The following is a 144179-nucleotide window of genomic DNA, read 5'->3' on the forward strand; positions in this document are numbered from 1 at the left end:
ATCCACACGAAACCACTCCCCAATAACAAAGCTTCCATCCATTTCTACCACCCTGATTGTTATGGCTCTTACAGTCTAAGCATGGCTCTGGCAAAAAGGTGCCTGTCAATTTAAGGACCGTCTATATTTTACTTGTAACTGATGATTAGATAGATATTTAGATAGAGATAGATAGATAGATAGATCTATTCTATTTTCAGCCATTCACTATGTAGAGAAAGCAATTAATTCACTCTCATATTACACAGTAAAGACACAAATGTTTCCAAGCATGTTAAATACCCCCTTGCACCCTATGACTGACTGGCAGCTTAGCTCTACTATTAGTGTGAGTTGCACAAACAGCTGAGGCTTATTTAAGACACATTCCTTGGAATTCTCTCAGTGTCGGTTGGTACGCTGGAAAAATACATACTGTACCACTACATTACTTTAATACACTGCCAAACGTAATGGACAAACTACAAAATAAATACTGACTCATGTCAGTTACAAACTAAAAAGAGAATACATCATGGAGTTAACATTTCAATGGTCTGTTGATGAGATTCACCCAGCTGGAAGGCGCACACACAGAATTGGGATACAAATTGCAGGATTATGAATATGTGTGTATGTATGTGTGTATATATTTATGTATGTGTGTATATATATATGTATGTGTGTATATGTATCTGTGTGTGTATATATCTATGTATATGTGTGTGTGAGTGTGTGTGAATATGTATACATGCGTGTATATGTATGTATTTGAGTGTATATATGTATGTATTTGTATGTGTGTAAATATGTATGTATGTGTGTGTATATATGTATGTATGTGTGTATATGTATGTATACATGTGTATATGTATGTATGTGTGTATGCATGCATGTACTGTATACATGTGTATGTCTAATTGTTTGTATGTATGTATGCATGAATGTGTGTATGTATGTGTGTGCGTGTGTGTATGAATGAATGTGTATGTATGTATGTGTGTGTATTCATAAATGTGTGTATGTATGCATGAATGTGTGTATGCATGTGTGTATATGTATGTGTGTGTGTATATATATATATATATATATATGAATGTATGTGTGTATATGTATCTGTGTGTGTATATACTGCATCTATGTATATGGGGGGGCAAAATATTAATATTTAAATATTAATATGATCAGGCCCGGACTGATATTTAAGCCCCGCTCATTGCGACCGGCCGCATTATTTGATGAAGTTTTTTTTTATTTATCCATAAATTATTTTTAATTGTTGAATAAAAAATTTTATCATAAGGGGGCCGGCGGCCGCACAGCACACACACTATCTGCTGATGATTGTTTGATATCATTCATCATGCTCTGCTTACTCTGACTGACATGCGGTCGCCGCACTGCACTGATTCCGCATGGCATGCTGTCAGGTGACGCAGAGTGGAGCAGAGAAGTTAGTCGGAGAGCAGCCAGAGAACTCAGCAGGTGAGCGCTGCGCTGGTGACTGAGGTCAAACAGAGTTTACTGTGGAGGACTTTATTTGGCAGTGCTGGGCCCGGCCGGCCCAATCTTACTCCTATCTTTGGCCATATACACAGACTGAGTGAAGCAGAGGAGTGAGTCAGAGAGCAGCCAGCTGCCAGACTCAGCAGGTGAGCGCTGCGTTGGTGAGTGGTGACTGAGGTTATAGTGGAGGGCTTTTTTTGGCAGTGCTGCAAAAAAATGTAACTTACTCCTGTCTGCGGCCATATAATATGGGGGCAACACGTGCCATGTTAGGTGTAGGCCACCGGCGCCTCGCACAAGCTCTTGGTGGTGGGGTGGGGAAGGCGGCAAAACTCCACTGCCTCAGGAGGCTGCAGCATGAAGGAGGCTGGGACACAGAACTTGGTGATCATGGACATGATGGAGTGAAGTCTACAAACTACAGAGGTGGAAACTATAGTTGGGACGTTAGCATGGGCAGGTTAGCGTTTAATTCTTATGTGCGTTTATTTAATAACAGGGAAAATCAGTATTAGTTTACAATTTACATTGTTTTGGCCTAATTAAAGTATCCATTCAGATCTATCATCCTATTATTATCATTATGCAGCCTTGTCTCCAAGAATAAATGAGTCTTACAAATACTAGGGGATGAATCATGATCACTGGTTTACCTTTCTCTTTTTTACCCCCACAAAGTGGTTCCTGTGTTGCACTATATCAGCATATGATATACTCACCCTAAGATAGAGAAAAGGGTTAAATTAAATAGTCTCTAGAGACCTAAAAAAATAGGACATATTTGTTTTTATAGTAACACATTAGGAAGTGTAAAATGTATTAGCTAACCATAATTAATATTTTAAAAGATATTTCGACTTCTGTTCCTTGAAGAGAAATAATTTACTTGCATATGTGTGTTAGTAACTGAAGTTTGGATCTCAATTAAGTAAAAAAGTGCGTTGCTATTCAAAATTCAACACACATACACACTCATACACACACATATACATACACACACACACAGAAGCACACATACACACACAAACACACATACACATTCATACACACACATATAGACACACACACACATACACACATAAACATATACACACAGACGCATACATAGACACACACACACATATACATACGCACACATACATACAAAAAACACATACACACACAGACGCACACATACGTAAATGTGTATATGTATGTATGTGTGAATGCATTTACTGTATACATGTGTATGTCTATGTCTATTTGTATGTATGTATGTATGCATGAATGTGTGGGTGTATGAATGAATGTGTATGTATGTATGTATGTGTGTATGCATAAATGTGTGTATGCATTTGTGTGTGTGTATGCATGAATGTGTATGTATGTGTGTGTATGTATGTGTGTGTGTGTGTGTGTGTGTATGCGTGTGTGTGTGTATGTATGTGTGTGTGTGTGTATGTATGTATGTGTGTGTATGTATGTATGTGTGTGTGTATGTGTGCATATGTATGTGTGTGTGTATATGTATGTGTGTGTATGTGTGTATGTATGTATGTATGTGTATGTGTGTGTATGTGCGTGTGTGTGTATGTATGTGTTTGTGTGTGTGTGTGTATGTATGTGTATGTATGTGTATGTGTGTGTATGTCTGTGTGTGTGTGTATGTGTGTCTGTGTGTGTGTATATGTGTGTGTGTATATGTGTGTGTATATGTGTGTGTGTATGTGTGTGTGTGTATGTGTATGTACAGTATGTGTGTATGTGTTCGTATGTGTGTGTATGTGTGTGTATGTATGTGTATGTACAGTATGTGTGTGTCTGTGTGTCAGATTTAATAAGTCCTTGCTTCATTGCTAATAGTGCTATTTAGTCAGCACATTTGAACTATTAAATGAAGCAGTACACAAACCTCCTGCAGGAAAGAAGCACAAGTTAGCTTTTCTGCCAGGCGCAAGTCTGCAAGATACCTTAAGAAACTGTTCAGTTTCATTATGAGCCGGCTCTGGCAGAATATGAACTGATTACTTTGGCATTGTGGTACTCTTGGTAAGATGCAGTGTAAAATACATTAGAGAAGAAACAGATTTACAATTAAAGCTAAAAATTTTTAGCAAACCTAACAGGATAAAGTAGCTAAACTGATGTTTTCATTAAAATAAATATGCTTCACTAATATGTGTTTCTGTGTTATATTAAATGTACTTAAAGGGACCATCTACTCCAGAATTGTTATTGTTTAAAAAGATAGATATTCCCTTTATTACCCTATCCCCAGTTTTGCATAAATAACATGGTTATATTTATATACTTTTTACCTTGTAAAATTACCTTTCATCTAGCTAAGCCTCTGCAGACTGCCCCCTTATCTCAGTTCTTTTGACAGACTTGCATTTTAGCCCATCAGTGCCCTCTCACAAGTAACTCCACAGGCGTGAGCACAATGTTATCTATATGGCACACATGAACTAATGCCCTCTAGCTGTGAAAACGGTCATATGCATTTAGATAAGAGGCAACCTTCAAATACATATTTTTATTGTAAAGCTTATGTTACCATTGGTGGACCTGTGGGAGTTCTCTCTAAGGGCCCAATTCTATCAAATTCTCTGGGTTGGTGAGATTCTATAAGAATGCTCCCCAGTCCTATTTCCCTGGTAAAATTATATAAAGCCAATTTTACCGTGAAAACAGGGTGTCTGGCTAAGGGGAGTAAACTGCATTTTCGTATGAGGAGAAGCGTACATTACTGAAGTACACAATAAAATTCATAATTTTAAAAATCTTACAAAATGAAAATTTGAAACATTCACACAAAAAGAAACAGGGAAATTGTATTGTTAAGGTGCATCAACGTAGAATTTGTAGGTAAATTACACAGGAATAAATCATATTAACTATGCACCATGTAAATTGTATTTTAAAGGGACATTAAACACTAAATACATGCTAGATAGAATGATACATTCAAAGAAAAGATTAGTCCATGAGTAACATGTAGATGTATTTTTTAAAGTTTCATTAGTTGTTTAAAAAGTGACAAAATAAGTGCATAGTTGCCAACAGTCCCTGATTTCCAGGGACAGTCCCTGGATTTTGTTGTATGTCCCTGGATTTTTTTGTCCCTGGAAATGTCCCTGAAAATCTCTTTTGCACAACATTTATTGTTTGCATATATATATACACACAGATAGATAGATGATAAATAGATATAGTGTATTATTTAAATATAATTCACTCCTAATGGAATATTATTATTGAATGGGTTCACATATTTTTTGTCTTTCTAATTTTGATGCTGTGTTGTAAAAATAACCATATGCCCAGAATGTGTTCCAGAGACTGGGTAGGTGTAAGAGCTTGGTGCTGTAATCTGTATAATAAACTATGGATAAATCTAAATTATACTATTACTTTCAAATGGGTCTGTTTTGATTGCAGAACTGAGTGGGCGGAGCAGTTGAACAGTAGGTCGTCAATACTCCAGTAACCCGCTTGCTTGCTCTGCTGCAAAGTGTCCCTGGAATTTTTTTTGAAATGTTGGCAACTATGTAAGTGTAAAGTTTTAGTGTCTATAAAACACTGGGTGCTGCCATGTTGTAACTTGTGTTACATTCTCTGCTGTGGCCAATTAGAGACAGTTATAAATAGGTCACTAGAGTGTGCAGCCAATGGTTGTGCTGGATTTAACAGTGTTCTGCACTTCCATTTCTAACAGGAACTGAAAAGCTCACAATTTCAGAATGGAATTACAGGCAAAGAGGACAAAATAAATAATGAAAGTATATTGCAGAGCTGTTTTATATATATACAATTTATCATTTTATATTACCATCTCAAAGTGTTTAATGTCCCTTTAAGTACACTGGATGTGTAAAAAAAAAGCAAGAAATTGGTCATTAAAAGTACAAAATACAAAGCGTAATTATTGTTTTTTCGTAAAATGTTGCAATTTTCTCTCAAATCCCAGCATAATTCTATAAACATTTTCGCCTTACAATTCTCACTGTTTTCTATTACCAGTTAAAAAGTAGGGAGCTTTCACCGAAGTACTCAAAACACTAATTTTAGTTTAGATAACACAACAAATTCATATACTTATCCTTCTGCTTAGGAAAAAAAATAAGAAAGAAAAGAAAACAGACTTTATTCGAAATAATTTATATTTTGGTCTCTTCATCTCAAAAACAGAAAACAGACTCAAATAAAAGTTACCGGCACCATCTAGTGGCAATATACAGTAACTTGTTTTATTTTAAAATGACTAAAACAAACTTCACGACTCATTTTAAATAAATATTAGAACTAGTTTTACTTTTCTGGAGTCTTTAAAGTTTTAGAAAAGTAAATTTGCAATAAAAATGCTACTAAGGAAACATTAATTTTTCACATTAGAACATTTCTCAGAAGTGTTTTTGCTAATGTAAGCATATTAATAAGATGCTTCAAAAGTGAGTTTGAAATCCACTGCTCTGTATGCCAAACTCACTTGTATGACCCTTTAAAAGGATCTTATACTGGAAAAATGACTTGCACTAATCTGTTACAGAATTTAATTCTTTTCCCTACTCCCCCTGGAACTCTATGTTTAACTCTATAAATGGGTAAACACATAGATAAAGTCCTGCTCTGTAGAGCAGTTCTCTGCAGCCAGTGAGACAATTTTCAGCAACAGTCACACAAACTTGCCAATCACTGTCTGTGTTCAGCTCAAGGTATGAAAGCAAGACTTAACCTTCATGTTTAATCCCTTTGCGCGTGAAAGAAATCACATGGCCTAATGAATTAGAACATTTTTTTCTCACTACGTGGTTCCTTTAAGCACTACATATTCCTAAAAAGACATTATCATACTCCTGACTGGCAACAACATGTTATTTGTGTTTGTATATTATGGATTTGCAACACTAAAGTTACACTATATTGAAAGAAGTGTGTGCTTTGGAACTGTTATTCTGTTTGTTACTGAAATAGATAGATCAGGCCCCAACCAGGATCGTTGATTTTGAGCTTTTCAGTAGAATGGAACACTTGGGTTGAAAGAAAAAGTAATGCAGTATTACCATTTTGAATTCCTCATTTCAAATATAAATATCTTTGGTGGCTCGTCATTGATATTACTGTGCATTCATTGTTTAAATCACAATCCACTGACTGTAATGTTAAGTCACACAAAAGTCCACACTAGAAGCATCTGCAGAAATCAGATCTATGAACTGCTGGAAGCGCTAGACAAGGAGGCACGTGATATTTCCATTCTTTGGTATTTTGGACCAGAAAACTGGCACCATTGGAGTCTTTCCCATAAATGACTTCTTTTTAGTAACCTAGAAAAAAAAATACAGGAACATCATTGAGTTTAGGATTAAGGAAATAGCTATTTAAATACTAATTTATCTATGTAACAATTTCTCATATTTTGTAGTTATACCTCTTAGATATGCAGTATTTTGCCATTTGCTTAATGGGATCACGTAAAGGACCTTAAAGCCAAACTGAGTATGTATTTTTAAGATACATTTCAATTTATGTACTACTGAGAGATAGCCAGTGATTATTGGCTACACACATATGCCTCTTGCCATTGGCTCAGCAGATGTGATCACTGAGGCCTTTTTGCTTTTATGTTCCTTTAAACAGAGTTGGAGGTAAAGCTTCTATAATCTTTGTTTTTAAAGCATTGTAGAAATTAAGGGTTACTGTCCGTTTAATGATACTAGATAAGTTTATTGCAGGAATTCAAACTCATTCTGACTTGTGTGGGGGTTTTTTTCTTAGCATAAAGAAATGGGAACAATTCTAAGAAGAATTAGAATAAAAAACAAAAACACAAAGGGTTCCTGAATAAGGCTTTCCAAATATTATTCAGTGCGTATATTATTATATTGCTCTGCAATCTGATATGCCTGGCACCTCTACACGTTAACCACTCTACGTTTCAGAAGGTTTAGGGGGGTGGAGTATATATTGTGGGCCTAATGGAATTCTATTTATTTAATTATTTGAAATATAGGAAATAAAACAATTTAGTATAAACCATTTAGTAATATAGGACCAAAACATTTAGAGCCAGATTACGAGTCACAAGCTAACAGTTATGCACGAGCAATATTGGGTTTATGTAGCTAAGGTGAGTGGGAGAGCGGTCAGCGCCTGGGACTATATACCGGCTACACTATAAAGAAGACCCCCTAATAGGTCTAAGGAAAGATACAATTAAAGGATAAATAGGAGCGCCTAAGGCTTAGGTATAATTCAGGTATCAACACTCTGTGTGGTATGAATAAATAAAAACAATTTATTACAATTTTATCATACAATAAAAACAACAGGAATATAGTGAGTTAAAACCATATGTGTAAAAGGTCCTAATGATTGGATCTTGGAATAAGAAGGGGCCTTGCCAGTGGCAAGAGTGGGGATTGTCTTAAACTCCCAATCTAAAAGGTGCCACTGGGACCTCTATTCTAAAGAGGAAGAAGTGGGGTGTCACCATATAAATGGGTAAAGTGTTATTTAACAAATGATTGCGACAATGGAACAAATGGGGTGTCACCCCACCAATAGGTCACGATGTGCTTAAAAACAAATAATTGCAGCAAAAACCAAAAAAGTGGATTCACAACTCAAATGTGCATATAATGTGTAAAAAATATAATATATGTATGTGTGAGTAAAAAAACAAAAAACAGGGGATCAAAACCGGTTTGTCCAATGAAAAGATAGTCAACAGTGACGTTGAAAAAACAATGTGGTATAGTCAAAAATGTACAGCTGTAATGACAACAAAAACAGAGGCGCCACTTTTGTTGTCATTACAGCTGTCCATTTTAGAAGTTACACCATCGTTTGGGTGAAGACCGAGAGCTGCCTTTTCCACATTTGGACAATTGGAACTTTACTATTGTCAGATTGGTCACGTGCCACGTCTGTATATACACAATTTTAATTTAATTTCTTTTAATTTCTTTACATTATGTATATTGTGTAATAAGTTTTATATTGTGTCATTAGTTGCACATTTATTTTATTAATATCTATCATTGTTCATATAGCGCCTCCTATAGGAGATCCATGGTATATAATATCACGGATATTCCTGTTTTTATATAATAGTCAAAAATGTGTAGTAATACCACAAAAATTAGGAATTGTGTAAACAATGGATGATTAGTTCAATCAGATCAACAAATACAATCCACAATTTCAAATCATACACGTGATAGTGATCAAGTGAAATGCACAGTGACAAATATTCAAGATTAAGAGACAAATATTCAAGGTGAAGAGACAAGCATCCAATATTAAAATTAAAAATCCTGTTACTGTATGAAGCCTCACAAATCTCTGAGTAGTCTACGCGTTTCGGCCCAACGGGGCCTTTTTCAAGATGTCTTGAAAAAGGCCCCGTTGTTGGGCAGAAACGCGTAGACTATTCAGAGATTTGTGAGGCTTCATACAGTACCAGGATTTTTGGCTTTTGGGGTAAGTTTGTTCACCAATAGGCTTTACCCTTTAGGCCCTTTATGTGAGGAGTTCTTTTTTCTTTTGATTTCAGGTCCATGTTGCACAGACTAGGATTTTGGATCAAGACAGCTCCTAGGATCGTTCTCTATCAGTTTTTCTATCAGTTTTTTATCAGTGATCTTTTCCACTCAATGGATTCTTATTGTTATTTTGGACATTCCATAGGACATTTTTAGGAATTTTAAAGTCATTTTTTCATGTATGGTTAATAGTATTGTTGCTTAATTTTAATATTGGATGCTTGTCTCTTCACCTTGAATATTTGTCTCTTAATCTTGAATATTTGTCACTGTGCATTTCACTTGATCACTATCACGTTGATGATTTGAAATTGTGGATTGTATTTGTTGATCTGATTGGACTAATCATCCATTGTTTACACAATTCCTAATTTTTGTGGTATTACTACACATTTTTGACTATCCTACATTGTTTTTTCAACGTCACTGTTGACTATCTTTTCATTGGACAAACCGGTTTTGATCCCCTGTTTTTTGTTTTTTTACTCACACATACATATATTATATTTTTTACACATTATATGCACATTTGAGTTGTGAATCCACTTTTTTGTTTTTTGCTGCAATTATTTGTTTTTAAGCACATCGTGACCTATTGGTGGGGTGACACCCCATTTGTTCCATTGTTGCAATCATTTGTTAAATAACACTTTACCCATTTATATGGTGACACCCCACTTCTTCCTCTTTAGAATAGAGGTCCCAATGGCACCTTTTAGATTGGGAGTTTAAGACAATCCCCACTCTTGCCACTGGCAAGGCCCCTTCTTATTCCAAGATCCAATCATTAGGACCTTTTACACATATGGTTTTAACTCACTATATTCCTGTTGTTTTTATTGTATTATAAAATTGTAATAAATTGTTTTTATTTATTCATACCACACAGAGTGTTGATACCTGAATTATACCTAAGCCTTAGGCGCTCCTATTTATCCTTTAATTGTAACAATATTGGGTTTATCACAGCTGTTTGCACATATGGGATTTAGCTTATATAACAAGTTGAGAGTAAACGCAATCACTGAGCGCAATTTAAGTTAACGCACGTCAGGATGGCGCATCCTCAGAGCTCCGGTTAACTGTTTCGCAAAACAAGTGTCACAAAACATCAAAAATACATTACAAAGTACAGTTACACTCATAATAACACTAGCTAATAAAAATTATTTTTAAAAAATTGCACAAAAAAGTTATAAGTTCTCAAAGATATGAGGTCTCAGGTGTTAGAAAAAAGGAAGGCAAGGGGCTTTAACATAGAGATAAATATATATACATGTCTAAAGATGTATATGTATGTATCTATATATGTCTATATATGTGTACATATGTATTTGTATGTGTATATACTGTATGTATTTATAAACATATAAATACATATGTACATTTAATGCTTACACTCTAACTCTGCTAGAAGTAAGTTTTTGCACACATTGGGTAGTGCTCAAATTTCAAGTTAAAAGTAAAATGTTTTTACTCATACGCTAACCTGATGTGCGCAAAAAGCCGAAGTTTGGATATTGCGATCTTGATAACGTATTCCCCCATAAAAGTCAATGAAGCAAAAAAAAGTGGAGAAAAAAAAACACCCTACTCGTGCGCAAACCCGATCGCATAATCTCAAGTTCGCTAACCCAACATTAAAATATGAATATTTATATTTCACATTCCAATGTTCTTCACATAGCAGAATATGTTCTATTTATTCATAAATACATATTTCTACATATATCTTATGGTATTTAGATACACTATATATCTATACCTATATGATGACGCGCTTTCCCGTTGCACCTTAACTTCAATTGTGCTCAAGCGATCGCATTTACTTTCAACTAGTAATACGAACGTTACACCCAATGGGTGCAAATAGCCGCTATAAACCCCTTTTTGCTCACACATAACAGCGCACTACTCGTAATCTGGCGCTTAATATGATGCATTGCTTCAGGACTGCTTATCCCCCAATAATGCTGGTAATTTGCTCTTTCTTACAAACAGTCATTAAAGGAACAGTGTATCATGAAACTTTCTTCAGTATAATGTGCTCGCAATGATCCATTTTACTTGCTGAAGTCTATTAAATTGTTTACAATATATAATTTACCTTTATTTTTTATTTGAAAACATAATTTATGTAAGAACTTACCTGATAAATTCATTTCTTTCATATTAGCAAGAGTCCATGAGCTAGTGACGTATGGGATATACATTCCTACCAGGAAGGGCAAAGTTTCCCAAACCTCAAAATGCCTATAAATACACCCCTCACCACACCCACAAATCAGTTTAACGAATAGCCAAGAAGTGGGGTGATAAAAAAAGTGCGAAAGCATATAAAATAAGGAATTGGAATAGTTGTGCTTTATACAAAAAAAATCATAACCACCAAAAAGGGTGGGCCTCATGGACTCTTGCTAATATGAAAGAAATGAATTTATCAGGTAAGTTCTTACATAAATTATGTTTTCTTTCATGTAATTAGCAAGAGTCCATGAGCTAGTGACGTATGGGATAATGACTACCCAAGATGTGGATCTTTCCACGCAAGAGTCACTAGAGAGGGAGGGATAAAATAAAGACAGCCAATTCCTGCTGAAAATAATCCACACCCAAAATAAAGTTTAATGAAAACATAAGCAGAACATTCAAACTGAAACCGCTGCCTGAAGTACTTTTCTACCAAAAACTGCTTCAGAAGAAGAAAACACATAAAAATGGTAGAATTTAGTAAAAGTATGCAAAGAGGACCAAGTTGCTGCTTTGCAAATCTGATCAACCGAAGCCTCATTCCTAAATGCCCAGGAAGTAGAAACTGACCTAGTAGAATGAGCTGTAATCCTTTGAGGCGGAGTTTTACCCGACTCGACATAAGCATGGTGAATTAAGGATTTCAACCAAGATGCCAAAGAAATGGCAGAAGCTTTCTGACCTTTTCTAGAACCGGAAAAGATGACAAATAGACTAGAAGTCTTTCGGAAAGACTTAGTAGCCTCAACATAATATTTCAAAGCTTTAACAACATCCAAAGAATGCAACGATTTCTCCTTAGAATTCTTAGGATTAGGACATAATGAAGGAACCACAATTTATTTACTAATGTTGTTGGAATTCACAACCTTAGATAAAAATTCAAAAGAAGTTCGCAACACCGCCTTATCCTGATGAAAAATCAGAAAAGGAGACTCACAAGAAAGAGCAGATAATTCAGAGACTCTTCTGGCAGAAGAGATGGCCAAAAGGAACAAAACTTTCCAAGAAAGTAATTTAATGTCCAATGAATGCATGGGTTCAAAAGGAGGAGCTTGAAGAGCCCTCAGAACCAAATTCAAACTCCAAGGAGGAGAAATAGACTTAATGACAGGTTTTATACGAACCAAAGCTTGTACAAAACAATGAATATCAGGAAGATTAGCAATCTTTCTGTGAAAAAGAACAGAAAGAGCAGAGATTTGTCCTTTCAAGGAACTTGCGGACAAACCTTTATCTAAACCATCCTGAAGAAACTGTAAAATTCTCGCAATTCTAAAAGAATGCCAGGAAAAATGATGAGAAAGACACCAAGAAATATGTCTTCCAGACTCTATAATATATCTCTCTAGATACAGATTTACGAGCCTGTAACATAGTATTAATCACAGAGTCAGAGAAACCTCTTTGACCAAGAATCAAGTGTTCAATCTCCATACTTTAAATTTAAGGATTTGAGATCCTGATGGAAGAAAGGACCTTGCGACAGAAGGTCTGGTCTTAATGGAAGAGTCCACGGCTGGCAAGAGGCCATCCGGACAAGATCCGCATACCAAAACCTGTGAGGCCATGCTGGAGCTACCAGCAGAACATACGAGCATTCCTTCAGAATCTTGGAGATTACTCTTGGAAGAAGAACTAGAGGCGGAAAGATATAGGCAGGATGATACTTCCAAGGAAGTGATAATGCATCCACTGCCTCCGCCTGAGGATCCCGGGATCTGGACAGATACCTGGGAAGTTTCTTGTTTAGATGAGAAGCCATCAGATCTATTTCTGGGAGTTCCCACATTTGAACAATCTGAAGAAATACCTCTGGGTGAAGAGACCATTCGCCCGGATGCAACGTTTGGCGACTGAGATAATCCGCTTCCCAATTGTCTATACCTGGGATATGAACCGCAGAGATTAGACAGGAGCTGGATTCCGCCGAAACCAGAATTCAAGATACTTCTTTCATAGCCAGAGGACTGTGAGTCCCTCATTGATGATTGATGTATGCCACAGTTGTGACATTGTCTGTCTGAAAACAAATGAACGACTCTCTCTTCAGAAGAGGCCAAGACTGAAGAGCTCTGAAAATTGCACGGAGTTCCAAAATATTGATCGGTAATCTCACCTCCTGAGATTCCCAAACCCTTTGTGCCGTCAGAGACCCCCACACATCTCCCCAACCTGTAAGACTTGCATCTGTTGAGATTATAGTCCAGGTTGGAAGAACAAAAGAAGCCCCCTGAATTAAACGATGGTGATCTGTCCACCACATCAGAGAATATCGGACAATCGGTTTTAAAGATATTAATTGAGATATCTTTGTGTAATCCCTGCACCATTGGTTCAGCATACAGAGCTGAAGAGGTCGCATGTGAAAACGAGCAAAGGGGATCGCGTCCGATGCAGCAGTCATAAGACCTAGAATTTCCATGCATAAGGCTACCGAAGGGAATGATTGTGACTGAAGGTTTCGACAAGCTGAAATCAATTTTAGACGTCTCTTGTCTGTCAAAGACAGAGTCATGGACACTGAATCTATCTGGAAACCCAAAAAGGTTACCCTTGTCTGAGGAATCAATGAACTTTTTAGTGAATTGATCCTCCAACCATGATCTTGAAGAAACAACACAAGTCGATTCGTATGAGATTCTGCTAAATGTGAAGACTGAGCAAGTACCAAGATATCGTCCAAATAAGGAAATACCACAATACCCTGTTCTCTGATTACAGACAGAAGGGCACCGAGAACCTTTGTAAAAATTCTTGGAGCTGTAGCTAGGCCAAACGGCAGAGCCACAAACTGGTAATGCTTGTCCAGGAAAGAGAATCTCAGGAACTGATAGTGAGCTGGATGAATCGGAATATGCAGATATGCATCCTGTAAATCTATTGTAGACATATAATGCCCTTGCTGAACAAAAGGCAAGATAGTCCTTACAGTTACCATTTTGAATGTTGGTATCCTTACATAACGATTCAATATTTTTAGATCCAGAACTGGTCTGAAGGAATTCTCCTTCTTTGGTACAATGAAGAGATTTGAATAAAACCCCAGCCCCTGTTCCAGAACTGGAACTGGCATAATTACTCCAGCCAACTCTAGATCTGAAACACATTTCAGAAATGCTTGAGCTTTCACTGGGTTTACTGGGACACGGGAAAGAAAAAATCTCCTTGCAGGAGGTCTTATCTTGAAACCAATTCTGTACCCTTCTGAAACAATGTTCTGAATCCAAAGATTGTGAACAGAATTGATCCAAATTTCTTTGAAAAAACGAAAATCTGCCCCCTACCAGCTGAGCTGGAATGAGGGCCGCACCTTCATGTGGACTTAGAAGCTGGCTTTGCCTTTCTAGAAGGCTTGGATTTATTCCAGACTGGAGATGGTTTCCAAACTGAAACTGCTCCTGAGGATGAAGGATCAGGCTTTTGTTCTTTGTTGAAACGAAAGGAACGAAAACGATTATTAGCCCTGTTTTTACCTTTAGATTTTTTATCCTGTGGTAAAAAAGTTCCTTTCCCACCAGTAACAGTTGAGATAATAGAATCCAACTGAGAACCAAATAATTTATTACCCTGGAAAGAAAGGGAAAGTAGAGTCGATTTAGAAGACATATCAGCATTCCAAGTTTTAAGCCATAAAGCTCTTCTAGCTAAAATAGCTAGAGACATAAACCTGACATCAACTCTGATAATATCAAAAATGGCATCACAGATAAAATTATTAGCATGTTGAAGAAGAATAATAATATTATGAGAATCATGATCTGTTACTTGTTGCGCTAAAGTTTCCAACCAAAAAGTTGAAGCTGCAGCAACATCAGCCAATGATATAGCAGGTCTAAGAAGATTACCTGAACACAGATAAGCTTTTCTTAGAAAGGATTCAATTTTCCTATCTAAAGGATCCTTAAAGGAAGTACCATCTGCCGTAGGAATAGTAGTACGTTTAGCAAGGGTAGAAATAGCCCCATCAACTTTAGGGATTTTGTCCCAAAACTCTAATCTGTCGGACGGTACAGGATATAATTGCTTAAAACGTTTAGAAGGAGTAAATGAATTACCCAAATTATTCCATTCTCTAGAAATTACTTCAGAAATAGCACCAGGAACAGGAAAAACTTCTGGAATAACCACAGGAGATCTAAAGACCTTGTCTAAACGTTTAGATTTAGTATCAAGAGGACCAGAATCCTCAATTTCTAATGCAATTAGGACTTCTTTAAGTAAAGAACGGATAAATTCAATTTTAAATAAATATGACGATTTATCAGCATCAACCTCTGAGACAGAATCCTCTGTATCAGAAGAATCATTAGAATCAGAATGATGATGTTCATTTAAAAATTCATCTGTATAAAGAGAAGTTTTAAAAGACTTTTTATGTTTACCAGAAGGAGGAATAACAGACATAGCCTTCTTAATGGATTCAGAAACAAAATCTCTTATGTTATCAGGAACACTCTGAACATTAGATGTTGATGGAACTGCAACAGGTAATGGTACTTTACTAAAGGAAATATTTTCTGCATTAACAAGTTTGTCATGACATTTAATACAAACAACAGCTGGAGGAACAACTACCAAAAGTTTACAGCAGATACACTTAGCTTTGGTAGTTCCAGCACCAGGCAGCGATTTTCCAGTAGTATCTTCTGACTCAGTTGCAACGTGGGACAACTTGCAATATATAATAGAAAAAAACAACATATAAAGCAAAATTGATCAAATTCCTTAAATGACAGTTTCAGGAATGGGAAAAAATGCCAGTGAACAAGCTTCTAGCAACCAGAAGCAACAAAAGATGAGACTTAAATAAAGTGGAGACAAAATTGACGCCCACATTATTTGGCGCCTAAATGCTATTAGCGCCAAAAATGACGCCACATCCGGAACGCCGACATTTTTGGCGCGAAAAACGTCAAAAAATTACGCAACTTCCGGCGACACGTATGACGCCGGAAATAGAAAAAAAAATTTTGCGCCAAGAAAGTCCGCGCCAAGAATGACGCAATAAAATGAAGCATTTTCAGCCCCCGCGAGCCTAACAGCCCACAGGGAAAAAGTCAATTTTTAAGGTAAGATAAAAATGATATATTCAAATGCATTATCCCAAATATGAAACTGACTGTCTGAAATAAGGAAATGTTGAACATCCTGAGTCAAGGCAAATAAATGTTTGAATACATATATTTAGAACTTTATATAAAGTGCCCAACCATAGCTTTAGAGTGTCACAGAAAATAAGACTTACTTACCCCAGGACACTCATCTACATGTTGTAGAAAGCCAAACCAGTACTGAAACGAAAAACAGCAGAGGTAATGGTATAAATATACGAGTATATCGTCGATCTGAAAAGGGAGGTAAGAGATGAATCTCTACGACCGATAACAGAGAACCTATGAAATAGACCCCGTAGAAGGAGATCATTGAATTCAAACAGGCAATACTCTCCTCACATCCCTCTGACATTCACTGCACGCTGAGAGGAAAACCGGGCTCCAACCTGCTGCGGAGCGCATATCAACGTAGAATCTAGCACAAACTTACTTCACCACCTCCATAGGAGGCAAAGTTTGTAAAACTGATTTGTGGGTGTGGTGAGGGGTGTATTTATAGGAATTTTGAGGTTTGGGAAACTTTGCCCCTCCTGGTAGGAATGTATATCCCATACGTCACTAGCTCATGGACTCTTGCTAATTACATGAAAGAAATGTATGTTTTTGCCTGTTGAAACTGCCACATATGCTGAGCATTTTAATACTGCAGTATTGGGTACATAAAAAGCTTAGTAAACAAAAGACCTAAGAACAAACCAACCTTGCAGTGGGTGGTGGGAAATAAAGGCATTAAAATGTTCATTTTCAATAGCTCAATCGAAGTATAAGATTTTGTGTATACAGAAAAATATAAGATATGGAAGTTTTTTTTTGTTTATAGAGAGTGATAATATAATGATGACTGCTCTCCCTGCAAGCTCTGAACATTGAATGGGTTGTAGCTTCAAAGAGCAAAAAACTGCTATTTAATGTAATAAACCTAAAGTGGCAATTTATAAAGGAAATACCAAGCCTTTCAGGTATTTGTATACTATGTACCTCAGGATGCATGTCACAGTAGTCTTGTACTTAGTACTGTAATGTCTATTTTATAAGGTCCTGTTGTGTATCTACTTTAAGATGAATTTCCTTAAGAGGATGGAAGGTCAGACATAAAGGATTGTGACGGTACAAAATACGTACTAATGCATTTACAATTTGTTGCAGATAGAGTGTAAATAAAGCCAGTCATACATATTTTAATGACTGTTTGTTAAATGGTAGTGTGTGTGGGTGAGGGGGGGGGGGGTATTGCAGCCTCATTATTGGTCGATCATAATTCTTTAGAAAAGCTTAATGATTTTTCTAAAAATCAAATCTCCACTAAAGTCTATGGACCGGAGTTAATAAGCAGCAGTTGCTGCTTTACCCGCTTGCAGTTTCCGGGTCGCTGGAAACATCAGTTAAGATGCAGTGGTCTTAAGACCGCTGCTCCTTAACTTGTTTGCCACCTTTTAGATGACAGACTGCAATCATCTTAATCAGATATGATCAGGATGTATGACACCCCCTGCTAGCGGCCGATTGGCCGTGAATGTGCAGTGGGCAGCATTGCACAAGTAAGCTTTCAGAATTTAGCGATGTCAGGCAGATATGGTTCGCTATAGCAAATCATGTCCGCCCAACATTTGGTAAATTGACCCCTTAGGGTGTTTTTGTTAGATAAATTATTTAATAAATGTTTTCTGTTTGTGAATAGCTGATTAAAGGAGCAATAAACACCTTGTAAATACAATACATCTCTGATATGTTCCTGTAGAATAACATATCAGCCAGGTTTTAACATTTTTAAAACAAATTAACATCCCTTTTATTCCAATTTGTTTTCAAAAGTCAAACTCCAGCCACTATTTGTCTTATTTGGAGGAGCCAATCTGTGCTTTAGTCCACAGACAATAACAGTCTTAAAGATAGTATAAAATGGATTGTTTTGCAATTTATATCAAATTAAGCTAGTTGGGGATATATGTAGCAGGGCTAGCCTTGAAAGGTTAGTAGGGTGCATTTCAAATTATGAGAATCAGAAACTGCTCAATTTTCAGAGCTAAATTACATGGAAAGGGGGCAAAATTAAATATATTGTTGTTAAATTATGCATTTCTAAACATTTTATATTAGGGATGGATACATGCGGCCCTCTGAACTAGTTTTTGTAGCCCCCTGGAAAAAGCATAACTATGCCATAGTTTTTGTTGCCCCCTGGAAAAATTTAAACTAAAAAAAATGTTTGTTTGTCATTGACTGCATCTTAAAAAAGTCCTCTGGAGGGAGGGAAGAACAGCATACAGAGGGTACCCTGCAATCTTAGCTAAATCTGGTCTTGTGGCACTGGACATTCTTAAGAAATAAATTATTTGTTTGTTTAATAGCCATAAATGTATACACAGCCCTTAAGGCTTCTAAAATATTGATCTGTGACCCCTATTTATTGAGAAGTTGGCCATCCCTGTTATATATAAAAATCTCAAGGTGTTTACTGTCCCCTTTACCATCAGATGTCAATGAAATGCCTTAGTATATAGCTCATACATCAGTAACTTTACTACTAACGTTAGTTTACCCTCAATAGTTCAAACTTTCCAACACTGATTGTGTAGCCAGAGAAAGTGATCATCATGATGTTTATAATTTGTTGTGTATATCTGTTATGGGTATACCGATCCATGTAAAATGCAAGGGTGATTGTGCTCATTATAGATTTTATTTGATTAAACCATTGAAAATCAATAAAAAAATAAATTAAAAAACCCTTCAGTACCCACCCACATTGAAAAAATATAATATAATGTGAAATAAAATTGTGATCATGCCCACAGAACAATATTTTTATAGACATGAAAAAAAAGAAGAAAAAGGAAAACAAAAAAAGTAATTATCCTGATTTAGGTTTATCACTTCATTTTTCCAAAAATAAATTTTAAACATAACATATGAAGTTATGTAATTAAATATGTGTGTGGAAATGTTTGTCTGGATAGCTAGATATAGAGACAGACAGACAAACAGATTGATAGATTTTAATAAAGATCATATACAAAATATATACAAACATACAACAAACAGTAAACAAATGAAGTAAACAAAAGCCATTTATTGTGATTTTTAGGGAAGTAAAATCCAGGCTTTTCTAGTAGAAACAAAGTCTTTTTGCAGATGGCCAGCACAGTGTGCCAAACCATGAAACTCTCAAGCACCACAGATATTTTCCATGGTATCATTCTAAACCAATCAGCTTGAGGCATTTGTGGTTAAGTTCATAGCTACCAACCCTTTATAAACCTAAAATCCAGAAACAATGGAAAAAAAGTGATTATTTGAAATCTATTTAGGAACTTTGAAAAAGAATGAGGTAACTGTAATGGCTTCATTTGTGAATAGCAAACCAGATATATAACAAGGGAATTCAAGCTATAATCAGCCAGGCACCCACAATAAACTGATGACTGAATGTTAATTTCTTGTGGTTTTTGGAGGCATATCCCAAGAATGAGGTAAAAAGATACAAACAACAAAATGGAAAATAAACATTTCAACATCAAAAACATGAAATGCAAAACTCTATAAATAAAAATGTCTTCCAAGTGATAATGAAATTATTTGTGTTTTACTGTATCCCACCCTTCCTCCGGATTCTTATGAAAATGTATATGTATTATGAAATAAATTAGCATGTTGTATTATTTTATGGTCATGAGAACATAATACATATTATATTTTATGTAACAAAAACTATCAAATGTCTGAGTGTTACAATAGTTATGGGCAATATTCCAAGAGAGCAAACAAGTTGAGGAATACAGCGTTCTTCCCAGGAACTCTTTAATGGGAACACCACCCGGCTGATTTTACTGACCACCCGGCTGAACTTTTACCCATTATTAAGCTAAAATGACCTAATATTTTTTTGCACTTTGTATCATTAAATAAATTTATGTTAATTTACGCTATTATTTTGTGCTTTGTATAGCAGAAAACACTATAGTATTACTAAGTATTGCACTGCCCCCACCTGACTACTTTATAATACCACTTGGCTGGCAACATTTTCTGTAGAGAAAACACTGATTTACTCATGAACTAAATTTTAGACGCATGATTCACTGTTTTTCAATCTCTGCAGACTATACATTTTCTCACAAACATTGCAGAGCAAATAACAAATCAATAGATTGCCTGGCTAAATGTGTGCAACCCAGATCATCTTAAAAACAAAATTCTCGAGTTGATTTGAAGCTGTAAAAAAAATGATCTTAGCTATTCTCAGGTCTACAAGATGTTGCATTCTACCTGTGTAAGTGAAAATTCCTAAAAGCTTGAATTTTTTTAATCTGTTCCAGTCAGAACATTAAAAGGGACAGTCAAGTCCAAAAAAAACTTTCATGTTTCAAAAAGGGCATGTAATTTTAAAAAACTTTCCAATTTACTTTTATCACCAATTTTGCTTTGTTCTCTTGGTATTCTTAGTTGAAAGCTAAACCTAGGAGGTTCATATGCTAATTTCTTAGACCTTGAAGGCCGCCTCTAATCTAAATGCATTTTGATCGTTTTTCACCACTAGAGGGCATTAGTTCACATGTTTCATATAGATAACATTGAGCTCATGCACGTGAATTTACCATGGAGACAGCTCTGATTGGCTAAAATACAAGTCTGTCAAAAGAACTGAAATAAGGGGGCAGTCTGCTGAGGCTTAGATACAAGGTAATTACAGAGGTAAGAATGTGTATACTTATAACTGTTGGTTATGCAAAACTGGGGAATTGGTAATTAAAGGCATTATCTATCTTTAAAAACAACAAAAATTCTGGTGTTGACTGTCCCTTTAAGGTATATAATACCATAATGAGAAGGTAACCTGTAGTTATAGGCAGTAATACCCATTTTATGATATGGTTATCATTTACACTGTGTTATGGTAAATTAAAGAAAATGTATAATTATTTTATAGATATATACTGGTCTTATTGCATGACATGAAATGTATGTAGCCTGTATTAAAGGGATATGAAACCCAACATTTTTCTTTCATGATTCAAATAGAGTATACAATTAAACAACTTTCTAAATTACTTCTGTTATCTAATTTGCTTCATTCTCTTGGTATCCTTTGTTCAAAAGCACATCTAGGTAGGCTCAGGAGCAGCAATGCACTGCTGGGAGCTAGCTGCTGATTGGTGGCTGCACATATATGCTTCATGTCATTTGCTCATCTAATGAGTTTGGCTATCTCCCAGTAGTACATTGCTGCTCCTTCAACAATCATGAAAGAAAATACAATTGTGCTTCATGTCCCTTTAAGGTATGATTGTTAATAATAATAATATATTATTGCACAATTATAAGAAAGCACACTTGGCTTGTCCAATCAGTTGCCCATGGGCTACCAGTTTTGTTTGAGCCATGCTCCTACATCCTTTTTTTAATACAGACTTGTCTAGAAGAAAGCATGATTACATTTATTTTCTATTAATCTTCTTGGGCCCCTTTTACTCTTTCCCCACCCTCCCTAATGTCCTATCTGTTGTTCCTTCATCACTGTCACATAATGACTACTACATGGCCAGCTATAAAAGTGAGCAGTCATGGAGAGTAGTTTTTACTCAATAGTGTGAAGAAAGTAAAAAAACAAAAAAGAGATAAGGGCATTCAATAAAAAAGGAACATTGGAGATGGCATGGATGAAAGATAGAAATATGGAGGGATGGGTCACAAAATGAAGCTGGCAAATAGACCATCCTGACCATGCCCTTGAATTGGCAGTAAAGCACTGGAATTTCAATATTTCAGGCAAAATCACACAATGTTATGGTGTAGTAAACTTAACTGTAATCACAATGGTGAGAATATTATATTTATTTAAAACATCCAAATGTGTTTTCCATCTGCAGTTCTGGGTGTGTGTGTGGGGGGGGGGGGGTAGGTCTTTCAAATAATGACCTTTACCTTTTTGCTTCAATGTTTAAAATGATTAGAATCTTGAAAAAGTCAAAGGTTCCATTGTAATTTGTGAAGTGAGATAGTTTATCTGCTATAGCACAATATGTATTCATTATGCAGCACAGAGGTACAGCCAATCACACATTGTAACCCTCTCTTCAAATAAAAATGAGGGTGCACATGTAGCTGCATGCTAACCGTTTACATGCTAAGCAGCGACAGGTCTTGCAATGCATTTGTCATAACCATATTTAGTTATGGAGTCCTTGCCTGGTAGGTACAGTAGTGCCTATCGAAAAGTATCATCTTAGATCCTGTTATTTAGAAATGTGAACAGGCTAAACCTTCTTTAATATGAAAAATAACTTTATTTAATATAACTGTAGGGCAGGGTGCACAACAATCCTTTTACAACCCTCTTTGCCTTTGCTTCCTGTAATTCATTTGCTCAATAAGTACATTTTGAGCTTCATTTCATACATACAGCTAGGTTTGAAGAAAAGCTGCTTGTTTTCAAGAGAATTTTCCCCCTGTTTGCATCCATATGCTTAAAGTCATCTGCGTATTTTCCTGCTTAATCAAAAAAAAAAAAAAAAAAAGCAAAATATGCAACCCAGAATTTATGCTAACGGTGGCGTGTTGCACTAAAAATGTTGTATATTTGCTTGAAAACCATACAAATGCTTGTATCTTTTCTGTAAATCATATGAAATTTTGTATTTTGCCATTTAGTCAGATTTTATATAAAAGCATGTTATAAAAATGTGTAATTGCTCCCTTTTATGTGAAAATTAGATGTAATTTTTTTTGGCATGTGCTCAGATGAAAAGTTACTGCCATAAATGACATGTAGATATTTTTTCTGTGTGATTAAGTGCAAAATTTGTGTGGACAAGACAGGTTTACTTGTTTAATAGCAATGTTATACAATATCCACCTGTAGGGTTGCCAGGTGTTCTGTATTAGACCAGACTGTCCGGTATTTCAGGCTACTGCCCGGTAATTTTATTTAAAAAAAGCCAGACATAGCCTTAGGTAGTTTGCTTTTTAATTTTTTTTTTCTTACTATTTAAGAAGAATAGATGCTTAAGAACCGTGGCCGAAGTCCAAGCCACATCCAGGCGAACCAGCCGAACCTACCTACCCACCCAGCACAGTAACCCAAGTCCATTAGCCCAGCCCTGGCAGCGGCCCGCACTCCGTGTCCACTCATCTAACAGGCTCGGCTCAGCTAAGCCGCTGTGTGTGAAATTGTCGGACGTCACGCTATCACGCATGTGACGTCACGACAGCAAGAAGACCCACGGGCTGCGCTAGTGTCAGTGTCTACACAGTCTATGCTGTGCGTGCGCCTGCTGAGCCTGTGCGACTTTGAGTGTGAATTCACTTAGTCAGAGCCGACAGCAAGATAGGATGAGGTATGTCTCAGACATTTATTTTAAATAATTTTTATATTTTAATATCACCCTTACTTCACCCACACAAAATGTGTATATATATATATATATATATATATATATATATATATATATATATATATATATATATATATATATATATATATATATATATATATACATACACACAGTATCTCACAAAAGTGAGTACACCCCTCACATTTTTGTAAATATTTTATTATATCTTTTCATGTGAAAACACTGAAGAAATGACACTTTGCTACAATGTAAAGTAGTGAGTGTGCAGGCTGTATAACAGTGTAAATTTGCTGTCCCCTCAAAATAACTCAACACACAGCCATTAATGTCTAAACCGTTGGCAACAAAAGTGAGTACACACCCCTAAGTGAAAATGTCTAAATTGGGCCCAATTAGCCATTTTCCCTCCCAGGTGTTACAAGGTCTCGGGTATGAATGGGGAGCAGGTGTGTTAAATTTGGTGTTATCGCTCTCACACTCTCTCATACTGGTCACTGGAAGTTCATCATGGCACCTCATGGCAAAGAACTCTCTGAGGATCTGAAAAAAAGAATTATTGCTCTACATAAAGATGGCATAGGCTATAAAAAGATTGCCAAGACCCTGAAACTGAGCTGCAGCATGGTAGGCAAGACCATACAGTGGTTTTACAGGACAGGTTCCACTCAGAACAGGCCTCGCCATGGTTGACCAAAGAAGTTGAGTGCACGTGCTCAGCGTCATATCCAGAAGTTGTCTTTGGGAAATAGATGTATGAGTGCTGCCAGCATTGCTGCAGAGGTTAAAGGGGTGGGGGGTCCGCCTGTCAGTGCTCAGACCATACGCCACACACTGCATCAAATTGGTCTGCATGGCTGTCCCAGAAGGAAGCCTCTTCTAAAGATGATTCACAAGAAAGCCGTAAACGGTTTGCTGAAGACAAGCAGACTAAGGACATGGATTACTGGAACCATGTACTGTGGTCCAATGAGACCAAGATAAACTTATTTGGTTCAGATGGTGCCAAGCGTGTGTGGCATCAACCAGGTGAGGAGTACTAAGACAAGTGTGTCTTGCCTACAGTCAAGCATGGTGGTGGGAGTGTCCTGGTCTGGGCCTGCATGAGTGCTGCCAGGAAATGGGGAACTACAGTTCATTGATGGAACCATGAATGCCAACATGTACTGTGACATACTGAAGCAGAGCATGATCCCCTCCGTTCGGAGACTGGGCCGCAGGGTAGAATTTCAACATAACTACCCTGAAACACACTTCCAAGACAACCACTGCCTTGCTAAAGAAGCTGAGGGTAAAGGTGATGGACTGGCCAAGCATGTCTCCAGACCTAAACCCTATTAAAACATCTGTGGGGCATCCTCAAACGGAAGGTGGGGGAGCGCAAGGTCTCTAACATCCACCAGCTCCGTGATGTCATCATAGAGGAGTGGAAGAGGACTCCAGTGGCAACCTGTGAAGCTCTGGTGAACTCCATGCCCAAGAGGGTTAAGGCAGTGCTGAAAAATAATGGTGGCCACAAAAAATATTGACACTTTGGGCCCAATTTGGACATTTCCTCTTAGGGGTGTACTCACTTTTGTTGCCAACAGTTTAGACATTAATGGCTGTGTGTTGAGTTATTTTGAGGGGACAGCAAATTTACACTGTTATACAGGCTGTACACTCACTACTTTACATTGTAGCATAAAAAGATATATTTACAAAAATGTGAGATACTGTGTGTGTGTATATATATATATATATATATATATATATATATATATATATATATATATATATTTAAATAAGGAAAGTTCATAGGTACATGCACTCTCACCAACAATTCACCTGCCAGGGTGCTCTCAAGGGGTATGTAATGGTAAGTAGAACAAAGCACTTACAGGACTTTAGACATCAAACGTGGAAAAACTTTAATGCAACGTTTCGGGACCTCAAACGTCCCTTCCTCAGACAACCAAAAATTGCAAGTTAACAGGCTTATAAAGGCCTACAAATCCCTCCCCCAGGTGAAGCTCCAATCACTGGAGAACGTGTACAAAGGTCAAAGACAAAACCAAATATTGTGTAGGTAATACCTCCTTCACATAAAATGTAAATAACAATATTAATAAACGTGTCAAAAGAAAAATGATATTAAGAACTTATTGTGTGTAATGGAAAATTGTTAATAAATGAAAATCATAGTGAGTACATGAATAGAACCTGATCATGCCCATTAGTTTCAATCCCAAACCGCAATACAACCCCTCATACAGAATATGGAATATCCCAAATAGGTTCCAATAGTCTCACAAGCCTCCCTAAATACCGCCCAACATCTCTGATTGGTTAAAGAGAGGTGTTGCTATGGGCAACGTTATAGCTACCACTCACATTGTATGTTGAATACCGACATTTATCACATCAAAACCCAGATCTAATTAGACCACCTAGCCCCTTCTCTTCAGTGTAGCAAAAAGGGTAAATCACACTAGCCTTTACATGCAACTATTGCCGATAAAATATGTATCGCTGTCAAAACAGATGAGGCACACCTCCTATTCTATAGGCCAAGTGATCCCGTTGCCAGGGCAACATACACCAACAGCAAACGTCACGCCCCACTCAGGAACGATCATGATGCCTAACTACAACCAGCTACAGAATAAACCAAAACTACCATATAGGGCAATTAAATAGAAAGCTCCCAATAACCTCAGATAACAAAAAACACCACTAAATAAGAATACGAAGGACACCGTATTGTCACTAGAAATAAGCCGGTTAGAACAGCACCCATCAGCAATAAAAACACCTCCATTTCTATTAAAAACCGAAAGCTGATCCACCATTAATCAGCTACACAAGCCATTGAAGTTATGTGGCTACAACAACATTCATCCACTAAACACCGAAGAAAGATAATATGATCACACACTTAGGAACCTATGTAAGCATTATTCGTGACATGCACACCCCCTGGTATGCGTCATACTCCATGAGAAACACACCTCCTTGCATCATCACCATAGAAACTAATATATACATTCAACGAACCACACTGTTAGTAGGAATTTATACGAATCCCCAAAATCTAAAATCTAAAACTCACAGCCAAACAAATACAGCCTAACTAATAGTGTCTAGACTCAACAGTCGAACAAAAAGAGAATGAAGAAAAAAAGCAAGTGACAAGTCTGTTCATAGACCTATCACCAGACCTGTGCTCAACATTTACAAGTGTACTGGATACCTCCTCTGAAGGGCATCCCATCATGTAAGGGACCAGACCGCATACTATAACATCAAAAGACTCCAAAATCTCAATCAAACCATATAGTTAATATTGAAAAGGCAAGTGTTCACACAAAAACCGCATTTTAGCGAACAGTATGTATGGTACCCAATGCTGTGGGTAACCATAACACAGGGGTATCTGCCGGTACTGGGGTTGGGTCATGGGATCAGGCATAATAATCATATGTGTGATGTGTATGTGAAAGTGCACAAGTGTCTCACATTGGTCTTGTAACAAGTACATAGTTAAAACAAAATTAAAAACAATTGTGTCAATCCGTGCAGATACTGACACCGGTTCCAAATCAATAAGTTGAAGCATCAGTGTATAAACACAATCAGAGATCAGTAACGGAAAAAGAAGAGGGGGGGGAAACAAAGAAGAAGGGAAGGGGGAGAGGGTAAAAACACCACTTAAAACAAACTCATACACACTAGAATCACACCCACTCCCCCACACACACACTCATATTTAGACATACCCAAAACTAACCAGCACAAATCACACACTCAAAAACCCATAACCCACACACATCCACATACATCCACTCATGCACACTCGCGCACACTCCCACTCACATCCGAAAAGATCATGCATACCCAATATATCAATTACATCATCATTCGAATTCAGAAGGACAAAAGAAAGGGAAGAGAGAGAATAGAAAAAAGAGAGAGAATAGAAAAAAAGAGAATACCACCACATAATCAACATAAGAGGCTTGAAGACAATAGACTACCACTAGATAATGAAATCATGTACTCTCATCGCTATATGGATCTTAAGGACTCTCATCAATCAGCAGGACAATTTCACTAATCGAGTCCCCATTATCCCAGGAACGCTTGCCATCCTGTATGGGCATTCAGGCCTCTTGGAGTCAATGTTCCCAGTTCATGTATCCATCGGGCCTCTTTCTGGAGTAATATCTTGGCTCTGTTTCCACCTCGTTTCAAACTTGTCACATGATCAATTAAACGGAATCTTAGATCAATCACAGTATGGCCTTTCTCGAGAAAATGCCGGGCCACCGGTTGTTCAGCTTTACCACTCTTTAGAGCTAATCTTATGCTAGACCGGTGGTTCGCCATCCTTGTCCTGGCGTCATCAGTGATCTTGACAATGTAAAACATTCCACATGGGCAATTCAAGAGGTATATAACGTAGGTGGTAGTACACGTTAGAAAAAAATTAATCCTATACTTTCTTTTCTTTTCAGGATGCTGAAAGGTGTTTCCTGTATGCATGCTGTTGGAAGTAACGCAACCAAGACATTTATAACACCCACTCTTCTTCCTTCCTCAACCATGTTTGTTTATCTGGCAAGGGCGAAACATCAGTCTTCATAAGGGAATCCCTGAGGCTTCTGCCTCTGCGATATGCCAGACGTGGTGTACCCCATTGTGTGAATGGCAAAGTACTGTCTGATTCAATCAGTTTTCATTCGTCTTTGATTGCTCTGGAGATCCGATACTGTTCAGGGGAATAGGTTGTCACAAAAGTTAATTGTTTCTTATTGTCACCTACAACTCTGTTCGTCCCAATCTCTTCCTGGACCGCCTGGTCACACATTACCTTAAGTTCCTTCTTCTTATAACCCCTCTGAACAAATCTTTCAGTCATCTCCATTAGTTGTTTGCAGCACCGCTCAGGGTCGGTATTATTACGTATTACCCTTTGAAATTGGGCTTTAGGTATGTTCCTGGTGAGGGACGACTGATGACAACTCTTTGCATGAAGGATAGTGTTTCTGTCTGTGCTCTTCCTGAATAGTGTAGTACCAATTGAGCCCGAGGTTTTAAATACCCTCACGTTTAGATAGTCCACTGACTCACCACTGGCCATAAATTGAAACCTAATAGTGCTGTCAAGAGTATTGAGTGTATGAACCCATTGCTCGAAAGCCTGCATATCATCCTGCCAAATTAGAAACAAGTCATCAATATATCTACAATAGTATTTTATAGATATATCTTCATACGTGTTGTCTCATAATCTGCCATGAATAAATTCGCCAGCGATGGGGCCACATTGGACCCCATCGCTGTGTCAGCAATCTGAAGAAAGAACTTATCATCAAAGCGAAAATAATTTCGTTCCAAACAGATAGTAAGAAGCTCCTTCAGAACATACTCAGGTGGACCAATGTATGGTATACGTCTCATGCTGTTTGCCACAGCTGCGATCCCTGCTGAATGAGGGATTACAGTATATAGACTAGAGACGTCCATGGTGACTAAAAGGTCAGTTTCTGTAATGTCTTTCAAACAGGTAATCTGTTGTATGAATGATGTTGAATCCTGTATGTATGATTTCATTCTCTTAACAAGTGGTTGAAGGAAATGATCGACAAATACAGCCAAAGGCTGAAGAAGGAATCCACGGGCTCTTTAACCAATCAGAGATGTCGGGCGGCGTTTAGGGAGGCTTGTGAGACTATTGGAACCTATTTGGGATATTCCATATTCTGTATGAGGGGTTGTATTGTGGTTTGGGATTGAAACTATATGGTAGTTTTGGTTTATTCTGTAGCAGGTTGTAGTTGGGGATCGGGATCGTTCCTGAGTGGGGCGTGACGTTTGCTGTTGGTGTATGTTGCCCTGGCAACGGGATCACTTAGCCTATAGAATAGGAGGTGTGCCTCATCTGTTTTGACAGGTGACTTGAGGGGGCGTGTGTAAGTGCCGTTTTTGTCTGATACATATTTTATCGGCAATAGTTGCATGTAAAGGCTAGTGTGATTTACCCTTGTGTCATTTGCTACACTGAAGAGAAGGGGCTAGGTGGTCTAATTAGATCTGGGTTTTGATGTGATAAATGTCGGTATTCAACATACAATGTGAGTGGTAGCTATAACGTTGCCCATAGCAACACATCTCTTTAACCAATCAGAGATGTTGGGCGGTATTTAGGGAGGCTTGTGAGACTATTGGAACCTATTTGGGATATTCCATATTCTGTATGAGGGGTTGTATTGCGGTTTGGGATTGAAACTAATGGGCATGATCAGGTTCTATTCACGTACTCACTATGATTTTCATTTATTAACAATTTTCCATTACACACAATAAGTTCTTAATATCATTTTTCTTTTGACACGTTTATTAATATTGTTATTTACATTTTATGTGAAGGAGGTATTACCTACACAATATTTGGTTTTGTCTTTGAGCGTTCTCCAGTGATTGGAGCTTCACCTGGGGGAGGGATTTGTAGGCCTTTATAAGCCTGTTCACTTGCCATTTTTGTTTGCCTGAGGAAGGGACGTTTGAGGTCCCGAAACGTCACATTAAAGTTTTTCCACGTTTGATGTCTAAAGTCCAGTGAGTGCTTTGTTCTACGTACCATTATAAATATATATATATATATATATATAAAATATGTGTGTGTATATTTTATATATATATATATATATATATATATATATATATATATATATATATATATATATATATATATATATACAGTATATGTATATATATATATATATATATTATGTAGAGATAAGTGCACTCCCACTAACAAGTATTCTTCATATGCCAGGGTACTAGTAACGGTAAACAGAGCAAATGGACGAAGCACTCTCTGGTCTTACCAGGTGTATAACACAATTTTATTAAATTTGATGTTTCAGAGTATGCCCCACCCTTCATCAGACCAACAAGAGTGAGAACAAACATACAAACTTATAAACACAATTAGATCCCTCCCCCAAAAGTGAAAACCACCAAAACAGAGGTTACCATGGTGATACAAATGTTGATACAAAAAAAGTTTGATACAAAAAAAAATTTGATACAAAAAATCTTTTTAAGCACTAAACAATGAATCGTTATTTATATTAGGAGAATACCAGAGTGCTTGCTAACAACCTATGATCAAAATAAAAACAAGTTAACTAAAATTTAAATAGAAGTGTCTCACACTACCTTATAACCATGGATTAACTGTGATAATCAGTGGTGCTACTTGCAAATTGCACAGGGACATATCTTATCAGAGTTTACTATATCTGCAAAGTTGGAAAAAAACCAAAGCATTATTGCATATGCGCTACTACTACTGCTTACCATAATCTTTATCATAGCTACTATTAAGCTGTGGATCCTATCTGTTACCTCCGGCAAGTCATGGAAAGTGTCCGTGATTATGTGAATATCAGAGCGATTTAGCCCCGCCCATATAAGGCGTACATTACAATGTCAGAGAAATTGCTACTTGAAAAAACTCTCAGAGCAAATACTAGGCTCAAGTGTTTATGGCTCTACCAGGGATTATTCATAAGTATGCATCCGATCTGTAAGTGTACCGTTCTGTATGTTGTATATGCTAATAAATAGAAACAGTGAGCATAACAGAGCCGTTCACTCAATTAAAGGGCCACTCTGATACCCATTCGGAAAAAAAAAAACACACACATGCCTAATTCAAATGCTAGAATGTTCAAGTATGTGGTGAAATAGTAAAGGTATGATGTAAGCATCGTAACATTTATGAATCAATAAAACTGTGATGCAAAATTGTAACCTAATTTTTGCTATTTCATTACCCCAAATAAATAACCGGCAAAAGTAACAGGCAAAAAAAAGGCAAAAAAATAGGCAAAAAACAGAATTGATGTTTACCTGATAAATTTCTTTCTCCAACGGTGTGTCCGGTCCACGGCTTCATCCTTACTTGTGGGATATTCTCTTCCCCTACAGGAAATGGCAAAGAGAGCACACAGCAAGAGCTGTCCATATAGCCCCCCTCTGGCTCCGCCCTTCAGTCATTCGACCGACGGTTAGGAGAAAAAGGAGAAACTATAAGGTGCCGTGGTGACTGTAGTGTATAAAGAAAGAAATTTTTCAAACCTGATTAAAAACCAGGGCGGGCCGTGGACCGGACACACCGTTGGAGAAAGAAATTTATCAGGTAAACATAAATTCTGTTTTCTCCAACATTGGTGTGTCCGGTCCACGGCTTCATCCTTACTTGTGGGAACCAATACCAAAGCTTTAGGACACGGATGAAGGGAGGGAGCAAACCAGGTTACCTAAACGGAAGGCACCACGGCTTGCAAAACCTTTCTCCCAAAAATAGCCTCCGAAGAAGCATAAGTATCGAATTTGTAAAATTTGGCAAAAGTATGCAGAGAAGACCAAGTCGCTGCCTTACAGATCTGATCAACAGAAGCCTCGTTCTTGAAGGCCCATGTGGAAGCCACAGCTCTAGTAGAGTGAGCTGTAATTCGTTCAGGAGGCTGCTGTCCGGCAGTCTCATAAGCCAATCGGATGATGCTTTTCAGCCAAAAGGAAAGAGAGGTAGCAGTAGCTTTCTGCCCTCTTCTCTTACCAGAATACACAACAAACAAGGATGATGTCTGTCTGAAATCCTTTGTTGCTTCTAAATAGAACTTTAAAGCACGGACCACATCTAGATTGTGTAACAAACGTTCCTTCTTTGAAACTGGATTCGGACACAGAGAAGGAACAACAATTTCCTGGTTAATATTCCTGTTAGAAACGACCTTTGGAAGAAAACCAGGCTTGGTACGTAAAACTACCTTATCTGTATGGAAAAATCAGATAGGGAGCAGAACACTGTAAAGCAGATAATTCAGAAACTCTTCTAGCAGAAGAAATAGCAACCAAAAATAGAACTTTCCAAGATAGTAACTTAATATCTATGGAATGCATGGGTTCAAAAGGAACCCCCTGAAGAACTGAAAGAGCCAAGTTTAGACTCCATGGAGGAGTCATAGGTCTATAGACAGGCTTGATCCTGACTAACGCCTGTACAAACGCCTGTATATCTGGCACGGCTGCCAGACGTTTGTGCAACAAAACCGACAGAGCAGATATCTGTCCTTTTAGAGAACTAGCTGACAAACCTTTATCCAAGCCCTCTTGGAGAAAGGAAAGTATCCTTGGAATTTTAATTTTACTCCAAGAGTATCCCTTGGATCTGCACCAACAGATATATTTTTGCCATATCTTATGGTAAATTTTCCTAGTCACAGGCTTTCTGGCCTGAACCAGAGTATCTATAACCGAATCAGAAAACCCACGCTTAGATAGAATCAAGCATTCAATTTCCAAGCAGTTAGTTGGAGAGAGACTAGATTTTGATGTTCGAATGGACCTTGTACTAGAAGATCCTGCCTCAAAGGTAGCTTCCATGGTGGAGCCGATGACATATTCACCAGGTCTGCTTACCAAGTCCTGCGTGGCCACGCAGGAGCTATTAGAATCACTGAGGCCTGCTCCTGTTTGATCCTGGCTACAAGCCTGGGAAGGAGAGGGAACGGTGGAAACACATAAGCTAGGTTGAACGACCAAGGCGCCACTAATGCATCCACCAGTGCCGCCTTGGGATCCCTGGATCTGGATCCGTATCGAGGAACCTTGGCGTTCTGGCGAGACGCCATCAGATCCATATCTGGAATGCCCCATAGTTGAGTTAACTGGGCAAAAACCTCCGGGTGGAGTTCCCACTCCCCCGGATGAAAAGTCTGACGACTCAAATAATCCGCCTCCCAGTTGTCCACTCCTGGAATGTGAATTGCAGATAGGTGGCAGGAGTGATCCTCCGCCCATTTGATGATCTTGGATACCTCTCTCATCGCCAAGGAACTCTTTGTTCCCCCCTGATGATTGATGTACGCTACAGTCGTCATGTTGTCCGACTGGAACCTTATGAATTTGGCCTTTGCTAGGTGAGGCCAAGCCAGGAGCGCATTGAATATCACTCTCTGTTCTAAAATGTTTATCGGAAGAAGAGACTCTTCTCGAGACCATAGACCTTGAGCTTTCAGAGAGTCCCAGACCGCGCCCCAGCCTAAGAAATTGGCGTCGGTCGTGACAATGACCCACTCTGGTCTGCGGAAACTCATTCCCTGAGACAGGTGATCGTGAGACAACCACCAGCGGAGAGAATCCCTGGTTACCTGGTCTACTTGAATCTGGGGAGACAAGTCTGCATAGTCCCCATTCCACTGATTGAGCATGCACAGTTGTAATGGTCTTAGATGAATTTGAGCAAAAGGAACTATGTCCATTGCTGCAACCATTAATCCTACTACTTCCATGCACTGAGCTATGGAAGGCTGAAGAATAGAGTGAAGAACTTGACAAGCGTTTAGAAGCTTTAACTTTCTGACCTCTGTCAGGAAGATCTTCATTTCTACAGAATCTATTATTGTTCCCAAAAAGGAAACTCTTGTTGACGGGGACAGGGAACTCTTTTCTACCTTCACCTTCCACCCGTGAGATCTGAGAAAGGCTAGAACAATGTCTGTATGAGCCTTTGCTTTGGAAAGAGACGACGCCTGGATTAGAATGTCGTCTAGATAAGGTGCTACAGCAATGCCCCTTGGTCTTAATACCGCTAGAAGGGACCCTAGCACCTTTGTGAAAATTCTGGGAGCAGTGGCCAAACCGAAGCGAAGTGCCACGAACTGATAATGTTTGTCCAGGAAAGCGAACCGCAGGAACTGATGGTGATTTTTGTGGATCGGAATATGCAGGTACGCATCCTTTAAGTCCACGGTAGTCATATATTGACCCTCCTGGATTGTTGGTAAAATCGTTCGAATGGTTTCCATTTTGAATGATGGAACTTTGAGGAATTTGTTTAGAATTTTTAAATCCAGAATTGGCCTGAAAGTTCCCTCCTTTTTGGGAACTACAAACAGGTTTGAGTAAAACCCCTGACCTTGTTCCGTTAAAGGAACTGGGTGTATCACTCCCATCTTCACTAGGTCTCCTACACAGTGTAAGAATGCCTGTCTCTTTATCTGGTCTGAAGATAAGCGAGACATATGGAACCTTCCCCTCGGGGGAAGTTCCTTGAACTCTAGAAGATACCCCCGAGACACTATGTCTAGTGCCCAGGGATCCGGAACATCTCTTGCCCAAGCCTGAGCAAAGAGAGAGAGTCTGCCCCCTACTAGATCCGGTCCCGGATCGGGGGCTACCCCTTCATGCTGTCTTGGTAGCAGCAGCAGGCTTTTTGGCCTGTTTACCCTTGTTCCAGCCTTGCAATGGTTTCCATGCTGGTTTAGGCTGGGAAGTGTTGCCTTCTTGTCTGGAGGCCGCAGAGTTAGGATTCGGTCCGTTCCTGAAATTGCGAAAGGAACGAAAATTAGATTTGTTCTTAGCCTTGAAAGGCCTATCCTGTGGGAGGGCATGTCCCTTTCCACCAGTAATGTCTGAAATAATCTCTTTCAATTCCGGCCCGAAAAGGGTCTTACCCTTGAAAGGAATATTAAGCAATTTATTCTTGGACGACACATCTGCCCACCAGGATTTTAGCCAAAGCGCTCTGCGCGCCACTATTGCAAAACCTGAATTTTTTGCCGCTAACTTAGCCAATTGGAAAGCGGCATCCAAAATAAAGGAATTAGCCAACTTTAGTGCGTGAATTCTGTCCATGACTTCATCATATGGAGTCTCTTTTTGGAGCGAATTTTCTAGTTTCTCGAACCAAAAATACGCTGCCGTGGTGATAGGAATAATGCATGAGATTGGTTGGAGAAGGAAACCTTGCTGAACAAATATCTTTTTTAGCAATCCTTCCAATTTTTTATCCATAGGATCTTTAAAAGCGCAACTGTCCTCAATAGGAATAGTTGTGCGCTTAGCTAACGTTGACACTGCCCCCTCAACCTTAGGGACCGTTTGCCATGCGTCCCTTCTGGGGTCAACAATGCGGAACATTTTCTTGAATATAGGAGGTGGAACAAAAGGTATACCTGGCTTTTCCCACTCCTTAGTCACTATGTCCGCCACCCGCTTGGGTATCGGAAAAGCATCAGCGTGCACTGGGACCTCTAAGAATTTGTCCATCTTGCACAATTTCTCTGGAATTACCAAAGAATCACAGTCATCAAGAGTAGTTAGGACCTCCTTAAGCAAGGCGCGGAGATGTTCTAACTTAAATTTAAATGTTACGATATCAGTGTCTGCCTGCTGAGAAACTTTTCCTGAATAAGAAATTTCCCCCTCAGACAGACCCTCCCTCACTGCCAATTCAGATTGATGTGAGGGTATAACTGATAAATTGTCCTCAGCGCCAACCTGCTCATCTTCTGTATTTAAAACTGAGCAATCACGCTTTCTAGGGTAGGATGGCAGTTTGGATAATAGATTTACTATAGAATTATCCATTACTGCAGTTAATTGCTGCATAGTAACCAGCATTGGCGCGCTAGATGAACTAGGTATCGCCTGCGCGGGCAAAACTGGTGTTGACACAGAAGGAGCAGATAATGAACTATCCCCACTACCTTCATTAGAAGAATCATCTTGGGCAATCTTATTAAATGTGACAGTACTGTCCTTACTTTGTTTGGACGATATGACACAATTTGCGCATACATTAATAGGGGGAACCACCTTGGCTTCCATACACACAGAACATAAGCCATCTGAAGGTATAGACATGTTAGACAGAATTTGGCAGGCTAATAATGCAATAAAAGCGTTTTTAAAGAAAAGCGTTACTGTCCCTTTAAATAATAAACAAGGACACTTTAGTTCTGATATTTTGAAAAACTATGAAGGCAATGTCCGATTTTTACAAAAATTTGCACCCAAGAGTTCTAATGCCTTGAAAGTATTGCACACCAAGTTCCAAGACTTTAACCCTTAAAATGAGCAAACCAGAGCTATTTGTTCAATTCAACAATTTTAGTACACTACAATCACTGCCACAGCCTTGCTGCGGCTTTTTACCTTCCCTGAGAGTTATTCAGCACTGAAATAAACCTTCCTGAGTCCGTTTTAGTAGCCACAGGACCCCTCACATGAAGCTGCATGCACTGCCATGGAAGTAAACTGCGCAATTGAGATGCGAAAACGGGGCCTCCTTCCTCTGCATACCAGAGTGAAGGGGCCTTTCTGACTGAAATAGTAGTCTAACTAAATGCCAAGCGAATAAAAACGTTCCCAAAAGTGATTTTAACTACACAAAACACTCTAAATGCCATCTAAATATGAAATAAATCAATCGATTTAGCCCACAATAGTGTCAACCAGTACAGAGCCCATTTATAAGCCTTAATCTGTTATGAGTCTAAGAAAATGGCTTACTTACCCCTTAAGGGAAAACTGACAGTCTTCTAGCATTAACATGTCTTGTTAGAAATAGGACTGATCATACCTGAAGCAGACAAACTGTTCCCCCCAACTGAAGTTCTCTGGTTTCAACAGCCCTGCGTGGGAACAGCAATAGATTTTAGTTACTACTGCTAAAATCATATTCCTCTTTAACAGAAATCTTCTTCATTTTCTGTTGTAGAGTAAATAGTACAAACCGGCACTATTTTAAAATAACAAACTCTTGATAGAAGAAATAAAAAACTACAACTAACACCACATACTCTTTACCATCCCTGTGGAGATGCTACTTGTTCAGAGCGGCAAAGAGAATGACTGGGGGGCGGAGCCAGAGGGGGGGCTATATGGACAGCTCTTGCTGTGTGCTCTCTTTGCCATTTCCTGTAGAGGAAGAGAATATCCCACAAGTAAGGATGAAGCCATGGACCGGACACACCAATGTTGGAGAAAATAATAATAACCAGGCGAAAGAAGCAACAACTAGTAATACGTGATACTGTCAGTAGGCCAATATGGAACAGATTATGTCATTACAAGTCTATACAAAAATTAACAAATCAAATATATATATATATATATATATATATATATATATATATATATATATATATATATATATAGAGAGAGAGAGAGAGAGAGAGAGAGAGAGACAGAGAGAGAGAGAGAGAGAGAGAGAGAGAGAGAGAACACCTGTTTAGCAAATATCTCTACCTTTATTATTATTGCACAAGACGCTCCCTTTGGCGCGCATTTAGCCAATCACGCACCTCTTTTTTTGTTAATTTGGTTGCTATGGATAATAAATAAATTATAAAAAAAAAAAAAACAAGGTTGTTGGACTTAGACATACGCCTTGTAATGGTCGTGGATCCTCTTCTTTTGTCATTGATGATTTTGTTTATATTTTAGATGTTCTCGGGCCCCATGTTGCCCGGGATGATGACATCACTACTATGAGCGTGTCTACCCGGGAGAGCGTGGAGACCGGCGTTTTCTGCACTGCATATAAACATGGTGGAGGGTAAGTTTTTGTTTGTACACTTATTTTGTCTGAGGATGGACTTGTTTGGTCCAAAAACGTTTACAATAAAAGTGACTATATTGAAAATAATTCCTATTGGAGTGCACTTTCCTTGCTGCTTATAAATATATATTAAAAATAAATTTTAAAAAATGTGCCCCCCCCCCGGTTATTAGTTGGATGTCCAGTATTTTTTTGACGGACAGCTGGCAACCCTATCCACCTGCAAAGTGTGGTATATATGACAGCATAGCCTGTCATTTATGCCGCTTTGCATGATTTTGAATATCAAGTGCCGGTATTTTAAGGTGATTTAAAGTGAGTCACTACACATGGTATTGAATATGGCTGACTCAGAAGGCTGCTTATGTACCTCAATTCCACATTCTGAATAATATTTTAGGAAACAGAAAAACCCAATTTAGCATAAACTAGACAGAAGTTTGCACACAAGCAAAACCCGGCGCATGCTAACCAATTACCCCTGCCACATTAACGCAAATTTTAACACATTCGTTTAGAATTTCAAATGTTTGTACAACATTCTAACATTCATTTTAATGTAATAGTATTTCTAATGCTTTCTTTAAATGTAATATTTGATTAGACTTTTTTCTAATAATTCGATTTTAATTATGCAATATTCCATCCCTACATAACATATTCACATATAATGCACAGGCAGTTTACTGATGTCAACATATACATATGTGTACAGGCTAGGGTTGCCACCTTTTCCTCAAAAATATACCGGCCATGGGTAAGGGTGGAGCCACAAAAGATATCTCACTTCCAACCTGTAGTATATGAGATTATCCTTTGTAAACACGAACCTGCTCCCTGTATAGTACATAATACTCAATAGATATACAACAGTGACTCTAGCACACTGTTCTGACACAAGGAGACTTATAGGGCAATAACGCATATCCCACACACCTAGGTTTTTTAAGCAATATCCAAAGGATCCAGCCTGACAAGATATTAATAGTCATGTTGTGTAAGGTGAAAAGTCAATAATGTAATCACATATGAGCATGGTTATTTGCCCTTTAACATTAGCTGACATTTACTTTGAAATATATGCATGAGTTAACACATCTACACACAAATGATAAAGGTTTATATATACATATAATTTATACGTTATAAAACACACTTTCACTATTGGCGCTTTTCAAATTGTTTGTTTGTATGTATTTATTTTTGGTGTAATTAGAGGAGCAGCCTTACATAATATAAGTTAGACACCACACAGTTTTATTTATATAGCTATATTGAGTTTATTATTTTTAGTATTTTCTATATTTTTAAATTTGTGCCCCATATTAATTACACAGTGAGGGAAGAAATTATTCATTTATAGATTTATTTATAGAGTTATTTGTTTTATAATCCAGTATATTATATAGCAAGGACCAATTGTTGTTGCTAATTTTATTATATACATTTTTTGCTATTATGGCCTCTGGAGGTAATTTTGGGAGATACTTTGATCCAGATACTAGAAGCAGACTTTTGTCTATTAATGGGGAAAGTGAGAATGAGAATACAGATCCCAAGTTGCTATTCCGGAGACTAGAGAAATTGAGTAAACAACAGATCAATAGCTGGTATGATTTGATAGCTTTGGAGAATTTTGAAAAATACGGTATTATTGTAAAAGGTTTACGATTGCATAAGAAATGTATATTTGAATTAGATGAAGTAGAGTTCAATACAAAATGGGAGGAAGCGATGGAGAAGTGTTCCAAGAAATTTCTATCAATCTTAAAGAGATATAGGGATAAAAAAGTTAAAAATTTGACAGATGAAATATCCAAAATAGAGACTGTCCTAAATGAGCATAGGGATGATGTATTATATAGGGAGCTAGATGAAAGAAATAGATCTTCATTAAAACAATTTGAACAAGAAATCATTAAAAATAAGAAAGCATAGAGCATAGAAATAATAGAAGTGAGGGGAATAGGGGGTATTCATGGAGACAACATAATACCCAATATAATAATAATAATCACCAAACCACTTTTTCGGGAGCTAGACCAAAAGATAAAAATTGGAGAGCTAATGGGGGGCAAGAAGTATCAGAAGATCGGAGAAGGGGACAGGATGTAAATATAGGTGGGTACTTTCCCCATAAGAAAGAACAAGTACAGGATCGTTTTTTAGGGTACCTTTTAGGGGGGACCCCTCAGGGGGGGAACAGGAGACCCAAAAGAGGGCTAGGAAACAGAGACGAGGATGTAGAGGAGGAATGGCATACAGAGCCAAGGAACAAAAAAGGCAGAGAAAGGCAGTATTGAGAGGATATGAACAGGAAATTTACAACATTTCCTCTAGGATATTAACAGACAATGAGATTACACTCTTAAAAAGAGGTCTCTCGTTTGTTCCAGACAATACCCCAAAAGAATTTGAATTATTTATTGATACTAAAAAACTGGTTAGAAAACTCACCTTGATAAGGCATTTTAATTTAACAACTGGACAAGTAGAATCTAATACTGGGAATGAGATGGGAATTCTTGATGAATCTATAAATAATAGTGGTGAAACACTAAATAGACACAATGAAGAGTGGGAACTACCAGATAGTAAGGAATTGATTAATGTATTACAAGAGCTAGAAGAGGAAGCTAGAGATATCCCCATCTGCCATACTGCACTGAAAAACAAATCTACTTTTTATCCTATTAAATCAAAAGGAAATTTTATACCTGTATTTGAGGCACTTCTAGAAAAAGAGATTAAGGCAATTTGTGAGAAGGATAGAACATTGAAAAAGAATCCGAAAAACCTCTCTATAAGAGAACAAAGAGCACTAAAGGTTCTTGAGGATGATAAGTCTATAATAATACGTAGTGCCGACAAGGGAGGAGGAATAGTTGTACAGGGTAGACAAGATTATGTAGCTGAAGCCCTAAGATTATTAGGAGATAGTACAACTTATGAAGTTTTGGGTAAGAACCCAACAAATGTATTTTTGGAAGAATATAAAAAACTGATTATAGAAGGAAGAGAGAGAAGGGTGTTGAACAATACTGAGTACAAATTTTTGGAAGTGGTCAATCCGGTATTACCGATTTTCTATCACCTCCCAAAAGTGCATAAAGGGTTGGTTAACCCACCGGGGAGGCCAATCGTGTTGGGAATAGGTGGATTGACCACAAAACTATCCGAATACGTGGATCACATTCTTAAACCACTAGTTCCAGTTTTGCAATCATATGTACGAGACACCCCACATATTTTGAATCTATTGGAAGGTACTATATGGAAAGATGATTATTTATGGGTTACAATGGATGTGAGTTCATTATATACCTCTATACCTCACGATTTAGGCATTACAGCGGTTATATATTTTCTGAATAAATGTGGTTTTATCAATGAAACTCAAAAGTGGTTCCTAGAAGAGTCTATTAGGTTCATCCTAACAAAGAATTATTTCATTTTTGATAGTAGATACTATATTCAGAAAAGGGGTACCGCAATAGGTACAAAATTTGCCCCGAATTATGCAAATCTTTATATGGGGTGGTGGGAAGACCTGTACGTTTATAATGAAGGGAACCCCTATAAAGAAAACATCATAAAATGGTATCGCTATATTGATGATGTGCTCATTATTTGGCAAGGAAGCTGTGAGAGCTTGAACAATTTTTAGTGTATGTAAATAGGAACATGATGAACCTTAAATTCACTATGGAAGCAAATAAAGATCTAATTACCTTTTTGGATCTAGAGATTGCCCAAGAGAATGGGGGAGTGTACACTAAACTCTATCGAAAACCCACAGATACCAATGGGTATCTACATGCCCAGAGTGGACATCATGGGAAGTGGATACGAAACATTCCTCTTGGGCAGTTTCAAAGGGCCAAACGCAAGATTTTATGAAGGAGTCAGAAACCATTAACAATAGATTTTTGGCAAAAGGCTATCCTGAAGGTATGGTTAAAGTGGCATTTGAGAAAGTAGAGAAGATAGATAGGAATACCCTCCTTAATAAGACACAAAGAATAACGTATGAAGAGAAAGATCAGAAACGAGAAGTACAGCTAGTAACAAAATATAATAGAGCGTCTAAGAAAATTGAGGGAGCAGTTAAGAAATTTTGGCCTATCCTCATGCAAGACTCTATCCTTAAAGATACACTAGTTGACAGAGGACAGGTAGTTTTTAAGAGGAATATGAATTTAAGAAATTGCATCAGTCCCAGTTTGTTAAAAGTAGAAACAGAGATGAATTGGTTAAACAAAGCATCTTGTGGCTTCTATAGATGTGGAAGAACAGGTTGCACTTGTTGTGAACACATAGACAAAAATAATAAACACTTTGGAGAAGAAGGAAATGAATTTGCATTTAAAATTAAAGACCTAATTAATTGCAAAACTAAGTACATTGTGTATATGTTGAAATGCCCATGTAATAGGCTCTATATAGGACGTACCAAACGCCCTGTGAAGATAAGGTTTAGTGAACATTTGAGGAACATAGAAAATGGGTTGACGACACATGGGTTGTCGGCCCATTTCTTTGAAGTTCATAATAAAGATAAGACAGGGCTTAGTATAAAGGCTATTGAATGTGTAAAAAATGAGATGAGGGGGGGCAACAGGTTGCTAAAACTCAGGCAACGTGAGACCTACTGGATCCATAAGTTGGGGACTATGGAGCCAGTGGGTCTCAATAGAGATATTGATTTAGCAGCATTGATAGAAGAATAGTGGATATATTATATTAATTATAAGCAGTTTTTTAGGAATTATCTATTTTTTTAAATTTATGAAATGACCATTTTTCAACAGCAAATTTTTAGCAGTAATATTTAGTTGATGTTTTTATGGTGATAGCAATATATTAGTTTCTAGGATACAAAAGATAAATAAATGTAATTTTTAAACAATATTTTTATATTTTTATATTTCTAATTGATTGTATAACATTTGATTATTTATCTAACTGGTATATATATATATATGAATTGGTATTGCATATTTTTTGTGCTTATTATTGACGAATTTAAATGTGTTTCTATACAAATTAATTTATGTAAAAAGGTAATGTTTTTTTAAGGATGAAACAGGTTTTTAAACATGATGGAAAAATGGTTTAACAAAGTGAATGTGTTAAATACAATTGACCGTATGTACAGGAAGTAGTGAAAAAAGACTATCATTACAACCCCCTATTCTTTGATATAAGCTGATGTGACAGGTTAAGTGACTGCTGAACATTGCGATTATCAACAAAAGTCACACAGCATAAAAAGGGGAATCCAAGGAGGAGTGGGCATAAGCCTCTGATGAAGCGGGAGGAGTCCCGCAAAACGCGTAAGGCCACACCCACACGTAGAGTTACGCTGTATCCCTCTAGGTCAGGAGAAACCATTGCCGCAACACGGGTTGACCTACCGTATGAGGGAATTGCTTGTTTGAAGGACTGTAACTTGTATCCCGACTTCCTGCAATAAATACTGGGACTGGACGGTCACAGACAGGCTAGCCAGGAGGGAGAAACAGGACACTGTGACATCGTATAGTATCACCTATACAATACGCTATATACATACCTCATATTGTTTGAGGTTTTGCTTGTGAGTTTGTTTTTTGCTTGTAATAAATTGTAATTTTTTTAATTAGACATACTGCACTATTATTTTTTCTCTGCTTTCTTCCTTGCGCTCCATGTTTACCTTTTTCTAGTTACTACACTTTCACTATTATATGGATGTCTGAAACAACTTTTTTTATTATTTTTTTACTCAAGATCTTTTAAAATGAATTTCCAAAGAATATCAAGTTCCTAGAATACACAGTAATATCCACTTCCCACATTAATTTCTAAGCACGTGATAAAACACTACTGTATATTAATATATAGATAGTAGAGTTAATGCCCTTTACTATTTGGTAAAGTATGCAAGTAAGTAATTTAAACAATATATGGCTCATTACAACTGTTTTATTGTTTGTCTGTTTAAATATTTTTAGCAGTCAGATGCGCAGGTATTTTTACGATAAAGTATATACTTGCTAACATAAGCGCTAACTGTTCTGATGCTAGTACATTATATATCTTTAATAAGCCTGAGCAGCATGTGCCAGCCCATGTGTAGTACACAGGCAGGTATGAGTTAAGTGCAGCCCGTCTGTCAGTGGTCAGTGGCCAGTAAAGTGCAAGCAAAGACTTAAAGAAGCCAGTTTATGCTGAGAGCAGCAGTCCTGCCTGTCAGGAGGATACCCATAGCCCCTAGCCCCTCTACTGAACAAGACCCCCTCACTAGGCTCATAGGCTGCCCCCTGACTGCCTGAGAGAAATAATCACGTTACCGCTCTCCTTGCGGGAGGGGTCCTGTTGAAAGCCTGGCTTGGTGGGCGCAATGTTCCCTATGCTGCACTTCAATAAAAAGATGGGGGGAGAAAACAGCTTTTGCATTGCCGGTATTTCACTAATGCCAGTACCGGCTCCTTATCGACGATTACCGGGTGTGCCGGTAAAATACCGGCTGGATGGCAACACTAGTACAGGCCAACGACAGATGTTAGGTGACTTATTATATAAAGTTTTAATAATGTGACAAAAAAGCTGGAATCTACATTAATTTCAAATGTTTCCCGTTCCTGGGTGTTTTTAAAGTTCCCTTTCAGTATTTTAATTGTGAGGTTTCCAATGGGGTGGCAAATCTGTGTGAAATGGTGTCCAACTGGGGTACAGTATTTATTTTCGTTGTGATGTTTAATAGATTATGCAGTTTCATCCTAAGGTGCAGTTTTGTCCAGTTTCCCCTATGTAGCTTCCCCAGTCACATGCTGTGCACTGTATTATGTATAGCACATTTGCAGACATACATGAGCACTCTCCCTTGGGGCTTGATTTATCAAGCCCTTCACCCCCTATGACTGCAGGTTCTCACAAGAGAACCTACAGTTAGTATTTATCAAGCAGTCCTAACCTCTTCTCCACCTCTTAGGTGGAGAATTTCAATCTCCTCTGTCTCATCCAACTGGGGAGATTAACAGCTCCTGCTAGCACATGATTGGCTGTGCGCGTGCAGGGGGCGGTGTTGCACACAATCGCAAAATAGCGCTCTTGTGCAATGCTGAATTCCCTGCAGCGGATTGCTGCCCACCAGAGGTGATCTGAGGTGGACTGGGGTGAATATGTACGCCTCTCTCCGCCCTAGCTTGATAAATTGAGCCCTTAATGTTGTAAGTGTTGTGATTGTGACTAGCTGTGCTGCTGCTATATATGTGCTTGCGCAGTTTGCAAAGTGCTTTATTTATTCATTTATTTAAAGTAATTTGCAAACTGTGCAATCACATATGTAGCGGCAGCACAGTCTTCAGGCCTGAGGAAGAGAGGAATCAAAAGCTTGTCTTTTACTTTGTCCAATAAAAAGTTATTACTGCATACTGCAACTCTTGTTACTTTGATATGCAACTACTGGACTTAAAAGGCTGCTACAATTGACTTAATATTTCTTAATATTTTATATTAAATATTTCAATAACTTTTTCACCTACAGCAAAGGAACATCTACATTCATTTAATGGAAACGAATGTAAATGTTCCACGAATATTCAGTATTCGTTTAGTTTAAAACAAAGTAAATACCGAATAGCACGGCAATGAATATTAGAAAAATTACATTTTTTAATATCTGTTATGAAAGATTTCGACAAACCAAACATTTTGCCCATGCAGAGCCCTAATATTCTGACTAAACCAACTAGGTCTGTGCCCAGTGCAAGAAGGATTTACAGACAAGGCAGCAAAGTTTGAGGAGCAATTTAGACATGATGGGGTCAATTTATCTTGTCTAGTGGGGTGTGCTGTGAGAAATGTATGAGGCAAATATGAGCTAAAATTGTTGGGGGGAAATAAAGGAAGCAGAATTTTTCCTAGTTATTAGTGAAGCAAAAAAACTATCTAAGTTGAGGCTGCCTTGCATACAGAATTCAGGTATGTCCTTCTGAAATGGTGCACAATATTTCAGTAAATTCAAAATATCACATTTAAAATGCCCAAGAACATTCTGACATCAGAGCCTGTATTAGGTTAAAAAAAAAGACAGGTGTGTGACATCCACACTTTGCAACACTTTAAATTGCTCAATGCCTCTCATGTTATTTTGACTGCAAAGTTTCAAAATCCTGAATTCCCTTATATATGCTTCTGTATACTCCAGACTTTGTGACCTAATGCTGTTATGTTCTACACAGTGATTATCTGAAGAAGGTGGTAGAACATTAATATCTTTCCATAATCGATAAAATAAGACAAAGTAAGGACTTTTAAAAGGGTATGGACATAAAAACAAAACAGTTTATACACTCAAAAAATGTAGGGCTCGATTACAATTTGCGCGCTATTTAGAGCTCCCGCTTGAGCGTTAACTTCACTAGAAGTTAACTATTTGTGCGCATCGGATTGCGCTCTTATTACAAGTTAAAAGTAAAACGTTTGCGTGCGAGTGAAAACCGATGCGTGCTAACTTCCGGACTTTGCGATATCACAACCGCGTTAACGTATTCTCCTTATAGAAGACAATGGAGAATGCAGAAGAAAACAAAACTATCAACTTTTGCTCACGCGCTAAACCAACAGAAGTTATGAATATTTCACATTCCAATGTTCTTCACTTACAGAACAATGTTATTTTTATTGTATATATATATATATATATATATGAGGAAGAGCCCAAGAGGCTCGAAACGTCGCTATGTTTTTATCCTGATGTTGTTCTAAATAAAGAAGAAGTTTTTTTAAAAAAAGATTGTGCTGTTGCCATTATATATTTTTTGGAATTATGTATGGGAAGATGGCAGGCCTCCAAGGCAAACGTGCACTCTAAAGGTAAAATTGCAAAAAGTGATACTCCTTGAGAGAGAAAAGGAAAATAGTGCTGGACTGTTTGCTATATTTGTTTTATATATATATATATATATATATATATATATATATATATATATATATATATATATATCTGTATATACCGATACCTGTATGTCTATTCCTATAGTTATATATAGGTATAGATATATTTTAAATTAACATTATCACATATATATAGAAATGCATATCTAATAATAATAAAAAACTACATTTTTTCTATGTAAAGAACATAATATAAAATATCCATAACGCAATTTGTGTTTTACGCTTTAGGTCTAACACGGTGCAGGGTTAGCGCACAAGAAGAATTCCTAATCTCAGTGTGTTTTTGAAATATTACATATACAATTTAAAAAAAAAAATTATTAAAAATTATATGGTATAGGTATATATATATATATATATATATATATATATATATATATATATATATATATATATATATATATACACTGTATATTTAAAATAAAAATAACATTCCTGTAAGTGAAGAATATTGGAATGTGAAATATGTATAGTACATATACAATAAAAACACAAATACTTAAACACATATGTACACACATATACACGTATATATGCATACATACACATTTATACATGTATATGTATGCATATATACACATTATAGCACTTTGCAGTCAAAAACCTTGTAATATACCATATACCTTTAAACCCTTATAACCTTTTTGTAATATTTATGTGACTAATTCTTATCAGATAGTGTTTAAAAGAGTGTAACTGTAATTGTAAATTTATTTATGTTATGTCTAGTGCAACTTTTTTCTGAATGCAATACCCTCTATGCACTAACCAGACAAGCATAAAACGTGGTTAACTTAAAACTTGTAATATGTGCGCTATTTCTGATGCGCGCAAAAAGAAAAATATATATATTGCTTGCCAGCAACAGTTAGCGCGCCACTTGTAATCTATCCCTTAGGCCACATTTACATGCCCACTGGCCAATAGCTGTTAAAATCACTGCTGAAAAGTATTTTACATCATGACAATATAAGGTTGTTTGTGGCTCCCACTAAAGTTGATGGTAGCTGGAAAATTATAAAATTTCAGATCAGTTTACATTTAGCCCATGAACACAAACATACCCATGTTTAAAGGGCCACTGTAAGTAAATATTTTCTATGCCTGTTACTAACTAACTACCCCAAATACGCTTTTTATCAATAGCATTTCATTAACAAATCTCTACCGTATATCAGAAATCTTGTCTGCAAATTTAATTGTTTTCCAAACCCACTCCGTGGGTATCCTTTGCTCTGTACCAATCCGTTTACAATACCTAGGTTTCAAAATGGCGCTTTAAACACAAAGTTATTGGTTTACGTATTTTGAACACGCAGTGCTGAAAATAGTGGGCAGGATAACGTGACATCATCGGCGAATAAAAGATATAACTTTTAGAACGTTATGAAACTTCGTTTTGGAGAAAATATAGGTCAGTAGGTTTTAATTAATGTTTATTAACTTTAATATGTTAGTTGTTTAGCTTAAAAATTATAACAGAAAGTAATCCTTAAAAATATTACTTAAACTACCTAAAACACAATTGCATAATTTAACATGAATAGATTCAATGATAATCTTTGCAACAAGCATTAAAAAATAATATTGGCAAAAGTTTGATTAATATTAGCTTAAAGAAACATTAACACTAAACACATTTTATAAGCATAGTATTGAGTTTATTCCCTACCTTACTCTATGTAGCCAGAAGTGGTTTGCACCATTTGGATTTGATAAAAAAAAACTTTTTTTAAGATCCATTTTAACTTTAGCAATATAAACAGCCATTGCATGTTAATGATATTTTTCTGTTGAAAATCATTAGATATGTTTTTGTGATCAATTCCTAGGTGTCTCCTGAAGCACTATATTGTCAATTCAAAAATTGTTTTCTATTTTACTACTTACCTTTTTGCTGAGAATTGTTTATCAATTTCTTCAAGGGACTGTCCTTTTGTTTCAGGAATGAAGATATAAATGAATATGACAGCAGCTACTCCCATTAAACCATATATTAGAAAAGTCCAGGACATACCTATAGATTCTAAAAATAAAATAAATAAGAGATATTAATGATACAGTTTCACCTTTCATGAAATTAATTTACAGAAAAACACTTGCACTGTAATGTAGAGAAGAACAGGAAGCCCTAGAAATGTGAATGCATGGGAGGGGCATTTGACCCCTGCATAGGTAAAGAGTGATAGGTGTAGGATGGGGGATAGGAGGGGCTGACAGTGGTGTATATAAGGTAGGGGAGTGCCTAAAAAGAGCACCAAAAATCAGTTGCAAGGTCCGTGGGGGAAGAAGCTGTTCTCTTCTGGCACGTACCTTGCAAAAGATGGCGTCTCTTCATGACCTGGTGGCGGCAGTTACAGCCTTGGCACAAGCCAGAGGCACAGACTGGGTGCGGGAGCGGTTAGTGTCAGTGGGCGCTGAGCCACCTGGGAGTCTGGAGGCGACAGGACGTGGCAGGACAGCACGGCCGCCTGGGGGGAGACCATCCAAGAGGGCAAGGCACCAGAGAGGCTTAGCCCGGAGATCAGCGGCAGGTGCAGGACGAGGGGGCTGTGCTTGAGAAGCAGGAGCGGAAGGAATGGATCGCCTGCAGGATCGGAGCCCCCATCTGCCAGGACATCGATGCTGGCGAGGCCTGTGGAGTCGGAGGAGCCGGTTGAGGTGGAGGGGACCGCTGTGAGAGGAAGAGAGGCAGACGTCATCGCCATTCAGGCGGGGAGAGGAGCGGGGCGGACTCGGAGGGTGAGGAAGCCACAGACCATTAGGACGGCGGAGGAAGGTAAGTGACGGCGGTTGTGGTAGTGTGGCGGTAGTGGTGGTGCGGCGGTAGGTATGTGGGGACATAATGGGACATAGCGGCAGTGCGGGGGAGGTGCCTGTGGTGGTCTGAGGGGAATAGGTTAGCGAGGAAGAGCCTCGGTGGCTGATGCGGGTAAAAGGGGTTGAAAGGGCCCAAGGAGAAGGCACGGAGCAGTGCCATAGAGTAAATGTGAGGGACTGTGCGGGGATGAGCACAGGGGGCCTGAAGGCCTGTACTAATAATAAAATAGGTGACCAGTGATGTCAAGGGGAGTCTGGAGGGTTATCGGGTGGGTTATGCAAGGCCACGGGGCTCATCACCTCTGAAAATAAAGAGGTTGATTAGGCTATCATGAAAATATAAAAAAAAAAAAAAAAAAGGAAAAGGGGGTTTACAAGTGGGAGAATGCTGCAGGGCAGATTACTAAAAAAAATAATAATAAAACTAAAAAACAATAATAGTAAAAAGAAAAAGAGAAGGGGGGTGCAAATGTTTGCAATTATAGGAGAGGATAGGTGGGAAGCCTCTCTATCATGTTAGTACACCTAAGGCCCACATTATTATTATGATCAGCAAAGGGGAAGAGGTGGAACACTAATAAGGGGACAGGATGTTGGATGCATTTCTTTATCGGATTGAGTACCCCCCCTCTCTCCAGGGGACGCCTCTGAGGGAACCCGATTTCAATGATATGGACATGGATATGATCTTTCTGGGGGACTTGTATAACAAGTTTGAGGATGAACAGCGAGATGGCATGGAGGAGTCTGGAGCAACGACGGCGGACCAGGTAGGGGACATGAGGGTGTTATCTCAACTGTTGCAAATGATGTCACCTGGTGCCGCAGGGGGGGAGAGCAATAGGAGGGGCCCTAGTCAAGAAGGGGTGAGAGAGCAATGGGCACTAGACAGCGGGGGCAGGACAAGCACAGAGTAGTCTGGTGGGACCACCCTTCAAAATATGTTGTCTTCACAGGCGGGAGCGGTGCACAGCTGCAGGCATGGTAGCCAGAGAGGTGGTGGGAACGGAGCAGATAGACGGCGGGGCAGGTCCCGTTCCCCAGTAGATAACAGAAGGCGAAGGTTGTCACATGTGTCCCCAATGTGGGGCAGGCTGGAGAGGTCACCCAGGAGAGTTAGGAACCCGAACAGAGAGAGGGCGAGGAACAGAGAGCGCTCTGTGGGGCGACAAGGGGAAGAAGTGGGGCGAAGAGAGGATAAGGAGGCCGGAGGCAGCTGGGGGTGGAAGCCGAGAGGTCAGCGGCATGGGACAAGCCACGGCACCTAGCAGCACAGGTGAGGTGTCTGGGATAGCAGCGGGGACTCCTACAAATACACATCTTGCAATGGGGGGGGCAAATGAAGGTGTGTCAATGCTGTTGAAGGGTTTGAGGGACTTGGTGGCTCAGGTAGAGAAGCAGTGTGGGGAAGGAGGCAGTGTAGCGGGGGTGTGGGGACAACAGGTGCAAGGGGCTGCAGGGGGGGTGATGGCGAATGCTGCGGAGGATCTATTAAGGTAGTGGAAGTTGCGCTGAGTAGGCCATGTTTATGCACGATCGGGCCACTGGGGATACACTTGACGCAAGAAATTAAATAAAAGATTTGGAAACAGGAATTCCTGGAGATCTTCCATTGGAGCAGTTTGTGGAGATCAAGGAGGACCCAAAAGGAGAGCAAGGAAAGAAGGAGGAGGAGGAACGGAAGAAAAGATACAGAAAGCTTCCAAAAACCTTTGGGAATTGGTCAAGGGCGTTTTGTATTTTGGCAAATGTGACGGCGGAGAAGTTCCCGGAGCAAGGCTCAGCATTGTTTTGCTACTTTGATGAAATTTCGGCAGCATATCGAACCTATGGAGGGATGACCTGGTGGCGATACGATGAACAGTTTCGCCAGAGGATTGCGGTGCATCCAGATATGAAGTGGGACGATCGGGACATGGGGATCTGGTTGGAGATGATGACACCGCTTCGTGGGGGGCAGTCCTTTTGAGGGCCAGGGGGAACGAGTACAGGGGTAGTTGGTTCAACAGCGGTGGTGGCACTTAGAAAAGGTTTGTGCTTCCAGTTCAATGATGGACAGTGCAGATTCGGGGGATCGTGTAAGTACAAGCACGAAAATTCAGGTTGTGGAGGGTCCCATGTGTTCTCAAAATGCTTTAAGAGAGGGAGAGTGCCGGCGAAGCCGGGGGACGTGGGTTTACAGGGCCCGGACCCCAGTGAGAGTCGAAAGGATGGTGCCTTGGTTAAGGCGGTACGCTAGGGGGAAAAGGGGGAGGCGTGATGCTGAGCTGCTGCTGACGGGGTTTAGTTTGGGTTTTTGGATTCTGTTTGATGAAAAAAGGGGATTTCGGGCAAAGGGGAACTTGAAGTCAGCTAGGACATTCCCAGATGTGGTGAGAACCAAATTGGGGAAGGAAGTCGCTTTGGGTAGGATGGCGGGCCCATTTAAAGACATCCCGTTGGACAATTTGAGGGTTTCACCATTGGGGGTGGTTCTCAAGAAGATTCCTGGGCAGTTCCGGATGATTCATCATCTATCCTATCCAAAGGGGGCGTCTGTGAATGATGGGATTGATCTGGAGGTAGCGGGGGTAAGAAACGCATCATTTGATAGGGCAGTTGATCTAGTGAGGGCAGCAGGGGTGGGGGACGTTGAGGCGGCACATCCGCGGTGCCATCAACTGTTAGGTTGCTTCTTTGAAGAGTCGTATTTTGTGGATTTGTGTTTGCCGATGGGTTGTTCGATTTCTTGTTCATACTTCAAAAAATTTAGTTGTTTCATTGAGTGGGTGGTCAGACAGACATTGGGGGTGAATTCACTGGTACACTATTTGGATGATTTCCTTTTCGTGGGCCCGGAGGGGTCGGCGGATTGTGAACAGTTGATGAGGGCATTTATGCAGGTGGCAGAGCATTTTGGGATCCCGGTAGCGGCAGAAAAAATGGAAGGACCCTCCACGTGCTTGAGTTTTTGGGCATTCAGATTGATACACTCCAGATGGAGTGTAGTTTACTGGAGGAGAAAGTGACAGATTTGATGGCCACGATTGAAGGGGCGTTGGGGAGGCAAAAGCTTAAATTGAAAGAGATGCAGTCATTGATCGTGAAGTTTAACTTTGCGTGTAAAATTATCCCAGTAGGGAGAATTTTTACGAGGAAACTATCTCTGGTAACGGCAGGGGCAAAGGGGCCGTTGCACAGAATTAGGTTAAAAAAGGAGCTTAAAGAGGACTTGTTGGTGTGGAAACGATTCTTAGGGGAATTTAATGGGAAGGCTTTGGTGCAGGAGGTGGCGGAGGTGGAGTCTGATCTCCATTTGTACACAGATGCAGCCGGGGCATTTGGTTTTGGGGCCTATATACAGGGCAGGTGGTGTGTGGGGCAATGGCCGGAGGCTTGGGTAAAAGAAGGGTTGACAAAGAATTTGGTATATTTGGAGTTATTCCCTTTTGTGGTTTCATTGGAATTGTGGCCTCACATGTTAGCGAATAAGAGGGTTATCTTCCATTCAGATAACATGGGGGTGGTTACAGCCCTTAACCGTTTGTCTGCTTCCTCTTTGCCTGTGGTTCACTTGTTTGCAATGCAATGTGTTGTTCAGAGCAGTGCATGTGCCAGGTAAGGAGAACAATGTGGCTGATGCTCTTTCCCGTTTACAGTGGGATCGTTTTTGGCACCTGGCCCCAGAAGCAGAGGGGGAGCAGTTCCCGGAGTCATTATGGAGGAGGGCATTCATGACAGGTTGAATTTGGTGAGGGGAGCGGTAGCTCCGGGGACTTGGAGAGCGTACACGCAGGTATGGAGATTATGGTTCAAGTTCATGCAAAGACAGGGAGTAGTGGAATCTTTGAAGACAGAGTAGGGGCAATCATGGACTGGATGTTGGAATGGCAGAGAGTGGGGATCTCAAGATCCATGATTAGGAGAAGGTTGGAGGCATTGGCGTTCTTATTTCAGTTGATGGGGTGGGAGGACGTATCCAAGAGGTTTATGGTCAAGTTAGCAGCCAGATGTTTGTGTAAAGGAAGAGTGGTGCCGGATGGCAGGAGGCCTGTGGTTTATTCAGTTTTGTTGGGGATAGTGGGTAAATTGCGAGAGGTTTGTTCATCGGATTATGTGTACAAGCTGTTCAGGTTGGCTTTTGTTGTAGCGTTCTTTGGGGCATTTAGAGTGTCAGAGCTGGTTGGAAAGAATAGAAGGGACAAAGGAGGGATGCAGAGAGTGGATGTATCAGTTCGGGAAGGGGTATTAGATATATGGTTGAGGAGGTCAAAGATGGATCAGGCGGGGCGAGGTTGTCAGATTTCCTTGAGAGCTATGGGGGGTGTGTGCTGTCCAGTGCAGGGGTGCATGGAATATTTGGAAGTGAGGCCCCAGGGGGAAGGCCCTCTTTTTATTCACTGTGACGGGACATCCTTGACCCAATTTCAATTTCAGGCGATTTTTAAGAGGTGTGTGGGTCTGGTGGGTTTGAAGCCGGGGGAATTTGGAACACATTCATTTAGGATAGGGGCAGCTACTGAGGCGCATTCTTTGGGGGTAGAGGTTTCGGGGATCAAAAGTATTGGAAAGTGGGTTTCTAACCATTATGTGTCATACATTAGGCCAACATTGATTTAGTGGTTGATGTGTTATTGTTTGTTTACGCAGGTCCGGTTCACTGTTGGTTGATAGGACATTCTTACATATACTGGTCGAAGAAGGCAGCGGCGGTTAAAGACATGGGGGCACAGCTGGGGTGGTCGCCTGAAGTAGTCAGCATTCGATGGCTTGGTTTCAGAGGCATGAGGTGGGACCAGTTGTTCGTAAAAGTGGTGGAATACGCAAGACTTTTCTGGCCGCCCGATATACTGTTAATTCATGTTGGGGGGAATGATTTGGGTTTTATCTCGCAGAAGGAGTTGGTGGATAAAATGAAGAGGGATGTTAGGAGGTTGTTGGAGCTGTTCCCTAGGTTGGTGATATTGTGGTCCGAAATTAAGCCGCGCCTGACTTGGAGGGCGACGTGGAATGTTAAAAAACTGGAACCACTCGAAGGAAAGTTAACAGGATGATGAGTAGTTTTGTTAGGAAACTGGGTGGGCTGTCATTACGGCATGTAGAGTTTGAAGGGAATTCAGGCGAATGTTTTTTCCTTCAAGATGGTGTTCATCTAAATGAGGTGGGATTGCATTTATTCAATTTTAACATGAAGGAAGGGGTTTCAGAGGCCTTGGGGTTGGTTGGCGGGGCACGGCAGGTTGGTGAGGAATGATTTGGATAAGGGAGAATCTGTGACTGCTATGGGCAAGCTAGGTTGGGTTTAAGTGTTTTGAGTTACGTATAACTTGTTATAAGTGTTTTATAAATAAAAAGCTGCGGCCTTTGTACCCCATTTCTGGTGTTGTGTTTTTATTACAGGTAAATACCTAGTGGAAGGGTCAAGGAAGCCCTGGAAATGTGAATGCATGGGAGGGGCATTTGACCCCTGCATAGGTAAAGAGTGATAGGTGTAGGATGGGGGATAGGAGGGGCTGACAGTAGTGTATATAAGGTAGGGGAGTGCCTAAAAAGAGCGCCAAAAATCAGTTGCAAGGTCCTTGGGGGAAGAATCTCCTTCCCTCCCTTAGGTAGAAGGAAGCAATGTTGCATCAGGTTGGCGGAGTGCTTGCCTTGTGGAATAGCAGTTATGGGTACCTCCTGGATTGTCAGGAGAGAGGTTGGTAAGGAATGATTTGGATAAGGGAGCATCTGTGACTGCTATGGGCAAGCTAGGTTTAGTTTAAGTGTTTTGCGTTATGTATAACTTGTTATAAGTGTTTTATAAATAAAAAGCTGCGGCCTTTGTACCCCATTTCTGTTGTTGTGTTTTTATTACAGGTAAATACCTAGTGGACGGGTCAATATTTTTGCCATGTTTAATGCTAATAACATCTTCCATATTCATTCATTCTAAACAAATAGTTTATGGAATACTCTACATTCTTTTTTCAAAAAGTAGAAAATAACATGAAAAGTAACAAAAAAACTAACATCCTTACTGGCGCGCAAACCCAATCGTATTTTCGCAAGTGTGCTAACCCGACATGAAACATAGCACAATATGTTCTATTTATTCATAAATAAATATTTCTATATATCTATCTGATATTTTTTTTAGGTAAAACATATCTATATCTACATAATATATATATATATATATATATACACACACACACACATATATATATATATATATATATATATATATATATATATATATATATACACACATACTCCACAACAGTTGCAGCGTCGCGCTCTATCTCTTCCTCCTTACACGCTGCACGCTCTCACACGGCACTCTCGGAGCTCCAATGGGGGGGGAGAATGACATCACCGAGTCTCCTGGATATGCTACCGAGTAGTTACTGCTCGTCCCACAGTACAGGTATGTAAAAAGATACAAAGGTAACTCAGGCGCTTCCAGTAGAATAAGATAAAAGGAAAGCTTCATTTAATCCAAGTGGTAAAAACAGACTAAAGCTTAGTCTAAACTGACACAGCCTTAACGATTAACATACAGTGAATAAGGACTGCTGGGTTCCTGCTGCAGACATGTTTCGTGCTAGGATAGCACTTGTTCACTGCAGTGAACAAGTGCTATCCTAGCACGAAACATGTCTGCAGCAGGAACCCAGCAGTCCTTATTCACTGTATGTTAATCGTTAAGGCTGTGTCAGTTTAGACTAAGCTTTAGTCTGCAGTGAACAAGTGCTATCCTAGCACGAAACATGTCTGCAGCAGGAACCCAGCAGTCCTTATTCACTGTATGTTAATCGTTAAGGCTGTGTCAGTTTAATCAGTTTAGACTAAGCTTTAGTCTGTTTTTACCACTTGGATTAAATAAAGCTTTCCTTTTATCTTATTCTACTGGAAGTGCCTGAGTTACCTTTGTATCTTTTTATATATACACATACATACATACACACACACACACACACACACATAGATATAGGGGTTGATTTATCAAGCTGAGGCTGACAGGGGTGCACATATGTGTTCCTGTGTGCCACAGCTCGCCTCTGGTGGGCTGAATTCCCCTGGCGGAATTCAGCATTGCAAACGAGCGCTATTTTGCGCTCTCGTGAAATCCCACCTCCTGCTTGCGCACAGCCAATCACGTGCAGGCAGGAGCAGTCAATCTCTCCGGTCGGACTATACTGTTGAGATTTAAATTTGCTACTTTAGAGTTGGTGAAAGGTTAAGAAAGCAGTGGTCTGATGGCCGCTGCTTGTTAAATACGGAATGCAGGTTGTCTTGTGAGAACCTTCAATCATATGGGGTCGAAAGGCTTGCAAAGCCTTTGATAAATCGACCCCATAGAAACATAAATTTTGACCGCAGATAAGTGCCATAGGCCTAGCAAGTCTGCCCGATATATATAGGAATATCTAATTAACAATACTAGCAACATATTCCCCTATGTGAAGAACACTGGAGTGTGAAATACTTACAGTAAATACATAAACACTTTATTAAATATGCATATTGCATAAATATGCTTTTACATGTTTTCAGCTACTTTATTACAAAGAGCTCCAATGCACTTATATATATGTCTATAAATGTAAACATATGTATTTATGTGTTTATATGTGTATATATGTCTGTAAATACATAAATGCGCATTTAAATACATAAATAAATATTTACACACACACACACACACACACACACATATATATATATATATATATATATAATATATACTGTATGTATATATATATATATATATATATATATATATATATATATATATATATATATATATACACACATACACAAACACATACATACATATACATATTTAGACATGTATATGTATGTATCTCTATGTTAAAGCCCTTTGCAGCCCTTTTCTAACACGAGACCTCATATCGTTGAGCCCTTATATCTTTATTGCAAATTTTTAAAAATAATTGCTAATAGATAGTGTTATTATGAGTGTAACTGTACTTTTAAATATAACAGTTAACCAGAGTTTAGTTGAGAGTAACAGTTACCCAGAGTTCTGAAGTCAAAGCCATGCTATCCAGACGCTTGCTAAATTCAATTGTGCTCAGGTTAACATGTTTACTTTCAACCTGAAATATATGTGCTACTTCCGACGTGCGCAAAGAGCGATAAACTCCTTTTTTACTCATGCACAACAGTTAGCGTGCCACTCATAATCTAGCCCTGAGGTGGCCCATAAATACCACATTAAAAAACAGAAACTGTTTCTTTAGCTTCTCCTCAGAGGTCGTGAGATAAATCACCCCGATATTTGCTTGTTCTGGGTGAATGTCCTGTTCTAATACAATGGTACATTTTGTCATGCGATACTGCATCTCGAATAGCAATTGAAGGTTTAAAGGGACAGTCAACACCAGAATTGTTGTTGTTTAAAAAAATATAGATAATCCCTTTATTACCCATTCCCCAGTTTTGCATAACTAACACAGTTATAATAATAAATATACAAAAAATAACAGCACTACTCAAATATAGTAAGAAAATATATCATCAGATGTCAAAAACAGGTGCAAGAGTAAGGTATCGCCTACATACCCACAAATACAAAATAACAAAAAAAACTCAGCACACCAAAATGCTTTAAAAAGTAATAGTTATGTTTAATGCTTACATGAATGGCAAAAGATCATAACAACAGTAGTATAAATACCATCAGAAAATGTATACACAACACCAATATGGTGAGAGGTCCCTAACCTATCCTCATTCAAACTTGCATACAGCATACACCCGCATACATAACAATTCCCCTTAGGCGTCCCTAAGGAGAAGAAAAACAAAGGTGTCTTTTCCCAAACAAAAATCACAGTACAATGATGTGAATAAGTAACGTAGGTGCTCAAAAGTGATACTTTGTAAACCACATGTATTGTAACAGTATATCAAGCTTGATTGTAGCTCATTAAGGGTTAAAAATTATAACTTTGTAATCCACATGAATTATAACAATATGTATAGCTTGATTGTAGCTCATTACATAAAGTTCACTGCCCAGCTGTACAGAAACCATATAAAACCACCATATATCTAGGGAACTCCTCCCCTTCTAGGTCTCACAACCCTTGTAGGCAAGATGGACACCAGAGACCTATCCCATATACCAAAACTTCCAGTCCGTAAAACTAGTGACCTCGTCTCCTTGAAAAAGGGCGGAGTCCCGAAACGTGCATCGGAGTGTTTTACCAAGGCGGTCTTTTTCAAATTCACCATATACATGGGTCTCCCTGTTATTTTGTCCCGTGTCTCCAACAGCCTCTAACAGACATTATATGCGGAAGTCTGGTGCAGAATCTCACGCTCACTGAGTGTTATCCTACAGGAAGCCTGACAGAGTATCAGCAAGTATAATCTCTGTTTACTACAGGAACTGTGATATTACAAGCCTGCATGATATACATGCTCATTCGTGCAGATGACTCGTTATCTTATGTTACAATATGAACTGTAATTTGCCTAGGAAATATGTTTAAACAATATTTGCACCACACACTGTGTATAGAGGCTAACATATAGTCTGGTGAAGAAGTCACTAGTTTTACGGACTGGGAATTTTGGTATATTGGATAGGCTCTGGTGTCCATCTTGCCTACAAGGGGTGTGAGACCTAGAAGGAGTTCCCTAGATATATGGTGGCTTTATATGGTTTCTGTAGAGCTGGGCAGTGAACTTTTTGTAATGAGCTACAATCAAGCTTGACATATTGTTACAATACATGTGGATTACAAAGTTATCATTTTTGAGCCCTTAATGAGCTACAATCAAGCTTGATATACTGTTACAATACATGTGGATTACAAAGTATCGCTTTTGAGCCCCTATGTTACTTATTCACATCGTTGTACTGTGATTTTTGTTTGGGAAAAGACACCTTTGTGTTTCTTCTCCTTAGGGACGCCTAAGGGGAATTGTTATGTATGCAGCTGTATGCTGTATGCAAGTTTAATGCTTGAGGATAGGTTAGGGACCGCTCACCATATTGGTGTTGTGTATACATTTTTTGGTGGTATTTATACTACTGTTGTTATGATATATTGACATTCATAAATATAAAAAGAGAGAGATGCACTCAGCTGAGACAGAACAATCCATGAAAAACTTCCATGCCTGTTGATTTTAGGGTGCCACTCAGGGTGCATACTCTTTTAGCACACTATGCCCCTTCACAGAGAAAAAATATCCTGTAGCATATCAGTCTGAACCTGCCCAATGACAGTCCATCATCAAAATACCAGGCAATTCTTCTCTGAACAAGAGAAACAACAACCCCAGATGATTGTTTAAGCCTTCTGTGGGCCTCGTCAGTGAGGTGCAGTCACATCTCTCTAAGGGCATGTGTGCAAGGAGTCCACATCTGGTTTCCCCTTTTACTCTTAGGGAGACCCAAGAGCAATTTGCATAAATATAAAAAGAGAGAGAGATGCACTCAGCTGAGACAGAACAATAGCTAGAAAAACTTCCGTGCCTGTTCATTTTAGGGTGACACTCAGGGTGCATACTCTTTTAGCACACTATGCCCCCTCTCTGAACAAGAGAAACAAATTGCTCTTGGGTCTCCCTAAGAGTAAAAGGGGAAACCAGACGTGGACTCCTCGCACACATGCCCTTAGAGAGATACGACTGCACCTCACTGACGATGCCCACAGAAGGCTGAAATGATCATCTGGGGTTGTGTTTCTCTTGTTCAGAGAAGAGTTGCCTGGTATATCGGTGCTGGACTGTCATTGGGCAGGGTCAGACTGATATGCTACAGGATATTTTTTCTCTGTGAAGGAGCATAGTGTGCTAAAAAGAGTATGCACCCTGAGTGGCACCCTAAAATGAACAGGCACGGGTGTTTTTCTAGCTTTTGTTCCGTCTCAGCTGTATGCATCTCTCTCTCTTTTTTTATATTTATGCCAATTGCTCTTGGGTCTCCCTAAGAGTAAAAGAGGAAACCAGACGTGGACTCCATGCACACATGCCCTTAGAGAGATGCGACTGCACCTCACTGACGAGGCCCACAGAAGGCTGAAACGATTGTCTGGGCTTGTTGTTTCTCTTGTTCAGAAAAGAATTGCCTGGTATTTCGGTGCTGGACTGTCATTGGGCAGGGTCAGACTGATATGCTACAGGATATGTTTTCTCTGTGAAGGGGCATAGTGTGTTAAAAGAGTATGGACCCTGAGTGGCACCCTAAAATGAACAGGCACAGAAGTTTTTCTAGCTTTTGTTCTGTCTCAGCTGAGTGCATCTCTCTCTTTTTTTTATTTATGCAAATTGCTCTTGGGTCTCCCTAAGAGTAAAAGGGGAAACCAGACGTGGACTCCTTGCACACATGCCCTTAGAGAGATACGACTGCACCTCACTGACGATGCCCACAGAAGGCTGAAATGATCATCTGGGGTTGTGTTTCTCTTGTTCAGAGAAGAGTTGCATGGTATATCGGTGCTGGACTGTCATTGGGCAGGGTCAGACTGATATGCTACAGGATATTTTTTCTCTGTGAAGGAGCATAGTGTGTTAAAAGAGTATGGACCCTGAGTGGCACCCTAAAATGAACAGGCACGGGTGTTTTTCTAGCTTTTGTTCCGTCTCAGCTGTATGCATCTCTCTCTCTTTTTTTATATTTATGCCAATTGCTCTTGGGTCTCCCTAAGAGTAAAAGAGGAAACCAGACGTGGACTCCATGCACACATGCCCTTAGAGAGATGCGACTGCACCTCACTGACGAGGCCCACAGAAGGCTGAAACGATTGTCTGGGCTTGTTGTTTCTCTTGTTCAGAAAAGAATTGCCTGGTATTTCGGTGCTGGACTGTCATTGGGCAGGGTCAGACTGATATGCTACAGGATATTTTTTCTCTGTGAAGGGGCATAGTGTGTTAAAAGAGTATGGACCCTGAGTGGCACCCTGAGTGGCACCCTAAAATGAACAGGCACAGAAGTTTTTCTAGCTTTTGTTCTGTCTCAGCTGAGTGCATCTCTCTCTTTTTTTTTATTTATGCAAATTGCTCTTGGGTCTCCCTAAGAGTAAAAGGGGAAACCAGACGTGGAGTCCTTGCACACATGCCCTTAGAGAGATGTGACTGCACCTCACTGACGAGGCCCACAGAAGGCTGAAACAATCGCCTGGGGTTGTTGTTTCTCTTGTTCAGAGAAGAATTGCCTGGTATTTCTGTGCTGGACTGTCATTGGGCAGGGTCAGACTGATATGCTACAGGATATTTTTTCTCTGTGAAGGGGCATAATGTGCTAAAAAAGAGTATGCACCCTGAGTGGCACCCTAAAATGAACAGGCACGGAAGTTTTTCTAGCTTTTGTTCTGTCTCAGCTGAGTGCATCTCTCTCTTTTTTTATATATTGACATTCATGTTAGCATTAAACATTACATAACTATTACTTTTTGGACCATTTGGTGTGCTGAGTATTTTTTATTATTTTAAAATTATACACGTTTTACCTCTGTAATTACCTTGTATCTAAGCATCTGCAAACTGCCCCCTTATTTCAGTTCTTTTGACAGACTACATGAACATAGCTATATTATAAGCATTCATACTTTTCCTGTTTTTCCTAATTTATGCCCTGTGGGGTACGATGTAATTTATGATTTTGTCTACATTGTCAGATCTAAATAAAAGATTTAAAAAAAAAAAAAAATGACATGCCTTATCTGAACCATGAAAGTTTATTTTGGACTTGACTGTCCCTTTAAGAATGTGTCTTCCTTCATTCTTGATACATTTTTCTAACAGTGTACTTACCAATGACATCTAGGAATGTTAGAGTGATAAACAAATTTGCAGCCCAATTAAAACTGTTGCAAAACGCAAAGGCTCGTCCACGTATGTCAGCTGGATAGATTTCACTAAGGACTAACCAGGTCACTGCGTAAAGAAATAATGGCAAAAAACATATATTATTGACCATCAAAAGGCAGCTATCAAGTCAATATCTCTACTTAGAATAACCATTCCCCCTTCTTTTTTTATTTAATGTTTATAAAATTAAATGTTAAAACTCAAGTATAGCTACAGAAGAGGCCCCAAATGTATATTTAAATTGTACAAGTAGAAAAAAAATACATGTGAAAAAAGTAACAAAAGTAATGTAATAAATAATACCTTTATTGGCTGAATGGGAAAGGGGAAAAAACAGCAAGCTTCCAGCAAACCAAGGTATCTTCTTCAGGCCATGATAACAGTAGGGATTAGAAATGAGAATTCAGAGGTTTCATGAACCTCTGAATGTGGAAGAAGGAAGCCCTCCGTGCTGCTCGGCTATTTTAATTTCCGAATGTATTCTTGTGGAACAGCAACACTCTAAAATCTGGACTTGCACAAATTTTAGCATGTTGCTGTTGCACAAAAATGAATTCAGCAACGAAAATAGCCGAGCAGCACAAAGAGCCGTCTTCTTCCGTATTCAGAGGCTCGCAAAACCTCCAAATGCACATTTCTAATAGGGATTTTTGTTTTCCATTCCAACTAATAAATGTATCACATTACAGTGTTTTTGATATTATTGTTCACAAAATTATTTGTGCAATCATAAAGAAGTGCATAAATATCCAAAAAGAATATCTAATAACAATTATAACATAGAACTTTAGAGAGATAAAAAGGGACCAAAACAAGAGACTCCTATATTGTAATTTATAAACAAACAAAAAAAAACGTCACACCTTCAGGCAAACTCTATTACTATATTTAAATGCCTTCTTCATGACCAGCTTTAACGGCAGCAACATATGTGGTGGCACAAGGTACCGTGCTCAGGGGGTGCCAACAAACCCACCAGGTGCCATCCCTCAGGTGCTGTATAATTTAAGGCCCAGCAGTTCCAAAAGTCAGATCAGGCGGTCGACTAAGTGTGTACCTGCAGGCAGGGCCGCCATCAGGGGGTGAATAGGTTGACTCCTGTCAGGGGCCCAGTGGGCCAGGGGGGCCCCATGAGGCAAGCGCAACTATTATTATTGGTTTTACATTTTGGCAGACACCAGAGGGCACTACAGCAGAGTGCTATTGAGCATGGGGAAATGTCATTACAAGGAGTAAAGCATTAGCATTTGAGAGGATTTCTGCACAGTGTGAGACAGACTTGGCACTTCAGTTTGTACAGTGTGTACCTGAGTCAGATGGCAGATCACTTAGTAAATGTTTTTTATTTATTTGTGCAATTTCAGATTGTAACTTCAGTGTGGTAGTTGTATGGTGGGGTCAGGGGTCCATAAAAACTATTTTTTAAAGCAATATGCAGCAGTGTATTTTATGATTATTTGATAATGCTATAGAAATTATATATTTAAAACCATGCAGAAATGTTTCCTCCTCGATACACAAATGGTAGGTGCCCTTTTGACAGATATTATTTTTTTAATTTATAAATATATATTCATTACATTCCAGGTTACTGCCCCTTTATGCAAGGACTTTCCAGATGTCAGGAGGCAGTTTATCTAAGATTTTTACCTCTGCATAAAATGTTATACTCTCGGGCTAAGATTGCTCAGTGTTTGAAATGAGACAGGTTAACTTAACACTGTTCAGTTTACACTACAGTTGATTTAATTTTTAAATACATACAAACAAGCCTAAATTCTGCATTTAAACACAGCTTATGGTTCCACCAAGACCATATAGAGTACAGCATTTTCAAAAGCCATAAGTACAGCCGACAGATTTGAAGTGGTGCTCTTGGTTGGGGAAAATTGGGGGGGACTTCAAACATATGTCAACCTTTCAAAAGTACTTTTCTTAATCTACCCATTCTGACAGATCAATAATGTACAATTTTGAATTCACAGAAGTATGTTTGTTTGCTCATTTACAAATATGATTTTTTTTTAAAGTAATCTCTTCATTTCTGCTATTTTTTATCCTGCATGTCACACACTGTTGATTTAGGGGATGGCAATGTGCAGACATTTTACCTTCTGCGAGTGTTTCTGTAGGTGTCTGTGTTTATGTCTTTGTTGGTGTCTCCATGAGTGTGTATATATTTCTTTTCTGTGGGTCTCTGTGAGGGTTTATGTGTCTGTCTTTGTGCATTTTTTGTGGATGTCTCTGTGAGGGTGTGTGTGTGTGTGTGTATGTATTTGTGTGTTTTTTGTGAGTGCCTGTGTGTGTGTGTGTGTGTGTGTGTCTTTGTGTGTTTTCTGTTGGTGTCTGTGAGTATGTATGTCTTTGTGTGTTTTCTGAGGCTGTCTCTGTGGGTGTTTCCTTGGGTGTATGTGCAAGTTTGTGTGTGTGTCCATTGTCTGTTCCTTTTTAGGACATTTTGACCTTACATTTTAGAATAAAGCGCATATTTGTTTTCAGGAACCATTCTACTGCACCTAGCAGCTTTTGTCATTAAAACAACTAAAAAGGATTTGGGTTCCCCTATGATGTGTAATCTCATTTGTATTCTAAGTTCTTTTCAAATTAAAAGGACATCAAATTGCAAAGGGAAGTGTTCTTATGCATTAGAGCATTTTCATTGCACTATTGCTTACACATAGCTATGTGTTTACCCCTGTCAGTGAGCTAAACACATATTTAAAGTTAGCTCCACAGCAGCAATGCACTACTGAGACCTAGCTCAATACATCTGGGGGTCTATCCGATAAAAATCGTCGCCCGCAAAAGCCGGCGACGCCAATATTTGCGCGGGTTTGGTATCCTACCTGTCAACCGCGATCCCCCCCCCCCCCGAAATCCCTAATAAAGTTATTAACCCCTAAACCGCCGCTCCCGGACCCCGCCGCCATCTACATAAACTAACCCCCTACTGTGAGCCCCTAAAACCGCCGCCATCTACCTTATCTATCCCCTAATTAGAACCCCTTACACCGCTGTCATCTACCTTATCTATCCCCTAATCTGACCCCTTACACCGCCGCCACCTATATAAAAATTATTAACCCCTAATCTAATCCCCCTATACCGCCGCCAGCTATATTAATATTATTAACCCCTAATGTAAGCCCCTTACACCGCCGCCATCTCTATTAAAATGATTAACCCCTAATTTAATCTACCTACCTCGCCGCCAGCTATATTATCTATATTAACCCTAAGTATATTATAGTTAATATAGGTATTACATTATATATATTAACTATATTAACCCTAATTATATTAGGGTTAATATAGTTAATATAGTTACTATAGTATTTATATTAACTATATTAACTCTATCTAACCCTAACACCCCTAACTAAATTTATATTAAATTAATCTAATTCATTTATAAACTAAAATATTCCTATTTAAATCTAAATACTTACCTATAACATAAACCCTAAGATAGCTACAATATAATTAATAATTACATTGTAGCTATGTTAGGGTTAATATTTATTTTACAGGTAAATTGTTAATTATTTTAACTAGGTATAATAGCTATTAAATAGTTATTAACTATTTAGTATCTACCTAGTTAAAATAATTACCCAATTACCTGTAAAATAAATCCTAACCTAAGTTACAAATACACCTACACTATCAATAAATTAAATAAACTACAAACATCTATCTAAAAATACAATTAAATTAACTAAACTAAATTACAAAAACAAACAAAAACTAAATTACAAAAAATAAAAAAAAGATTACAAGATTTTTAAGCTAATTACACCTATTCTAAGCCCCCTAATAAAATAATAAACCCCCAAAATAAAAAAAATTCCCTGCCCTATTCTAAATTAATAAAATTTCAAAGCTCTTTACCTTACCAGCCCTTAAAAGGGCCTTTTGTGGGGCATGCCCCAAAGAATTCAGCTCTTTTGCATACAAATACAATACCCCCCCCCCCATTACAACCCACCACCCACATACCCCTATTCTAAAACCACCCAAACCCCCGTTAAAAAAGCCTAACACTACCCCCCTGAAGATCTCCCTACCTTGTCTTCACCACACCGGGCCGAACTCCTGATCCGATCCGGGCGATGTCTTCCTCCAAGCGGCAAAGAAGAATTCTTCCTCCAGCGATGTCTTCCTCCAAGCGGCAAAGAAGAATTCTTCCTCCGGCGACGTCTTCCTCCAAGCGGCAGCAAAGTCTTCATTCTTCCGGCGGCATCTTCAATCTTCTTTCTTCGCTCCGCCGCCGCAGAGCATCCATCCCGGCCGACGACTGAATGACGAATGAGGTACCTTTAAATGACGTCATCCAAGATGGCGTCCGCCGAATTCCGATTGGCTGATAGGATTCTATCAGCCAATCGGAATTAAGTTAGAAAAATCTGATTGGCTGATTGAATCAGCCAATCAGATTCAAGTTCAATCCGATTGGCTTATCCAATCAGCCAATCAGATTGAGCTCGCATTCTATTGGCTGTTCCGATCAGCCAATAGAATGCGAGCTCAATCTGATTGGCTGATTGGATCAGCCAATCGGATTGAACTTGAATCTGATTGGCTGATTCAATCAGCCAATCAGATTTTTCTAACTTAATTCCGATTGGCTGATAGAATCCTATCAGCCAATCGGAATTCGGCGACGCCATCTTGGATGACGTCATTTAAAGGTACCTCATTCGTCGTTCAGTCGTCGGCCGGGATGGATGCTCCGCAGCGGCGGAGCGAAGAAAGAAGATTGAAGATGCCGCCGGAAGAATGAAGACTTTGCTGCCGCTTGGAGGAAGACGTCGCCGGAGGAAGAATTCTTCTTTGCCGCTTGGAGGAAGACATCGCCGGAGGAAGAATTCTTCTTTGCCGCTTGGAGGAAGACATCGCCCGGATCGGATCAGGAGTTCGGCCCAGTGTGGTGAAGACAAGGTAGGGAGATCTTCAGGGGGGTAGTGTTAGGCTTTTTTAAGGGGGGTTTGGGTGGTTTTAGAATAGGGGTATGTGGGTGGTGGGTTGTAATGGGGGGGTATTGTATTTGTATGCAAAAGAGCTGAATTCTTTGGGGCATGCCCCACAAAACGCCCTTTTAAGGGCTGGTAAGGTAAAGAGCTTTGAAATTTTATTAATTTAGAATAGGGCAGGGAATTTTTTTTATTTTGGGGGTTTATTATTTTATTAGGGGGCTTAGAATAGGTGTAATTAGCTTAAAAATCTTGTAATTTTTTTTTATTTTTTGTAATTTAGTGTTTGTTTGTTTTTGTAATTTAGTTTAGTTAATTTAATTGTATTTTTAGATAGATGTTTGTAGTTTATTTAATTTATTGATAGTGTAGGTGTATTTGTAACTTAGGTTAGGATTTATTTTACAGGTAATTGGGTAATTATTTTAACTAGGTAGATATTAAATAGTTAATAACTATTTAATAGCTATTATACCTAGTTAAAATAATTAACAATTTACCTGTAAAATAAATATTAACCCTAACATAGCTACAATGTAATTATTAATTATATTAGGGTTTATTTTATAGGTAAGTATTTAAATAGGAATATTTTAGTTTATAAATGAATTAGATTAATTTAATATAAATTTAGTTAGGGGTGTTAGGGTTAGATAGAGTTAATATAGTTAATATAAATACTATAGTAACTATATTAACTATATTAACCCTAATATAATTAGGGTTAATATATATAATGTAATACCTATATTAACTATAATATACTTAGGGTTAATATAGATAATATAGCTGGCGGCGGGGTAGGTAGATTAAATTAGGGGTTAATCATTTTAATAGAGATGGCGGCGGTGTAAGGGGCTTACATTAGGGGTTAATAATTTTAATATAGATGGCGGCGGTATTAGGGGCTCACTTTAGGGGGTTATAGATATAATATAGCTGGCGGCAGGGTACGGGAGAGACAGTTTAGGGGTTAATAACTTTATTAGGTTGCGGCGGGGTACGGGAGCGGCGGTTTAGGGGTTAATAGCTTTTTTATTGTTAGGATAGTGAGGGGGGATAGCGGATAGAGGGTTAGACGTGTCGGGCTATGTTAGGGAGGCGTGTTAGACGTGTCGGGCTATGTTTAGGAGGTGTGTTAGACAGTGCGGGTGATTTAGACTTTAGTCAGGTTTTACAGGCGCCGGCAGTTTCTAACGTGGCGCAAGTCACTGGCGACTCCAAAAATCTGTACTTACGCAGATTTCTGGACATCGCTGGTTTGTGAGACTTGCGCCACTTTAGCAAGTGACGGCGCCGCATATTGGATGGCTCGAGTTGCGAGCTGAAACTGCGGGCGACGTGGGTTCCCTCGCTTGCGCCGAAAACTGCGATCTATATCGGATCGCGCCCCAGGTGAGACGATAACAAAAAGTATATGTCTGTAGCCACCAATCAGCAGCTAGTAGTGCATTGCTGCTCCTGAGCCTACCTAGGTATGCTTTTCAATGAAGGATAGCAAGATAACAAAGTCGGTTCAATCACAGAAGTAAATTGAAAAGTCTCTTAAACTTGCATGCTCTGTTTGAATCATGAAAGTTTCATTTTGACTTTTATGTCCCTTTAAGGCTAGCCTCATTGACCACTGTGGGCTGTTGCACTTTAAGTATTCCTCCCATCCCTGGGGAACATCATAGGCCAGGTGGCACAACCAGAATCCTCATCTTATTAACCAAATCCTTTAATGCAGCAATTCTTTATTATTATGCTGAGGTGGATGCACCTGCTGCTCAGCCCATTCACTTATGTGACTATTTAATTTGACACCATGATTTAGTGTAGATCATTCTATTTAATATGCTACTGCAGCCTTCCATTTCACGTATAATACAATTTAGAGTTAGACAATAACAGCAATGTTAAGCCAATGATCTACTGCGGAGGGCATGATTAAAAAATAAATTTCTTTTAGTAAAAGTCAAAAAAGGAATACCATGAGTCTCATATTTACTGAACATTTCATACAGGAAAATGCTTTCAAATACATCCAAACTACTAAATAAAAAATAACTCATTCTCCACTTTTTAACCCTTAGACACTGAACCCAAATTTGTTTCTTTCGTGATTCATATAGAACATGCTATTTTAAGCAACTTTTTAGTTTACTCCTATTATAAATTTTTATTCGTTCTCTTGCTATCTTTATTTGAAAAAGGAAGGCATCTAAGCTAAGGAGCCAGCCAATTGTTGGTTCAGACCCTGGAGAGCACTTGTTTCTTGGTGCTGTCCAATCAGCAAGGACAACCCAGGTTGTTCACCAAAAATGGGCCAGCATCTAAACTTACATTCTTGCTTTTCAAGTAAAGATGGCAAGAGAATGAAGAAAATTTGATAGTAGGAGTAAATTAGAAAGTTGCTTAAAATTGCATGCTCTATCTGAATCACAAAAGAAAAAAAATTGGGTTCAGTGTCCTTTTAACCCCTTAATGACCACAGCACTTTTCCATTTTCTGTCCGTTTGGGACCAAGGCTATTTTTACATTTTTGCGGTGTTTGTGTTTAGCTGTAATTTTCATCTTACTCATTTACTGTACCCACACATATTATATACCGTTTTTCTCGCCATTAAATGGACTTTCTAAAGATACCATTATTTTCATCATATCTTATAATTTACTATAAAAAAATTATAAAATATGAGGAAAAAATTGAAAAAAACACACTTTTTCTAACTTTGACCCCCAAAATCTGTTACACATCTACAACCACCAAAAAACACCCGTGCTAAATAGTTTCTAAATTTTGTCCTGAGTTTAGAAATACCCAATGTTTACATCTTCTTTGCTTTTTTTGTAAGTTATAGGGCCATAAATACAAGTTGCACTTTGCTATTTCCAAACCATTATTTTTCAAAATTAGCGCTAGTTACATTAGAACACTAATATCTTTCAGGAATCTCTGAATATCCATTGACATGTATATAATTTTTTTTAGTAGACATCCCAAAGTATTGATCTAGGCCCATTTTGGTATATTTCATGCCACCATTTCACCGCCAAATGCGATTAAATACAAAAAATCGTTCACTTTTTTACAATTTTTTTCACAAACTTTTGGTTTCTCACTGAAATTATTTACAAACAGCTTGTGCAATTATGGCTTAAATGGTTGTAAATTCTTCTCTGGGATCCCCTTTGTTCAGAAATAGCAGACATATATGGCTTTGGCGTTGCTTTTTAGTAATTAGAAGGCTGCTAAATGCCACTGCGCACTACACGTGTATTATGCCCAGCAGTGAAGGGGTTAATTATGGAGCATGTAGGGAGCTTCTAGGGTTAATTTTAGATTTAGTGTAGTGTAGTAGACAACCCCAAGTATTGATCTAGGCCCATTTTGGTATATTTCATGCCACCATTTCACCGCCAAATGCGATCAAATTAAAAAAAACGTTAAATTTTTCACAATTTTAGGTTTCTCACTGAAATCATTTACAAACAGCTTGTGCAATTATGGCACAAATGGTTGTAAATGCTTCTCTGGGATCCCCTTTGTTCAGAAATAGCAGACATATATGGCTTTGGCGTTGCTTTTTGGTAATTAGAAGGCCGCCAAATGCCGCTGCATTTCACACGTGTATTATGGCTAGCAGTGAAGGGGTTAATTATGTAGCTTGTAGGGAGCTTGCAGGGTTAATTTTAGCTTTAGTGTAGAGCTCAGCCTCCCACTTGAAACATGAGACCCCCTGATCTCTCCCAAACAGCTCTGTTCCCTCCCCCACCCCCCAATTGTCCCCGCCATCTTAAGTACTGGCAGAAACTCTGCCAGTACTAAAATAAAAGCTATATTTGGTTTTTTTTTTTTTTTTTTAGCATATTTACATATGCTGCTGTGTAGGATCCCCCCTTAGCCCCCAGCCTTACTGATCCCCCACCAAAGAGCTCTCTAACCCTCCCCCTCTGCCTTAATGGGCGCCATCTTGGGTACTGGCAGCTGTCTGCCAGTACCCAGTTTAGTGAAAAAATGTGCCTTTTTTTTTAAAAAAAACCCTTTTCTGCAGTGTAGCTTCCCCCCCCCCCCCCAAGATCAACCCCCCACCCCTTCCACATCTCTTAGCTGTTATTTACAGCTTTCAAAAAGTTAATTGAAGTACTTTTTAAACTTGATTTTTCTGTAGTGTAGCGGTTCCCTCCCGCTCCCGCCCCGTGCACGCGCCCGCCCGCCGCCCCCCGTGCACGCGCGCGCTCCCGTGCGCGCTCCCGCCCCCGATCCCGCCCCCCTCCACTCCACTGGGCACATCGATGGCCGCCCACCCGCCTCCCAGACTTGCTCCCACCCACCAACGATACCGGCCACCGATGTCCGGTGCAGAGAGGGCCACAGAGTGGCTCTCTCTGCATCGGATGGCCAAGGGGGGTTATTGCAGGATGCCTCCATATCGAGGCATCACTGCAATAATCGGAAAGCAGCTGGAAGCGAGCAGGATCGCTTCCAGCTGCTTTCCACACCGAGGACGTGCAGGGTACGTTCTCAGGCATTAACTGCCTTTTTTTTGAGGACGTACCCTGCACGTCCTCGGTCGTTAAGGGGTTAAAAGAGAAAATGTATTATAGGTCTACTAGAAATGGTAAAGTGTAAAAGCAATCTACCACTGATGCAAAATTATTGATTTTAAACAAATATTTATCATTAATGCATGCATGGGCAAAAGCAAATATCAGTCTGTAAGGATGCTCTAACACATTTGTTTTATAATACACACAATAAAAATACCTCACAGAAACAACATTTAAGAAATAAGAAATGAAAAATAATAAAATAATTTTATTATACTTTCTATTTGATGTGCCTAATTTGAGCACTGCATGGTAGTGGCAAGTTAAACTGATATAAAACAGCCTGTATTGTTGCAATATGTATTATTCATTTTTTATTTATTTTTTTAACTTCATTTTTTTCCATATTTTTTTTTACTCCATTTGTGCAGGGTCCATTACTTCCTATCACAGCCCTACAAGGGTGTGTGGTCTCTACATAAAGGCAAAAGAGTAGCTTTTCCTCTGGTAACTGCAGTAAGCTTATTATAATTTGATAGTAGAACTTAAGTTATGTCATATCAATTCTCTTATGACAAAAAGGTAGTGGCTACACTGAGAATTTCTAAGAGCTCCTTTTGCAAGAAAAAAATGCTGTTTTTAACACATTGAGCTAGATTACCAGTGGAGCACAAAAATATTAGCGCTATTGAGTGCTAACACCACTCAAGTTACATCAATAGTGCTCCTATTCTAGCCCTCATTACAATTTGAATGTAAAAAGTTTTCACTCAAGTGAAAGCCTTAGGCGCACTAACAGCTAGGGGTCATATAGTGCAGCTATGCTAACTCCCTCTCCCCCATAGACTTCTATGGCACGCACTACAAAACCATGTTCTGGCTTCTGCTCAAGCACTAACTGAAGGTGCGTTAAAGTTTAAGGAGTATTAAGTTTGTTCTTACACAGAATAAAATGTTATTTTTACTTTAAATAGAACACATGAGTTGCTGTGTTCTCCCCTGGCATTTTAAGGTAATACTTTGTAATATCATAACATTTTCTTCTATCTAAAGCACAAATTAATTGCATAATTTAACATAAATGTATTTACTGATAATTTGTGCAATAAACATTGAACAATTTTAATATTAGCATATTTTATCTGAAAACGGACTTCAATTTTAGCCGGGTGGTCAGTAAAATACAGCTGTGTGGTGCACTCGTTAAAAAGGTCCTGGGGAGAACACTGGTGAGTCAACTTTATGTTTTTTTTTAAGCCCTAACACTTTACTTAGGTCTCAAATTGTGCTACTTTGTTAGCGCTGTTTTCCTCGAGCAAAACACATAACTTACAACTTGTAATATGAGAGATGTTTAGCACAGCCACTATATCCAGTGAAAGTATAGGGACCACTAAACATTCTCTGGTAACTATGTTTTAATATTGTGCTATTCTGAGCGTGGACACACAGTATTGAAAGCGCCCCCTGCACTATCAATATCTCTCCGTTTGTAATCCGGGCCATTCTGTTTCTTTTTACATTTACTTTGATTTAACATTTATTTTACTAAAGGTGCTCTGTTTCATATACCTTAAAGGGGTATATGTCTCTATTTATTATAGCCCCTGTATAGCTTTTTGTGCTAGTAGTGTTGCGTTTGTATTATGAGTTGAAAGTAAACTGTTTTCGCTCAAGCGCTTACCTGACAAGCGCAAAAAAAACAAACTTAGACTATAATGTGTGCAATAACCTATTCCCCCATAGAACTCAATGGAGCAAACAAAAGTGGAAAAAAACATCCTACTCACTCGCAAACCTGATCGCATATTCTCATGTAGGCTAACCCAACATGAAAATATGAATATTTCACATTCCAATGTTCTTTACATAGAAGGATATGTTCTATTTATTAAAAAATAAATATTTCTACATATATCCGATGGTATTTTGCACAAATATATATTTAGTATACCTATATATACACATTATGATATATAGGTATAGATATTAGGGATGTACCAAAATGAAAATTATGAACCGAAACCGAAAACTCCAGATGCCCATGGCCGAAAACCGAAAATGGCTTTTTTTTTTAACAAATGATTTTAAAATAGTTTTTTCTATAAATTTTAATAATAATAATATAAGACTTTTTAATGAATTTAATACATTTGAAATGAAAAACTACAAGCCAATAAAATAAATGTGTCCTACAGTACACCTAATAATATAGTCTGACCCGCAAATATTTATATAATGACCCAGCACACATTGTGTGTCCTACAGTAAATCTGATGATATTATCTGGCCTGCACATATTTATATAATGATAGTGTGTTCTACAGTACATCTGATGATATAGTCTGACTCACACATATTTATATAATGACCCTGCGGATATACTATATGTGCAGGGTCATAATATAAATATGTGCAGGTCAGACTATATGTGCAGGTTAGACTATATCATCAGATGTACTGTAGAAAACAATATCATTATATAAATATAGCTGCAAGCAGCAATAGAGGTGGCCAAGCGCATCACTTTGGCAATGGCATATAAGCAGCTACGTCACAATATAAAGCTATACAACAAGTTTTACAGGTTTTTACAGTTTTAACATAAGCATTTGGAAAACAAACACATTTTCGAAATTAGCGTTTTTTTAAATGGCTGCCACACCATATGACCTATACTCTCAACATGAACAGATGTAACTCTAGGTGACAATATATGGTTATGCAGCAAATTTCACCGCTTTAACATAAGAGGTTGCAAAAAAAACACATTTTCGCGTAAACCAATATGGCTGCCATAGCTTGTGACTAATTCCTTCAAAATGAACAACTGTGACTCTAGGTCACAATGTAAGGTTACACAGCTAGTTTCACAGTTCTAACATAAGCGGTTGCAGAGAAAATAGATTTTCGAAATTTTCAAGTAAAACAAAATGGCTGCAAGATCATATGATATACAGCCTCCATATTAAGCACAATAATTCTCACCATAGATGTCAATAAACATGGCAAAAATAAAGCATTTTTGTAAAACAGTTTCTGTTGTATTATTAATTTAAAAATATTGTTAAGTGTTTTTGAACTATTCAAAATGGCTGCCAAACCACATAACCTATCAACTTCTCTTGAACAAATCTGAATGTTAGTTATAAGATAACTCTGTAAACAAAATTTCAAGTCTGTGCCATAAGCGGTTTCGGAGAAAAAGATTTTTGTAGTTTTTAAAAACAGAGCATACGGAAAAAAAATGTCCGCCAAGCTATGCATTTGTATGGCTTTCAAATTGCACAAACTAAAGCTCACTATAGACCTCTACAATTTGCAGAAGTTTCATGAAAATTTGAAAATGTTTTATTTCACTAAGGCGACTGCAAATTTTTACTGCAATATTGCCTTTAGGGGTCATGACTATGCATACTCATGTGTCTACTATACTGTAATATAGTTACATAGTGTAAACATAATGCATAAAGTGCAAATGTATGCAATTAAACAGCGATAAAAAGGTGAATGGCTCATAGTGGCCATGTTGATTATGGAAAATTTGCAGTTTGAACTTGGTAGAGGAACTTGCAAGGAGCACATGTGAAAAATTGTGCTTCATTGCACTTAGCGGTTTCAGAGAAGAAGATGTTAAAAGATTTTCGCACATTTCAAAATGACAGCTAGATCATGTGACTAAATCACTTCTCTTGAACAAACTTTATTCTAGGTTAGTACAGCAATACACACAGCAAGTTACCCAACTGTAACATAAGCAGTTCCGGAGAAGAAGATTTTCAAGCATTTGTCGAAATTTGTCACAAAAAGCAATATGGCTGCTAGATCACATGACCTATAAGATTTATGTTGCATAGGATTATGCACAGCATAGATCTCTAGCACTGTGATAAGTTTTATGAGTTTTTGAGTTATGCTGTTGTTTTTATAAGCATTTGAAAAAGTGGTGGAATAATAATTAAAAAAAACAGAATTTATGTTTACCTGATAAATTACTTTCTCCAACGGTGTGTCCGGTCCACGGCGTCATCCTTACTTGTGGGATATTCTCTTCCCCAACAGGAAATGGCAAAGAGCCCAGCAAAGCTGGTCACATGATCCCTCCTAGGCTCCGCCTACCCCAGTCATTCGACCGACGTTAAGGAGGAATATTTGCATAGGAGAAACCATATGGTACCGTGGTGACTGTAGTTAAAGAAAATAAATTATCAGACCTGATTAAAAAAACCAGGGCGGGCCGTGGACCGGACACACCGTTGGAGAAAGTAATTTATCAGGTAAACATAAATTCTGTTTTCTCCAACATAGGTGTGTCCGGTCCACGGCGTCATCCTTACTTGTGGGAACCAATACCAAAGCTTTAGGACACGGATGAAGGGAGGGAGCAAATCAGGTCACCTAAATGGAAGGCACCACGGCTTGCAAAACCTTTCTCCCAAAAATAGCCTCAGAAGAAGCAAAAGTATCAAACTTGTAAAATTTGGTAAAAGTGTGCAGTGAAGACCAAGTCGCTGCCCTACATATCTGATCAACAGAAGCCTCGTTCTTGAAGGCCCATGTGGAAGCCACAGCCCTAGTGGAATGAGCTGTGATTCTTTCGGGAGGCTGCCGTCCGGCAGTCTCGTAAGCCAATCTGATGATGCTTTTAATCCAAAAAGAGAGAGAGGTAGAAGTTGCTTTTTGACCTCTCCGTTTACCGGAATAAACAACAAACAAGGAAGATGTTTGTCTAAAATCCTTTGTAGCATCTAAATAGAATTTTAGAGCGCGAACAACATCCAAATTGTGCAACAAACGTTCCTTCTTTGAAACTGGTTTCGGACATAGAGAAGGTACGATAATCTCCTGGTTAATGTTTTTGTTAGAAACAACTTTTGGAAGAAAACCAGGTTTAGTACGTAAAACCACCTTATCTGCATGGAACACCAGATAAGGAGGAGAACACTGCAGAGCAGATAATTCTGAAACTCTTCTAGCAGAAGAAATTGCAACTAAAAACAAAACTTTCCAAGATAATAACTTAATATCAACGGAATGCAAGGGTTCAAACGGAACCCCCTAAAGAACTAAATTGAGACTCCAAGGAGGAGTCAAAGGTTTGTAAACAGGCTTAATTCTAACCAGAGCCTGAACAAAGGCTTGAACATCTGGCACAGCGGCCAGCTTTTTGTGAAGTAACACAGACAAGGCAGAAATCTGTCCCTTCAGGGAACTTGCAGATAATCCTTTTTCCAATCCTTCTTGAAGGAAGGATAGAATCCTAGGAATCTTAACCTTGTCCCAAGGGAATCCTTTAGATTCACACCAACAGATATATTTTTTCCAAATTTTGTGGTAAATCTTTCTAGTTACAGGCTTTCTGGCCTGAACAAGAGTATCGATAACAGAATCTGAGAACCCTCGCTTCGATAAGATCAAGCGTTCAATCTCCAAGCAGTCAGCTGGAGTGAAACCAGATTCGGATGTTCGAACGGACCCTGAACAAGAAGGTCTCGTCTCAAAGGTAGCTTCCAAGGAGGAGCCAATGACATATTCACCAGATCTGCATACCAAGTCCTGTGTGGCCACGCAGGAGCTATCAAGATCACCGACGCCCTCTCCTGATTGATCCTGGCTACCAGCCTGGGGATGAGAGGAAACGGCGGGAACACATAAGCTAGTTTGAAGGTCCAAGGTGCTACTAGTGCATCCACTAGAGCCGCCTTGGGATCCCTGGATCTGGACCCGTAGCAAGGAACTTTGAAGTTCTGACGAGAGGCCATCAGATCCATGTCTGGAATGCCCCACAGCTGAGTGACTTGGGCAAAGATTTCCGGATGGAGTTCCCACTCCCCCGGATGCAATGTCTGACGACTCAGAAAATCCGCTTCCCAATTTTCCACTCCTGGGATGTGGATAGCAGACAGGTGGCAGGAGTGAGACTCCGCCCATAGAATGATTTTGGTCACTTCTTCCATCGCCAGGGAACTCCTTGTTCCCCCCTGATGGTTGATGTACGCAACAGTTGTCATGTTGTCTGATTGAAACCGTATGAACTTGGCCCTCGCTAGCTGAGGCCAAGCCTTGAGAGCATTGAATATCGCTCTCAGTTCCAGAATATTTATCGGTAGAAGAGATTCTTCCCGAGACCAAAGACCCTGAGCTTTCAGGGATCCCCAGACCGCGCCCCAGCCCATCAGACTGGCGTCGGTCGTGACAATGACCCACTCTGGTCTGCGGAATGTCATCCCTCGTGACAGGTTGTCCAGGGACAGCCACCAACGTAGTGAGTCTCTGGTCTTCTGATTTACTTGTATCTTCGGAGACAAGTCTGTATAGTCCCCATTCCACTGACTGAGCATGCACAGTTGTAATGGTCTTAGATGAATGCGTGCAAAAGGAACTATGTCCATTGCCGCTACCATCAACCCGATCACTTCCATGCACTGAGCTATGGAAGGAAGAGGAACGGAATGAAGTATCCGACAAGAGTCTAGAAGTTTTGTTTTTCTGGCCTCTGTCAGAAAAATCCTCATTTCTAAGGAGTCTATTATTGTTCCCAAGAAGGGAACCCTTGTTGACGGAGATAGAGAACTCTTTTCCACGTTCACTTTCCATCCGTGAGATCTGAGAAAGGCCAGGACAATGTCCGTGTGAGCCTTTGCTTGAGGAAGGGACGACGCTTGAATCAGAATGTCGTCCAAGTAAGGTACTACAGCAATGCCCCTTGGTCTTAGCACAGCTAGAAGGGACCCTAGTACCTTTGTGAAAATCCTTGGAGCAGTGGCTAATCCGAAAGGAAGCGCCACGAACTGGTAATGTTTGTCCAGGAATGCGAACCTCAGGAACCGATGATGTTCCTTGTGGATAGGAATATGTAGATACGCATCCTTTAAATCCACCGTGGTCAAGAATTGACCTTCCTGGATGGAAGGAAGAATAGTTCGAATGGTTTCCATCTTGAACGATGGAACCTTGAGAAACTTGTTTAAGATCTTGAGATCTAAGATTGGTCTGAACGTTCCCTCTTTTTTGGGAACTATAAACAGATTGGAGTAGAACCCCATCCCTTGTTCTCTTAATGGAACGGGATGAATCACTCCCATTTTTAACAGGTCTTCTACACAATGTAAGAATGCCTGTCTTTTTATGTGGTCTGAAGACAACTGAGACCTGTGGAACCTCCCCCTTGGGGGAAGTCCCTTGAATTCCAGAAGATAACCTTGGGAGACTATTTCTAGCGCCCAAGGATCCAGAACATCTCTTGCCCAAGCCTGAGCGAAGAGAGAGAGTCTGCCCCCCACCAGATCCGGTCCCGGATCGGGGGCCAACATTTCATGCTGTCTTGGTAGCAGTGGCAGGTTTCTTGGCCTGCTTTCCCTTGTTCCAGCCTTGCATTGGTCTCCAAGCTGGCTTGGCTTGAGAAGTATTACCCTCTTGCTTAGAGGACGTAGCACCTTGGGCTGGTCCGTTTCTACGAAAGGGACGAAAATTAGGTTTATTTTTTGCCTTGAAAGGCCGATCCTGAGGAAGGGCGTGGCCCTTACCCCCAGTGATATCCGAGATAATCTCTTTCAAGTCAGGGCCAAACAGCGTTTTCCCCTTGAAAGGAATGTTAAGTAGCTTGTTCTTGGAAGACGCATCAGCCGACCAAGATTTCAACCAAAGCGCTCTGCGCGCCACAATAGCAAACCCAGAATTCTTAGCCGCTAACCTAGCCAATTGCAAAGTGGCGTCTAGGGTGAAAGAATTAGCCAATTTGAGAGCATTGATTCTGTCCATAATCTCCTCATAAGGAGGAGAATCACTGTCGACCGCCTTTATCAGCTCATCGAACCAGAAACATGCGGCTGTAGCGACAGGGACAATGCATGAAATTGGTTGTAGAAGGTAACCCTGCTGAACAAACATCTTTTTAAGCAAACCTTCTAATTTTTTATCCATAGGATCTTTGAAAGCACAACTATCCTCTATGGGTATAGTGGTGCGTTTGTTTAAAGTGGAAACCGCTCCCTCGACCTTAGGGACTGTCTGCCATAAGTCCTTTCTGGGGTCGACCATAGGAAACAATTTTTTAAATATGGGGGGAGGGACGAAAGGAATACCGGGCCTTTCCCATTCTTTATTAACAATGTCCGCCACCCGCTTGGGTATAGGAAAAGCTTCTGGGAGCCCCGGCACCTCTAGGAACTTGTCCATTTTACATAGTTTCTCTGGGATGACCAACTTGTCACAATCATCCAGAGTGGATAATACCTCCTTAAGCAGAATGCGGAGATGTTCCAACTTAAATTTAAAAGCAATCACATCAGGTTCAGCTTGTTGAGAAATGTGCCCTGAATCAGTAATTTCTCCCTCAGACAAAACCTCCCTGGCCCCATCAGACTGAGTTAGAGGCCCTTCAGAAATATTAATATCAGCGTCGTCATGCTCTTCAGTATCTAAAACAGAGCAGTCGCGCTTACGCTGATAAGTGTTCATTTTGGCTAAAATGTTTTTGACAGAATTATCCATTACAGCCGTTAATTGTTGCATAGTAAGGAGTATTGGCGCGCTAGATGTACTAGGGGCCTCCTGAGTGGGCAAGACTCGTGTAGACGAAGGAGGGAATGATGCAGTACCATGCTTACTCCCCTCACTTGAGGAATCATCTTGGGCATCATTGTCATTGTCACATAAATCACATTTATTTAAATGAATAGGAATTCTGGCTTCCCCACATTCAGAACACAGTCTATCTGGTAGTTCAGACATGTTAAACAGGCATAAACTTGATAACAAAGTACAAAAAACGTTTTAAAATAAAACCGTTACTGTCACTTTAAATTTTAAACTGAACACACTTTTTTACTGCAAATGCGAAAAAACATGAAGGAATTGTTCAAAATTCACCAAATTTTCACCACAGTGTCTTAAAGCCTTAAAAGTATTGCACACCAAATTTGGAAGCTTTAACCCTTAAAATAACGGAACCGGAGCCGTTTTGAACTTTAACCCCTTTACAGTCCCTGGTATCTGCTTTGCTGAGACCCAACCAAGCCCCAAGGGGAATACGATACCAAATGACGCCTTCAGAAAGTCTTTTCTAAGTATCCGAGCTCCTCTCACATGCGACTGCATGCCATGCCTCTCAAAAACAAGTGCGCAACACCGGCGCGAAAATGAGGCTCTGCCTATGCTTTGGGAAAGCCCCTAAAGACTAAGGTGTCTAAAACAGTGCCTGCCGATATTATTATATCAAAATACCCAGATAAAATGATTCCTCAAGGCTAAATATGTGTTAATAATCAATCGATTTAGCCCAAAAAAAGTCTACAGTCTTAATAAGCCCTTTTTGAAGCCCTTATTTACAATCGTAATAAACATGGCTTACCGGATCCCATAGGGAAAATGACAGCTTCCAGCATTACATCGTCTTGTTAGAATGTGTCATACCTCAAGCAGCAAGAGACTGCTCACTGTTCCCCCAACTGAAGTTAATTGCTCTCAACAGTCCTGTGTGGAACAGCCATGGATTTTAGTGACGGTTGCTAAAATCATTTTCCTCATACAAACAGAAATCTTCATCTCTTTTCTGTTTCTGAGTAAATAGTACATACCAGCACTATTTCAAAATAACAAACTCTTGATTGAATAATAAAAACTACAGTTAAACACTAAAAAACTCTAAGCCATCTCCGTGGAGATGTTGCCTGTACAACGGCAAAGAGAATGACTGGGGTAGGCGGAGCCTAGGAGGGATCATGTGACCAGCTTTGCTGGGCTCTTTGCCATTTCCTGTTGGGGAAGAGAATATCCCACAAGTAAGGATGACGCCGTGGACCGGACACACCTATGTTGGAGAAATAATAATAATAATCCTGACAATAACAATAGGTTGTCCTGCAACTTCGTTGCTGGCCACCTAAATATGTGTGCATGTCATATAATTACTATCACATAAAAAGTCAGTAAAGATACAAATGGGAAGATGAGACTGGCTATGAGTGAGGAGATGGACGTACATATTTAATATGGAGATGGTTAGTCAGATTAAAATCTGCACCTGAGCTATAAAAATACCTAATTCTTTTAGAGGTAAAACTCATGTGAGTAGAACAATCTCTGCAAAAGGAGAAATACTCTTTTAATACCTTTATGTGCATTACATATTGCCTAGTAGGTGGTTTCCTTTTTGTGTTTCCCACTGTCATAGACAGTATGACTAAAAGAGGACTTCTGCATAACACACATTATTTCTCTAACATTCTAAACTTGAAAATCTATCCAGCAATAGCACACATGTGATAGCCAACTGGATACCATCAATTTAAATCACTCTGGTGATGTTTTTGGTTTTGCTCACCAGACACCTTCATGACCAGCCTAGACCATAGCCTTGCTGCTTGCCTCGCATTCTTCCCGCGTGCGGCTAATAGGATGCTGCCTAGGAGGAAGTGATGAGGGTCAGGTAGTGGGAGTTCACGCCTTTACAGTGTCCTTGTTCCCCCCCGGCCAGATCAAACATCAGAGCAGCCAGCTGCAGCACTCGACCTGTCTCTCCTACATACAGCAACCATAAGTAGATGCTCAGTCTCACAGCTGCTGTGTGCAAGTATGTTCCCTGCTCACTCACAGCCTTGCTGTGCTGTCCTTATATAAGGCAGTGCCGCGGGGCTGTTTTACAGTCAGTGTAACAGAGAGATAATGTGAAGCCCCTGTTCCTCTCAACCCGGATCAATCATAGCAGCCAGCTGCAGCACCTGACTCTCTCCTACATACAGCAACCGTGAGAAAGTGGATTCTCAGTCTCCCGGCCACTGTATGCAAGACAAGTATGTCCCCTGCTCACTCACGGTTGTACTGTCCTTATATAAGGCGACACAGCCGTTTTATAGTGCATCAGAGAGCGGAGGGGCGTAGTTTTCAGCCGGTTTGCCGCTCTTTCAGCCCATCGGTACATCCCTAATAGATATATACAGATATATAGGAAATTAGGAATATATATTTATAAAAACATAGAACATATTCTGCTATGTATACAACAAGAGAAGCACTATACAACAGCTCAGTAGTTTGTTCTATGGTGAGTTACCTCCTAGGAGCAGCCTCTTTTAGCCTAGTTGTGCTTTTCACAGAGGAAAGATTTCCTGAAGTATATCAGTCTGATCCTGCTGAGTATGGTCAGTCCAGCCCTGAAATACCTTTAGGCATGTCTATGTATGTCTATGTTAAAGCACTTTGCCTGTCTTTTTTTTTTTCTAACACCTGAGACCTCATGGGCCTGATCCAATATAAATCGTCGCCCGCAAAAGCCGGCGACGCCAACATTTGCGCTGGTTTGGTATCACATATACGGCGTAACATAGAAGTTACGCTCGTATATTTCTGCCTTCGGCCGTAGTTTTTTGGCCCATAGACAGGAATACCAAACCAGCGCAGTTTGGTATCCAATATACAGCGTAAGGACTTACGTCTCGAAAATGGAGAAATCTTACTCCATTTTCACCTCGCCGCAAATTACAGGCATAGTAAGCCTTACGCTGTGTATTGGAGCCCCGTAGCTCCCTAAACTGGGTGCAAAATAAAACCTAACACCTAACGCATGCGCAATGTCTATCTACCTGTCAACCGCGATCCCCAGCCGCATCCCTAATAAAGTGTTTAACCCCTAAACCGCCGCCACGTACATTAAATGTCTAACCCCCTAATGTGATCCCCCTACACCGCCGCCACCTACATTAAAATTATTAACCCCTAATGTAATCCCCCTACACTGCCGCCATCTATTTTAACTATATTACCCCCTAATCTAATCCCCCTACACCGCCGCCACCTATATTAAATGTATTAACCCCTAATCTAATCCCCCTACACCGCCGCCACCTATATTAAATGTATTAACCCCTAAAATACTAAAATGTCCCTACCCTAAACTAAATTAAAAATAGCCCTGAAAAGGGCTTTTTGCGTGGCATTGCCCCAAAGTAACCAGCTCTATTACCAGCCCTTAAAAGGGACTTTTGCGGGGCATTGCCCCAAAGTAACCAGCTCTTTTATTAGCCCTTAAAAGGGCCTTTTGCGGGGCATTGTCACAAAGTAATCAGCTCTTTTACCTGTAATCTAATCCCCCTACACCGCCGCCACCTATATTAAATATATTAACCCCTAATCTGAGCCCCCTACACCGCCGCCACCTATATTAACCCTAATTATATTAGGGTTAATATAGTTAATATAGTTATTATTTTATATATATTAACTATATTAACCTTAATTATATTAGGGTTAATATAGTTAATATACCCTAACTCTAACACCCCTAACTTAATTATTATTAAAATAAATCTAAATAATATTAATAATATTAACTAAATTATTCCTATTTAAAACTAAATACTTACCTATAAAATAAACCCTAAGATAGCTACAATATAATTAATAATTACATTGTAGCTATTTTAGGGTTTATATTTATTTTACAGGTAACTTGGTATTTATTTTAACTAGGTACAATAGCTATTAAATAGTTAATAACTATTTAATAGCTACCTAGTTAAAATAATTACCAAATTATCTGTAAAAAGTCCTAACCTAAGTTACAAATACACCTACACTATCAATAAATTAATTAAATAAACTACAAATATCTAAACTAAAATACAATTAAATACACTAAACTAAATTACAAAAAAAAAAAAACACTAAATTACAAAAAATAAAAAAAAGATTACAAGAATTTTAAGCTAATTACATCTAATCTAAGCCCCCTAATAAAATAACAAAGCCCCCCAAAATAAAAAAAATTCCCTACCCTAATCTAAATTACAAAAAGTAATCAGCTCTATTACCAGTCCTTAAAAGGGCCTTTTGTGGGGCATTGCCCCAAAGTAATCAGCTCTTTTACCTGTAAAAAAAAAAAGAACAACCACCACCACCATTACAACCCACCATCCACATACCCCTACTCTAACCCACCCAATCCCCCCTTAAAAAAACCTAAGTCTAACCCCCAAGTGCTCCTTACCTGTCCTGAAGACCGGCGGAGAAGGTCCTGTTCCAGGCGGAGAAGTCTTCTTCCAGGATCGAGCCGGAGCGGAGGAGTTGAAGACCGATGACCACGGAGCTGAAGACCGTCCATCTGGAACTGAAGATCGGCGACGCTGGAACTGAAGACCGGAGCCGGAGCGTGGAGGATCCTCTTCATACGATCACCGCCGTACACTGAATAGGAATTCAAGGTACGCGATTAAAAATGGCGTCCCTTGAATTCCTATTGGCTGATTTGAGCCTTCAAATTCAAATTAGCCAATCGGATGCGAGCTACTTTAATTCTATTGGCTGATTTGAATAGCCAATAGAATAGAGCTACTGTAATTCTATTGGCTGATTAGAATAGCCAATAGAATTACAGTAGCTCTTTTTCTATTGGCTATTCAAATCAGCCAATAGGATTAAAGTAACTCGCATCCGATTGGCTGATTTGAATTTGAAGGCTCAAATCAGCCAATAGGAATTCAAGGGACGCCATTTTTAATCACGTACCTTGAATTTCTATTCAGTGTACGGCGGCAATCGTATGAAGAGGATCCTCCACGCTCCGGCTCCGGTCTTCAGTTCCAGCGTCACCGATCTTCAGTTCCAGCATCACCGGTCTTCAGTTCCAGATGAACGGTCTTCAGCTCCGCGGTCATCGGTCTTCAACTCCTCCGCTCCACGCCGGCTGGATCCTGGAAGAAGAAGAGGTTGTCGCATGGAAGAAGACTTTTCCCCCTGGAACAGGACCTTCTCCGCCGGTCTTCAGGACAGGTAAGGAGCACTTGGGGGTTAGACTTAGGTTTTTTTTAAGGAGGGATTGGGTGGGTTAGAGTAGGGGTATGTGGGTGGTGGGTTGTAATGAGGGGGGTGGTTGTTCTTTTTTTTTTACAGGTAAAAGAGCTGATTACTTTGGGGCAATGCCCCACAAAAGGCCCTTTTAAGGGCTGGTAGTAGAGCTGATTACTTTTTGTAATTTAGATTAGGGTAGGGAAAAATTTTTATTTTGGGGGCTTTGTTTTTTTATTAGGGGGCTTAGATTAGGTGTACTTAGTTTAAAATTCTTGTAATCTTTTTTTTTATTTTTTGTAATTTAGTGTTTGTTTGTTTTTTGTAATTTAGTTTAGTGTATTTAATTGTATTTTAGTTTAGATATTTGTAGTTTATTTAATTAATTTATTGATAGTGTAGGTGTATTTGTAACTTAGGTTAGGATTTATTTTACAGGTGATTTGTTAATTATTTTAGCTAGGTAGCTATTAAATAGTTATTAACTATTTAATAGCTATTGTACCTAGTTAAAATAAATACCAAGTTACCTGTAAAATAAATATAAACCCTAAAATAGCTACAATGTAATTATTAATTATATTGTAGCTATCTTAGGGTTTATTTTATAGGTAAGTATTTAGATTTAAATAGGAATAATTTAGTTAATATTATTAATATTATTTAGATTTATTTTAATAATAATTAAGTTAGGGGTGTTAGAGTTAGATAGGGTTAATATAGTTAATATATAATATAATAACTATATTAATTATTAACTATATTAATAATATATATAATATAATAACTATATTAACTATATTAACCCTAATATAATTAGGGTTAATATAGTTAATATAGGTGGTGGCGGCGGTGTAGGGGGGTCAGATTAGGGCTTAATATATTTAATATAGGTGGCGGCGGTGTAGGGGGATTAGATTAGGGGGTAATACATTTATTATAGGTGGCGGCGGTGTAGGGGGATTAGATTAGGGGGTAATACATTTATTATAGGTGGCGGCGGTGTAGGGGGATTAGATTAGGGGGGAATACATTTATTATAGGTGGCGGCGGTGTAGGGGGATTAGATTACAGGTAAAAGAGCTGATTACTGTGTGAAAATGCCCCGCAAAAGGCCCTTTTAAGGGTTGGTAAAAGAGCTGGTTACTTTGGGGCAATGCCCCGCAAAAGGCCCTTTTAAGGGCTGGTAATAGAGCTGGTTACTTTGGGGCAATGCCACGCAAAAGGCCCTTTTTAGGGCTATTTGTAGGGTTAGACTTAGGTTTAGTGGTAGGGAAATTTTAGTATTTTAGGGGTTAATAAATTTAATATAGGTGGCGGCGGTATAGGGGGTTAGATTAGGGGTTAATAATTTTAATATAGGTTGCGGCAGTGTAAGGTGGTCAGATTAGGGGGTAGTACATATAATATAGGTGGCGGCGGTGTAGGGGGCTCACATTAGGGGTTAATATAGTTTAAATAGGTGGCGGCGGTGTAGGGGGATCATATTAGGGGGTAATATAGTTTAAATAGGTGGCGGTGGTGTAGGGGGATCATATTAGGGGGTACTATAATTAATGTAGGTGGCGGCGGGGTAGGGGGCTCACATTAGGGGGTAAAACATTTAATGTAGCTGGCGGCGGTGTAGGGGGGTCAGATTAGGGGGTAATATAGTTAATGTAGCTGGCGGCGGGGTAGGGGGCTCACATTAGGGGGTAATATAGTTAATGTAGCTGGCGGCGGGGTCCGGGAGCGGCGGTTTAGGGGTTAATATATTTATTATTAAGAGTGAGAGGGGGGATTACGGATAGAGGGGTATACGTGTCGGGCTATGTTTGGGAGGTGTGTTAGACAGTACGGGAGATTTTATAACTTAGTCAGTTTTTTTATGCGGTGGCGGCAGTTTCTAAAGTGCCGCAAGTCACTGGCGACTCCAGAAATCTGTACTTGCGCAGATTTCTGGACATCGCTAGTTTGTCAGACTTACGGCACTTTAGCATCTGACGGCGCTGTATATAAGATAGCTCGAGTTGCGAGCTGAAACTACGGGCGGCGCAGGTTTCCACGCTTGCGCTGAAACCTGCGCCGTATATCGGATCGCGCCCCATATCTTTAAGCCCTTATAACTTTTTGTGCACTATTTTGTTTTAATCATTTCTATTAGATGGTGTTATTATGAGTGTAAGTGCACTTTGTTATGTATCACTGATATGTTTTGTAACACATTACAAGTGAAAAACCAGATGCTTACAAACACCCGCGATAAACCCCTTATCCCTCATGCATAACTGTTAGCACTCCACTTGTAATCTAGTCAAAAATCTTTAATTACAGATAGTGAATACACTTTGCAAAGCACTATTATTAAAATTATTTATTTTGCCTGCCTTTACTATAATTTTTTTCTTTTCCCCACTTCCATAAAAGATGAACAGGACCTTAATTAGCTGCTGCAAAGTAAACAGGGGTGTTTCAAGGGATATATCCATGTACTGCAAAACAGAGAAAAATGTTGCTAACAAAATTACAGTTTTCTATTAAAACATATTTTATATACAGACCTTTTCTAATGCAGTGATTTTTGGTGCACAGACTGACTTTAACGTTCCTTTAAATGACTTCCTCATGAGTTAAGTGTGACAGACCCTTCTGTCAGTACTGAAAGAGTTAACTTTGTTCAGCTTTAAGAAGCTATTTTCTAAAGACAGGTCCTGGCAGCAGCTATTGTGTACTGTAATTAAGTTTATGTGATAAGCATTCACTGCTAGGTGATAAGAAGGACTGCATTGTTTTCTTGTGTTTAAATTGTTTATCTGCTTAAGTAATGTAATTCTATTGTATCATGTCAAAGGGCGTTTTCCCTCTATCTAATGTACAATATTCTTTCAACCCCCCATCTGGGGTCAGACCTGCATAAATACTGGGCATACAGCCTTCAATAAATTGCATTCTGTTTTAACCTTCAATGTGGAGCCTGGTCTCATGTTTGAGGGGGGGAATTAGCTGGGTTGTGAGTTGCTGATCCCATATTAAGGACAGCGTTCATCTGGTATTAACCCTTGGTATCCTGTTGGTACCGTAACACTAAGTAGCAGAGTGAACGAGAAGATATACTGGGGATTCCACAACACAATGCAAATTTAAAGTGAATGTAAATTTTGATGCTAAAGTGCCTGGTTTTTAAAAATTCGATTAAAAACAGGGGCACTTTAATTCATCAAAATTTACATTTCACTTGTGCTGTGAAAAAAAAAACCTTACCTGTTAATCTTGACAGCAGCTCCAGCTTCCTCCAACTGTCGCAAAGCCTCTTCCTGGGTCTAAAATGATGAATCCGGCTTCCTCCAATCACGGCATTGAATCAGACACTAATTCCCCCGGGGGGCGGGGGAACTGTGATTGGAGGATGACCTATCCATCATTTCTGACATCAGAAATGGCTTGCAATGACTGGAGGAAGCTGGAGCTGCTGTCAAGTTTAAAAGGTATTTCTCCACAACAGGAGTCAAATGTAAATTTTGATGAATTAAAGTGCCCCTGTTTTTAATCACATTTTTTTAAAACCGGGCACTTTAGCATCAAAATTTACTTTCACTTTAATATGAAATCTGTAATCTCAAATGATGTGTAACTTTATGGGATAATTTCCTAATCAAGAAGACAAATCCTTTTCCTCCCCTCATTGCATACAGGGCAAATTCATACACACATTTTAATAGGCAGAGATTAGCACCCTCTCTAGATTAGCTTTCTCACCATCTATTATATGGCAGTTTGGCTGTTCTGTAAAACTTGTGTCCACAATATCTTTGATGTGACAATAATACCACCACCCACATAGGGGTTCACTGTACTGGGAAGAGCTAGGACTGGGGGGGGGAATGTTTTTTTGCTTCTATATAAGGATGAGGTCACGGGGGTGTAAGAAATTCCTTAGGGGTTCTGATCCTAATATTTTTTTATATATTTTATTCATTTATTATACTCAAGAGTAGCCTAAACAGTTTTTATTCCACACTGTAGGTTAGCTTATCTAGATATCTATTAAAGCATCCTTCCAAGGCTAGATGGTTATTCTTCTTCTTATTAATTATAGTTGTTTAAGTTATTTAGTTTACTTTGAAAAATGAACTTGCAAAGGCAATCTTAGATGGAGCTGCATCGCCTCCTTTTGTATATTTGATTTAACAATTAGTTAAATAAAGCTGGTTTTCAAAAAATAAAGTGTCCACAATGTTACTAAAATATCACTTTACATACAAGTGCACACAAACAATAGTGAGAATAAATAACTTGTTGAGTGTGAAGAATGTTTCGGAGGGTTGATTTATTAATAGCCTCTCCAGTCTCACCAACTCTAGAGTTATTCTATCAAGCTTATTTACTAAAGAATAGATCGCTGACTAAACTTTATTGAATGATTCCAATAAAATAAGATAGGAACTCAACAAACTGGAGAGGCCATTACAAAATGTACCGCAGCATTGTTCACTGTATTCCTTCTTGTGCTTTGAGGATTACACTGCCCTTTACAATACTCAGGACACATCTAGCAGTACTTTTTTTTATTTTTTTTTTGGCCTATGACAGTTTATTGTAAAAGTTTTATAATAATAAATGGGTTGGAAGCACTTTAAAACTTAATGCACTTTTTTTTTTTTTTTGAAGACTTGATCTGACGCAAGGCACTTATCCCCCTTGCACACCATTATAATACTTTATCTGCTACATACTTACTTGGTCCAAATCCAATGGAGAAAGCACTTACAAATGCCATCATGCTTAACAAAATAATCCAGTTCAACAAAGACAAATCTGAGCTGACAGGAGAGTCTGTGACCTTTCTAGTTTCCTTGTCCCAAGTAGAAGAGGAACCTGAGATTAGAGTTGTGGTGTTGCTAATACCAGATGATGTAAAGCTCACTTCTCTAGTCATTGAAATGCTCTGGTGGACTTGCTGAGTATACGCTGTTGCTTTTGGACCAGTCACGTAATTTAATGAGTCGAACATTCCAGCAGAATTTGAAAGATCAACAGATGTATTTAAACGTGCAACTAATTCACAGCCTCTGGGAGTGTCCAGTTTAATAGAAAAGCTTGCAAGCCCAATTCCTGTTACAGAAATTGCCATCACTATACATCCAACAATAAGTAAAATTCTTCTTCCTGCTTTGTCTGCACAGCTCATAGCAACTAAAGTGGAGACAACTTTTACCACTCCAAGTCCAACAGATGCCAGAACCGCAGAGGAATTGCTCTGAAAACCAGCTGAGCGAAATATAGTCGATGCATAATAAAGTACATTAGGTTGTCCTGTTAACTGCTGGAATAGCACTAATCCTAGACCAATTATAGTCCTTGTTCTCATATTGTCTTTAGCGCTGAAGAGGTCAAGGAATGTGTATCGTCTCTCATTTGGATCTAATACTCCTTCACTTTCATCAATATTCTGTAACTGAATAAATCCATTCTCTGTTTCAGAGTTCTGTGCACTCTGTTTAGGCATATTCAATGGCAGGAACAAGATTATAATAAACTGTGCAATTGCAGGGGCAATAGCTAATCCAAACATGTATTTCCATCCCTGATTCACATTGGCTAAAACATAGTTCATTGCATATGAAAGTAAAATGCCAGCTGTGATGCCAGTTTCATAAAGAGAGACAAGCATGCCACGCTGGTATGGCTGTACTATTTCAGAGACATAAATACAGCATGCCATGGATGAGATGGAGATGGCAAACCCAATGATTATACGTCCAACAACTAGCCACCAAAATGAGTTGGCATAAACTAAAATAAGGCTCCCAGCGAAAACCACCAGGTTACTGACAAGTATGGAGGATCTTCGTCCATATCGATCAATGACCACACCACCTACCAGTGAGGCAAGAAGAGCTCCAATCAACACTCCACTAACAAGAGCTTCTTGTTCAAAACAGCTAAGGTAATAGTCTATTTTCAACTGCAATAAGGCACCAGAAATGATTCCTAGTTCATATCCAAATATCAAGCCACCCAGTGTGGAAACAGCTGCTGATAAGACGAGGATGGCTGAGCTGAGACCTAAAAAGAATATTCAAAATGTAAGTGTTAAGTAATATTATCCCATACTGAAACAATGTAGATATTAACAACATTTTATAGCTCAGCTTAACAAATCTAGAAGTCAGCCAGAAGATTGGTGAGCCAACTGTATAGGCACTTACTAGATAGGCAAGGGATTGTGAATGAAGTATGAAGAAACAAAATAACTAGTGCTAAAATTAGGAGTCTTGGCTCCCTACTGCCTGAGATTTGTCAAGCTCTGTTATACAGATAATAATAAGTTTTTGGCTATTGAAGTTTAGTGAGGGTATGCTGGTTCACTTGTTAGGTAACTGGGATAAATCGTATCCCTGTTCTGTTCCTCGGTTTCTAGGTATAAGGAATTCGTGCTGAGATATCAAACAGATGCACCAAATAAAGGTGTGTATATACTCACAGTATATATTGCAGATTACCGGCTCCTTCCCAATGCTCAAAAAAGACAATTTCACAGGTACTTAGATAAAAATGTATCTTTATTTTAGCCCAACACGTTTCAACTGACCCAGCCGTCTTTGTCAAGAGCAATAAAGTGTATAAAAGTGCTTTACAAACCAAAGCATACCTTACCGCTACGCAGGCGGTCTTTAAATACATGACTGATATCGCTACCTGATTCCCCATTGGAGGAGAGCAGGTTTACACAAGTTTCAAAATTAAAAACTTTCCAATACAATATTAACATTTAAATAAACTTAAAATACATAGTCAAAATAATTATGATGCCTCGGTTTCTTGTCTTCATACATTTTTTCTGTGAAATCGTATTTTTGCCGGTTGTAGTTCCCTTTCAGGTAGTATTATGCTGCAAGTCTCCTCTCAGGTCCAATCAAAGTATAAAGACCACATGATCGAGTTTGTCCAATTAAATCAAATTCTATTGTTTTTCGGCTACAAGCGCCGTGTATATGTATAAGAATGAAAGAAAAACACAGATGTTATTCACATAAATCGAGAGTAAGACAAACAGTTGACTCCCAACCACATTGTCATATTTGTAACTGACATAATCTCCATTAAACATTCTATTTCGTGTAATTTAACAACAACATATATCTTATATACTGATTTATTTCTTTTTAAATCAGATTGCATATATGATTCAACGTATACTTTGTAAATGATACTTTTTGTTACAGAAAAAAGCAACTTTTTTTTAATTTATTTATTTCCTCTCAGGTCCGGTCACATGATTAAATTTGTCCAATCTAGTTCTATTATTTTCGGCTATGATTGCCCCATATATGTACCAAAGTAAGAGTACTAAGGACCAAATGATTGAATTTGTCCAATCTAGTACTATTATTTTCGGCTATGATTGCGGCATATATACACTAATGTAGGAGTATAAGAGCAATCAGGTACTATTATTTTTGGCTCTGATTGCCGCATATATATACACAGGTAGGAAAGAACATAAGTATTATTTACTGAAAAATTAAGTACCAATCATTGGCATGTGGTATACAGAAATAGAACAACAGTATTTCATAAAAACAATACAATTAATTCTTAGCCATACTGAGATATTCATGAATTTTTAATGACAACATCATGTGTCTACATCAATTCCTATATTTCTTACTGATAGAGGTTATAACAAATGCAGAACGAACACTCTGTAGATGTTATTTTTGCTTATTGCAGTTAATAGTTGTTACACAAAAGCAGCAATTCTTGTGTCTTTGTTTAAACCCCATTGGGCATAAGTTTTTAATGTATGTATCCATTTTAATTCTCTTTGGTCAAGTTGTTTTGCTAGATTTCCCCCCCCCCCCCCACTTCAATGTAATTCAACTTTTTCTATTCCTATCCATAGAAAAGATCCTTTTGCGAAATGTTTACAGTTGTTGCAATGTAGCGGCACTCCATGATCAGCACTATTTTTTTCTATTTTATTTTGATGTTCCATAATTCTTGTTTTTAGAAATGAATTCTTTCCAACTATTTGTTGATGCACAAAAATTTGTGAGAAATCTAACAGTGAAACGTTTTTTTGCAAAACAGCCATCTGTACAATTTATTCCCACACAAAATCCTAGAAATAAGTTTAAAAATCCATCAAGATTTTATTCAAGTCACATCAAAGGTCCCAATATAGAGGTATACAATAGGCTAATAATGAAAGATATAGAAAATCTATCCAATACAGTGAATAAAAGGTACTATAATTTGACAAAACAAGAAATGGATATCTTAACAACCTTGAACAAGAGAGAAGATATAGTGATAAAGGAGGCGGATAAAGGGGGAGGAGTAGTAATTATTGATAGAGAACACTATATGGAAGAGGCCAATAGAATTTTGGGAGATTCCAACACCTACATTATCCTAAATAAAAATCCAAAGAAAGAATATACTTCTACTCTACATAAACTACTTCTAGAAGCTCACAATCAGAATATAATAACAAAAGAGGAGTATGACTTTTTGTTTAAAACGGATTCAAAGACCCCTATTTTTTATTTTCTACCCAAATTACATAAGTACGCAACAAGACCACCAGGTAGGCCCATAATTAGTGGCATTGACTCCCTAACTTCAAATTTGTCAGCTTTTATATACTTTTTTTTGCAACCATATGCACAAAAGGCAAGATCACATTTGAGAGATACTAAACACGTTTTACAAACTATGCACAATATAATATGGCAAGAAGAGTACATATGGGTTACCATGGATGTAACCTCTTTATATTCTATAATAGACCACCAAAAAGGGATAGAAGCAGTCAGATCGAAACTATCTACAGACAAAGATCTACAACCAAAACTATTAGATTTTCAAATTAGACCAATAGAATTCATTTTACACCACAACTTTTTCTGGTTTAATGATTGCTATTACCTTCAAATACGTGGAACTGCCATGGGCACCAGGTTTGCACCAAGTTATGCCAATATTTATATGGATGTTTTTGAAAATAACTATGTATGGCACAACATGGAATTTGGTGCAAGCCTGGTGTCCTGGTATAGATACATAGATGATATAATTTGTATATGGAAAGGGGAAGAAAGTAAATTAACTCAATTTGTTAATGCACTTAATGACAATAACCAAAATGTCAAATTAACCCCCGAATATGACAAAAAAGAAATAAACTTTTTAGATCTAACTCTATATATCACAGAGAACAAGGTTCAAAGTAAAACATTTTTTAAGAAGTGTGACACAAATACTTATATTAAACAAGACAGTTGTCATCACCCTATTTGGTTAAAATCAGTACCTAAGAGTCCATTTTTGAGAATCCGCAGAAATTGTAACATAGAAGACTATGAGCAACAATCTGAGATACTTAAAGAAAGGTTTATACAAAAAGGATACAACCATAGAACTCTAGAACAGGAAAGAAATGAGGTTAAAAATAAAGAGAGATCAGCCCTGTTGGAAGATAATAGAAAGGAGTCTCCATCCATGAACAACTTTCCCAAATTTGTGACCACATTTAATGTGGAACATCAAACAATCAAAAAAATTATAGAAAAACATTGGCACATTATAAAGGAAGATGAATACTTAGGACCTTTGGTCCCCACTAAACCCACTGTCATCTACAGAAAGTAAACAAAATTTAAAACAAAAATTAGCACCATCATTGATAAAGGGTATAGCCCCTAAAAAACCACTCCAAATAAGTAACATACTTGTTTTTTTTTTACCTGTGGGAAGTGCAAGGGATGTAACTACACTAGAAGAACACATAAAACATTTAATTCTACAGTTACAGGAAAGAGATTTGAAATAAAGGAATTTATTACATGTAAAAGTAAAAATGTTATATATTTGTTGCAATGTGGCTGTAAAATCCAGTATTTAGGACAAACGTCCAGATTTCTAAAAACAAGAATTATGGAACATCAAAATAAAATAGAAAAAAATAGTGATGATCATGGAGTGCCGCTACATTGCAACAACTGTAAACATTTCACAAAAGGATCTTTTCTATGGATAGGAATAGAAAAAGTTGAATTACATTGGAGGGGGGGGGGGAATCTAGCAAAACAACTTGACCAAAGAGAATTAAAATGGATACATACATTAAAAACGTATGCCCAATGGGGTTTAAACAAGGACACAAGAATTGCTGCTTTTGTGTAACAACTATTAACTGCAATAAGCAAAACTAACATCTACAGAGTGTTCGTTCTGCATTTGTTATAACCTCTATCAGTAAGAAATATAGGAATTGATGTAGACACATGATGTTGTCATTAAACATTCATGAATATCTCAGAAAGGCTAAGCATTAATTGTATTGTTTTTATGAAATACTGTTGTTCTATTTCTGTATACCACATGCCAATGATTGGTACTTAATTTTTCAGTAAATAATACTTATGTTCTTTCCTACCTGTGTATATATATATATGCAATCAGAGTACCTGATTGCCCTTATACTCCTACCTTAGTGTATATATGCGGCAATCATAGCCGAAAATAATAGAACTAGATTAGACAAATTTAATCATGTGACCAGACCTGAGAGGAAATAAATTAATTTAAAAAATGTTGCTTTTTTCTGTAACAAGTATCATTTACAAAGTATACGCTGAATCATATATGCAATCTGATTAAAAAGAAATAAATCAGTATATAAGATATATGTTGTTGTTAAATTACACGACATAGAATGTTTAATGGAGATTATGTCAGTTACAAATATGACAATGTGGTTGGGAGTCAACTGTTTGTCTTACTCTCGATTTATGTGAATAACATCTGTGTTTTTCTTTCATTCTTATACATATACACGGCGCTTGTAGCCGAAAAACAATAGAATTTGATTTCATTGGACAAACTCGATCATGTGGTCTTTATACTTTGATTGGACCTGAGAGGAGACTTGCAGCATAATACTACCTGAAAGGGAACTACAGGCGAAAATACGATTTCACAGAAAAAAAGTATGAAGACCAGAAACCGAGGCATCATAATTATTTTGACTATGTATTTTAAGTTTATTTAAAATGTTAATATTGTATTGGAAAGTTTTTAATTTTGAAACGTGTGTAAACCTGCTCTCCTCCAATGGGGAATCAGGTAGCGATATCAATCATGTATTTAAAGACCGCCTGCGTAGCGGTAAGGTATGTTTTGGTTTGTAAAGCACTTTTATACATTTTATTGCTCTTGACAAAGACGGCTGGGTCCGTTGAAACGCGTTGGGATAAAATAAAGATACATTTTTATCTTAGTACCTGTGAAATCGTCTTTTTTTAAGCATTGGGAAGGAGCCGGTAATCTGCAATATATACACCAATATAAACACCTTTATTTGGTGCATCTGTTTGATATCTCAGCACGAATTCCTTATACCTAGATACCGAGGAACGGAAGAGGGATACGATTTATCACAGTTACCTAACAAGTGAACCAGCGCCTCCATCGAGCATACCCTATCGATTTACACAGATTCCTGGAGAGACTGTGGGACGGCTGCGGTTCGAAACATTTAAAGGGAAAGTATCAATCCATATTGTACTTTTTGTTTTATAATGTTTAGTGAGTTCTAGTAAAACAGATAAAACATGATAATCTTTAAACAAAATCTAATAAATGACAGACCTGTAAAAATATGGAGACGTAAATGGAAATCCCCCATATAAAACACCCACTTTTGTGCAATTTGAAAAGCTTCAAAGAGATTAATGTACCTGCATTGCAGAAAAGGCAACTGAATTCAGTATGAGACTTACAGAAACGTAAAACCCTTTTTTCATAATTAGGATATAAACGTACAACTTTTTTTTTTACATCCAATTTACTTTGTTCTCTTGGTATTATTTGTTTTAAAAAAACAAGTAGGTATGCTCAGGAGTGTGCACATTCCTGGAGTACTATGAGGCAACACAAATGCTTTTGACCATGATATACACTTTGGAGCACTAGATGGTGGCAGTGTTTGCAAAACGCATAACATTGTTTAACCTTTTAACGCCGTTATGCCGTTCTATTCCGTCATATTTACACTGGGCTTTAAAGCCGTTATGACGGAATAGAACGTCATATCAAACGGCTGTCCTGAAGCCTTCTGCGCTTCAAGGACTTGATCGCGGTCTGGAGGGCGTTCCTAGGGTTGTAGGGACGCCCCCCAGATGCGATCCAATAATTGAAATCTCGCGATCGTATGCACGATCGCGTAGTTTCAATTTGTCTACATCGGAACAGGTGTTCCGATGTAGACACTTTAACCCTGTCACGAAAGGGTTAAGGCATTGTTGCAAAATTGCTGCCAATTAAACACCTAAGTGTACCTACATATGCTCTTCAACAAAGGATACAAACATAACAATGTACTTGTGATTTAAAAAGTAAATTGGAACTTTTTTCTTTAATCATATACTCTATCGGAATCATAAAGTAGAAAATCTGGGGGTTTTATGTCCCCTTAAATTATTCCAAATATATTTTAAAAATAGTAGATTTTCATCTGCCAGTGCAGCTTTTATTAGTTCCACCAGTAATGTGGACAAATTAAGCCCACAAGGTACACAGTTTACACAAATAAAATGTGTTAGCATTGTTATGATTGGGATATCTTTGCATTAGCTTTGTACAGAAATAAGCAAGACAATAAACACCTAAAAATATTATCCAGTATATGAAAGATTTCTATCTAAAGGGACATAAAACTGCATTAAGAAAACAAAAAGGTTAAACACACAGTTAAAGTCAGTTCAAGAGCTGCAATATACTGTTGATGATAAACACAACCAGTAGTTCAAGGCTATGCATATACTGTATGTGGCAGCCTGATTAGCTCAGCAGCTGAGTTCAGTTCCATTCTGGAGTAGAGTTTAACTATGTATTTAACCCTTTTCTGGGAGTTAACCAGATAGGTATAGGCTTTGCCTTATTGCTTTATGTTCCTTTAACCCCTTCCTGACAGTACTTATTTGTCTACACTGGAACAAAGTGTAAAAATTGAAATCACGCGATCGTTCATGAGATCGTGTGATTTCAATGATGAGATCGGGTCAGGGGGCAGTGCCTATGACGCTAGGCACACCCTCCAGGGCTCGATCCCATTTAAGCAACTATGCTGTAATGTGTTTTAAAATGCAGATATTTAGATAACCAAAAATGACTTTTGTCATAATTTAATTATTTTTCCCTCATTTACCAATAAATTATTAAGAACATCAATTTTTACTATAGAGCTAAAAATGTGGGTTAGGGATTCCTAGGCAGGAAATGTTAAAGGGCCGCAATAGTCAAAAAAATACATGTTCTAACAAATTAGAATTAGTTTTTTTACCATTATGGCCCTATGATGTAATAGACCAGTGATCAGGGACGAAATTACAGGGGATGCAGAGGTCGCAATTTCGACTGGGGGCCCAGCTTTTTGCTACATTATTACATTTTACTTTTTAATGACAAGACTATGGTGTCTCCTATATCATCAACACTATTTGCTTTGAACTAAAAAACAAATATTTATTTAAATGTAATGTAAGTCAACCAAGAAGCCCTCTGGCAACGTTATAAGATAAGCATACAATTATAACAATACAGTGCAAATAAATAATTGCAGTAATTATATTCAGTGTTTATTCAGAATCTAGCTCTATGGTTAGATTAAACAATGGGTGTGTGTAGTGAGACTACAGATACCTTGTTGAACAAACAGGAACCTTATTACGTATGCCAAGCGAACACAGGTGACAAGTGACCATTGTACTTGCTCTGACATACTTAAAGGGACAGTTTACACCAGAATTGTTATTGTTTTAAAAGATAGATAATCCCTTTACTACCCATTCCCCAGTTTTGCATAACCAACACAGTTATATCAATACACGTTTTATCTCTGTGATTACCTTGTATCTAAGCATCTTCTGACAGCCCCCTGATCACATGACTTTTCATTTATTGTCTATTGGCTTGCATTTTAGCCAATTAGTGCTGTGCTGACTCTTAAATAACTCAGGATATAAGACAAAGTTTGTACTCCCTTCCGTATAGTGGGTGCTGGGCGCCCCTTTGACTGTACCAGGGTTGAGACACGGAACACTTATTCAAACATTGCTGGCAATGTAAATTAAAGGACTCACTTTCCGCTGATCGCTGGTGCCCGGTCCTGGGGGAGATCGACCTATCTGCTTCCCGCAGCTAATCGGCTCCTCCGCTCTCTCCCCTCCTCAGGCTGTCATCCGTCTGCGGTTGTGTCCGTATGCGTGCGTCTGAGCTCAGCCGGGCGTGTGACGTAACGCCCCTGTCGCTGCTCGCTGTTCCGTATGGTTCCGGTCTGCCGCTGTGATGTGGGTAAGGAAATTTACCGGAGCTCCTGGCTGGTTTGAGATAATTTCAACAAGGAGAAGAAGAAAGGAGTTCCGGTCTCTGTGTTTTTCTCAAAAATTCCAGTTTATTGAAATAAAAACTTGTACAACAACACTGTTACTGTCACAGTGGCTGTAGCATGGTAGTGACCACCAACCCGTGCTACAGCCACTGTGACAGTAACAGTGTTGTTGTACAAGTTTTTATTTCAATAAACTGGAATTTTTGAGAAAAACACAGAGACCGGAACTCCTTTCTTCTTCTCCTTGTTGAAATTATCTTAAATAACTCCACAAGCATGAGCACAATGTTATCTATATGGCCCACATGAACTTGTAGAGGTTTAAATGTTATAAAGTATATTAATCTAACAATGTTGGTTGTGCAAAGCTGGGAAATGATTAGTAAAGGTGTTATCTATCTTTTTAAACAATAACAATTTCAGTGTTGACTGGCCCTTTAAAGGGACAGTGCACTATAAAACTTGACTTGACATATTGTGTTTCCAATGACTTATTATAGCAGCTGAAGGGTATAAAATAAATGGGAAATTGTTCCTTTAGGTTTATTTTTTTAATATAAACTAGCTGGTTTTGCTCTTGGAAAACAAAACCCATTAAAATGGGTTGAACTTACAGGGATATCAGCTCTCCTTACATTATCACTCTTTATATACATACACACACACACGCACACAGCCTCCTTATGTTTTCTCTGTTTGTATAGTTAGAACTGAAAATTAACATATGAGGACTTATTTATGTGTTCCCGTGCTGGGAGTGTAATTTAGTCTTCTGGTTATATTTACACAGCTTTTCCAAAGTGAATACTTAAGTATTGAATTTTTCAGTATAGGTAGGGATACAAAAGGCAAAAACAGCTATTTCTAATAGCAAAATAAAGCTAAATAAGTTATTTGTAATCAATTTAATATACTTCAGCAGGTAAAGTAGATCACTGGGAACACATTAAGAGGAGAAGATTTTACAGCACACTGCCCCTTTAAAGGGACAGTAAAGTAAAAAATAAGCGTTCATAGTTAAAATAGAGCATACGATTTTAAACAACTTTCCAATTTACTTCTATTATCAATTTTGCTTAGTTCTCTTGGTATCCTTTGTAGAGTAATCCTAGGTAAGCTCAGTAGTGTGTGAGTCTCTTTAGCCATCTGGCAACAGTGTTTGCAACAATGTTACAGTGACGTGCATTCATTAGAGGCAGGGGAGGCAGCGCCTCCCCTGGCCAATGTGGGAATTACATCTATTTTTTCATTAAAAAAAAAAAAAAAAAAATGTTGTTTTTTTTTCTTCTTTTTTTTTTTTTTACATATGAAAGGTGACCCCCCCTACCCCCCCACCCCTCCACCAAATTATGCTTTTTATTGTTTATTTAATTTAACTTTACTTACTACATTGCATTCATATTGCGCAAGAAGGTATGAGGCCAGCTGTCCTTCCATTGCGCAATATGAATGTAATTATGTTATGGGCTGCTTTAAAGACTGCCACCCAGTGGGGAATAAAAACTAATGCAGCAGTCTCTAATGCAGCCCATAACTGCTCCCACCGGAGGCTAGCCTCGGGAGCCCTGAGCCCTGCCTGCCCGGCCGCTCAGCCAATCAGGCATCAGTATGTCTGAGTCTCTAGGCTGAGTTGCCGGGCGGGAAATTGTTGCGCAGCCGCATTGGTGGTCAGGTTGATGCGGCCGGTGTGGATTTGAGTCAGGCAGCCCGATGCGACGACGACAACGACAACGACAAAGGTAAGTGAAGGAGCTGAATGCTGCCGGAGAGGGCCATTGAAATATCCAAGCTAGCCTTAAAGGATGAACTGCCGTCTGCCTCCCAGTCAGTCACCCACACTTATAGGCTTAAGCTTAAAAAGGTTAAAAAAAAAGGACATTTTTGTATGAGTTGGGTTGCATTGCAAACATAAATAGATCTCCCTTACTTTTTGAAATTTGTACACCAGGACCCAACAAACTGTGCCCAGCAATGGCCCCTGTTAATCGTTAGAAATCAATCTGCAACTGATTTAGGACAGTGAGGCTATGAAAAGAAATGTTTAAATTAGCAAAACTATATTCCTAATCCATCTCACCATAAACACTGTAAATAATAACTAACTATATATATATATAGGCATTAGGCAAAATATATGTTTTAAAGGGGCATTCCAAAAAACAAACAGTTCTAAATCTTCTAGCCTTGAACAGTTCTTCTAGTGGCACAGCAGCATGCATGCAATGCTTAATAAAACACAAAAATAAAAATTTACTTTCATGATTTATTTTGTCCCCCTTTCAATCTGAAAAATGTCCCCCCCCCCAATATATTTATTATGCAGCACATTTTATTTATATTAAGTTTAGCACACATATCAAAATGTATCATATACCTTTTTTCTAAATAAAATGTGTTCTGCATAAATAAATACATATACAAGTATATATTTATTGAATGCAGGACATTTGAAGTAGTTCCAAAATGTGATCAAATTATACCCTTGTAGACTTCAGAGCATTTGGCATTGAGATGCCAATCAGTGCACAGATCAGGAACCTCTGAACTGTGCACTAATGGGCACCTGAATCATATGCCAAATGCTCTGAAGCCTCCATTCACCCTCTACCTAAAAATAAGATCATAGTTCTGAGGTTGTCAGGTCCAGTCAATCACACTTTGTTTTTTTTTTATCATATTACTAATGAGTGAAATAAGTAAGGAGTTAAATGACTGAACTCTTTCACTAACTTATGAACTTCCAAGGAACATCCTACCTCATATTCTCCATAATGAGAACAGCTGTTTTACTTTTTTTAAATTCAGTAACTGACACAGAGTGCCCAGACACAATGTCACAGACTCTCTCTATCACCATAGTATCTTGGCGTGGACACTCATTGACAGCTACTGGATTTAAAAAAAGTAAAAGAGCTGTTTTCATTAACTTCCTTCACCTTCTGGCTCTCTGTGTGTGTATGAGTGAGTGTGTGTATGCGTGTGTATCAGTGTATATCTATGTGTGTGTGTATGCGTGTGTATCAGTGTATATCTGTGTGTGTATCAGTGTATATCTGTGTGTGTGTATGAGAAAGTGTGTGTGGGTATGAGTGTGTGTGCGTATGCGTGTGTGTATCAGTGTATATCTGTGTGTGTATCAATGTATATCTGTGTGTGTGTGTGTATGCGTGTGTATCAGTGTATATATGTGTGTGTATCAGTGTATATCTGTGTGTGTGTGTATGCGTGTGTATCAGTGTATATATGTGTGTGTATCAGTGTATATCTGTGTGTGTATCAATGTATATCTGTGTGTGTGTGTATGCGTGTATCAGTGTATATCTGTGTGTGTATCAGTGTATATCTGTGTGTGTGTATGAGTAAGTGTGTGTGGGTATGAGTGTGTGTGCGTATGCGTGTGTGTATCAGTGTATATCTGTGTGTGTATCAATGTATATCTGTGTGTGTGTGTGTATGCGTGTGTATCAGTGTATATCTGTGTGTGTATCAGTGTATATCTGTGTGTGTGTATGAGTAAGTGTGTGTGGGTATGAGTGTGTGTGCGTATGCGTGTGTGTATCAGTGTATATCTGTGTGTGTATCAATGTATATCTGTGTGTGTGTGTGTATGCGTGTGTATCAGTGTATATATGTGTGTGTATCAGTGTATATCTGTGTGTGTGTGTATGCGTGTGTATCAGTGTATATATGTGTGTGTATCAGTGTATATCTGTGTGTGTATCAATGTATATCTGTGTGTGTGTGTATGCGTGTATCAGTGTATATCTGTGTGTGTATCAGTGTATATCTGTGTGTGTGTATGAGTAAGTGTGTGTGGGTATGAGTGTGTGTGCGTATGCGTGTGTGTATCAGTGTATATCTGTGTGTGTATCAATGTATATCTGTGTGTGTATGCGTGTGTATCAGTGTATATATGTGTGTGTATCAGAGTATATCTGTGTGTGTGTGTATGCGTGTGTATCAGTGTATATATGTGTGTGTATCAGTGTATATCTGTGTGTGTATCAATGTATATCTGTGTGTGTGTGTATGCGTGTATCAGTGTATATATGTGTGTGTATCAGTGTATATCTGTGTGTGTATGAGTGAGTGTGTGGGTATGAGTGTGTGTGTGTGTTTCAGTGTATATCTGTGTGTATGAGTGAGTGTGTGTGTGTATGAGTATGAGTGTGTGTATCAGAGTATCACTGTATATTTGTGTGTGTGTGTATGTGTCCTGTCTCTGCAATTTTTTATAAACATTGGACTAGTGTAAAATGGAAATTTCCAGCCATGCCTATAAAATAAATTGAATGACTACTACATTCTAGCTGGATCTCTGTTACTCTCTCTCTCTCTCTGTCACAAACACACTCACTGACACTTTCTCTCTCTCTCTGTCATGCACAGCACACACACCAACTTACTCTCTCTGTCATGCACACACACACACTTACTCTCTCTGTCATGCAAAATTGTCATGTAAATCTGTCATGTAAATTGTGTTATGTGTAACACAGGAATTGTGGTATGGTTATTGGAATTGGTTAAGGCATTGGCAGATGATTGTTGGCAAACTTGGCAGTTAGGCAGCAGCACTGCAGCAGCAAAATGTACTCGTCGTGACAAGTTCAGACAGACTTCAGAACGTCTTACTTTTACTATTTTTTAGTAACTGTTTTTGTCAGTGGCAGCTATAGTTATACTGTGGTGTTTTTCACACCAATTTATAAGTTATGAGATTTATTAACCTCGTTTAATGCGGTTATTTTAATAAATGTCATAACTTATAAATTGGTTTGAAAAATACACAGTATAATAGCGGCTAGCACTGACAAAAACAGTTACTAAAAAAAATAGTAAGAGTAAGACGTTCTGAACGTGGGACCGGGTCGGGTGGCTAAGTTGTATATTTTGTAAAATAAGGCTGCAGTCAGTGCAGTGCAGCAGCCATGAGTGCAGTTGAGATCAAAACGTCAAAACATAAACAGTCAGGCCTGTAAAGCGTGGGAATTTTAGCCCCACCTACAAGACACCCACACACTCTCTCTGTGGCTGTGCACAAGTCTCCCTCACCTGCTTCCTTTCCTGGAAATGTTGGGAGGTAAACTATTATGATATGCTTGCTGTGCTGAACAAACCTCCCAAGCTATGCTGTCCTAAGACATTGAAGTAGCTGCTTCTGCTTCTATAAGCTTTTCCTGAAAACTTTAGGGAAATAGTGTTAAATAACTTTCCAATTTACATCTAATATCTGATTATCTGCATTCTTTTGATATCCTTTGTTGAAATCATATCTAAATATGCTCATTAGATACTGCGCATACTTAGATATTATTTTCAACAAAGGATATCAAAAGAATGAAGAAAATCAGATATCCTTTGTTGAAAATCATATCTAAATATGCTCATTAGCTACTGTGCATATTTAGATATGATTTTCAACAAAGGATATCAAAAGAATGAAGAAAATCAGATATCCTTTGTTGGAAATCATATCTAAATATGCTCATTAGCTACTGCACATATTTAGATATGATTTTCAACAAAGGATATCTGATTTTCTTCATTCTTTTGATATCCTTGGTTGAAAATCATATCTAAATATGCTCAGTAGCTACTGCGCATATTTAGATATGATTTTCAACAAAGGATATCAAAAGAATGAAGAAAATCAGATATCCTTTGTTGAAAATCATATCTTAATATGCTCAGTAGCTACTGATTGGTGGCTGCATATACATACCTCATGCAATTGGCTCACCCATGTGCATTGCTATTTCTTCAACAAAGGATATCTAAATAATGAAGGCGTATCCGATTCCTAGCCACTGCCTCACCAGCCTCTGACCTCACCGCACATCACTGCAATGTTATACATAGTTGAAAACTCTGCTGCCAAAGAGTGTCTGTAGAATTCTATGTGAGCAGTGTTTGCAACTAGTATCTTTAACATTATAGGTCTGGGTCGCTTACAGGAAGACAAAAGAAGGAGAATTCCCTTTCAAGTGGTTATCAATAGATACAAACACTAGCACTAGTCAGTTTGTTGCCCATGCTCAGTTGAGGATATTTGCTGCAAAAGTGTGACAATAGAACCCGTTATATAAAGCAAGCTTCTTTATCTCACTAAATGCAGCGGCTACACTGAGAATTTCTAAGTGTTCATTTTGCAAGAAAACAAGCTTTTTGCTGTTTTTTTACACATTTCATTTTATGATTACTTTTTTAAAGTGATGGTAAATCCAAGCGATTTACCATCACTAAAAATAAACATTAGTTTCAGTCATCACTTACTAAAAAAAAAAAAAAAAAAAAGATATCAAACAGTGCTTCTTTAGTAAAAAAAAAATAAAAAAAAATGTTAAAGTGATGGTAAATCCAAGTGTATAACAAACACTAGGATTTACCATCACTAAAAATAAACAGTTTCTGTCATCACTTACTAAAAGAAATGCTGTTAAACTCGACCCTATCTGTGTGGCAAGTATATCGCTAACTCAGCGCCTCCAGCTGCCCACGGCACAGTGCTCTTCTCCAAAGAGGTGATGTTTTCACCTCTAAACTAATAGCTGTGCTAGGATGTCAGATGACATGCAGGGCTATTGGTTTAGAGGTGGAAACGTCACCTCATTGGAGAAGAGCGATGTGCCTTGGGCTGAGTTAGTGATATACTTGCGGCACATGTATGGTGAGTTTAATAGCGTTTGTTTAGTAAATGATGACAGAAACTAATGTTTATTTTTAGTGATGGTAAATCCTAGTGTTTGTTATATGCTTAGATTTACCATCACTTTAACATTTTTTTTTCTAAAGGAGCACTGTTTGATATCCATTCAATCATCTTTTTATTATAAGGGACACTAAACGTTATTTTTATTGTATCTGAAAGCAGGTATTTTAAAATATATTACAGCTTTTTGTACAGGAGGAAAAAACAATAGCATGGTGAATAATAAACAGTTGAAGTTATGTCCAGCAATTTAATGTCTCTTTAAATACCAGGATTTCAGGAACACTAAAATCAGGAATTGTGTGTGGGGAGTAAGAACTCTGGCATAAAATTAACTTTTTTTGTACCATTTAGAGGGACAGTAAAGTGAAAATTAAACTTTCATGATTCAGATAGAACTTGCAATTCTAACCCCTTGAGTGCTAACGACGGCTCTGAGCAACTTTATTTAAAAATGACAATGTATAGGGAAAGGGGGCATGCTGCTTAGAAGCCTGTATCTCAGGCATCTAAGCAGCTACAGACCCCCAAGACCCACCGTTGGAAAGGTAAGTCTTGGGGATCTGGAAAAAAATATATATTTCAAAAAATAAATAAACCCTTAAATCAGCTTAGCACCTAGGTGGAAAAGTGCTTAGCACACAACTTTCCAGCAACTAAAGACACGTGCACACTCCTAGGCTCTTATGAGCCTACCTAGTTTTACTATTCATTAAAAGATACAAAGAGAACAAAACAAATTTGATAACAGAAGTAAATTAGAAAGTTGTTTAAAATTGCAAGCTCTTTCCGTAATGTATCATGAAAGTTTAATTTTTACTTTACACAGTTAGCTAATATTAAAGGGACAGTAAACAAACATTTTACATGTGTTTCAAGTAACTCACAAGACTAGAATTGTCAACGTATATGGTACCTGATTGCAAAAAAAAATTATAATCATTTATAGCAAAAAATGAACAGCAATTTACTTTAGATTACAACATTCTGCTTTTATAAGAATTTCTTAACATGTGCATCAATCTCTTTTAAAAATACAGCATATACAAATGAGACGTACATCTGAAACCTCTAATACTGTATGTGTGCTGCTTATGTTTCATGGAGGAAGTGTTGGTGTATGAAGAAATCCTAGGGATTTTATCCATCTTGGTTAGATATACCACAGTTATCTGACTTCAGACTTCAGTTCCTCCCTGTTACAAAGTTAGGAAATTATATTATTAAAAAATGTTCTCCCATTCTCAACTGTGCCAAAAATGTCAGTGTGAAGGGGTGCCTGAAGTCTGATGCTTATAACTGCAAAGTTTTGTCAGATTCCCCTCCTGTCTCTCCCTGGTGCCACCCCCCTCACCTTGTATCCAACAATTCAAAATTCCTGTGTGTTGAATCCTTCCCCCCACGTACATCAGCTCATTGCAAGATATGATAACAAATTAATTATAGAGGTATAATATTTTTTATAGCTAGTAGGTATTTTATTAGTTCATAAATAGTGAATTTATCATAATTTTGGTATATATTTTTCTAACTTGATGTCCTTGCTAAAATTTCCACGCTGGTAACCTATATAGAGATAAATAAGCTACCCCACTGAGGTCTAGGTTAGAAGTGGAGCCCTAAATAACGCTTGCTCGCAAGCGATAATAATGCTTCACTGAGTAATACCAGCGCATGCTAATGTGAGCTAGTATTACAAGTTAAGCGCAATGCGAATGCAAGCTCGTGTTTGGATTGTTAGGAAGCATTGCGCACACGAGACCGTGCTTCCATAAGCTACTATGGAACATGCTTCCATAGGCTCCAATGGGAGCCTCGTTCTGATGCTGTCAGAGACGGCATCAGAACCTAAGCGCAGCGAAGTAGTGCAGTGATGGCAGCAAATATATATGTTTATGATTATATACATATATATTATGTGTCAATATGTGTATATACACATAGTAACACATAAATATATATGTATATAAGCATATCCATATATATTTACTGGGAACACACAGTCCCCATAGACCGCAATGTAAAGGCAACTTTTTTTCTAACAACTCCCGACAACTTTACCCCCAAATAAACTGCCTAGTGCAGTTATTTTATTAAAAAATAAAGATGTCTTATCTTGGGGCACATTTATAAAATTAACCAGAGATCTGATCTCTGGTTAATTTTACCGTATAAGCGCTAATTTCTACCACTTGTAATGGCTGGTTAATTATTGCACGCTCGCAAATGGGCAAATTTGTCCGTTTGTGAGCGCACAATAATTTAGCTCTCCACTTGTAATCTAGCCTTCATTAAAGTGATGGTAAACTACTACTAAGTATATTAGTAGTAATATAATGTTAATACCTCCAATAGCTAAACCGCAACCTATTTTTATGTTATGACAACTTACTTTATATTATTTATTTTTTTCCTGGTATCGCACAGTTTGACTCCGCCCCCCCCATATTTTTCAGTATAGCACTAAAGTGACGTGTATTGCAGTCCCATCCGCTCTACACGTCAGAACCTCTGCGCAATCCCGAAAGGGATATCAAATAGCGCATTTGTGAGGATGTCTGTGACGTATGCCAAGTAAACATTAAATCACACAATTCAAAGTTTACTTGTTTCAGCATACCTGAGTGAGCCGGGATTGAGCGAGAAATCATGCCCTATGTGATTAACAGGCATATTACTATTTTTTTATGAATGAAGTCTAAGACCCCACGCATGCACTAAATTTACAAGCATGCACAAAATCTATCCGGTTTACAAACGCTCATGATTGACAGAGCATGGTGGAACAATTGCGCATGCGTATACCGATGTCTTTGAAGTAAGACTGTTGAACGACAGACTTACTGATTGGATGCTGCTAAATCTTCATGATTGTGTGACCGCGGGGGGCTGGAGGGGACTCGCATCAGAACGACAACTAATATCTGGTATTGAAAATATTTTTTGATACTTTTACTGGAAAAGCACAAAAGGAAAAAGGTGCAAAGAAAGGTTTGCTGCACCTTCAATACAACATGATATAGTGCATAGGAAAAATAGATCAGTGAAATGCATACATACATCACTTACACAAATTACTTTATTAGAATTATATAACAAACACGCACAACACATACATGCTAAATTAAAAATATTTAAGCTCCTAAGTAAAATATAATGTTGCTGCCTGAAAGCATATGCCGCTTATTTATTTATATAATATGCTATCCGCAATAGGGAGTCTGTCTATGCACATAAGTAGCCCGTTTATCAAATCAGCTATCTGAGGCTAAGCTCCTTCTATAGCGGGAGCTATGATTATTTTTATACTGGCTAAGCTTATTTCAGGACAGCGTTATAAGACAAAGGCATAAGCTGGATTAAAAACGAAGAAGCGTAATGTGAAACGCGCGTCAGGGGTGTACATGTCAGGAGCATCGTCTCCTATTGCGAATAGCATATTATACTAATAAATAAGCTGCATATGCTTTCAGGCAGCAACATTATATTTCACTTGGGAGTTTAGTATTTTTAATTTAGCATGTATGTGTTGTGCTTGTTTGTTATACAATTCCAATAAAGTAATTTATGTGAATGATGTATGTATGAATTTCACTGACCTATTTTTCCTATGCACTATATCATGTTGTATTGAAGGTGCAGCAAACCTTTCTTTGCACATTTCTCATTTTGTGCTTTTCAAGGCGTATACATTGTACTTGCTAACCACCTCATAACAAACAGGTCTTTGTATATAATACAGAGTCAGACTATTTAATTACTGTTTGTTATTAGTGATAAAAATAGTGCACAAACCCACACAACCAGTTAAAAGTATTTTTTGATAGTAATGGTTAAAAGAAAATTTAAGTATGTGTTGAATATGACAAAAAGATCATGGTAACAGGATTTGAAAACACAGACTTTACCATCACTTTAAGCAAGCCCTGTGTAGAATGTAGTTGAGTTAGGCTTATGAAGTCTTAAGTATACACTTCAAAATCTCAACAGAAATGGAAAACACAAAGGGATCAAAATAAATAATGTCAATACATTGCAAAGGATAAACATTTTATGGGAATGTAACTTGGATTTTTCAACACCTCTTAAAATTATACATATTATTGCTAAAAATCTGGCTAAACTAATGATATTATTAACATATGTTTTATGTTCTGGTACTCTATAACAAATTACACAGTACATACCCATCCTGGACTTCTGTGGCATTGAGGTAACTGCATTCACATTATTTCATTTTACTAAAAAGAGAAGTACCTGGAAAACACAAACAATAAATGAGTGATTAGTGATGTGTTTATATGTACACTAATTGTATTTTTTTATTATTAGACACTTTATTTTTATAATTGGATACACTTAGATATTTTCTGTTACTTTCCCTGTATACTGTGTGTTTAATCCCGGTGCAGCACTCACTGGTCCCAGAGCAGAAAACAATGCAATCCAATCGCAGTGCTAATTCCACAGTTGTGCAACTAGTTCTGCTGACTGGATCAGCAGCGTTTTCCATGAGTCCCAAGATATATTTTTACTGTGGTGGTTAAACACACAGTAGTTTAGGGTCGATAGAATAAAATGTTATGCTCTAACAGATTAGAGCATGTACTTTTTGACCATAGTGGTCCTTTAATCTCTGAGTGTCTATAAAGTTCTGCTAATTTTTTCTTCTTTGTGTCAGCAGGTGGTACGCCAATCAGAATCGTACAGATAACGCTACAGAGACAGCAGTGCAGAGAGGCCTCACGTGCAAAAAAATGGACTTCCCTACTTTGCTAACCCAACTCAGCAGAGAAAATGAGAATTCGCACTTTGCCTCTTAACTGGCATGTCAAAGGCTAAAAAGGGGCATGAAACCCAGAATTTTTCTTTCGTGATTAAGATAGAACATATGATTTTTAACAACTTTTCAGTTTTCTTCAATTATCAAATTTGCTTAAAGGGACATGAAACCCACATTTTTTCTTTTGTGATTTAGAAAGAGCATGCCATTTTAAACAAGTTTCTAATTTACTTCTATTATCTAATTTGCTTCATTCTCTTGATATCACTTGCTGAAAAGCATATCTAGATATACTCAGTAGCTGCTTATTGGTTGCTGCACATAGAGGCCTCGTGTGATTGGCTCACACATGTGCATTGCTATTTCTTCAACAAAGGATATCTAAAGAATTGAGCAAATTAGATAATAGAAGTAAATTGGAAAGTTGTTTAAAATTGCATGCTTTATTTGAATCATGAAAGTTTAATTTTGACTAGACTGTCCTTTTAAGTTGGTATTCTTTGTTGAAATAAAAGCAGTGTGCTACTGGGAGCTAGCTGAACACAGATGAACCAATGAAAAGAGGAATTTAAGTGCAGCCACCAATCAGAGATAGCGCCCAATAATGCATTGCTACTTCTGAGAACAGAAGTAGATTTGAAAGTTGTTTAAAACCACATGTTCTGTCTGAATCATGAAAAAAAGTTTCATGTCCCTTTAAAGTAAAAGGGACATTGAAGACTAGATTTTTCATTGCATAAATGTTATGTAGATGGTCCAGTTATATAGCCCACCTGGTACAGTTTATATAAAAATGTATAATTTTGCTTATTTTTTTAATAACATTGTGCTGATTTTCAGACTCCTAACCAAGCCCCACAGTGTCAGATGTATACACGCGTTTACAGACTTGTGCTGGCTCCTGATTATGTTATCTGTCTTTTCATATGATGGGAAGGGGGGAGGTGGGGAGTGTCTGCTCTTTTTTTTGTACACAGCCCCTTTCAGTGGGTGTCCCAGACTACCTCATCAACAGAGCTAAACTGGGAGCTTCTAAGTAAGTTTTTAAAAGGTTTTATAATCAGCATCTGTGCATATTCTTCTTTATAGTAGTGTCTGTTACATGCAGTTATATGAAAATTGGTGTACACTGTGCGTTTAAATTTAACAATGCAAATGGATTTTAGGTTTCAATAACCGGGATTTCACAAGTGGGGTGTGGTTAAAGCAATTTATCATGGATCAGAGTATGGAAGGTCTTGTTGTTTCCTTCAGTCCATTTATGTTCCCCTAACTCTTCAATATCAGTGTACTATAATGATTCTTCCCTTTAATGTGCTCCCAGTTATCTATTTATCTGCTGGAGTGTATTAAATTAATAATTAGATTATTTACCTTTGTTTTGTCATTTAAAATTGATGATTTTGTCTGCTGTATTCCTACCTATACTGAAAATATTAGTACTTAAATACTGGTTATAGAAAAGCTATGTACAGTATATTTGAAAAGTTTAGAAGAAATCATGCTCCTATTGGTGGTGGCACAGAGATATACTCAAATGTTTATTTTCAATTGTTATATTAGACAGATGTAAGCTAAGGAAGCCTTGGTGTTCACATTGAGTGATACACTGAGATCTGTCTGTCCTGAAAGCTCAGCCCATTATAAGGGATGTGGGTTCAAAAAGCAAAAACAGCTATTTGACATTCAAAATAAATTTAAATCAGTAATTTATCATACATTTTATACTCTGCATCTGATATAACAAGTAATTAGAAACACAGGGCCACATTTAGCACTGTTACATAGCCATTGTTTAAAAGCAGTTAAAGGGACAGTTCACCCAAAAATTTGCTCCCTTTTAAATTGTTCCCAATGATTCATTTTACCTGCTGGAGTGTTTTAAATTGTTTACAAGTAGCTCCTTTACCCCTATTTTGGCTTTTGAATTAGCTGATTTAGCCTGTGGTATCCCAACCTATACTGAAAGTTTCTATACTGGAGTATATTCTATTGAATAGCCTAAGTAAACACAGCCAGCAGAAGAGATTACACTCTTAGTGGGGGGCATGATAGTTAAGTAATAAAATGATAATGTTCCATTGTTCTCTCTATGTATTGAGCTTTAGTTTTCCAGACAAATATAAGATAAGGAAGCAAGTCTGTGTACACAAAGTGATAACATAATGAGATCTGAAATTAGCTGAAGCTCAACCCATTGTAATAGGCTGTGGTTTAAAAAGCACAAAACCAGCTACTTCATATACACAAATAAACCTTAAAATGCAATTACTCATAAAATTTTATTCTCTGCAGCTGGTATAACAAGTAATTGAAAATACATTTATATAAAAACAATTTTACAGTGTACTGTCCCTTTAAGTGGTTTCTCTACACTATATCCAGACTTATTGTATTTTCTGACTGGTTATCTACACATTCATATATTGTAAAAGGGGATGATAAGGAAATATTATATTATGTTTAGCTAGGTACAACGAGCATTATGTTCTATACACTGAATATAGTGATATGCCTTACCTACCAGACACATAATAGTATGAGTTATATATCTGAGATTAATTCAAAAATGCACATATAATTGGTAGCAGTAAGTAGCAATACAATAGACATATAGACAGAGTTACACAAACACTGTGTATATGTAATATATTGAGATATATATATATATAAAAAACACAAACACTGTGTATATGTAATATATTGAGATATATATATATATATATATATATATATATATATATATATATATATATATATATATATATATATATATATATATAAAAAAAACACAAACACTCTGTGTATGTGTAATATATTGAGATATATATATATAAAACACAAACACTGTGTATGTGTAATATATTGAGATATATATATATATATACACACACACTTTTCTATACATAAATGCACACAGTTTACTCTATTATACTGTACATCTGACTAGTTCAGAAGTAAACAGGAATGCACATGCCTACAATGTAAAAGTTACAACTCACTTTTTGGATCCTCATGCAGACACTGGAAATACCATCCAACAGACCTTCACAAAGCTGCCTATTTAGGGGGAGGGTTTGTTTCTCAGGAAGTTGGGAGGACGTGGCAAATACTTTTCCCCTGTATTCCTGTGTGTTGTTTGAGCAGCTGTAAAACGAAAGCAGACTAGACAGGAATGTATTTAACTCTAACATACTTGACATGTAATTGGGGCATAGCTGCTGAGGGCAGGAAGGGAATGATGGAAGTAACAATGTATTTTTAGTGATCTCTAATTGTTGTGTATTTATATTGTGTAACACTGCTGAACAAGTGGTGTGCATTGTAGGAGAACCTGTTTTAATAACTCTTTTTTTACAATGACTCTTCTGATATGTTTTTTTTTAATTCTTTTTAATAATTAGAAAAAACACTGACAACCGAAGACAATAAGAGATCTAATTGGGGGAGGCAATGTGCAGTTTCCACGCTGCAGAGTTTGTCTTACAAATCCTGCATGGTAGCTAAATAAAACAAAGTAATGCTCTTATGTGTACCCATAATGGCTTGTGCAGCCTCTACCACCTCAACTGAGGAACTATTTTATAAATCTAATATTAGATCTCTCATAGAGCATTATTATATCTTAGCAGCTTTAGTTTATGAGATATGCTGCATAACTATTAACACTTATTTTTGTTAAAGGAATACTAAACTCAACTTTTTTCTTTTATATAATTCAGATAGAGCAGGGGTCGCCAGCCTTTCGGACCTAAGGGATCACTAAACTTACAATTTTGAATCCCATGGACCACTAAAATTAATTTTTTTTAATAGGTACAAACCTCTATAATGTGTATATATATATATATATATACACATCTATGTGAGTGAAAGTTCTGGGAGACAAGCAACAAGCCTAAGGATACTTGGAAGGACACTCTACTTACCCTACGCGACACTTACCTCATACAGATTGAGGTTAAGGAGAGTAAGTAGAACCCCCTGAGGGGATAGTGTGAGCCGCCACTTTGGGATTTCCACCCTTCCCTTCTCTGCACAAAGTATCACTTATGGACTCTATTTGCATGTATATTTTGTGGATTTACTTTTGTATTTGCATGTATTGATTGTATGTACTGTGAACCATCTGCTAGACCAGTGTATCTTTGCTATATTTGATATTTGTAATATTTCCATCTATATACAGTGAGAGCTTTATATATGTATTTGTTTTTTAACTATTTTTTCCATCCCTTATATATTATCTAGCGGTCCTATATTGTGACCTTTTTGAATTATTATAGTTTCTTACTATAGATACGTACAACTAGCTCTTTACACTAAGCGCCCTTATATTTTACTCTCTCTTGGTTCTATATATATATATTTATTTATTTATTTATTTTTTTTTTTATGTATATATATTTAAGAATTATTTTTTGGAATTACCTAACTGAATGACAGAACTGAGAGAATACTTCCAAATGACAGATGAAGGGCGAGTGCCAACTTTTGAGCTGGAAAAAGAGAGGCAGAAAGTGGGGGAAATGGGAACGGTGTAAAAGCCGGAACGGAACGGAACAGGCCTTTTATAAAGGAACTTGATTGAAAATACAATGGGATGTGTTAGAGACTCTTGAGAACAATTTTAGGAACAATAATCTTTGTGATGTAATATTTAATTAACCTTTTAACTACCAAAATAGTGTCTGGAACCAAACATAACAGCCCGGAACAGCACCTTCCCAGAAAACCAGATACACCAAATTCACAAGTCACACGTGACTAAATGTAATAAGTGTAATCAGCCACAAACCATCCACAGAAACCACGTTACAATGCCTGAGATACACTTTTTCATGCAAAGTGACGGAACGGCACCTTCCCAGCAACATATACAGACCAAATTCACCATTCACACATAACTAGATATGATAAGTGTAATCAACCACAAATCATCCACAGAAACCACGTTCCAATATCCGTTCCAATATCCGTTCCGACCAGTAATACGCTTTTTCATGAAAAGTGATGGAACGGCACCTTCCCAGCAAACCAGATACATCAAATTCACCAGTCACACATGCCTAAATGCAATGAGTGTAATCAGCCACAAACCATCCACAGAAACCACATTATGATATCTGTTCCGGCCTTTAATACGCTTTTTTTGTGAAAATAGACGCAACGGCACCTTCTCAGCAAGATATACAGATCAAATTCACACACATAACTAGATGTAATAAGTATAATCAACCACAAACGACCCACAGAAACCACGTTTCAATACCCGTTCCGGCCGGTAATACGCTTTTACATGAAAAGTGATGAAACGGCACTTTCCCAGCAATCCAGATACATCAAATTCACCAGTCATGCATTACTAAATGTAATGAGTGTAATCAGCCACAAACCATCCACAGAAACCACATTATTATATCTGTTCCAGCCTTTAATGCGCCTTTTCATGAAAAGTCACCTTCCCAGCAACATATACAGACCAAATTCACCAGCCGCACATAACTAGATGTGATAAGTGTAATCAATCTCAAATCATCCACAGAAACCCCGTTCCAATACCCGTTCCTGTCTGTAATACACTTTTTCATGAAAAGTGATGGAACGGCACCTTCCCAGCACACCAGATACATCAAATTCACCAGTCACAAATGCCTAAATGCAATGAGTGTATTCAGCCACAAACCATCCACAGAAACCACAAAATTATATCTGTTCCGGCCTGTAATACACTTTTTCATGAAAAAAGATGGAACGACACCTTATCAGCAAAATATACAGACAAAATTCACCAGTCATACATAACTAGATGTGATAAGTGTATTCAATCACAAACCATCCACAGAAACCACGTTCCAATACCTGTTCCGGCCTGTAATACGCTTTTTCATGAAAAGTGACGGAACAGCACCTTCCCAGCAAACCAGATACATCAAATTCACCAGTCAAGCATGACTAAATGTAATGAGTTTAATCAGCCACAAACCATCCACAGAAACCACATTATGATATCTGTTCTGGCCTGTAATACACTTTTTCATGAAAAGTGACAGAACTGCACCTTCCCAGCAACATATACAGACCAAATTTACCAGCCACACATAAATAGATGTAAAAAGTGTAATCAGCCACAAACCATCCACAGAAACCACATTATGATATCTGTTCTGGCCTTTAATATGTTTTTTTCGTAAAAAGTGACGGAACTGCACCTTCCTAGCAACATATACAGATCAAATTCCCCAGCCACACATAACTAGATGTAATAAGTGTAATCAATCACAAACCATCCACAGAAACCACGTTCCAATACCCGTTTCGGACGGTAATACGCTTTTTCATGAAAAGTGATGGAACGGCACCTTCCCAGCAACATATACAGACAAAATTCACCAGCTATACATAACTAGATGTGATGTCTTAATATGTTGCTGGGAAGGTGCCATTCCGTCACTTTTCATGAAAAAGTGTATTACAGGCCGGAACAGATATCATAATGTGGTTTCTGTGGATGGTTTGTGGCTGATTACACTCATTACATTTAGTCATGCGTGACTGGTGAATTTGATGTATCTGGTTTGCTGGGAAGGTGCTGTTCCGTCACTTTTCATGAAAAAGCGTATTACAGGCCGGAACAGGTATTGGAACGTGGTTTCTGTGGATGGTTTGTGATTGAATACACTTATCACATCTAGTTATGTATGGTTATCTGGTTTGCTGGGAAGGTGCCGTTCTATCACTTTTCATGAAAAAGCGTATTAACGGCTGAAACGGGTATTGAAACGTAGTTTCTGTGGATGGTTTATGGTTGATTACACTTAATACATCTAGTTATGTGGCTGATCTATTTATGTGTGGCTGGAAAATTTGGTCTGTATATGTTGCTGGGAAGGTGCCGTTCCGTCACTTTTCAGGAAAAAGCATATGACCGAGCTGAATGTGTATTGGAACGTGGTTTCTGTGGATGGTTTGCGGCTGATTATACTTTTTACATCTATGTATGTGTGGCTGGTAAAATTGGTCTGTATATGTTGCTGGGAAGGTGCCGTTCAGTCACTTTTTATGAAAAAGTGTATTACAGGCCGGAACAGATATCATAATGTGGTTTCTGTGGATGGTTGGTGGCTGATTAAACTCATTACATTTAGTAATGCTTGACTGGTGAATTTGATGTATCTGGTTTGCTGGGAAGGTGCCGTTCCATCACTTTTCATGATAAAGAGTATTAACGGCCGGAACAGGTATTGGAACGTGGTTTCTGTGGATGGTTTGTGATTGATTACACTTATCACATCTAGTTATGTATGACTGGTGAATTTTGTCTGTATATGTTGCTGATAAGGTGCCGTTCCGTCTTTTTTCATGCAAAAGTGTATTACAGGCCAGAACAGATATCATTTGTGGTTTCTGTGGATGGTTTGTGGCTGATTACACTCATTTCATTTAGGCATGTGTGACTGGTGAATTTGATGTATCTGGTTTGCGTTTGCTGGGAAGGTACCGTTCCATCACTTTTCATGATAAAGCGTATTAACGGCCGGAACAGGTATTAGAACGTGGTTTCTGTGTATGGTTTGTGGTTGATTACACTTATCACATCTAGTTATATGTCGCTGGTGAATTTGGTCTGTATATGTTGCTGGGAAGGTGCCGTTCCGTCACTTTTCATGAAAAGGCGTATTAAAGGCCGGAACAGATATAATAATGTGGTTTCTGTAAATGGTTTGTGGCTGATTACACTCATTACATTTAGTAATGCGTGACTGGTGAATTTGATGTATCTGGTTTGCTGGGAAGGTACCGTTCCATCACTTTTCATGAAAAAGCGTATTACCGGCCGGAACGGGTATTGAAACGTGGTTTCTATGGATTGTTTGTGGTTGAGTACACTTATTACATCTAGTTTTTTATGGCTAGTGAATTTGATCTGTATATCTTGCTGGGAAGGTGCTGTTCCGTCTATTTTCACAACAAAAGCGTATTAAAGGCCGGAACAGATATTATAATGTGTTTTCTGTGGATGGTTTGTGGCTGATTAAACTCATTACATTTAGTCATGTGTGACTGGTGAATTTGATGTATCTGGTTTACTGGGAAGGTGCAGTTTTGTCACTTTTCATGAAAAAGCATATGACTGGCCGGAATGTGTATTGGAACTTGGTTTCTGTGGATGGTTTGTGGTTGATTACACATATTACATCTAGTTATGTGTGGCTGGGGAATTTGATCTGTATATGTTGATGTATCTGGTTTGCTGGGAAGGTGCCATTCCGTCACTTTTCATGAAAAAGCGTATTACAGATCAAAACGGGTATTGGAACGTGGTTTCTGTGGATGGTTTGTGGTTGATTACACTTATCACATCTAGTTATGTGCGACTGGTGAATTTGGTCTGTATATGTTGCTGGGAAGGTGCTGTTCCGTCACTTTTCATGAAAAGGCGTATTAAAGGACGAAAGAGATATAATAATGTGGTTTCTGTGGATGGTTTGTGGCTGATTACACTCATTACATTTAGTAATGCGTGACTGGTGAATTTGATGTATCTGGTTTACTGGGAAGGTGCCATTCCATCACTTTTCATGAAAAAGCATATGACCGACCGGAATGTGTATTGGAATGTGGTTTCTGTGGATGGTTTGTGGTTGATTACACTTATTACATCTAGTTATGTGTGGCTGGGGAATTTGATCTGTATATGTTGCTAGGATGGGGCCGTTCCGTCACTTTTCATGAAAAAGTATATTACAGGCCGGAACAGATATCATAATGTGGTTTCTGTGGATGGTTTGTGGCTGATTACACTCATTACATTTAGTCATGCTTGACTGGTGAATTTAATGTATCTGGTTTGCTGGGAAGGTCCTGTTCCATCACTTTTCGTGAAAAAGCATATTACAGACCGGAACGGGTATTGGAACGTGGTTTCTGTGGATGATTTGTGGTTGATTACACTTATTACATCTAGTTATGTGTGGCTAGTGAATTTGATCTGTATATGTTGCTGGGAAGGTGCCGTTCTATCAATTTTCACAAAAAAAGCATATTAAAGGCCGGAACAGATATTATAATGTGGCTTCTGTGGATGGTTTGTGGCTGATTACACTCATTACATTTAGTCATGTGTGACTGGTGAATTTGATGTATCTGGTTTACTGGGAAGGTGCTGTTCCATCACTTTTCATGAAAAAGCGTATGACCGGCTGGAATGTGTATTGGAACGTGGCTTCTGTGGATGGTTTGTGTCTGATTACAATTTTTACATCTATTTATGTGTGGCTGGTAAATTTGGTCTGTATATGTTGCTGGGAAGGTGCCGTTCCGTCACTTTTCATGAAAAAGCATATGACCGGCCGGAATGTGTATTGAAACGTGGTTTCTGTGGATGGTTTGTGTATGATTACACTTTTTACATCTATTTATGTGTGGCTGGTAAATTTGGTCTGTATATGTTGCTGGGAAGGTGCCGTTCCGTCACTTTTCATGAAAAAGTGTATTACAGGCTGGAACAGGTATTGGAACATGGTTTCTGTGGATGGCTTGTGGTTGATTACACTTATCACATCTAGTTATGTGCGGCTGGTGAATTTGGTCTGTATATGTTGCTGGGAAGGTGCTGTTCCGTCACTTTTCATGAAAAGGCGTATTAAAGGCTGGAACAGATATAATAATGTGGTTTCTGTGGATGGTTTGTGGTTGATTACACTCATTACATCTAGTTATGTGTGGCTGGGGAATTTGATCTGTATATGTTGCTAGGATGGGGCCGTTCTGTCACTTCTCATGAAAAAGTATATTACAGGCCGGAACAGATATCATAATGTGGTTTCTGTGGATGGTTTGTGGCTGATTACACTCATTACATTTAGTCATGCTTGACTGGTGAATTTGATGTTTCTGGTTTGCTGGGAAGGTCCCGTTCCATCACTTTTCATGAAAAAGCGTATTACAGACCGGAACGGGTATTGGAACGTGGTATCTGTGGATGATTTGTGGTTGATTACACTTATTAATCTAGTTATGTGTGGCTAGTGAATTTGATCTGTATATGTTGCTGGGAAGGTGCCGTTCCGTCAATTTTCACACAAAAAAAGCGTATTAAAGGTCGGAACAGATATTATAATGTGGTTTCTGTGGATGGTTTTGGCTGATTAAACTCATTACATTTAGTCATGTGTGACTGGTGAATTTGATGTATCTGGTTTACTGGGAAGGTGCCATTCCATCACTTTTCATGAAAAAGCATATGACCGGCCGGATTGTGTATTGGAACGTGGTTTCTGTGGATGGTTTGTGTCTGATTACACTTTTTACATCTATTTATGTGTGGCTGGTAAATTTGGTCTGTATATGTTGCTGGGAAGGTGCCGTTCCATCACTTTGCATGAAAAAGTGTATCTCAGGCATTGGAACGTGGTTTCTGTGGATGGTTTGTGGCTCATTACACTTATTACATTTAGTCACGTGTGACTTGTGAATTTGGTGTATCTGGTTTTCTGGGAAGGTGCTGTTCCGGGCTGTTATGTTTTGTTCCAGACACTATTTTGGTAGTTAAAGGGTTAATTAAATATTACATCACAAATATTATTGTTCCTAAAATTGTTCTCAAGAGTCTCTAACACATCCCATTGTATTTTCAATCAAGTTCCTTTATAAAAGGCCTGTTCCGTTGCGTTTTACACCGTTCTGGGGAAAAAGAAACAGAATTTATGCTTACCTGATAAATTACTTTCTCCAACGGTGTGTCCGGTCCACGGCGTCATCCTTACTTGTGGGAATATCTCTTCCCCAACAGGAAATGGCAAAGAGTCCCAGCAAAGCTGGCCATATAGTCCCTCCTAGGCTCCGCCCACCCCAGTCATTCGACCGACGGACAGGAGGAAAATATATAGGAGAAACCATATGGTACCGTGGTGACTGTAGTTAGAGAAAATAATTCATCAGACCTGATTAAAAAACCAGGGCGGGCCGTGGACCGGACACACCGTTGGAGAAAGTAATTTATCAGGTAAGCATAAATTCTGTTTTCTCCAACATTGGTGTGTCCGGTCCACGGCGTCATCCTTACTTGTGGGAACCAATACCAAAGCTTTAGGACACGGATGAAGGGAGGGAGCAAATCAGGTCACCTAAACGGAAGGCACCACAGCTTGCAAAACCTTTCTCCCAAAAATAGCCTCCGAAGAAGTAAAAGTATCAAATTTGTAAAATTTGGCAAAAGTGTGCAGTGAAGACCAAGTCGCTGCCTTACATACCTGGTCAACAGAAGCCTCGTTCTTGAAGGCCCATGTGGAAGCTACAGCCCTAGTGGAGTGAGCTGTAATTCTTTCAGGAGGCTGCCGTCCGGCAGTCTCGTAAGCCAATCGGATGATGCTTTTAAGCCAAAAGGAAAGAGAGGTAGAAGTCGCTTTTTGACCTCTCCTTTTACCAGAATAGACAACAAACAAAGAAGATGTTTGTCTAAAATCTTTTGTAGCCTCTAAATAGAATTTTAGAGCACGGACTACGTCCAAATTGTGTAACAAACATTCCTTCTTTGAAACTGGATTCGGACATAAAGAAGGAACAACTATCTCCTGGTTAATATTCTTGTTAGAAACAACCTTTGGAAGAAAACCAGGCTTAGTACGCAAAACCACCTTATCTGCATGGAACACCAGATAAGGCGGAGAACACTGCAAAGCAGATAACTCAGAAACTCTTCTAGCAGAAGAAATAGCAACTAAAAACAAAACTTTCCAAGATAGTAACTTAATATCTATGGAATGTAAAGGTTCAAACGGAACCCCTTGAAGAACTGAAAGAACTAGATTTAGACTCCAGGGAGGAGTCAAAGGTCTGTAAACAGGCTTGATCCTAACCAGAGCCTGAACAAATGCTTGAACATCTGGCACAGCTGCCAGTCTTTTGTGTAGTAAGACAGATAAAGCAGAGATCTGTCCCTTTAGAGAACTTGCAGATAATCCTTTCTCCAAACCTTCTTGTAGAAAGGAGAGAATCTTAGGGATTTTTATCTTATTCCATGGGAATCCTTTGGATTCACACCAACAGATATATTTTTTCCATATCTTATGGTAAATCTTTCTAGTTACTGGTTTTCTGGCCTGAACCAGAGTATCTATCACAGAATCTGAAAACCCACGCTTTGAAAGAATCAAGCGTTCAATCTCCAAGCCGTCAGCTGGAGGGAGACCAGATTTGGATGTTCGAATGGACCCTGAACAAGAAGGTCCTGTCTCAAAGGTAGCTTCCATGGTGGAACCGATGACATATTCACCAGGTCTACATACCAAGTCCTGCGTGGCCACGCAGGAGCTATCAAGATCACCGAGGCCCTCTCCTGTTTGATCCTGGCTACCAGCCTGGGAATGAGAGGAAACGGTGGAAACACATAAGCTAGGTTGAAGGTCCAAGGTGCTACTAGTGCATCTACTAGAGTCGCCTTGGGATCCCTGGATCTGGACCCGTAACACGGAACCCTGAAGTTCTGACGAGACGCCATCAGATCCATGTCTGGAATGCCCCATAATTGAGTCAGTTGGGCAAAGATCTCCGGATGGAGTTCCCACTCCCCCGGATGGAAAGTCTGACGACTCAGATAATCCGCTTCCCAGTTTTCCACACCTGGGATGTGGATCGCAGATAGATGGCAGGAGTGTTCCTCCGCCCATTGTATTATTTTGGTCACTTCTTTCATCGCCAGGGAACTCCTTGTTCCCCCCTGATGATTGATATACACAACAGTCGTCATGTTGTCTGATTGGAATCTTATGAATCTGGCCTTTGCTAGTTGAGGCCAAGCCCTGAGAGCATTGAAAATCGCTCTTAGTTCCAGAATGTTTATCGGGAGAAGAGACTCTTCCCGAGACCATAGTCCCTGAGTCTTCAGGGATTCCCAAACCGCGCCCCAGCCCACTAGACTGGCGTCGGTCGTGACAATGACCCACTCTGGTCTGCGGAAGCTCATTCCCTTGGAGAGATGGTCCAGGATCAGCCACCAACGGAGTGAATCTCTGGTCTTCTGATCTACTTGAATCATTGGAGACAAGTCTGTATAGTCCCCATTCCACTGTTTGAGCATGCACAGTTGTAATGGTCTTAGATGAATTTGTGCAAAAGGAACTATGTCCATTGCTGCAACCATCAACCCTACTACTTCCATGCACTGAGCTATGGAAGGACGTGGAACAGAATGAAGAACTTGACAAGCGCTTAGAAGCTTTGATTTTCTGACCTCTGTCAGAAAAATCCTCATTTCTAAGGAATCTATTATTGTTCCCAGGAAGGGAACTCTTGTTGACGGAGACAGAGAACTTTTTTCTACGTTCACCTTCCATCCGTGCGATCTGAGAAAGGCCAGAACAATGTCTGTATGAGCCTTTGCTTTTGACAGGGACGACGCTTATATTAGAATGTCATCCAGGTATGGTACTACTGCAATGCCCCTCGGCCTTAGAACCGCTAGAAGGGACACGAGTACCTTTGTGAAAATCCTTGGAGCAGTGGCTAACCCGAATGGGAGGGCCACAAACTGGTAATGTTTGTCCAGAAAGGAGAACCTTAGGAACTGATGATGTTCTTTGTGGATAGGAATATGTAGGTACGCATCCTTTAGATCCACGGTAGTCATAAATTGACCTTCCTGGATAGTGGGTAGAATCGTTTGAATGGTTTCCATTTTGAACGATGGTACCCTGAGAAATTTGTTTAGGATCTTCAGATCCAAAATTGGTCTGAATGTTCCCTCTTTTTTGGGAACTACGAACAGATTTGAATAAAATCCCATTCCCTGTTCTTTTATTGGGACAGGGTGTATCACTCCCATTTTTAACAGGTCTTCTACACAATGTAAGAACGCCTGTCTCTTTATTTGGTTTAAGGATAAGTGAGACATGTGGAACCTTCCCCTTGGGGGTAGTTCCCTGAATTCCAGAAGATAACCCTGAGAAACTATTTCTAGTGCCCAGGGATCCTGAACATCTCTTGCCCAAGCCTGAGCAAAGAGAGAGACTCTGCCCCCTACTAGATCCGGTCCCGGATCGGGGGCTACTCCTTCATGCTGTCTTGTTAGCAGCAGCAGGCTTCTTGACCTGCTTACCCTTGTTCCAGCCCTGCATAGGTTTCCAGGCTGGTTTGGGCTGTGAGGCATTACCCTCTTGCTTAGAGGATGCAGAATTCGAGGCCGGTCCGTTCCTGAAATTGCGAAAGGAACGAAAATTAGACTTATTCTTGGCCTTGAACGGCCTATCTTGTGGAAGGGCGTGGCCCTTTCCCCCAGTGATGTCTGAGATAATCTCTTTCAATTCTGGTCCGAAGAGAGTTTTACCTTTGAAAGGGATGTTAAGCAATTTTGTCTTGGATGATACATCCGCTGACCAAGACTTTAGCCAAAGCGCTCTACGCGCCACAATTGCAAACCCTGAATTTTTCGCCGCTAATTTAGCTAATTGCAAGGCGGCATCTAAAATAAAAGAGTTAGCCAACTTAAGTGCGTGAACTCTGTCCATAACCTCCTCATATGGAGTCTCTCTACCGAGCGACCTTTCTAGTTCCTCGAACCAGAACCACGCTGCAGTAGTGACAGGAACAATGCACGAAATGGGTTGTGGAAGGTAACCTTGCTGTACAAAAATCTTTTTAAGCAAACCTTCCAATTTTTTATCCATAGGATCTTTGAAAGCACAACTATCCTCGATAGGAATAGTAGTGCGCTTGTTTAAAGTAGAAACTGCCCCCTCGACCTAAGGGACTGTCTGCCATAAGTCCTTTCTGGGGTCGACCATAGGAAATAATTTCTTAAATATAGGAGGGGGAACAAAAGGTATGCCGGGCTTCTCCCACTCCTTATTCACTATGTCCGCCACCCGCTTGGGTATAGGAAAAGCGTCGGGGTGCACCGGAACCTCTAGGAACTTGTCCATTTTGCATAATTTCTCTGGAATGACCAAGTTGTCACAATCATCCAGAGTAGATAACACCTCCTTAAGCAGTGCGCAGAGATGTTCTAATTGAAATTTAAATGTCACAACATCAGGTTCAGCTTGTTGAGAAATTTTTCCTGAATCTGAAATTTCCCCATCTGACAAAACCTCCCTCATGGCCACTTCAGATTGGTGTGAGGGTATGACAGAACAATTATCATCAGCGCCCTCCTGCTCTTCAGTGTTTAAGACAGAGCAATCGCGCTTTCTCTGATATGCAGGCATTTTGGATAAAATATTTGCTATGGAGTTATCCATTACAGCCGTCAATTGTTGCATGGTAATAAGCATTGGCGCGCTAGATGTACTAGGGGCCTCCTGCGTGGGCAAAACTGGTGTAGACACAGTAGGAGATGATGTAGTATCATGTCTACTCCCCTCATCTGAGGAATCATCTTGGGCAATTTCATTATCTGTGGCAGTACTGTCCTTACTTTGTTTGGACGCTGTGGCACAATTATCACACAAATTTAAATGGGGAGACACATTGGCTTTCATACATATAGAACATAGCTTATCCGAAGGCACAGACATGTTAAACAGGCTTAAACTTGTTAATAAAGCACAAAAACCGTTTTAAAAGAAAACCGTTACTGTCTCTTTAAATTTTAAATAGAAACACTTTATTACTGAATATGTGAAAAACTATGAAGGAATTGTTCAAAAATTACCAAAATGTCACCACAGTGTCTTAAAGCATTAAGAGTATTGCACACCAAATTTCAGAGCTTTAACCCTTAAAATAACGGAACCGGAGCCGTTTACAAATTTAACCCCTATACAGTCCCAGCTACAGCATTTGCTGAGATCTAACCAAGCCCAGAGGGGAATACGATACCAAATGAAGCCTTCTAGAAACTTTTCCAGCTATTTCCAGGTCCTCACACATGCATCTGCATGTCTTGCTCTCAAAAACAACTGCGCAGTAATGGCGCGAAAATGAGGCTCAGCCTACAACTGGGAAGGCCCTCCCTGACTGGAAAAGGTGTCTAACATAGTGCCTGCCGTTAAAAAACGTTCCCCAAGCTTATAAATGTGAAATATCATCATAAACATGTATAAAATGCCCAAATAAAGCAATCGATTTAGCCCATAAAAGTGTCTACCAGTGGTGGACTTCCGGTAGGCGGGCTTCCTAGGCAGCAGCAAGAACGCTGAGCTCCGCATCTGAGCTCAATTCAAACAAACTTTACACTTTTTTATTCTGCCTAGCCCCACACTCTAAAGTTTTGTCGGGAAGTACAACACTCCGCCGACCTATTGCCATAGTGTGAGGATCAAAACAACAGATCTAGCGACCGGGAGCCCAGCAAACAGACAAAGTGCCACGCTGCTGCAACACGCCATCTTGGCGCGTATCTCCCCGAGGAAAGAATAGAGCGGCACTCACGCTGCAGGGACCAGCTGTTACCGATCGAGTATAAACCACAGTGCTGCGGACAGGTAAATCGGAGACAGTGTCTCTACAGCATAGGGGGAGGAAGAGTACTGATGCTAACACGGACAGCAACATAGTGGGTCGGCACCATATCTCAGAGTGGGGTGAAATCTCCTGCAGCGCCCAACTACTGTCAAGGGCTAATACAGTGGGATATCTGAGACACATAGAACAACGGGTCATCACAGGGGCATGAAGAACTGTACCCTTTTACATATATAAAGATAAGCGGGCACACAGAGAGAGTACAGAAACTTTATCTCAGCCACGTGAACAGGGCAACGCCCCAAGCATTTATTTATAGCTGCACCGGACACTTTAAACTTTCTGTCTGTGGCCTTTATCTTGCCTTTTCGTTCCCCCCACATGACCCTGTGGCAGGGTTGAATAGTTTAATCAAGAGCCTGCATGGAAAGAGCCTAACTTAAATTTAACAGGGCCTCAGAACCACGCGTCGGGGCCCCGCTGCTCATTGAAACCAGAAAAGTCACCTGCAGTTCTGTAAGACATTTGGAGGCCAACAAGAGTACTAAAGCAACTCCCTGGATTAGCCTTATAACTCCATAACCCCAGATTGCGTGGAAAGCTGCACTACTAAAGCTTGTATCCCAATTGTAGATGTAGCCTGCCTGAAAGGGGAGACCCCTGCTCTCTTAACCTATACCCTGAATCACCGTTTCACACTCTCCCTTTACACCCTCTTGGTGTCTAAACAACAGACACAAACACAGAAGGCAATACTGATATTACAGCTCTTTGGGGCCCTGATGAAAGTGGACAAATTTTTCTTCAAGCTTCCACCTACTATACCAGCAGACATGTCACATAGGGCAAAGAACCTGGACAATAAGAAACAGCAAAAACTCATGGCAGAAATTCACACAGAAAATTCAGCTTTAATGATGCAAGAACCCTCCTCAAGCCTAGATCACAATGCCTTGCTACAAGAGCTAAAGTCCTTTTTTCTTCCCAAAATGGACTCATTACAAACGGGTGTAGATACCCTTACATGTGAAGTACGTCAATTTGCCGCCAGACTAAACACAGCCGAAACACGCATCTCTGATGTAGAGGACAGACAGGTAACAGCAGACGCAACTATTAAACAACTGGTGAAGAGAACGCAACTGCTCCAAGATCGAGTAGACGACCAAGAAAACAGGAGCCGGCGCAACAATCTCAGAATAGTAGGTGTGCCAGAATCCATCAAGGGCAGAGGTCTCTTGGAGTTTGTTGCGCTGACCTTTCCAAAATTATTAGGCATACACCCCGACGTCCTGCCAATAGACGTGGAAAGGGCGCACCGCATAGGCCCGGATAAGGGGTTAGAACAGACAAAGAACAAACCAAGGCAGGTTATATTCAAGTGCCTGAACTTTCAGGAAAAACTCAAAATATTGAGAGCTTATCGAGCGCGCAAGGAAACCTCATTTGAAGGCTCCAAACTCCTTCTCTTTCAAGACTATTCCATGGAAGTATCTAAACAGAGAAAGGACTTTGCCCCCCTGTGCTCCAGGCTGCACGAACAGGGGAGACAGGTGGCCTTGTTATTTCCAGCAAAACTAAGATTGCAAACACAGTATGGAACTAAATTCTTCCACTCGCCACAGGCCTTGAAAAGTTTCTTGGCCACGGAACAGCACCAACCCCCAGAAGGAGGACAACACCGCAGCCCTTCCAGACCCCCTTTGTGACGGGAATAGGGGAGTACCTTGCAAGAGCCCACAGTGACACTAAATATCTATGCAAGCTTTGATGATCCATAACATTAAAATAGTGAGAGGCCTCTGGGCCTGGACATTGAACAATCAAGGAGAGGGGCTAGTCCAGCCCCTCGGGGTAAAGTTTTATCACTTTGATTTGTGCTGCTGTTATTTATTTGTTTTGTTTTCATTATGTTATAAATGTTTATGTTATAGTTTATTAATAAGGCTGCTACACATATCTAAAGATGTGAAGATTGAACTGAATTCTGCAGATAGGTTTGTAAGGTTTAATATGGTTATAATATTATTGTATAAGTTCAGAAAGGCTCATATCAATGCTCTATATATGATAACTATAGATAGTACAGGATATAAAGAATTTCCTAGAACTAGTATGAAGTGCATAGAATACTTAGAACATTTAAAAGGCTCAAAATGTTGACGAAATTTGTATTATGGTATAGGATAAGAATCTTTTCAATATGCTTAACAATGCTTAACCTAGTAAAGGAGACTAATTCAGAAGGAAAACCTTTAACCACTGAACGAAGGGTTACTATGATGAGAAGTTCTGTTTTGTCCAGGTGTTGCTTTGTGTACTATCCTTTAAAAATCATGGAGAGTTATAGTCATGCTCCTCTTTCTTACAATGATACTTTTTCACCCCCTGCTCCCCTTTTTTTTTTTTTTTCTCATGCTCTCTCCCTCTTCCCATACTGATAGTCCTGACAACACAAAGTCACAATGATGCCTCTTAGTGTTATAACATGGAATGTTGGGGGTCTCAACACCCCCATCAAACGTAAAGCAGTTCTAAACCACCTTAGAAAGCTAGGCACCAACATCGCACTGCTCCAGGAGACGCACTTACTAGACATAGAGCATCAAAAATTAAGGAGGGATTGGGTCAACCAGGTAGTCTATTTGTCACACACCAAAGCCAGCAGAGGACTAGCCATATTGTTCGGGAAACGCCTGAAGGTCAATATTAAGCACACGCACTTAGACCCTAAAGCCAGATTTATGATAGTGGAAGCCAATATAGATTCTACTGACTATGTATTATGTAACATATATGCACCCAACCATAAAGATTTAAAATTCTGGAAAGACCTGATACAACACCTAGCACCCCACTTAGGATCTAACCTGATAGTCGGAGGAGATTTTAATATCTCCCCCACAAGCACCCTAGATAGACAATGGCTGGCGCCCTATAGAGTTAAAGACCCCAGGAGAAATTATAAAGCTAGATACGAGGCTAGAATTTTTAGCATGTTTGAAACAGACCTCAACACCAGCGATGTTTGGAGACTGCTCAACCCAGAGGGCAAAGATTTCACATGTTTAACTAAAGCCAAACACACACTCTCCAGGATAGATATCTTCCTAGTAGACAACAAATTGATTGACCAAGTACAAGATTGCAAGATCCATGACATATTAATATCCGACCACGCACCCGTAGAATTGAGAATAGGAGCTAGAGAACACCGTACTAACAGAAATATACTAAGTTTCCCCACATACTTGACAAAATCCGAAACTTTTATCAAATTCCTGCAACACTCATGGACAGACTATGTCACAGATAACGCCGCTCATATTGATAACGTAACACTTTTTTGGGATACAGCCAAAACTGTACTGGCGGGTAACATAATTACATATGCTGCCAAGGTCAAATACAAAACCCAACACAAACATAGAACTTTACAAAAACAATTAGGGCTGGCCTATCGACAATATTTGCAATCCAACTCAAAAGCAATGTATGATCAATATATAGCTGCGAAGGCGGATTTAGATGCGTTTGCCAATCAGCAAGCAGCATCAGGATTATTAAAGACAGCGGGCAGATTTTATAGATTTGGGGGGAGAGCGGGCAAATTGATGGTGGCTTTAACCAAGGCGCAGACGGCAAGGGTTCATATTGCTACTCTGCGCTGGAAAGGGCGGTCATATACCGCACCTGAGGACATTCTGAGATGTTTCAAACACTATTACACACAACTATACACGAAGCAAACCCCTGTTCCTGAAGAAACACAGGCACATTTCTGGGACTCAATGAGGTTGCCACAGATCTCCGCAGATCAACTGGACAAATTGAATGCCCCAATTACGCAAGAGGAACTATCTAGCACTCTAAAAGGCTTGCCTCTAGGCAAGACCCCAGGACCAGACGGTCTGCCATCCGAATTCTACAAGGTTCTGCAACCACAGATAACCACTACACTTGTCAGGTTGTTTAACTCCTTCATTCAAACAGACACGTGTCCCTCAAAGGAATTTAAGGCGGCACACATCACACTCATCCCCAAACCAGGTAAAGATCACTCTTTACCGGAGTCTTACAGACCTATTTCACTTCTGAACGTGGACTATAAGCTTTTTACGAAAATAATGGCAAACAGACTCAAGATCATATTGCCAGATCTGATCCACCCGTATCAGACAGGCTTTATATTCAAACGTTCATCGGTAGTGAATCTCCGTAGGGTAATGCAGGTTATAGACCATTACTGGAGAGGGGAGGGGTGCGAGAGCGAGGGGTCTGGTTCGGAGGCCTTCCTGCTGTCTTTGGATGCAGAGAAGGCCTTTGACAGAGTAGAATGGCCTCATCTGATGGAGTCGCTGCGCAGGTTCGGCTTTCAGGGCCCCTTTCTAAAGGTACTGAGCAAAATCTATGACACCCCAGTGGCCAGGATCCTCTCAAACGGTATCTTCTCGGAGGACGTCCACCTCCAGAGAGGTACCAGACAGGGATGTCCCCTATCCCCATTATTGTTCAACGTTGCGCTGGAGCCTTTGGCCACAAAGCTTAAACAGGTCTTTCCGGGTATTGTCATAAAGAATATCCCCCTCCATCTAGCTCTCTATGCCGATGACATGATGCTGTTTGTGGATTCTCCACAGACACACATCAACAATATCCTCCAGACCATAGAGAAATTCGGTGATTTTTCGGGGTATAAGATAAACGCCTCCAAATCGGAGGTCTTGTGGCTTCGTAGACATCCCCACTCCCAGCATAGATTCCCGTTTGTGGAAACCACGGAAAGTCTTACTTATTTGGGCATACACTTGCACAGAGACCCATCGAAAATCTATAGACTGAACATCTCCAACAAATGCACGCAATTAGCGTCACAACTAGCGAATTGGCTTAACCTTCCCCTGGGACTATCGGGCAGAGTCAACTTGGTTAAGATGACGGTATTGCCCAAGATTCTATACCCAATGCTCATGTTGCCATATCTCCTGACTCACGCAGACTTGCAGCGACTTACCAAGGCAATATCCCACTTCGTTTGGAAGGGGGGTAAGCCGAGAATAGCGTTGGAGAAACTTTATCTCCCATACTCAGCGGGGGGGTTGGCCCTCCCGAACCTCAAACTATATAATTGGGCGGCCTTGGCTAGGCTGGTACTTGACTGGCAATTAGACACGAGACACTTTGGAGAAACCAGACTGGAAGCAGCGATGGTTGCTCCAACATCACTGGCATATCTACCTTATGGAAATGGAAAGACACTGTCAGCAGATATCCTTCAAAATGTGGTATACAGAGATCCACTCCGAGCCTGGCACAAAATACACAGATATCTAGGGATCAACTCTCCCCCCCCAAAATTTATTCCCATTGTGGGAAACCCTGACTTCCCGGCTGGTTTGGATCAGGGACCCTTCCGTGACTGGAGGAGGTCGGGTCTCAAAGTATTGGGGGATGTCCTAGACCCCCTACTGCACATGGTTCGTTCTTTTCAGGAATTAAAAACCAAATTCCAGATCCCAAATGGGCATTTTTATGCCTACTTGCAGCTGCGGCACTATGTAGGGTCTCTGCAGTCGACCAATACAAGATTTTGGGAACCACCACCCTTTGCAATAGCTCAAACACTGTTTCGGGTGGGGTCATTCTCACTATCTCACATATACACACGCTTGCAACAACAAAAAATACCAATGAACCTAACAAAACTGCTGACAAAACAGAATAACAACTGCACATTAGACTTAACGGCACAAGATATAACAGAGAGTCTTGAAAGAACAAGACAGGCCTCACTCTCGATCTCACTCAGAGAATCACAGGTCAGAATCCTACACATGGACTATATCACTCCTCACAGACTAGCCAAATGGGATCGCCGAATCCCAGACCAGTGTATCAAATGTGGGGCGGCAGCTCCATCATTGCGACATTATTTTTACGCTTGCCCAAAGATTAGGAGGTTCTGGGGTCACTGTCAATACTGGCTAAAAATCACATATCAGACAGAGATAGCATTCACAGAGGCAGAAATTTTTCTGCTTAGATGGGACGATTCATATAAACAGCTGCACAGATTCCTTTCACTGTATACATTGTTGGCTAGACAGTGTATTCTCAAAAGATGGGTCTCTAAACTACCCCCAACAATGGCGCAACTAAAACATATGCTGCTTAAACAGCTTTTCATAGAGCAATATGATGCCAGACTAGACACAGCGCGCAGATTACGCCCTTTTCTTAGAAAATGGAAAATATTTATAGATACATTAGACCCATCTATACGAACGCAAGTACTGAAACCATTTGCCCACTTAGACATTATGCTACAAATGAATAGTGGGGAGGATAGACAAGTTATCGTATGCAATACACAATTGCGCGAACCTCTGGAGGTGATGCTGTTTTAAACAAATGTTTTTTTGTTTTTTTTTTCTCTCTCTCTATTTCCACCCTTCAGCTTTCCCGCCAATATTATCTCTCCTTTAACCGTCAACCCCAACCTTAAGTCTAGATAAAGAGTAACAACAATAGGGAGCCAATCTACCAATGATTATCTGTCAATTGACCACTGTTTAACTGTGTCTAATTGTAATTAGTTATATAATTAGTTAATTGGTTTAAAATGTTTGAAAATTTAAAGGAACAGAACGCTTCGTCAAGAACAGACATTGGAATCATACTCTACAACAGCAAAGACTCATTACTATTACTTCCATAAAGCCAAGGATATTATCATATGTTGCATCCTACTGTCATGCATTAATGAATGTACAACAAAAAAGATATGCAATGTATGCCTGAAAAGATCGGTATTGTATTGTACTGTTGTATATGTTCAGTTTCCTTTAATAAAAAAGTGAATTTAAAAAAAAAAAGTGTCTACCAGTTTTATAGCCCATATTAAATCCTTTATTCTGTTTGAGACTAAGAAAATGGCTTACCTATCCCCATGAGGGGAAAAATGACAGCCTTCCAGCATTACACAGTCTTGTTAGAAATATGGCTAGTCATACCTTAAGCAGAAAAGTCTGCTAACTGTTTCCCCCAACTGAAGTTACTTCATCTCAACAGTCCTATGTGGAAACAGCAATCGATTTTAGTTACTGTCTGCTAAAATCATCTTCCTCTCACAAACAGAAATCTTCATCTTTTTCTGTTTCAGAGTAAATAGTACATACCAGCACTATTTTAAAATAACAAACACTTGATAGAAGAATAAAAAACTACATTTAAACACCAAAAACTCTTAACCATCTCCGTGGAGATGTTGCCTGTGCAACGGCAAAGAGAATGACTGGGGTGGGCAGAGCCTAGGAGGGACTATATGGACCGGACAGACCAATGTTGGAGAAATTATGTTTAAAAGGATCACAAGACTTCCAAGTTACCTCCCCAGTTAGGAATTATTCAAAACTACTTATGATTCATGGACAGACATTAGGGTCATAAATTAAGTTTATATCAGAAAGCTCTCAATATGGATGTGAGCTAACTACGATTTTACTGTCAATTACTATAATACTGGTGGGATATGGCTGATCTGCTGGATGGCAATTACTGGAATTCAAGGGGAATGGCTTTGTTATTTGAATGAGAAATAATTAATATTTAATATTTAATTTAAAAAAAAAAAGAAGATGTAGGGGAGGAAGACAAACAGTAATGTAAGTCCATCTGAAGGAATTAGGAAAACTACTACAAAGAGACAGGTAAAGGGAAGAAAATAGATTAAATATAAGAGAGAATTTTTTTTAAGATTTTCTTTTTTTTTATATACTTTAATTCCACTATTTCAAGCCAAGACTATACCAACCTCTGCTGGCTTTAGAATGGAAGCATCTTCCTCTGAGCAGCGCGCCGGGTGGGAGGAGTTAAAAACACAATCTAGCTACGCAAGTTGCGCAATACTACGCAACGTGCGTAGGGAGATTGTAATTTTAACTCCTCCGCCATCGGTTTTCACTGATGTCCAGCCAGGCACTGTAGGGAGTTGCGGCACAACAGGGATGACACCATCAGAGAATATTCCTGCTTGATGGTGTCACGGACCACCAACATCTTCTCGCGGACCACCAGTGGTTCATGGATGACTAGTTAGTGACCGCTGAGATAGAGCATGCAATTTTAAGCAACTTTCTAATTGACTCCTTTTTATCATTTTTTCTTTGTTCTCTTGCTATCTTTATTTAAAAAAAAAGGAATGTAAAGCTTAGGAGCTGGCTTATTTTTAGTTCAGAACCTGGGTTATGCTTGATGATTGGTTGCTAAATGTAGCTACCAATAAGCAAACACTATCCAGGGTGCTGAACCTAAAATGGGCCAGCTCCTAAGTTTTACATTCCTGCTTTTTAAATAAAGATAGCAAGAGAACGAAGAAAAATTGATAAAAGGAGTAAATTAGAAAGTTGCTTAAAATTGAATGCTCTATCTGAATCATGAAAGAAAAAAACAAGTTTAATAACCCTTTAACTTGCATGGACAGTATCATTTGGAAGAAAACTGACAGACAGGTACAAAGTCACCCAGGAAACTATATACCTAAGACAAGATATTTGTCCTGTATTCTCTGGAAAATCAAGGTTCCCACTGAGTGACCTATTTTTAGAATGTTTTTGTATAATCTTTATTGGGGTTGTGATCATAGGAGTATTGTAAGGTTCTGGTGCAGAGGTAGCTGGCTCTAGTGGAATTTGAGCTCTAAAAAGGGGCCAGGGAGACTGGCATCCCAGACCTAGTAGGCAAAGTATACATGGATTTCACACAAGAAAGCTTTATTGGTAATAATATTTTATGTACTAGAGCAGCAGACTGGATACTCGGATAATTCTGTGATAGGTTGGTGACTGGATACACAGATTTGTTCTGACAGGACATAGACTGGATACACAGCTTCTGCTTAGTCAGGCTGGTGATTGGATACACAGGTATCCTGCAACAGACAGGAGACTAGGTACATATGTTCTGCTGAGACAGGCCACAGACTAGATACACATATTCTTCTGAGACAGGCGACCAGCTGGATACACAAGTATGCTGTGAGAGGTGGGAGACTGGATACACAGCTTCTGCTGAGGCAGGCTAGTGACTGGATACACAGGTATGCTATCACAGCCTGGATACACAGCTTCTAAGACAGGCTTGTGACTGGATACATAGATATGCTGGCCTGTGACAGGCTGATGACTGGGCGTGTAGAAACATTGTGATAGTCCAAAGATTGAAAACACCGCTTCTGATGAGACAGGCTTCTGACTGGATAAGCAGGTACACTGTGACAGGCTGCAGGCAGGTACCACTGAGATGGGCTGTGGCAGGTAACCCCATGGCAGACAGGACTCAGATATCACTGTGACAGACAGGAGACTGGTACAACTGGGACAGACAGGAGACTGGTCCCACTGAGACAGCCAGGAGACTGGTAGCAACCTTGAGGACTGTGGACCCCGGCTCAGTTGGACAAGAACCCAGGCAGGATTGTAGTATAACCTATGCCTGGGTAGAACTGTGGGCCCACATTGTGCTAGGTACATGTGCTACAACAAGGACTCAAGCAGTGTTGGCAATGGCAGGTACAAACAGACCCAAGAAGCTACGCCAGGGCAGGCTAAGCTCAGCAACAGGCAGCAACAATACAAAAATACAGTACAAGAAACAAAGTCCAAATAAACTAAAGGTCAGTATCAGGATATCTCACAGCTAGCATGAACAGAGACTGATACAATGTAGACAACAATAGTCAATGAGTGAGAGCATCTATTAAAGACCATGCCAAACAAAATCTGTAGTTATTTTGAAATAATAGTAAACTGAAAAACAGTGTGATAAGTGGTCTGTATTTAAATGGACATAAAACCAAAAAAAATTGCTTTCATGCAATATACTTATTTTATCAAATTTTATTTGTTTTGTTGTTATCCTTTGTTGAAAAGCAGAAATGTAGGCTCAGGCGTGTGTAAGTGTCTTCAGCACTATATGGAAGTAGCTTTGCAACAATGTTATATATTAACAAGAGTACTAGATGGCAGCACTATTTCCTGTCATGTAGTGCTCCAGATATGGTCACGCTACCTATCTAGATATCTCTTCAATAAAGAATAACATGAGAGCATAACATGAGAGCAATGCAAATTTGATAATAGAAGTAAATAGGAAACTTTTTTTTTAAATTGTTTTCTCTATCTAAATCATAAAAGAAAAAAACATAATTTATGCTTACCTGATAAATTCCTTTCTTCTGTAGTGTGATCAGTCCACGGGTCATCATTACTTCTGGGATATTACTCCTCCCCAACAGGAAGTGCAAGAGGATTCACCCAGCAGAGCTGCATATAGCTCCTCCCCTCTACGTCACCCCCAGTCATTCGACCAAGGACCAACGAGAAAGGGGAAGCCAAGGGTGTAGTGGTGACTGGAGTATAATTTAAAAAATATTTACCTGCCTTAAAAAACAGGGCGGGCCGTGGACTGATCACACTACAGAAGAAAGGAATTTATCAGGTAAGCATAAATTATGTTTTCTTCTGTTAAGTGTGATCAGTCCACGGGTCATCATTACTTCTGGGATACCAATACCAAAGCAAAAGTACACGGATGACGGGAGGGATAGGCAGGCTCTTTATACAGAAGGAACCACTGCCTGAAGAACCTTTCTCCCAAAAATAGCCTCCGAGGAAGCAAAAGTGTCAAATTTGTAAAATTTGGAAAAAGTATGAAGCGAAGACCAAGTTGCAGCCTTGCAAATCTGTTCAACAGAGGCCTCATTCTTGAAGGCCCAAGTGGAAGCCACAGCTCTAGTAGAATGAGCTGTAATTCTTTCAGGAGGCTGCTGTCCAGCAGTCTCATAGGCTAAACGTATTATGCTACGAAGCCAAAAGGAAAGAGAGGTAGCAGAAGCCTTTTGACCTCTCCTCTGACCAGAGTAAACGACAAACAGAGAAGACGTTTGTCGAAATTCCTTAGTTGCCTGTAAGTAAAATTTTAGGGCACGAACTACGTCCAGATTGTGCAGTAGACGTTCCTTCTTCGAAGAAGGGTTTGGACACAAAGAAGGAACAACAATCTCTTGATTGATATTCCTGTTAGTAACTACCTTAGGTAAGAACCCAGGTTTAGTACGCAGAACTACCTTATCCGAATGAAAAATCAAATAAGGAGAATCACAATGTAAGGCTGATAATTCAGAGACTCTTCGAGCTGAGGAAATAGCCATTAAAAATAGAACTTTCCAAGATAACAACTTTATATCAATGGAATGAAGGGGTTCAAATGGAACTCCCTGTAAAACGTTAAGAACAAGATTTAAACTCCATGGCGGAGCAACAGTTTTAAACACAGGCTTAATCCTGGCCAAAGCCTGACAAAAAGCCTGAACGTCTGGAACTTCTGACAGACGTTTGTGTAACAGAATGGACAGAGCTGAGATCTGTCCCTTTAATGAACTAGCAGATAAACCCTTTTCTAAACCTTCTTGTAGAAAAGACAATATCCTAGGAATCCTAACCTTACTCCAAGAGTAACCTTTGGATTCACACCAATATAGGTATTTACGCCATATCTTATGGTAAATCCTTCTGGTAACAGGCTTCCTAGCCTGTATTAAGGTATCAATAACTGACTCAGAAAACCCACGTCTTGATAAAATCAAGCGTTCAATTTCCAAGCAGTCAGCTTCAGAGAAGTTAGATTTTGATGTTTGAAAGGACCCTGTATCAGGAGGTCCTGTTTCAGAGGTAGAGACCAAGGTGGACAGGATGACAAGTCCACTAGGTCTGCATACCAAGTCCTGCGTGGCCATGCAGGTGCTATTAGAATCACTGATGCTCTCTCCTGTTTGATTCTGGCAATCAATCGAGGAAGCATCGGGAAGGGTGGAAACACGTAAGCCATCCTGAAGTCCCAAGGTGCTGTCAGGGCATCTATCAGGACTGCTCCTGGATCCCTGGATCTGGACCCGTAACGAGGAAGCTTGGCGTTCTGTCGAGACGCCATGAGATCTAACTCTGGTTTGCCCCAACGTCGAAGTATTTGGGCAAAGACCTCCGGATGAAGTTCCCACTCCCCCGGATGAAAAGTCTGACGACTTAAGAAATCCGCCTCCCAGTTCTCCACTCCCGGAATGTGGATTGCTGACAGGTGGCAAGAGTGAGATTCTGCCCAGCGAATTATCTTTGATACTTCCATCATTGCTAGGGAGCTTCTTGTCCCTCCCTGATGGTTGATGTAAGCTACCGTCGTGATGTTGTCCGACTGAAACCTGATGAACCCCCGAGTTGTCAACTGGGGCCAAGCCAGGAGGGCATTGAGAACTGCTCTCAATTCCAGGATGTTTATTGGCAGGAGACTCTCCTCCTGACTCCATTGTCCCTGAGCTTTCAGAGAATTCCAGACGGCACCCCAACCTAGAAGGCTGGCGTCTGTTGTTACAATTGTCCAGTCTGGTCTGCTGAATGGCATCCCCCTGGACAGATGTGGCCGAGAAAGCCACCATAGAAGAGAATTTCTGGTCTCTTGATCCAGATTCAGAGAAGGGGACAAGTCTGAGTAATCCCCATTCCACTGACTTAGCATGCACAGTTGCAGTGGTCTGAGGTGTAAGCGAGCAAAGGGTACTATGTCCATTGCCGCTACCATTAAGCCGATTACCTCCATGCATTGAGCCACTGACGGGTGTTGAATGGAATGAAGGGTGCGGCAAGCACTTTGAAGTCTTGTTAACCTGTCCTCTGTCAGGTAAATTTTCATTTCTACAGAATCTATAAGAGTCCCCAGGAAGGGGACTCTTGTGAGTGGAACGAGTGAACTTTTCTTTTCGTTCACCTTCCATCCATGTGACCTTAGAAAAGCCAGTACTAACTCTGTATGAGACTTGGCAGTTTGAAAGCTTGAAGCTTGTATCAGAATGTCGTCTAGGTACGGAGCTACCGAGATTCCCCGCGGTCTTAGTACCGCCAGAAGAGCACCCAGAACCTTTGTGAAGATTCTTGGAGCTGTAGCCAATCCGAATGGAAGAGCTACAAACTGGTAATGCCTGTCTAGGAAGGCAAACCTTAGATACCGGTAATGATCTTTGTGAATCGGTATGTGAAGGTAAGCATCCTTTAAATCCACTGTGGTCATGTACTGACCCTTTTGGATCATGGGTAAAATTGTCCGAATAGTCTCCATTTTGAATGATGGAACTCTTAGGAATTTGTTTAGGATCTTTAAATCCAGGATTGGTCTGAAAGTTCCCTCTTTTTTGGGAACCACAAACAGATTTGAGTAAAACCCTTGTCCCTGTTCCGACCGTGGAACTGGATGGATTACTCCCATTAACAAAAGTTCTTGTACGCAGCGTAGAAACGCCTCTTTCTTTGTTTGGTTTGTTGACAACCTTGACAGATGAAATCTCTCTCTTGGAGGAGAGTATTTGAAGTCCAGAAGGTATCCCTGAGATATTATCTCTAGCGCCCAGGGGTCCTGGACATCTCTTGCCCAAGCCTGGGCGAAGAGAGAAAGTCTGCCCCCCACTAGATCCGATCCCGGATCGGGGGCCCTCAATTCATGCTGTTTTAGGGGCAGCAGCAGGTTTCCTGGCCTGTTTGCCCTTGTTCCAAGACTGGTTAGGTCTCCAGCTTTGTCTGTAACGAGCAACAGATCCTTCTTGTTTTGGAGCAGTGGAAGTTGATGCTGCTCCTGCTTTGAAATTCCGAAAGGAACGAAAATTAGACTGTCTAGCCTTAGGTTTCGCTCTGTCTTGAGGCAGGGCGTGGCCCTTACCTCCTGTAATGTCAGCGATAATTTCTTTCAAACCGGGCCCAAATAAGGTCTGCCCTTTGAAAGGTATATTAAGTAATTTGGACTTAGAAGTTACATCAGCTGACCAGGATTTTAGCCACAGTGCTCTGCGCGCCTGAATGGCGAATCCGGAATTCTTAGCCGTAAGTTTAGTTAAATGTACTACGGCTTCCGAAATGAATGAATTAGCTAGCTTAAGGATTCTAAGCCTGTCCGTAATGTCGTCCAGAGTAGCTGAACTAAGGTTCTCTTCCAGAGACTCAATCCAGAATGCCGCTGCAGCCGTGACCGGCGCAATGCATGCAAGGGGTTGCAATATAAAACCTTGTTGAACAAACATTTTCTTAAGGTAACCCTCTAACTTTTTATCCATTGGATCTGAAAAGGCACAGCTATCCTCCACCGGGATAGTGGTACGCTTAGCTAAAGTAGAAACTGCTCCCTCCACCTTAGGAACCGTTTGCCATAAGTCCCGTGTGGTGGTGTCTATTGGAAACATCTTTCTAAATATCGGAGGGGGTGAAAACGGCACACCGGGTCTATCCCACTCCTTAGTAATAATTTCAGTTAGTCTCTTAGGTATAGGAAAAACGTCAGTACTTGTTGGTACAGCAAAATATTTATCCAACCTACACATTTTCTCTGGTATTGCAACTGTGTTACAATCATTCAGAGCCGCTAACACCTCCCCTAGTAATACACAGAGGTTTTCCAGCTTAAATTTAAAATTTGAAATATCTGAATCCAATCTGTTTGGATCAGAACCGTCAGCCGCAGAATGAAGCTCTCCGTCCTCATGTTCTGCAAGTTGTGACGCAGTATCTGACATGGCCCTAGCATTATCAGCGCACTCTGTTCTCACCCCAGAGTGATCACGCTTGCCTCTTAGCTCTGGTAATTTAGCCAAAACCTCAGTCATAACAGTAGCCATATCTTGTAATGTTATTTGTAATGGCCGCCCAGATGTACTGGGCGCCACAATATCGCGCACCTCCCGAGCGGGAGATGTAGGTACTGTCACGTGAGGCGAGTTAGTCGGCATAACTCTCCCCTCGTTGTTTGGTGAAATTTGTTCAATTTGTACAGATTGACTTTTATTTAAAGTAGCATCAATACAGTTAGTACATAAATTTCTATTGGGCTCCACTTTGGCGTTAGTACAAATAGTACAGGTCTCATCCTCTGAATCAGACATGTTTAACACACTAGCAACTAAACTTGCAACTTGGAAATATTATTCAAGTAAAATACAATGAAAAACGTACTGTGCCTAAGAAGCACAGAAAAATATATAACAGTTGAAATCAATAAACTTTGTAAAACAAAACACAATTTTAGCAAAGGCTTGTTCCCATTAGCAAAGAATAACTAACCCTGATGGCATACAAAAGTTAAAAAATAAACGTTTTTTATCACAGTCAACTACAATCTCACAGCTCTGTTAGATTACTTCCCTCAAACAAGCTTTGAAGACCCCTGAGTTCTGTAGAGATGAACCGGAACATGCAGGAAAAAAACAATGAGCTTCTGACTGAAATTTTTTGATGCGTAGCAAAAGCGCCAAAAAAAGGCCCCTCCCCCTCACACACAACAGTGAGAGAGATCAGTAAACTGTCATAATTAGATCAAGCAACTGCCAAGTGGAAAAATAGTGCCCAAACATTTTATTCACCCAGTACCTCAGAAAATGAAAACGATTTTACATTCCAGCAAAAACGTTTAACATAAATTAAGAGTTATTAAAAAGCCTGTTGCTTGCAAATAGGCTAAAGTCTTATATACACAGTGTAATTCCAGTGAAGTACCATTCCCCAGAATACTCAAATGTAAAATATACATACATGATATTATATCGGTATGGCAGGATTTTCTCATCAATTCCATTGTCAGAAAATAAAAGCTGCTACATACCTCTTTGCAGATTAATCTGCCCGCTGTCCCCTGATCTGAAGTTTACCTCTCCTCAGATGGCCGAGAAACAGCAATATGATCTTAACTACTCCGGCTAAAATCATAGTAAAAAACTCTGGTAGATTCTTCTTCAAATTCTACCAGAGAAGGAATAACACACTCCGGTGCTATTAAAAAATAACAAACTTTTGATTGAAGAAATAAAACTAAATAAAATCACC

General features: G+C 39.1%; 1 protein-coding gene across 1 annotated transcript; it reads right to left on the minus strand.

Moving 5' to 3' along the window:
- Positions 1-5609: 5609 nt before the first annotated feature.
- Positions 5610-114996, minus strand: SLC2A10 (solute carrier family 2 member 10). Its single transcript, XM_053691599.1, has 6 exons — positions 114870-114996; positions 111272-111341; positions 90712-92040; positions 62651-62773; positions 48965-49100; positions 5610-6791 (listed from the first exon to the last, which is right to left on the minus strand). Exons 2-6 carry the CDS (start codon positions 111291-111293, stop codon positions 6674-6676), a joined length of 1728 nt encoding a protein of 575 aa, XP_053547574.1. The 5' UTR covers positions 111294-111341; positions 114870-114996; the 3' UTR covers positions 5610-6673.
- Positions 114997-144179: the final 29183 nt, after the last annotated feature.

Source organism: Bombina bombina, chromosome 1, assembly GCF_027579735.1.
Source record: "Bombina bombina isolate aBomBom1 chromosome 1, aBomBom1.pri, whole genome shotgun sequence".
In the NCBI taxonomy this organism is placed as follows: Eukaryota; Metazoa; Chordata; class Amphibia; order Anura; family Bombinatoridae; genus Bombina; species Bombina bombina.

What these genes read in the sequence shown, in the direction of transcription:
- SLC2A10 (XM_053691599.1), bottom strand. Translation starts at nt 111,293, where the DNA reads ATGCCACAGAAGTCCAGGATGG. An exon ending in AACATTCCTAGATGTCATTG is followed by an intron (nt 49,101 to 62,650) that starts GTAAGTACACTG and finishes TTTTATTTTTAG; the next exon opens with AATCTATAGGTATGTCCTGG. An exon ending in AAACAATTCTCAGCAAAAAG is followed by an intron (nt 6,792 to 48,964) that starts GTAAGTAGTAAA and finishes TTTTTTTTCTAG; the next exon opens with GTTACTAAAAAGAAGTCATT.